This window comes from Brachycentrus maculatus, unplaced genomic scaffold (genome assembly GCF_059751285.1).
Source record: "Brachycentrus maculatus isolate JH-2025_06_01 unplaced genomic scaffold, ASM5975128v1 h1tg000501l, whole genome shotgun sequence".
NCBI classification, from domain to species: Eukaryota; Metazoa; Arthropoda; class Insecta; order Trichoptera; family Brachycentridae; genus Brachycentrus; species Brachycentrus maculatus.
The window spans coordinates 90,026-234,204 of record NW_028281247.1 but is presented as its reverse complement, the minus strand read 5'-3'; the positions used below and the strand labels follow the sequence as shown (position 1 = coordinate 234,204).

Below are 144,179 nucleotides of genomic sequence, written 5' to 3'. Positions count from 1 at the left end.
TAGGCACGATTGACTACATTTAAAAAAACATCTTCAGTTTTTTAGTCATGAAAATTATGTTAGAATCTTCCTTGATTATTTTACTTACTGAAAAACGCCCATAATACCATAATCAAACTTTATGTTATATTTAAACCAGTTTTGAAGTGAAACTTTTTAGGCGTAGTTAGACAAATTGGCCAAGAACAGTGTTTTTTAAAAATATATTATTATTTTTGATAAAAAAATCTTATATGAATAATTCCTGAATGAAAGAAATCTAAAATTTGACATACTCAAAATATCGTGTTAATTTAAAAAGGTTGTTCCACTTTTATTTTTTAAGCAGTGTTCGAGTTACCAAAATCCTGATCACTGGTCTAATAAAAAAACAAGTGAAAAAAGCCATAAATTTCTTGTTTTATTTAATATAAATACAAGCCAAGTAATAAAAACGCACAAGTGTTTCATATATATTTTTTTCATCTGCTGGAAAGCTATACTTGATTGCTCTTCTGTTTTTATTTCTTCGTACCCCCTGTTTCGAACAATTTTATTTCCTTCGGCCAAATCTGAATCATCAAATATCCATTGAAAAAGGTCACTTTCGCCCGAATTTATGATAATCTTTTATTTTATTGACGTTTCAGTCAGCAATGGAGAAACGTTATAATAATAACCGCGTATTCTGAAGGTTCAGTCAACTCACCGACACTTGTACATATCGCTCACTCCTTTCAAGAAAGTCATATCGCCCACTCCTTTCGAGAACGTCATAAATCAAAAAACTTGATTTTTCAGGAGAACGTTTTTAAAGTTTAAAAATGTAATACAATATTTTAAAAATAAATATCAAGCCACTTATTAAACTTTTTAATATGCAACATATATTTTTAGGTAAAACCTGAAGGTTTTTTCTCCATTTGAAAAATATTTAGTTTATTTAAAAAAAATAGTTAAATAATACCTTTTCTTCAAAATGCAAAAACAACACTTTTTGCCCCGTATCAGGTAAATATTAAGTAAAAAATAAGCCTCTTTTGCTGGGATATAGTACATTTTCTGGGCATTCTGAAAACATACACATCTGAAAATTGACGATTTTTGATTTATGACGTTCTCGAAAGGAGTGAGCGATATATCAAAAATCGTCAATTTTTAGTTGTGCATGTTTTCAGAATACCCAGAAAATGTACTTTATCCCAGCAAAAGCGGCATATTTTTAACCTAATATTTACCTGCTACAGGGCAAAAAATGTTATTTTTGCATTTTGAAGAAATGAAAGTAACTTATTAACCATCACGCCGCTTCCCCGCAGGGGTAGGCAGAGAGAATAGAACGTCACACGATTTTGTCTTTGCAAACATTCCTCGCCTCTTTCACGTTCATGCATCTCCTCATACACACCCGCCGATTGTTTCGACTTCTAACCTGACCGCTTGAAAATGAATTGATTAATTGGATAAGAAAATTTATGTTTAATAATTTTTTTAAGTATACTAAATATTTTTCAAATGGAGAAAAAACCTTGTTGTATATTTATCCTTGGAACCCTAACTTAAGTGCATTTTTAATATGCTTTTCATTCATTGCCGCTTAGACGGAAAAGGAAAGACGAATATGGAATCATTTAAATACCACTCGGTCGATTTGATTGTCGGCAATTCTCACTCTGGTATTTCACAGATAATGATCGCTCGCCAAACGCAAAGTGATCCGATCTATAATAGCATCTTGCAAACAGAATTAATTGCGATATAGATAAAAATAACAACCGCCGTTTTAAAACTTGAAATATTATTGAAAGTGCCTTTATTCTCGAAGCACTTTGTGGAATGGCTCTTTTTGATGGCGGGCTGTTATTTCTGAAAAAGAAATCATTTTCTCCCGCACTTGAATCAGGGATACCGAAAATACAGAGCGAAAGATTTATCGATGGGTCTTTGAAGAAAACCAATCTCTTTACACTTAATCTGGTCATTAAAAATTAAAATAAACAGGATGATATATATAAATATAAATATACAGGAGAAAGTGACCAACTACCAAAACGTAAAAAGTTCGGGAGGGCCATTTAAGTCACTTTTGCTTGGCAAGAAAATAAACACCAATGCAGTTAGTCATTTTTAACAAGTTAATATATTATACTTTCAAGTTTGGTGTCCTTTTGGATTTTTTCAGGGCAGTATTAAGCCAGTAAGATATCAAATAGTCAATGATTACGTTTTTGTAAAACAATGCACTTGGTCACTTTCTCCTGTATGACTACGATATTTTATCGAAGTAAACAGATATTCGAAGTGTGTTTAATCGTTGAGGGTTACGTTTTCGGTTATTTGATTGGATTGGTTACCATCTTTTTCTTCTTCTTCTTGGTGTACATCTTGTGGCCTTTTGTGACGTCGATTCCAAGCTGACAATCTATCTTTTTGGTGGTCTGCTCGGGAGTCGTCTGCCTTGTGGGAGAAGTCTGGATGGTTACATTTTCCTCACATGCGCATACCATTGTCTTTTTCGTTGCCTTCCCCACCTAACGACATCTTCGATCCCGCATTTTTTTTAAATTCTGGATTTCCTTATTCTATAGCATGGACTCTTGCCAGATATGGTCTTTAGAGTCTTTATTTGAGTCTATATTTATATATATATATATATATATATATATATATATATATATATATATATATATATATATATATATATATATATATATATATATATATATATATATATATATATATATATATATATATATATATATATATATATATATATATATATATATATATATATATATATATATATATATATATATATATATATATATATATATATATATATATATATATATATATATATATATATATATATATATATATATATATATATATATATATATATATATATATATATATATATAAATATGAAAACATTTATTACTAAATTCTTTCAGATTTTTTTTTATTCTTCATACATTCAGTCATCTCATCATACATTTTCATACCATTATATATTAAACAATTTTGTGACTCGGTTTTTTCAAAAAACATATGTCATAATTGCATTGATGTTGTTAGAGAAGGGTTAGGACCAGGACTCTGTTGTGTACTGACAGTTTAGCTTTTGCTGGTAGGTTTTAATTTGAAATAACTGATTTCAGTCTACCATTTACTGAAATTCGGTAAATTAAATTATTATTCTTCTTCTTCCAACCCTTATTCGTACCTCAATGGTGCAAAGGGTACAACATTATATAAACGCAGTGTTATCTTGATCGTTAACACATGAAGGAAAGGTGATCAGCCCTCCACCTCAGGTACCGGTCCAGGGTAACATTCAATAAATATTAAAGTGAAAAAATCACTAACATTTATTTGACCCGCCCCCTGGGAATCAAACCCGGGGCTTCCAGTAGCCCAGCGTGCTGACCATTACACTACGGAGGCGAATGGTAAATTATTTCATATAAATTATTCTTAATTCTTCATGGACTTACACTGATTGACCGGTAAAGCCATCATTTCTTGGTGGTGGTATTCGTTAATGCCGTATCTGAAAAATACATTTCGTTTTAATTAATATTTTGCTACGTTGGCATTATCGTTTTTGCCAGCCCTAGTCTGAATGGAAGAAATATTGGCAGAACATTCGGACTATTTATGAAAGCAGTGAATCGTGCTCCAAACCGGGAGTGAGGCGGTGAACACACCAGTTCTAAGGCGAGCAGTCCGGTCTTTTCAAAGCACACTAAATATCGATTCCTTGATGGGCGGATTTATCAAACGCTGACCGTTTTGATAACCCATTTCTAAGGCGGCTTGCCAAACTTTTATATAGGGTATTCTGTTATCCTGATACAAATAGACCAATTAAATAAAAAAATATTAACTGGATTCATAATATATAATAAAATAAAACAATAAATACATATATTTTGTATATTAAAAGCATTGTTAATTTTGTGGTATGGTAATATAATACTCTCCCTAACATATCGCTCACTCCTTTCAAGAACGTCATAAATCAAAAACTTGATTTTTCAGGAGAACGTTTTTAATGTTAAAAAAATATAACGCAATGTATTAAAAATAAATGTCAAGCCACTTATCGAACTTTTTACTGTGCAACAGATCTTTTTAGGTGAATTCTGAAGCTTTTTTCTCCATTTCAAAAATATTTACTTTATTTAAAAAAATAATTTAACAATACCTTTTCTTCAAAATGCAAAAACAACATTTTCTGCCCTGTAGCGGGTAAATATTATGTTAAAACTATGCCTTTTTCCTAGGATATAGTACATTTTCTGGGCATTCTGAATACATGCAAAACTGAAAATTAACAATTTTTGATTTATGACGTTCTTGAAAGGAGCGAGCGATATGTCGTTCACTTTGTTTAATACCACTTTAAAAACCTTTTATTCGACGGCGTGCTTGGCTTTTATATTGGGTATTCTGTTACCCTGATACAAATAAATCAATTAAATAAGAAATTTAATTTACCGGATTCAAAATAATAATATAATAACACAGTATTCATATGTTTTTTTTTAAAATATTTAAAGCATTATTAACTTTGTGGTACGGTTATCTTAATAAACTAAATATTGATTCCTTGATGGGCTGTTTTATCAAACGCTGACCGTTTTGAAAACCCATTTCTAAGGCGGCTTGACAAACTTTTATATTTTTTTATTCATTTAATATATTTACATTTTTATTTATAACATAATACATTTGAATCATTTATACATATGGAGAACTTTTATATATCGATTCACTGTGCCTCTCCATAAAAGAGACTGTGCTCTTGTGCTTGGAGAGGGACTTACACTCGTGGTTTAATGTTATATTATAAAAGATATAATAGTTGTTTTTGTATATTTTTTCAAGATTTAAATGTATAGAGTTTTAATTTTTTTCCTAAGTATTTTTATATCATCTATTTTTTTAATTTCTTTAGGGAGTTTATTGAAATGTTTGATTGCCAAATATTTGAAGTTTTGCTGAAATTGCTTGGTGTTGTATTTTGGAGTAGAAAAATCGTTTGAGAATCTCGATGATAATTTTTTTGTTAAATTTAAATAGTTGTCACCCTTTAATATTTGAAAAACTGCGGTTTTTTTATAAATGGATTCTTATATCAACATGACTTTACAATACTAAAATGCAATTCCAAATAATTCTAACAGAACTTTAAATATTTGGGAACTAAGTATTTCAATAACCTTACTACAGATAATAAAAAAATTAAGACTTTAAAATGCAAAAATAAAAAGTAGAAATGTCTAAAAAGTGATTTTTTTTTAAACTAAATAAAATAATTTAATTTTTTTTACTTGGATTTTAAAAGCATTGTTAACTTTGTGGTATGGTAATATAACATTCTTCTTATCATTCATCGTTCATTTTGTAATAATACCACTTGATTTTTTTTCTTAGACGGCGTGTGAAACATCAGTTCTTTTCTGGGGATATTCTGTTACAGATAGATCTCAACTAAAAAAATTAGAAAATAATAATTAACTGGTTTCAAAATATGTACGAGTATATGTTCTTTCTTCTTGATGTTGGCCTTGTGGTCTGTTTTTAAGAGGGATTAGCCTCGTGCGATATCTATTCCTCAAAATACATATTATAATATAACAATAAGCATATGTATTTTGTATATTAAAAGCATCGTTAACTTTGTGGTATGGTAATATAACACTCTCCCTAACATATGTCGTTCGCTTTGTATAATACCACTTAAATTTTTTTTTCTTGACGGCTTGCCAAACTTTAATACTGGTAATCTGTTATCCTGTTACAAATAGACCAATTAAATTTAAAAAAAAATAAATTAAGTAGATTCAAAATACATGTTTAAATAAAACAGTAACCATATCGCTCACTCCTTTCAACAACGTCATATATCAAAAATCGTCAATTTTCACTTGGGCATGTTTTCGGAATGCCTAGAAAATGTACCATATCCCAGCCAAAGCGGCACATTTTAAACTTTATAGTTACCCGCTACAGGGCAAAAAGTGTTGTTTTTGTATTTTGAAGAAAAGGTATTATTTAATTATTTTTTTAAATAAACTATATATTTTTCAAATGGTAATATTTTTATTTTGAAAATGGTATTGCACAATGTGAACGATGAATGATAAGGAGAGTGTTAATTTTGTGTATTATTTTTAATGTTATGTAAAATATTCTTCCTTTTATTACCTGATGTATTTGTGTTTTTTATTATTTACACAAATATTTCCATTTCATGCTATTTCTGTGAGCCTAATAGGCTCATTATTAGAAATAGGTATCAAATTGTGGTAGAGCGGGTTCGAACCGAGAAACTCTGACTTAAGAGTCCGCGACACTAACTACGGGACCACAAGCCAACATTTATTTGTTACTATCCGATATATTTTTCTCATTTTTCTGAATATTGACTCACTAATTTGAGGGTGCCCACCCTCTTTAAGGCATTTGAGTGAAAACGTAAGTAAAAGGAGAATGCTAAGTTTGGAAATGTGTCTCATTTACCCTGAAATGTTCTCAGCCACCATTTACCCCAATAGCCACCCTAATGGTTATATTGCTGAGGGAAAATAAAGATTTGCAAGTATCGCTGAAGAGGGTTGAATGAAGTAAAATTCGGAGAGCATTCAATAAGGAGGAGTTAAGCGATTCAATCGATATCGAAGTTAAAAACTAGATTCTTACATTTCTAGCCTTGTATGAATGCACCATTATTTAAATTATCAACCGGCCACCTTTTGCTGTGACTCGGTCTAGTAAAATTAAAAAAAAATATGGGAAGCATACTTTTTAATATCATTAATTTTCCAATGCTTGTAAAGCAATACATATTTATAGATGAAAAAAAATGTTGTTTCATTGAAAATACTCTGAACGACCAACGAGATATTTTAAAGACTTGACATAGGTATTTTACAAAATAGACATTGTTTAATTTGTATGTGAATTTTGAATCCTGGAATATATTCACATGAACCAGAAACACTAGAAATTATATTTTTCATTTTATTTTTGTTTAAGGTTTAAATTTGGCCAGTTAATTTATATACAATGCTTTGAGTGTGTCCAAATACTTGTTCACAAATGAAAAGGATATTCTCTACCGTTTCTCGAGTATGTAAATAATCCAGGGTTTGAATGTCATATACAAAGCTTTTCTCATCTCAATATATGTCTCTATTGAAATTCTAGTGAATTAAAATAGTATGTTTTGAATTTGAACAATATACTTAGAAGTTCCAAGAATTTGCGTAGTGTGGTTGTCAATCATAGGTAGAATTGGTGAATGTTACACGTGTGTGCAGTGATCACTTAAACCAGTCTATGACGGTCGTAAGCCCCGTAAATGCTCAGATTTTCATACTCTTATTCATTAGTGTTGAGATGTCAAAAAAAAAGTTGAGATATCGATAAAAAACTGGAAATTATTCATAAAATAATGACTCACCTTTAAATACAAGCAAAGGATCATTGGCCAAAATTTGTGTCTCAAACAAGTTTAGTATAAACTTTATAAAATTAAACCACTTTGTTTTAGCCACTTTTTTATTGTGAATGAAAGAAAGAAAGAAATTTGATTTAATCATATTTTTAAATCATATTTTTAAATCATATTTTAAAATCATATTTTCATATGGTGTACGGAGTGTGTGGAAGTTTTCGTCAAGGAAATGTAATTAACTATGAGTATTTTAATGTTTTAGAATTAAATATACCCTGATGATGACAACATTCTTGTCGAAACCAGTTAGTTAAATTGTACTAATAATAAAAAAGTGGTTAAAACAAAGTTGTTTAATTTTATAAAGTTCATAAAATGTGCCACAAAGTATCTGCAAAAAACATTCAGGAAAGAAGTTTAGTATTTTCATATTTAAACAAAACTAATTTTGACGATGTCAAAAAAATATAAAAATCGTATTTTTGAAGATTTCTTTAAGTAACTGAGTTATTTCGATCGACAAATCATTCACTATACTTAAGTGATACCAAATTTAATTGATATTAGTAATGTTAGTAAATAACCACTCACCGACTACTTCTGTCTACCGGTTTCGAGACGTACCCGTCTCTTCGTCAGGACATACACTACAATTTAACAATCATGCGAACAACACTACACCACACCCACTTAGTACTATTCACATACACTATCACTACACATGCAAAACATGCAGAGCGAGTTGTTAGTCCCACCATGCTTTTGGGAAACCATGCTTTTGTTTCCCAAAAGCATGGTGGGACTAACAACTCGCTCTGCATGTTTTGCATGTGTAGTGATAGTGTATGTGAATAGTACTAAGTGGGTGTGGTGCAGTGTTGTTCGCATGATTGTTAAATTGTAGTGTATGTCCTGACGAAGAGACGGGTACGTCTCGAAACCGGTAGACAGAAGTAGTCGGTGAGTGGTTATTTACTAACATTACTAATATCAATTAAAATGTTTGACCACAAAGTAAATGCTTTGAATATAAATGATACCAAATTTCATACACACATGCTAGACTTGCTCCACTTGAGAGTTATTCATATCAAGATTGATGATAAGAATAGCTTTTAAGTGGAGCAAATCCAGTATAAGTGAGCAAAATTTGGACGCGCTTGAAATATTGAGAATATAGCAGGTATAAATATGTGAAATACAATTTTAAATGATATTTCCTAGTACGTGAAAAATCCGGAAAATAATCCTACAAAAAAATTATGAGGGATTCAGATAACTTATTAATTATAACCAAAGATGTCGTTGATTCAGTTTAGTTAAAATTGTTTTTTTGGTTGTTGTTGAAATGTTTTAAATTTAAAGCATACATGTCGCTCACTCCTTTCAAGAACGTCATAAATCGAAAATCGTCAATTTTCAGTTGTGCATGTTTTCGGAATGCCCAGAAAATGTACTATATCCCAGCAAAAGAGGCATATTTTTAACTTTATATTTACCAGGTACAGGGCAGAAAATGTTGTTTTTGAATTTTTAAGAAAATGTATTTAAAAAAAAAATATATTAAATATTTTTCAAATGTACAAAAAACCTTCAGGTTTTACCTAAAAAGATTTGTTGCGTAGTAAAAAGTTTAATGAGAGGCTTGATATTTATTTTTAATACATTGTGTAGTATTTTAAAACATTAAAAACGTTCTCCTGAAAAATCAAGTTTTTTGATTTATGACGTTCTTGAAAAGAGTGAGCGACATGTCGCTCACTCCTTTAAAATATAAAGTTTAAAATAAGTTTAAAATATAATAGAATGTATAGAAAATAAATAACAAGCCACATAATAAACTTTTTACTGTGTAACAGTTCTTTTTAGGTAAAACCTGGATGTTTTTTCTCCTTTTTAAAAATATTTAGTATATTTAAAAAAATAATTAAACATTACCTTTCCTTCAAAATGCAAAAACAACACTTTTTGTCCTGTAGCTGGTAAATATTGAGTTAAAAATATGCCGCTTTTGCTGGGATATAGTACATTTTCTGGGTATTCCAAAAACATGCACAACTGAAAATTGACGATTTTCGATTTATGACGTTCTTGAAAGGAGTGAGCGACGTGTGTTTACAGCGCTGGGTTTGTTCACATAGGAGATATTTATGTAGTGATACTACGTATGAATATATTGATACTACGTATAAATATATGAATAGCTACGTATGTGTTGCGTATGTTTTCTGTTTTATGTGTTATTTTTACATGATTGCTCTTCTAAACTTGTACATCTTATAACTGCTTATATCTTTTAATTTTTATTTTAACTTTAGCTCTGAATTAAGTCTGCCTATTTATCTTCTTAACTTTCGGTTTATTTTATTCTTACTCTTTACTTTTAACTCATTTAACATTTCACTCACTCCTTTCAAGAACGTCACAAATAAAAATCGTCAATTTTCAGTTGTGCATGTTTTCGTAATGCTAAGAAAATGTACTATATCCCAGCAAAAGAGGCATATTTAAAACTTAATATTTACCCACTATAGGGCATACAGTGTTGTTTTTGCATTTTGAAGAAATGGTATTAATTAATTATTTTTTAAATATACTCAATATTTTTCAAGGGGAGAAAAAACCTTCAGGTTTTACCTAAAAAGATCTGTTCCATAGTAAAAAGTTCAATTAGTTTCTTGATATTTATTTTTAATACATTCCATTGTATTTTTAAACTTTAATAACTTTCTCCTGAAAATTCTAGTTTTTTGATTTATGACGTTCTTGAAAGGAGCGGGCGATTTGTGAAATTTTGTCATTGGAATATTACAATAACCTGTTTTATTTGTTATTCATTATTGTAAATATATTTATGTAAATGTACTGTTAAATTTACAAAATAAATGATGTGCAACTTTGTAAAATTTTCACTCTATCACAATATCCCTAATTGTAGTAATGAGCCGCTTAGGTTCACAGGAATAATGTGAAATTGAAAATAATAAAAACGCAAATATATTACTTTTATTAAAAAAATAAATACAACGCTGGAAATTATTCATAATACAATGACTCACCCTATAAATACAAGCATAGGATCATTTGCCAAAATTTGATGTTGAGTCTGTGGTGCCAAAATGAAAAATAACATGATTATCTCGGCTGTCCAAACTTAAAACACAGTAAGGGACATTTTTTTTTGGAGATTTATTTTTTTTTGCATTTTTGGACTAAGTAGATTCTACTTAGTTCAAAAATGCTAAAAAAACATACTACAAAAAACATGTCCCTTACTGTGTTTTGAGTTTGGACAGCCGATCTCTTAAATATCTAAAAATAACATCGTTTTGAAATCATCTGTTGGGACTTAATCATCTGTTAAATCATCTGTTGGGGAAAAAAAATCAATTAGTAATTCAAGAATGTCTTTATACTAAAAAGTTTAAAGGTTACATTTTTAGTGTGTCTAAATCCTTCTTCTTCGAACCCTCATCCTCACCCGATGGTGCAAAAGGCACTGCATTATATAACCGCAGTGTTATCTTGATCGTTAGCACATGAAGGAAATGTGATAAGCCCTTCGCTTCAGATTCCAGTCTAGGGTTATATTGAATGAATATTAGTGTGAAAAAATCACTTCTGTTTCTTTGACCTTCCCATGGGAATCGAACCCAGGACTACCAGTACGATAGCCGAGAGTGCTGACTATTACAATACGGAGGCGGAGAAACAAATACAGTGGTTTAATACTTGTTCACAAATCTGGGTATTCTCCTTTAAGAATATATCTCAACAAAGGTGAAAAAGAATATGGGAGTCTGAGTATTTACAGGACTTTACGTCTCACTTAACCAGCCTATGATCTGTCATATGCTGGTTAAGTGATCACTTTACACACGTATAATAATCTACATTCTACCCATGATTGACAACCTTCTCAAATTTTGGAACTCCTACATACATCATTAATCTCATGACACTGTACGTATGACTTCGCAAGATCCATCTATGTTGGATTGATAAAGCTTTTATTTAGCAAAGATCCTTTTTGGGTGTGTGCAAGATCCGAACTCCGGATTGTTGTTACATACTGGGAAACGCCTGACAACATGATTTTAAATTTTTATGCAGCTTATAATTTGACCAGTTATTGAACATTCTTTGTCACCATTCATCAAATCGTCAAATTTAGCAAATTGTGGAATGGATGGTCTTTTGACGTCGTGTTATCAAATAAAGGTTAAATGTAAAAAAAGTGGAAAAGGTAACATTGTTGTATATTTTAACGTTGAATGTTTTTAAATATATTTCGGTAACAAAACCCAAAGTCAATTTAAAAGGGATTAGTTAGACACCCTTCGAATCAATCTCGCTTGAAATGTCTTTAACATTTTTAAGGGATGAATCAATAAAAAATTCCTTCTATTTTTATCCACCTTGGTGGTAAAAAGAGCCTTAATATAATACTTGGCACTAAAAGCATTAGAAACAATTTTACGGTGTTAATAAAATTTGGATTTTCATTTAAGGGAGGGGGGTTAAAAACTTTGGGCACCATTTTTGACGCGTTGTGAATTTAAAATATGGCATCATACGTTTGAAAGGATACAGGACAATGGGGGAGAGTTTGAATAGGGTGGTTTAATTTTAAGACTTATTTTTCGGACCTGAAAAAAAGGCTTCCAAAATTATATCCTCGTTTGACTGAATTATGTCGAAGAAAATATATAATAATATTAATTGTAAAGGAATTTTTACATAAATATGATTTTAACAATATATAAACTTATATATTAATTTAAAAATCACAAAATTAATCTTTTTTTTTCTTCTTTAAAATATTTTAACTGTGTCACAAATTTGTGTATTTTTGTAGTCCACATTTCCATATGCTTCATTATGCATATTAAGATATCAATATAAATTGGTTTTTTATTTGATTTTATTTAGTTAATAACACTATTTTTTCTAATTTATTATTAGATTAAAACCAATATTTTTAGCTTTTCCACTTTTTTTTTATTTGACCAGCGACCGGGTTTCGTCGTTACCGACATCATCAGACTGGTCTGTGTCAGTGGATAATATAAATCTACTATTTTTTCTAATTTATATCGATTTTCTAAAGTATACTGAAGCATTTCGATGCATTCAGCATCATTATATTATAATTTACTTTGGTAACGATAGTTTCAAAGAAATGATGGTTTAAATCGCTGTAACAAAGCAAAAATTTAACAAAAAAATAAAAAATAGGTAAAAATAATAAAGAAAAGTTTCATTATCATATTTATTTTAACCTGAAATATACCTACAATATAATTAAAAAAAATAGATATACCTAAAACACAGCACGGCTGTCCAAACTCAAAACACAGAGGGGGACATTTTTTTGTAGTACGTTTTTTCTTGCATTTTTGGACTAAGTAGATTGTACTTAGTGAAAAAATGCAAAAAAAATACTACTACTAAAAAAATGTCCCTTACTGTGTTTTATATTTGGACAGCCGAGCACTGATGTCCATATATTTTATTTATTGTTTCGGCATTAACTTTGTGGTAAGACATGTTACAATGATTAAAGAAAACACTTCGTTTTTTACCACTTGAGTTTTATTATAGACTACATGTTTCAGAAGTTAAACTTCCATCATTCAGGTCTGTATAATAACTAAAATATAAAATATAAAATGGTTCTTTCCCCTCTCCTTATTTATAGAACCATTTTATATTTTAGTTATTATACAGACCTGAATGATGGAAGTTTAACTTCTGAAACATGTAGTCTATAATAAAACTCAAGTGGTAAAAAACGAAGTGTTTTCTTTGATGTCCATATAATAAACGATTACTATAACACTGTGTCAATTCAATGCAATGCCCTTTGCATCATTTGGTGTCCAAGGGTGAAAAAGATCTTTAAAAGAATAGTATGTTTTCCGTAGCATTGTCTTCATAAATTTATTCCAGGATAAAATCTCTCCCCAGACTGTTTTATGGTCACTCCACGCCGAAATGAGGACGTCTGTGCAAGTTAATGAAAAACTCCGAACTTGGAAGTTTCGGGGAGAGCCGGCAGCGTTTGTAACTTTTATTTCTCAATCTACAAAAAGGGTTTTCACATTTCTTGAGAATAAACTGTCAGACGTATTTAGCCTTGAACTGGGCGAACAATTAAATCCCTACAAGCGCCCGCCTGGATTCCTTTCCCCCCTCCCGTTCAGACGCTCTCGGTTCGTTAGGGCTGCTAATATAGTTCGGGACGGGGATCGAATTTACGAGGAAACGTGAAAAAGTCACATTAAGAGAGCTTGCCACTCACAGCGGTTTACGCGTATTTAAGTATAAACGAGTAACTTTACAAGTGGTCTGTTGGCTTAATTATTGTAGTCATGTATATGATGCTTTTACGTTTTCAACAACACGTTTTGATTTAATGATAATAATATTATCGCCATTTTCAGTTAACTATTATTTGAATTTTTTGTTATTAATCCTTCAATTTTTTGTAGATTATAATTTTAAAGATTTTATCCGCACCTGATGGTACATATATCTTGTTATATATCTAGTTATCTTGATCGTTAACACATGAAGGAAAAGTGATCAGCCCTCAGATTCAGGTACCAGTCCAGGGTTATATTGAATTAAAACTAATGATATGAGTGAAAAATCACTTATATTTATTCGACCCCCCCTGGAAATTAAACCCGGGACCTTCAGCATGGATATCCCTTACTGGACTTTTATGTGTATAATCTAAGATAACAATTAGATTTTTTAAAACAAATAGAAAAAAAAAAATCAAATAGTTTATTTTCATATAGTATATTTTGGGTGCCTCCAAAGCCTTGTTCACAAATCTGGGTTTTTCCACTAATGAGTTATTTTTGCATTTTAATCTCTACATAGATGAAAAGGAATACGGATGCCTATAGAATTACATTTTTTTTAAAAAAAAATCCAAGATTTGCAGTGAACATCTAAAATACTAACTAGATAACCATCAGGCAGCTTAATGAAGGGGTAAGCAGAGATAATGGAATACCATACCAATTTGTCTTTGGAAACCATTTTTGCCTCTTTCACATTCATGTATTTCCTCATACATGCTCAAAAAGAAGGATGAAAGTAAGTAAACTGAATGCAATTGAAATGCGTTCTCTCAGACAAATGTGCAGCAAAACGATGTATGATAGATGTTTATGTCATATCAGAAAAGAAAGGAAGGCTAAGATAATTTACATAATGAAAAAAAACCGTACAGATTATAAACACAATGTCATTTCAACTACCATCGGGTGCCGATTAAGGTTAGAAGAAGAAGATGAATATTATTTTGAACCCAGTCAACTTTCAGGCCGATCAGTATGGTCCAGAGTAATAAAAAAGAAACTAAAATAAAATATGCTGATCTTTATGCATACATTTTTAAACAATAAATTACCCCAATATTTTAAGGATAAAATAATGTTAAACAAAAATTTTCATGAACATATTACTGGAAATAAGGATAGAATAAATCTGCCACTATTGAAAAAATCCGAGTCATGAAATTGTTTAATTTATAAGGGTTTGAAAATATATGATGAGATGTCTGAATGTATGAAGAATGAAAAGAGTCTGAAAGAATTTAAAAATAAATGTGTTGTTTACTGTAAAAATATATAAATATATAAAAGTACATGATGTTAGTTAAGTGTACATAATAGTTTTATTTAGTGTAATATAAGGTAATTAAATAAAATATTTAAAAAAAGTCTTCTGCGACTGCTTGAAATAGTCAGGGTAAAGGAATAGAACGTCCCATTGTTTAGCGAGTGAATTATTTTTTTGAATTTCTGAACTCGTTTGTTTGGCAATAATCTTTGTTGAACTTATTTTTCCTCGTTCAATTACGTTCGTTACATTTTTAATAAAGTTTTTTCTCATCACCGGGTACTTTGTCGTCCTTATTAGAAACCATTTAAAAACTCTTTTAAGAAGCATTCTTTAAACAATGGTTTGGTAATGTCGGCGTTGCTAGAATGCTGCTATTGTGTGAAAATTACAAGGAACAAAAATAAAATGAAAAATATAATTTTTTTTGCGTTTAATAAAGTTTTTTAATGGATTCTTATTTTGTGTGTTAAACTTACTTTACTTATAATCCTTATCCGCACCCAATGGTGCATAGGGCACTGCATCGAATCGACGCAGTGTTATCTTGATCATTACTTACATGAAGGCAAGGTGATCACTCTTGCGCTACAGGAACCAGTCCAGGGTAATATTAAATAAATATTACAGTGTAAAATCACTAATATTTATTTTCACCCCCCCCCTGGGAATCGAACCCGGGACCTCCGGCACGGTAGCTAAACACGCTGACCATTACACCACGGAGGCGGACAACTAAACTCAAATTGTGTGTTATTAAATTCGGTGTGTTAAACTCAAATTCATTATCAAAATTACTAAAATAAGTAACTTTTTTGAGATTATGAAATTTAAAGAAACGTTAAAACTTAAATTCCTTTGAAAAAAAAATGGGTAAGTGTCTATTTTATTGGTTAGTTTTTATTTTAGTGTTTTCATTTTATTATCGACGTTTTCATTATATTTTAGTTAAAATTTATGCAAAATAAATTTTATAAATTAAATTTTTGACAATTGAAACATTTCTTTAATTCTTGCATTTTTAAATAAAACCCTGTATTTTAAAACAAAACTTAAATTCTTGCATTTTTTAATTTTACCCTTGGAAATAAAAGCATTACTTCAAATTATATATTTGTAAATTTAACTAAGTTTGGAGTAAAATCCTTGCAATATATTGCCTATAACCAAATAAAACAGTTGCCTGGCAAACATAAAATAGATCCAAGTCAGGGATCCAAAATCAATTAACTGAAAAAATACTTAATGGAAAGATATTTGTGTTAGCGATGAGTTATTTTTCTCATTTTTTTTAAACATGCTTATAACCCTTTGTTTGTTTTTTTCATCAGCTGCATTGTGGCTTTTATCGAATTCAAAAAGTAAAGTGTCGAATATGCACTATATTCTTCGATGTTTTAAACATTCACAAGGGCTCTGTATAGCTCGACCACTAACGGTAAACTGAGAAAATGTTGAAGAAAACCTCCATCGTATGATACAAAGACACCACTAAAAACATCTGTTAACACAGTTGGTAAAAAAATATACCACAGACTACGTAAAAATACAAAGTTACTTATGCACCAACCTAATGCATATCTCATGTCATCTCTATTTAAACTTACTTAATATTTTATTTAAATTGTATTTTTGGTGGTTTAAAACAAATTGGATTTATGTCATTAAGCTTCAAACTTATCTCCGATTATTCTGATTTTCCCATTTTAAATTCATACGTGTTTAAAGTATTTATAATAATAAAAAAATAATGAAACCCTTATCCACACCCAAATGGTGCATAGGGCACCGTGTCATATAAACGCAGTGTTATCTTGATCGTTTATACATGAAGGAAAAGTGATCAGCCCTCCGCTTCAGGTACCAGTCCATGGTAATTTTAAATAAATATTACAGTGAAAAAATCACTAATATTTATTTTACCCCCCTTAGGAATCGAACCCGGGACCTCCAGAACGGTAGCCAAGCGTGCTGACCATTACACTACGGAGGCGAACAAAAGTATTTATAGATAAATAATAAATCGTGAATCATAAATAATATATTCATACATCATAAATAATATATTCTTACATCAGAAACTGACGAATGTGACATTGACGCCACCCAATAAAAGCTCTTACGTCAAAAGCTCTAAACATGCCTACAAAAAGGCATCAAAGTTGGCAAAAGTTTAAATTGAGAGAGCGAATCATCATTGTGAAATTCTTTAGTTTTGTAAGTTATTGGTTTAGTTTAAGTTGGCGTTCAAAGCTAAAGCTTCTTCAAGTGACATTGGAAACTGACAGGTTAACAAAAAATGCCTTTATCGTCAGAATACCCTTCTTTAAATTTTCACTAGCCTTTTTCAGTTTTTTTATTTTGGAGAACAAATATTCGTATCCAGCCTCGTCATATGTCAAATTTAAATCGGAAATAGTGTACGTCTCCTTTCTATGACACGCGTGACGTCAGCCTACGGTACGTGTGACGTCAGTTTTACTGCTCCGAATGACAGTTTCGCAAATGTCGCGCCAGGAATTTTTAAAAAGGCCCGCATAAACAAAAAATCGATACGTAACTTCGAAATGCCAAAGGAAAAAGTCCTGACGTCATGCTGAGTCAAAATTTTTGTACAAGTTACCAAAAAGCGATAAATTCCTTAAATATTCCGACACCAAGTCTAGAAGGACGCTAACTACCCTATGATTGAAAATAAAATAATTATCTTTTTTGTACATTAAAATTTTTTTCTCCAAAGGAATTTTTTGGTCAATTATATATGTATTTATATACAAATATATATATGTATATATATATATATATATATATATATATATATATATATATATATATATATATATAAATATATATATATAAATATATATATATATATATATATATATATATATATATATATATATATATATATATATATATATATATATATATATATATACAGTATCTACTCAATGAATTAGGGCCACCCATTATTTTTTTGAATACTCTGAAATCTTTTGGATTATTATATTTATTTTACATAAATACTTTAAGTTTTCTATTGACATCTAATATCATGTATATTACCTTCAATAATATGTAAAATATACCTGGATTATTTAAGCCTTTACAAAATTTCAAACCCTTTTTCTGAGAAAGGTCCCTAATTATCACAGGTAGACAGATAGTTGAAAGTTCAAAAAATAGTCCTATCTCATTTATTAGTGAAGTTTCTTGAGTTCTGGTTGTTGTTTTGTTCAGAAAGGTTATATAGTTATCGTGTCTTGTGAAAAAAACTTAATTTTTAATTTTAGTTCATAAAGTATATTTTTTTTTTGTAAACACACGTGTTTTTTTTGAAAAGGACAAAATGGGAAAAAGTAAAGACATTTCTGAGGAAAAAAAGTCTAGTGTTATAGTGCTACTGAAATTAGGAATACTATCTAATAGAGAAATTTCAAAAAAAGAAAACGTTTCTCGTCAAACAGTGGACAGAATTTCAAAATCAATAAAAAATCAGTCACCCGCCACCAGCAATCGGCGAAAGAACTGTCGTAGGATTAGAAAAACAACACCGAGGACTGATCGAAAAATCGTTCAAAGTGCCTTAGAAAACCGTAGTGCATCAGCAAAAACATTAAAAATAAAATTGGAAGAAGAGGGTATAAATATATCGGTATCAACACTGAGGCGACGTCTTTACGAAGTAAATCTGAAATGCAGGCGCCCTGTAAAAGTACCAAAATTGACACCACGAATGAAAGCGGATCGATTAAAATGGGCCAGGCTACATCGAAATTACTCGGTAGATGATTGGAAAAAGGTATGTATTTAAATTGAATTTTCAACATATTATTTTAGTAAATAAACTTATATATTTGAATTAAACTTAAATTTTCATTATTTTTCAGGTCATCTTTAGTGATGAGTGCCGGTTAGAAGCCGTGACAGAGAGCCGTCGATTCGTCAGGAGAACACCAATGGAACGTTACAATGAGGCCTGTGTGGTAAAAGTTATCAAACACCCCCCTGCAACAATGATATGGTCATGTATTATTAACAATTTACCTGGGCCGTTGTTTTTCGTGGAAGGAACAATGAACCAAAATTCCTATAAGCAGGTCCTCGAACGAATTTTATTGCCCTTCTACCATACACTCGACCCAACAGAAGGTTCATACACCTTCATGCAGGATGGGGCACCTTGCCACCGGGCTAAATCAATAATAAAATTTTTGTCTAACAAAAATCTGCCTTTGCTCCCCTGGCCTGGAAATTCTCCGGACCTTAATCCTATAGAAAACGTATGGAGCATGTTAAAAAATAAGGTATACTCATTTCCAAATCCGACAGTAGACTGTCTAAAAAAAAATATTCAAAAAATTTGGTCAGAAGACGAAGAAATAAAAAATATGATAAAACAGTGCATTTTAAGTATGCCAAAAAGAATTGAGGCAGTTATTTCTGCCAAAGGTGGAAATACTAAATACTAACTTTATTTATATGAAAATATATGCATAATTTAAGCGTAATAAAGTGTTCATGTGTAAATAAAATTCAATGTTGTTTTATTCAAGGTTTTCTCTGAGTTATTCCTGTTTGAATTGAGAAATTGCGCGAAATTCTGCGTGGCCCTAATTCATTGAGTAGATACTGTATATATATATATATATATATATATATATATATATATGTATATATGTATATATATATATATATATAAATATATATATATATATATATGTGTATATATATATATATATATATATATATATATATATATATATATATATATATATATATATATATATATATATATATATATATATATATATATATATATATATATATATATATATATATATACACATATATATATATATTTATATATATATATATATATATAATATATATATATATATATATATATATATATATATATATATATATATATATATATATATATATATATATATATATATATATATATATATATATATATATATATATATATATATATATATATATATATATATATATACACATATATATATATATATATTTATATATATATATATTATATATATATAATATATATATATATATATATATATATATATATATATATATATAAATATATATATAAATATATATAAATATATATATATATATTTATATATATATATATATATATATATATATATATGTATATATATATATATATATATATATATATATATATATATATATATATAATATATATATATATATATATATATATATATATTTATTTTATATATATATATATATATATATATATATATATAATATATATATATATATATATATATATATACATATATATATATATATGTATATATATATATATATATATATAATATATATATTAATATATATATATATATATATATATATATATATATATATATAAATATATATATATATATATATAAATATATATATATATATATATATTTTGTCCTGAAATTACACTTAGTTTCCTTCATGTCCATACATCTGTAGGCAGTGTGCACCAAGTGAAACATAAATTTTAAAAAATGCTTAGACTTGTCCTCGTATATTTCAAAGGCCTGTAACATTCATAATATATAATATTTTATAACGTAAAAACGTTTCGGGGAGAGGTTCGGATTCGTGGGTAAGACGTGAATTAATGTTCCTGCTGGCATTACGGGAATATTGTTCGTTTAATATATCGAATTATTTTATTTTATTTTTCGTATATGTTCGTATTCCCTCGCGCTGATATCCCCTGAGAGAAACGAAAAATAACAGTATCTGAAGATAAATGAGCTCAATTTGACTATTATATGTTAGTTACATTGCTGACAAAGGTTACACGGGTTCTAGGTCAATATTCATCTGATAAAATTCTTAATATTCCGACACTGAAATTTTGGCCTATCGGCATTCAGAGAACTGAAATTTTTGTTGTCTTTTGGGCTAAGTAATAATTGAGATGAACAAAACCTTTTCAAAAAAATGTTTACCGTAAATAATAAAACAAATTATTATTATTTATTGATTCGTGAAATGACATTTTGAATAATTAAAAAAAAAAACATTTGTATACTATTTATATAGAATTAAAATGTAACCCTTTTTTTAAAATCACGATTTATGGTGATTTTAAAACAAAGTTACATCTTAATTATAAAATGATAAATCACAAAGTTAGTGCTTCAAATGTAAATTATATTATACTTGTACACCACTTAATGGTTTTTATATCATTACACATGACTAGTTTCGAAAACTAACATATATTTCAGCTACAGGTAAAATCATCTGTAAATTGTCGAAACTAGCCTATTACTATTATTGTAACTGTATTAAAATAAAATTAATTAAGAGGTATTATACAAGTGTTTGATAATTTATTTATTTATTTATTGATTAAGCATTAACTTCGTGGAGTAACATGTTAATTATTTTTAAAAAAATAACACTAAAATTAAAATACGGGTTTCTGATTATCTCGCCTTTATTTGTAACACTTGTATATATCACCTAATGAGTTTTATTTCATTATACACGACCAGTTTCGAAAACTTACAGATGTTTTCATCTACTCGTGTAAACATCTGTCAGTTTTTGAAACTAGCCGTGTAAACATCTGTCAGTTTTTGAAACTAGCCGTGTGTAATTAAATAAAATTCAAAAAGAGGTTTATGCAAGTGTTACAAATTAAGGCGAGATAGTCGAAAGCCCGAATTTCAATTTTCTTTAAACCCAGGTAAAATTTAACGTAATCGCATTTTTAACTTAAAATACTGTTTATGTAATGAAAAAAAATCTCAAAATAAATATATGGTTTTGATATGGAAAAAGTTATCGAAAGGTATGGTATTAAAATTACTAAAAAAGGTTGAAAACGTCTCTTTAATATATGTATATTGACAAAAAAAGTCAAATTCCAATAAATAATAAAAAAAATCACCCGCAGAAGCACGACCGACCTCTTGTGCGGTCGCTCGCGTTTTATATTTAAATGACTATGATCTCAGCCTTAAGCGTTATAGAGAAAAATTCTACACCACAATGCACTCACAAAAAAAAACTAAATATTATAATTATATTTAGGATATGCTCCTTATTATTTAATGGTATAAAATTAAAGCAAATATTTTGTTATTTTTTATTAATTGATTCGGCAGTCATTTTGTGGTAGAATCTATCCATTTTTTACTAATTTTTTACTGACTAAATACCACTATTTCTGAAAATATACTCTGACACGTGTTTCGATGCATTCCGCATCATTTTGAACATACGGTGTTTGAAAATGATGCGGAATGCATCGAAACACGTATCGTAGTAGATTTTAATAAATAGTGGTATTTACTAGGTAAAATATTAATAAAAAAAGGTTTTTCACTCTGGTGTCGTCTGTAAGGACACTTTCTCATTATTTAACTTTACAAATATCCTTTTTGAATAACGACTTCCCTTGCAGATATTCTTAATTTAATTTTTGAATTATTTTCCATACTCGCTTCCTTCGGGATTCAGATGTAATTTATTGCAGTTAACTCGACTTTTTCCATAGCAGTTATGACAAAATTTATGTTTAAAAAAGGTAATTTTCAAAAATGTGAAAATATGATATTTACAATCCAACCAAATTTTCTTCAGTGGCATCAATTACAAGTGAAATGAAAAGAAAAAACCTTCAGGTTTTACCTTAAAAAATCTGTTGCACAGTAAAAAGTTAAATACGTGGCTTGATATTTATTTTTAATAATAATAATAATAAAACTTTTATCTGCACCCAAATGGTGCATATTTCAAAGGTCAGTTCCTAAAACAAAAGTATTCCAGGTATTTTTACGTTTTTATTTCTAACACCATTTTTTTGTTCATTTTGCATACATTTTGTGTAATAATAATAATAATTAAACCCTTTCCGCACCCCAAAAGTTCATAGGGCACTGCTTCATATAAACGCAGTGTTATCTTGATCGTTTATACATGAAGGAAAGGTGATCAGCCCTCCGCTTCAGGTACCAGTCCAGGGTAATATTGAATAAATATAACAGTGAAAAAATCACTTGTATTTATTTGACCCCCCCTGGGAATCGAACCCGGGACCTCCAGAACGGTAGCTGAGAGTGCTGACCATTACACTACGGAGGCAGACAATTTTTTTATTATTTCGAAACATTTTATTATATTTTTAAAACATTTTATTATATTTTCAAACTTTAAAAACGATCTCCTGAAAAATTAAGTTTTTTGATATATGGCATTGTTGAAAAGAATGAGCAATATCTAGGAGTTACAAAAATTTGAGTAGTGTGGTTGTCAATCCATGGGTAGAATGTTAAATGTTCCACAAAATAAGTTTTTAGCTGTTTTTTAAACCAATTTCGAAAAAAACCTTGTCAACAAAAATAGCATCTGATTAGCGTAAAATAATCTTACTAAACTTTTATTTTATATAAAACTGTATTTACTTCGTGGCTATTAACTTTTTTTAATATTTGGAAATTTTTCCATTTTGACGGATACGGAAAAATATGTTACAATCGTTATTTTCTGGAATCGAAAAATAAGAATAATCGAGACCTATTTTTTGTTTGCTTGAATTTATGACAATTGCTGGGTCGATTGAATACCGTAATACAAGGTTACTTGGAAATCGCGTTGTAACCAATTTCAATCCAAATGAAGTAAGAATTCGAAAAAAATATATATGTTGCGATTGAAATCTAGAAAAATATATTTGGGGACTATTAAAGACCTTAAATACTAATATAAGAGTTTCTACTCAATAAAAAGCTTCTTTTCAATTCACCAATAGATGTCTCTAGTGAAGTTCTAGTGATTCAAGAACAATGTTTAAAAATTGGTTCATATATGTATAGACTTTCCAAGGATTTGGGTAGTGTGATTGTCAATAATGGGTAGAATATGTAAATGTTACACGTGTGTAAAGTGATCTCCTAAACCAGCTTATGACGGTCGTCAGCCCCTTAAATGCCCAGATTTTCATATTGTTCTTCATCTTTTATGAGATCTCAAAAAATAATATTGTTAAAAACTCCTATAATTGGAGATAATCCAGATTTGTTAACAAGTATTTGAAAACATTAAATATTTTCTATAATAAAAGATTTGGGACACACTCAAAATATTGTCAATAAAATATCTGATAAAATTATAAGTTAAAATAAAATTTAAAATCATATTTCAGACGTTTCCTATTAAGATAAGTGATTAGGAACGAATCTTACATGCATTTCATGTGGATTTCTGCTAAATATAACGTATAATTAACTCAATCATAGATAGTGCAAAGAACTTATGTGAAAGAATGCGTTGATAAATGGATTTCCTTTCAAGTTTCGATATTTGAGTAGTGTGGTTGTCACTCATGGATAGAATGGTAAATGTTACACGTGTAATTAATCACTCAAATCAACCTATGGCAGGTCGTAATCCTTGTAAATACCCAGACTACTATATTCATTTTATATGTGTGTTAAGATGTCACTATTTTAGAGTGACTATCGAAATATGGTTCATATTTGATATTTATTACAGTTTAAATGAAATAAAAGTGTGTTTTTTGGGTTAAATTTTTCTGGATTTAGTAGTTATTGAAACAAAGTTTTTTATAACGCAAAGGTTTTAGCATATTGAAGAAATTTTGGCTATTTTAGACCTTTTTCGTTTTTTAAAAATCGGGTTTTAACGTTACAACGTTTTAATTTTAATACAACGTGGACTTATACACAAACCATTAGATTATTAAAACACTCTCCGTATCATTCATCATTCTCTTCGTGTAATACCACTTTTTTAAAGCGGCAATACACAGAGTGAACGATGAATGATAAAAAGAGTGTTATATTACCATACCTCAAAGTTAACAATGCCTTTAAAATACAACAAAAAAAGATTATTACCTTTGATATTTTTAATGGAAATGTCACAAATACAAATAAATAAAATATTTTGTGTCTCAGTTATAGTGTCCCCATTTTACGCTTACCCGGCGCATGTCTAAGTTGAAGCCATATTTGAAATATGACTGCCTGTGCGACGTTTCAGGACTTAAATTAATGGCCCTACGAGTCCTTGAACTTATGGGAAGTGCCGTTCACTTTTTCAGCGGTTTACAGTGTTTTCAGGTTTTCGGCATTCAGACGAGATCTGAACTAGTGATGCGAATGATGATTTATGTTGCCGAATAATTCGGTTGATTCGATTATATAATATTTATTCATTTTTTGGTAGAAGAGAAGTTGCAAAATAGTATTTTATTGGCCATAGGATTTTGGAAATGATTTCGTTTTAAAAATACTTTTTAATAAATGTATAAAGATTTATAATTTTATTAAATTGTACAATATTTAGTAACATGATAAAAAATATCGCCTCACTTTCGGTATTCCTTTATTCTTCGTCGCCAGAAAAAAAATAAAATTCACTTGACTTTGTAGTATTTCCTCTCGATATTAATTATGAAATAAAATAGATAAAAATTAAATAAATACCACTTCATATTGTGATCTCTAAGAAGTAACTAAATATTGAAGTGTTCTTGAATACTGACAAATATTAAATTTTTCTTCGATATATATATATATAAATATATATATATATATATATATATATATATATATATATATATATATATATATATATATATATATATATATATATATATATATATATATATATATATATATATATATATATATATATATATATATATATATACATATATATATATATATATATATATATATATATATATATATATATATATATATATATATATATATATATATATATATATATATATATATATATATATATATAAATATATATATAAATATATATATATATATATATATTTATATATATGTATATATATATATATATATATATATATATATATATATATATATATATATATATATATATATATATATATATATATATATATATATATATATATATATATATATATATATATATATATATATAGACATTAATATATAGACATTAATATAAATATTTTAAAACTAAATTGAATTGAGTAATTTAAAATGAAAAAAATAAAAATACCGCTAGATATTTTTGTAAATCTCTATTATTTCCACCACCAATAAAAAAGTAACTATAGATTAAAGCGTTTTACTCCGATGTTTATAATGAACTTGTAAACTACATTAAATTCAGTAAGTTGGAAATAACAATACCTCTTTTCACTGCTCGAATAACTAATAAAGTCATTAAGAAAATTATTAAAATCAACGTTTGAAGCATAATACTACACAAAAAAGGGAAAATTGGACGATGACTAAGAGCGATAGGTTATATTATTCTATGTCATTAGAGTAACTCATTTCTTATTCACTATTTTTGGGCTAATAACATAATTAAATCAGAAAATATGAATTATTTATAATATACCTACTATAAATTATTCATTACGAAAATCTATAATCCATAAATGGATTTTTTATATAAATTTAATATTGGTACAAAAATTATTGAAGTTTTATTTACAACTTATAATTTTTACCTATTTATAAATTTTTTATTTTTATTTTTATTATTTTTAAATTAAACTGAAATATTTGTGTTTTTATAATTCACACAATATTTCGAATTCATATTATTTTTTTGACGTCTCATCAAAGATGAAGAAGAATTTGGAAGTATGAGCATTTACGGGGCTGACGACCGTCATAGGCTGGTTTAAGTGATCACTTTACACACGTGTAACATTCACCAATTCTACCCATTATTTGACAATTATTGGAAGTTCTATAAATATGAACCAATTTAGAAACCTTGTTCTTGAATTACTAGAACTTTTCTAGAGACATCTCTATTGGTAAAATTAGAAAAAAATGTTGTATTTCAAATTCAAACTATTTCTGTGAGCCTAAGCGGCTCATTATTTGAAATAGGTTTCAAATTGTACTTAAGAGTCCGCGACACTAACCACGGGACCAAAACCCGACACTATCTTACTCTAGTTATGATGTGCTTCTGCAAAAAGAGACTTAGATCTTGTGCTAAGAAAGGGATTAGTACTCAATATTTATTTAAAACTAGCTGTTTCTCGGTCAGGTTAAATAAAAAAAGATAAAGCATACATTTTAAATATGTTTGGGAATATATTTCATATGTGTCCGAATTCTTGTTCAAAATTTTGTGAATAAAATGGTCGGTTGGTCATATTATAAGCTACATTAATATTGAAAAAAACTTCTTTATTAATTTTTATGCAGTTTATAATTAGACTTTTTTTACTTACAACATTTTGAATTTGTCCAAATCATTGTTCACAAATCTTAGTTTCTCCACTTTTAACGTTTTTCACATCTGAACATAGATGAAGGAAAACATGAATGTCTGGGTATTTACAGGGTTTTTGACCTGTCAAAAGCTGGTTTGACATTCACCATACTATCCATGATACTAATAAAGTTAAAGGAACTCATAAATATATCAAAAATCTCATATAGATTCGAGTTTATGGCAGCATCTATTGTGGATTCGATAAAGCTCCTGTTAAGCAGAGACCTTTTTATTTAACTCCTAGCCAGATTATTTTCATAACTCCTAGCCAGATTTAGATAACAGTGTGTAGATACAATGCAGTACTCTATGCACCATTGGGTACGATAATGGGTTACAGGAAAAATAAATACTTAACTTGTATACAAAAATCGCTATTTTATAAAAAAAAAACTACTAGAATTTTAAGTAAAACAATAAGAATATAGTTTTTATTCAGTCTTATAATATTTGTCACACTAAAATTTGGTAACTGGTCAAAAAAACTTAATTAAATGCAACTTTGTCAAAAAATGTCAATACAAAACTTAAATCCAATAATTACATATAGGAAAACAAAAATTTCTGACAAATAAATTTTCTCAACATGTATTTCATCAGATAAAAATAACTATCAGTTTTAATATCACGTTTAAATATTTTCTGATATAAAAATGCTTTCAGGAAAATGAAATTCGAAACATTCATCTGAATGATATTATGTAAATATGTACGTATATTTTTTTAAGCTCCACAGATTCTGGTACGAGCTTAAACTTCCAATATCTCCCCCAATATACAAATAACTTATTCAAATAACGCTTCTATTGTCTTAGATAAACTTGATATGCTTGTCATTCGATGTGGAGTTTTTCTGCGAGTTGTTTTTCTTTTCCAATTGTTTCTATTGTTTGCCAAACCAAAGGGTTTTCGTATAAACCTATCCTATTTTCAACCCCTAGAATTTGTACTTTCCATCCCCCAAAAAAGCTCCCGTGACTAAATACTTTTAACTTTGAAATAATGTAACATGAACACGTGATACCGAAAGCTAAACTGGCAGTGCACAACGGGGTCCTGGTTGACTAAATACACTCATTCGAACAACTTACGTACATTCTTCTAAGGGATCGCATTACGACTACATTCAGTCTTCTCCTATTCCTTTGTTGTCATCTCTATGCTTTACATTTATTTATATAAATCTTTTCAAATATTGATATTTTATTTGTAAAACTCATTTGATATTATTTTTTTTTAAATTAAGGTAAACATGTCAATCTGCATCTTTACATAAAAAAATAGTTGCACTGATTCATGTTACACTAGATTTTTTAGGGAAAAAATATACATAAATCAGACAATAATAATAAATAAGAAACTACATTTGTGTTTCTATAATAATCTGTAAAAAAATATTAAACATACTGAATAAATAAAACCAGCCAAATACTCGCTACGTTATTGTTGGTGTGAGATTTTGAGAGTTATCTTTGTTTTTAATAATAATTTGTTATTCAGATGAAACTGGATCTTGTTGTTTCTGTATTTAAATAATGAAAATGTCTCGCTGAAGATTAATAGTTAAGTCCGTATCCTGTGAAGCCTTCAGGAGTATATACGGTATTGTAAGAAATTTTCCGCCTCATTTAACTAACTAACTAACTAACTAACCATCACGCCGCTTCCCCGCAGGGGTAGGCAGAGAGAATAGAGCGCCACACCACTCTGTCCTTGCAAACATTCTTCGCCTCTTCCACGTTCATGCATCTCCTCATACATACCCGCCGATTGTTACGACTCCTAACCTGACCACTTTCAAGTATTTGGCATACCTGATCGTGCCATGTTTTTCTCGGTCTTCCTCTGCTTCTTTTCCCGCTAACATTCGCCTCATAAATTTGTTTTACCGTTCTTTCCTCACTCATTCGTTCTACATGTCCAAACCATCTCAACACACCTTTCTTAATTTTATCGATAATGCTTATCTCAGCTTTGCATTCCTTCCTTATTTCACTATTCGCACATCTATCATACATCGTTTTGTCGCACATTCTTCTGAGAGATCGCATTTCGACTGCATTCAGTCTACTTTCATCCTTCTTTTGCCAACTCCATGTTTCACTTCCATACATTAGAGTTGGAACCAGGACTCCGTTGTGCACTGCCAGTTTAGCTTCCGCTGATAGGTTTTTATTTGCTATAACTGATTTACCAAGGGATGATTTATTTTTTCTGTCATTCAAATATCTGTCACTTTACTCCGGTGGTATTTTCAAAAGTAATGATTTTTTAAAACTAATATAATAATTTATTTAAATAAAGGTTTCTGATAACTTTAGAAATTGATTCAGCAGTCACTTTTTGGCAATACCTATCCATTTTTAGATAAAGTTTTACTAAGTACATACCACTTTTTCTAAAAATATATTCTGACATGTGTTTTGATGCATTCCGCATTATGGTATGTTCAAACACCAGATATATTGATGTTATGTTTTCTAATACGGTGTTTGAAAATGATGCATTAAAAATGTAAAACGACTCATAAAAAATATATACTGCATATTTATATTGTGAATATTTCGATAATTTAATACTCGTATGTACATGTGTATGCATTTACATAATCAATCGTTTAACCCAAATCCGCGTTGACTACTTAAACTCGGATTGCCTCTACTATTTTTTGTTTATTATATAGTCTGTGTGATTTTCGTTTTAAAAAGAGTTTATTCTTTTTAAATTGACTGAAAATAAATCCTGAAATTTTTATAAATTTCATACTGCACTTTCGAACTCAAGGCAGCCTTATGAAAGGCTTTGTGAACTTTCATTGAACGAGGATTTAATCTTTTAATTAGGCTTTTACGTTATACGTGACTCAATGGACCGAGCTTTCCCGCAGCTGTTCGAGTTTTGCTGTAAAAATAATCACTACCAAATTCGGTGTTTTTTTTTTCAAATACGTTTTCACCATATGACTTCATGTTCTGACCATAAAAAGAAATTAAATAAGATTTGTGAAATCATCACAAAAGTTTGTTAAAAATAGTGTTATTTACCAAGTAAAATTTCAATTTAAAATAAATGTTAATTCAATAATATCTTGATATTAAAACGTTGAATATTTTTTATTGATTCGGCATCAACTTTGTGAAATGACATGTTGATTATTAAAAAAAATAGTACTTAATTTAACAAGACTACAATTTATTTTATTACACACCGTTAGTTTTGAAACCTACAGATTTTTTTCATCTACAGGTGAAAAATAAAACTACACAACGAGCAAAAATAAAATATTTAGGTTTGTTAAGAGGTAGGTAGGGTAATAAATAGAGGAGGGAGGGGCTAAAAAACGGGACTTTTTTTAAAAAGAAACATAGATGAAAATATCTGAAGTTTTTGAAATTAGATGTGCAATGAAATAAAACTCGTTAAGTGGTATTATACATATGTTTAATGGAAAAAAAATATAACGTTAAAAAGTAAATCATAATAAATCTTGTTTGTTAACTTCTGTGTTTTGTATTTTGGTATATTTATGATGATAGAATGTGTTTTAATAAGATGAAATGAAAAAAAAAAAGGTTTTCATGTTCTCAAACGCAAATATTTGAATTTATGCTGGAAAATGTTATGTTAGTCTTTTTTCTTTGTATCAAACAAGTCTTTATTTAAAAAAATCGTTGAAAACTAAATGATAATAAATCTTGTTACTTAATTTTTGTGTTTTGCATTTTTGTGCATTTATGATGATAAAATGTGTTTAAATTTGTTGAAATGAAATTCAAATACATACTTTCAAGTTCTCAAACGCAAGTGTTTCAAAATTCCGCTGAAAATTCTAATGTTTGTCTTTTTTCTTTTTTTCAGGCGTGCAATCTGACGTGTGCCGAGTGTAAACACAATGTGCTCTCGGATTACAGCAAGAAGTATGTTCAGGATTCTGGCTGACTTTACATCCCTTGCCGCATTTCTACCAGGACAACATATTCAGGGGGGAGGTTTACAGGCCTCACCGCGAACATAGCTCAAAAGGGGTACATTCAAAATTTAAAACCACAGCATTGTTGTATTTGCAGTTAGATGAGTAAAGAATGAAACGTGAAAAAGCTTGCATCTTTTAAATGGATTTTTATAAATTAGAAAATGTTTAAGTTGATCGTGTGGTGGCTTTGACACATTGAAGATACGCTTGTGTGGAAAAGTAAAGAGGATATTAAACTGCTCGACAGGGGTCGGAGGGGTGAGGAGGGCAAATAAAGAAAACGCATTAGGGGAGTAAGGAATAAGGGAGGAAATAAGGTTCCTGTCGGAGGCTTCCAGGAAGAGATTGTAAAGGAACACCTGCCGCGCTTATACAAACTGGCGTCTGCACTATGATTGATCGCCAAGTGGTCCATTGAGAATCTGGAGAGTTAGATTATTACGGGCCGTATACATGGGCCACAGAAGTGGCAAAATGTGGCATTTCTCAAGAATGTGAATTTACTTCAAATATACCTGCAAGGAATTATATCAAGTGCAGTCGAAACGCGTTAAACTCCTGTGACTGACATTCGAAATAAGTTAATTCAAAGTGATATCGCGAAATTGACTGAAAAAATCGAACTTTTAAAAAATCACAAATAAAAAACTAAATAAAATAAGTTTCCAAATCATCGGTAGACTATTTATTGGAATTGGTTAAAAAAACACAAATTTTTAAACAATTGTTTTATTTTTATTGTAGGAATAGTTAAGAATTGAACGAATATTGAATTGAAGTAACCATCTCGCTGTTAATTATTTTCTCAGTAAAAAATATTTTTAAATGTAAATACATTTATTGTTTAGAGAAAAAAAACGATATTCTCTATTATATGAGATATATGATAATGTAAGTGTATATATTTCTAAAATTCCTATAATCGAGCAATAATAAAATAATGTATGCTTTTATTAATTTTGTTATTTTGCGTCAGTTTCTTAGGGCCTAGAATAAGTGTTTTGATAAAAACTAAATATATCAAGAGTGTATTTTAAGAGGAGACGAAATTAAGTTTCTCGCAGCATTTCACATTTAATTAGTCTCGCAGTATAGGTTTATTAAAATATTTTTGTTCAACACGTTTCGAAAGCTTTCAATTAATTTTGTACTCAATTTCCTCAAAGTGTCGCTCCCAGATGCTGTGAACCGGAGGACCCGGGAGACTTAATTACAAACGAAAATCTTCTTCATCTCGAATTCTCATTATGAAGGCTCTGAAAGATTAGACCGTAGTTTCCCCACACAGCTTCCGACAAAGAAATCCCGCGCGTAAATACCTCTCAACCTTTCCGCTTCTTTTCCCCGTCTGATTCTACTTGATCCGTGTAATAAGGTGAAAAATTTGAGGCGGACTGTTTCAGTATCTTCTTCCGTTTCCGTTTCGGGAATCTGGCCCAGCGTGAACCCGCCCTTAAGGAACAAAAAATCACATTTATCACAACGCGTGGAATCCGCCCCGTTATAATTTTATAGCGCCGGATTAAGGGAGCCACATAGCAGCTTAATAATTTGTCTAGCTCCTGGCTTAGCAAAGGGCAAACGGCGATACAAAAGCGGTCGGTAATGCTGGAATAATTCATTCGCGATTGTTTTGCAATGCCAAAATAGCTAGAAACTCGGCACGGCATTGGATACGGCAAATTCCGTAAAACCGGTCTGGCCTTTTAATATTACCCACTTTTGGCCGAAAGGAGAGCATTATATCTGGCGTCAATCAATCTCCCGAACGTCAAACAACATTTTTGTTACGTTTTCCTTTTGTGTCGGAACAAAAACTTATCTTTTTCCCCAGTAAATATTTTCCTCAAGGCATATTTTCTCAACACACTTTCAAACTGTTTAAAAACACCTATTCGAGTGTAAAATCATTAATTTTTTCAACTTTGCAGTAAAAAAGCGCTAATGAAATCCAAAACTTGACGTTTTTTTATCGTTTAGAAGTGATCGAAGAAAACTTTTTGTATACAATTGAAGGCTGCGTAAATATATAAAATATTTAAGGATTTCAAGGAACCAATATATACGCTTACATTGTCAAATATTCACAATTTATTTGTATAGTAAAATCATAATTTTCCTTAAGAATTTGTAAATTTAACGCGTTCATATGCGTTCAAACAAAAGCTTTGTAATTATTGTATGTATGTGGCGTTTGTTGTTGTTCAATATAATCACTAAGCAATAATTTATTCGTAACGAATTAGAATTTAATCTAAAATCCTAAATTGTATATAAATTACCATTTAGTTTTTCACTGTAATAAGCTAAGAATTATTTCTTATATTTACTTTTAACAGTTCGAAGCTCTCTGCAAAGAAGCTCATCGTTCGGAAAAACGGGTTAAATAATAAGTAGACTAGAATAATCACTATTTATTAGGAATACATAATCATTATTATACTAAATTAATTAGGTAAACTATAATGTCTATGAAAACGTACCATTTATTATACGACTGTATAGTAGTACTGTAAATACTTGTTAGAAAACTATTCGATATTACATATTACGATATTTTATTTTTCTTACCGTTAATGTTCATAAATATATAGTTAGAAGAATTTGTTTTGAATATTGTTGTGTGTTCTAGAAAATTTAATACGTTTTTTGAATATTTAAGAAACGAGATATCTATTTAAAATTTAAGTAATTTTAATGAAACGTAAGCAATTTAAGGGTAATCTGTCTCACATTTAGCGTAAGTAATACATAATTAAAAGTATTTTTAATCAAGGTGCGTAATTATCTCAATATGTATTTGAATTATTTTTAATTTTGAACACTTATCGGTGTAGTTAAATTGTGATTTTTATTGGTATCAACTTCTTGTTTGGGACCAAATCCGATTTCATTCTACAACTTTAATCAAACCTCAAAAGTAATAATAAATATTCTAATCCATCTCTTCCAATACGTACGAACTGTGAACGCTTATAAATAGGAACCTTATAAATGTAATGAAGTCTGTGCCTAAATCTTCGCTTAATGTAATGAAATAAGGATTTAAGTGTCGTTAAGGTTGTCAAAGAGTCCACCGAGTTTGAATGAATCACCTGATTGCCAGGACAACGCGACAAAAAAGGGTGAAAGCCGATTTACCCTATTCGAAGATGCCTAACGGAACCACCCCCTTTTTGGCCAATTACAGCTCTTTCCCCCCCTCCTACTTGACCCAAGACGAATACATGGCCTTGCAAGGTCCAGGGAACGGGACAAGTCAGGATTTGAACCTAACCCTGGGAGCGTACAACGACAGCTATTCTTTAAACCAGACGCTTTTGGTCTTCAATACCTGGTACCCTAGTGGATATTCGCTGTTTCATATCATCATAGCCTCGTTCATAGTGACCATCCTGATGATAATGGTGGTTGTCGGCAACATGTTGGTGATCATCGCCATCGCCACCGAGAAAGCGCTGAAGAACATCCAGAACTGGTTCATAGCGTCGCTCGCGGTGTCGGACTTCTTCCTTGGTCTAGTGATAATGCCGTTCTCTTTGGCCAATGAGCTGATGGGCTACTGGATATTCGGGTACTGGTGGTGTGAAATATACTCCGCCATGGATGTGCTCCTGTCCACAGCCAGCATCATGAACCTCTGTCTCATCTCTTTGGACAGGTACTGGAGCATCACGCAGGTACGAAAATATTTCAAATTATATAAATCATAGTTTTTTGTTAATTTTTGTAATTGTTTGTTTTTTGTTGTTGTTTTTTTTGTTTCGTTTTATTATTGGTTTATTTCTTGTTTTGTTTCGTTTTTTGTTGTTTTTTTTGTTTGGTTCTTTTTACTGTTTTATTTCTTATTTTGTTTTGTTATTTGTTGTTTTTTTTTGTTCCGTTTTTTTTAACTGTTTTTTTTTTCTTGTTTTGTTTTGGTATTTATTGTTTTTTCTAATTTTTGTTTTTTGTTTTTTTGTTTGTATTTTTGGTTGTTTTTTTCTTTTCTTCTTTCTGTTATGTTCAATAGATGGCGCTGCTATTATCACAGCTGTATAAAAATGCATGCATGAATTACTTTAGGAGATTTATTACATTTAACAATTGAATATAACTAACAAACCATCACACCACTTCCCCGCAACGGTAGATGAACATCACACCTGTATTTGCACACAATCTTTGCCTCTTCCACATTCATACAACATACGCGCCGATAGCGACTCTTTTCTTTTCAAAACCATATAATTATTTCGAAGAAAAACTTATTTTTACAATGCAAAAACTGTGTATTGAGAAAAAAATGTATTACGTAAAATGTTACCTAGATTTAGAGAAAATTAAGTTGCGACGTTTTGAGCTAAGATGTAAAATAAATTCTTTGCCGACATCGATACATTGTAAAAAGATGCTTGGTTTTTTTTAAATAATCAAATTGTAAACTTCCGGAAGATGTAACAGATAATTTTTCAATCCATTTAGCAGAGTGTTGCCAGATAACAAGATTATATAAAAAAGCACTTAAGAGGGATGTTTTCTTCTTTTCCTTGCAACACTCGTTTCTAGTAATATTTGGTAAAAAGCCAAAAGTCGAAAGAAACTGATGAATTGGCTGTGCTCTTGGATTCCCTTGTTGATACTATGTACAATGTAAGGAAGCGACTAAAAGAGACGCCTGAATTTTTTTATGTCAAAACCAATATTTAAACTAATCAAGATCACGCAAGAAAACTAACAAACCAACTATCACGGCGCTTCTCCACACAGTAGGCAGAGAGGATAAAACGCCACACCAATTTATCTTTGCAATCGATTTCGCCTCTTCTACATTCATGCATCTTTATACATACACGCCGATTATTACGACTCCTGACCTGAACACGTCCAAGTATACGAAATACTCGATAATGTTAAGTTTTCTTCGGTCTTTCTCTGCTTCCATCACCAGCCACATTCGCCTAATAAATTTTTATAACTGTTTTTTGTTCACTCATTTGATTAAAATGCGCAAACCATTTCAACACACCTTTCTTAATTGTATTTTGAAAAATGTATACAAATTCAAAAATTTGATCGAAACGTTAATACTAGTATCGTATTAGTAAAATGGTACATAATGTTTTTTTTTCTATGACAGGTCATAAGCCCTGAAAATATTCAGACCCTTTTCACCGTCACGTTTGTTGAGATGTAAGAATGTAAGTGTTTAACTGAACAAGTATATGGCAATACTTAAAATGTTTGTACATATATTATGTGATCACTTAAACCCGCCAATACAATGTCGTAAGCACTATAAAAACCTAGCTTTTCATGTTCAATCTAAATAAATAATTCAGATTTGTTGATATTATAATTCAATTTCTATTGTTTATTCTAATTCACCATCAAACCACGACCTCAACACAGGTTATATATACCATTAATAATACATGAGACAGACTCTGGCATGTAAAATATAAATATATATTTTATAAAAATCTAGGAATAAAGAAGAAGGAATATGTTAAGTAAAAACAAGCAAAAATATCACTCACTCCTTTCAAGAACGTCATAATTCAAAAATCGACAATTTTCAGTTGTGCATGTTTTCGGAATGCCCAGAAAATGTACTATATCCCAGCGAAAGAGACATATTTTTAACTTAATATTTACCCGTTACAGGGCAGAAGTATTGTTTTTTGCATTTTGAAGAAAATGTATTGCTGAATTATTTTTTTATACATACTAAATATTTTTCAAATGGAGAAAAAACTTTCAAGTTTAACCCAAAATAAACTGTTGCACAGTAAAAAGTTCAATAAGTGGCTTGATATTTATTTTTAGTACATTTTATTATATTTTTAAACTTAAAAAACGATCTCCTGAAAAATCAAGTTTTTTAAAATTATTTATGACGTTGTTGAAAGGAGTGAGCTATATAAGTATATCGTAATTGTACAGGAGAAAGTGACCAACTAACAAAACGTTAAATGTTCAGGAGGGCCATTTAAGTCACTTTTGCTTGGCAAGAAAATAAACATCAATGCAGTTAGTCATTTTTAATAAGTTAATATATTATATTTCTAAGTTTAAAATCGTTTCAGATTTTATCCGGGCAATATTTAGCTAGTAAGATATCAAATAGTCAATAGAGTGCGCGTATGAAATGTGTGCTTTCTATTTTCTTTATATTTCATGTAGCCAGACTGAGCTACATCAACAGACTTTTAATAAAACTTTTATATAATGTAAACCATAACGTGATTAAGTGTTTGTATCAAAGTTGAAAGTAATATTTTCAAAAACATTTGGCAATTGATGTTTTCATATACTTTAAATAAAATGTGCTGAAAACTTGTAGGAGGTGGGCCAATATTCACAGAGCTTTGACTATTTTAACTTCAGCTTTCTTTGTAAAATACCAGTTTTAAAAAAATTATATATTTTTTCTTCCTTTTCTCTTCTTCTCTGTAAAGATCAATACGATCTGTCAGTGCTACCGCCTGTTCCTCTTGGGATAACGACTGCCAGATTTCTCTCCACTTTTTCAAGGATTTGCCTGGAAGTCTTCGTCCTTCGGGGTTTCCTTGAAGGACGATAGGCGGAAGTGTATGTTCCGATATCCGTTAAAAATATAAATAACGAGAAAAGGCGGTTATTAAAAAAATGTTACTAAATATTGATGCGGCACCAATCGTCATACAATCGCATAAGGCCAATAAAACTTTCGTTACATTTTTGACATCTCAACATAGGTAAACAAGAATATGAAAGTCTGGTTACTACTTATCATAGGATAGGGATAAATGATAATTTTAAACACGTGTAACATTTACCATTCTAACCATGATTATCAACCACACTACTCAAATTTTGGAAGTCATATATATATATGATCGATCTCATGAGATTCCGTAATTAAGTTCATAATAGTCATCTATGATTTCGTTAAGAAAGCTTTTATTTCACAAAGACCCTTTTATTTGAATGCAAAATATGAACTCGGATTATTTTACTTCAATAATAAATGAATGCGGATCCCTTAAAAAAAACAATAGTCACAATGGATTTAATATCTTAAATTAATCAAGATTTGTCACTTAGCTCATTTATTTGTCTTATTCGACTTGTCATAGTTTCTAAATAAAACACCAATAAATCTGATAGACCTTAAAGTCCTTTTGCCTCATTAATTTTTGTGAACTGCATACCTTCTTTCCAGTTTAAATCTTTATTTAAAAAAATGGACATACCTACGCCAAATGAGGGACATTTTGTGATGACATCTCATCACATTCATTTAAATGTACTAGATTAAGATAAATTGAATTAAAAAGTACAGCAGACTGATGGATAAAGTGCTTTTTATTAAAAGTTATGACATTTCATTTATAAATGATTTCCCTAAAAAAAAACATTTAAAAAAATCGCAGCTAATTCAAATTCCTCGTCCGCTTTTGGTCAAGTGAATATAATCAAATTTGAAAACATTATCTTCATTTAGATAAGCCGTCGGCGGCCATTTTGTTTTGCTATCTGTAAAAATTAAATTAGCGACGCAGTCTGCCGCTGTCCTTTGAAAAGGGGAAATAATGAAACGAAAAATGACACGGAATTGTACCTTTCTTCGCCTGGAAAACTTTTAATTATTCGCGGTCATAGTATGAAACGAAAAGTTCTTGCTCAAAGGGTAGGGTAGCTACCCCTTGCTTTATCGAGAGACAAAAAATAGACTTGTAATTTATGAAAAATAGTTCCGACAACACCTGATCGCATCCAATCTTGGCCGTTTATTATTTGGCAAAGTGATCAATCCTACGTACTAGATTCCCGGATATGAAAAACCTAATACACCCGACTTTATTTTACGCGTTAAAAAAATTATCACGTAAAAGAATGAGTTTAAAAAAATATATAAAATTAAACAACTTTTTTTAACCGCTTTCTATTATAAGTACACTTTAACCCACCGGTTACAACAAGAACTTTGTCATCATCAGGGTTTATTAAATTCTAAAACAAAGAACATTAAAATAATCATAATTAATTACACTCCCCTACTAAAAACTAAATCCTAAAAAATACTTTAGTTTAGTTTTTGGTAAGGGAATGTAATGTGAGTATTTTAATGTTTTAGAAATTAATAAACCCTGATGATGACAAGGTCCTTTTTGAAACCGGTAGGTTAAGGTGTACTTATAATAAAAAAGTGATTAAAATAAAGTTGTTAAATTTTATAAAGTTTATAAAAAGTGCCACAAAGTATTTGCGAAAAACATTCAAGAAATAAAATTAAAAAAATTACTGACTGACCATCACGCCGATTCTCATCAGCGGTAGGTAGATATAATAGAATGCCACACCAATCTGTCTTAGTATACAATCTTCACCTGTTTCACGTTCATGCTTTTTCCTACATACCCGCATACAGACACACATACACATGGTAAAGGTATTATTGTGTTTACAACATTTTGAGCGTGTTCAGATACTTGTTCTCAAATCTGAGTTTTCTCCACTGAACAAAAATGAAGAAGAATATGGAAGTCTGGGTATTTACGGGCTAACAACCTGTCATAGGCTTTTCGTTGGTCACTTTATACACGTTAAGCACACAAAAATTTTTGGAACTACTAGATATTTGATCTCATGACACAGTATATATGAGTTCAGATCATAGGAATTTTCACTAGAGACATCTATTGGTGAGTTAAATAAGCTTTTTTATTGAACAGAAACACTTTTATTTTATATCAGTTCCGAATCCAGGATTATAATCACATACATGAGAAACGCCAGAGAATTTAGCTTATAATTTGACCAGATAATTTATTTACAACATTTTGAGCCCCGTAAATGCCCAGACTTCAATTTTCTTCTTCATCTTTGTTAGTGTCAAAAAATAATACGAAAAATAACTCCTGTAATAGGAGATCATCCAGATTTTAGTTTTTGGATGCACTTAAAATGTTGTAGTTATTTTTATATTATGACTTCCATGCAACACTGTCTCGTTTAGCGTTATAATTTATTGAAACCCATCCCTAGCGTTAAGCGAAGTCTTTATTTATCATTACCGTAAATTCTTAATTGTGTTTAATTTGTTGGATGATTTTTCTACTTCAATGAAATAATAATATCGCTGAAAAACGGGACTAAAAGGGAATGGCAGGCATTTAAAGTTTGCAAAGAGTTACAATAACGAAGTACCCACCGTTGTGTTTGGTTTGTATTGTATAATAAAACAGGGAGTTTGTTCCCAACAATATTATATGGAAATAATGACGCCTGCAAGCAAAACACTTTTTTCCTTACATTCAGCGGAAACACAACGATTAATGGAAGGGGGATGAAAAACCTTTTGTTTTGAATAGAAAATGTTAAATAATGCAAATAAACAGAGTAATATGCATTTAAAATAATTTTTATTTAACAACAACATTTTAAGTGTGTCCAAATTCTTGTTCACAAATCTGGAGTATCTCCGATTACAGGAGTTAACTACTATAATGGAGAATGTTGTTACAAAGTTATCCGGTCAAATTATAATCTAAAATAATAAAAATTAAAAGGATATTATCTGGCGTTTCTCGTGTATGTGATTGAAATCCAGAATTCAGACCTCACATACAAACATAAGAGTTTCTGCTCAATTAAAAAGTATCTTCATCTCACTAATAGATGTTTCTCGTGAAAATTCTAGTGATTCCTGTACAATGTTACGAAATTGGATATGATATAATAGATTTATATTATCCACTGACACTTCGTGATGGAATTGCATTTTTAATATATTATTAGATTAAAACCAATATTTTTAGCTTTTCCACTTTATTTTTATTTGACCAGCGACCGGGTTTCGTCGTTACAGACATCATCAGACCAGTCTGATGATGTCTGTAATGACGAAACCCGGTCGCTGGTCAAATAAAAATAAAGTGGAAAAGCTAAAAATATTGGTTTTAATATAATAATATATTACGGATATGATATGAAAAAAAATTACATGAAAAATAACTTTTACTTAATTTTACGATTTTTTACCAGTCAATTATGTATCAATATAATAATATAAACAGAGAGTAGGAAAAAATATTTAAAAATAATCATATCACTCACAAGCATAAACAATGAGTGTGAGTCCCTCTCCAAGCACAAGAGCTAAGTCTTTTATTGGAGATTTATGATTGTCAAATGTAGAAATGTCTAGCAAATTAATTACATTTTAAAATGTTCTAGCTGTTTTATTTCGTCCACCTCGGTAGTGTAATTGTCAGCACGCTCGGCTGCCGTGCTGGAGGTCTAGGGCTCGATTCCCAGTGGGGGGGTCAAATAAATAAAAGTGATTTTTCACTCTAATATTTAATCAATATTACCCTGGACTGATATCTGAAGCGGAGGGCTGATCACCTTTCCTTCATGTGTTAACGATCAAGATAACACTGCGTGTACATGATGCAGTGCCCTATGCACCATTGGGTGCGGATAAGGTTTAGAAGTTTTTAATTAGTAAAAAAAAAAATGTTTGGCAATTTTAAATAAACTTCATGGAAAGGTTTAAGTGTCCAGTTAAGCTGTCTAGTTCGGGCTACGACCGCCAGGCGCCGCCTTATTTATTAAAAATGGTGGGAAAACATAAAACATCCGTTAGGGGTGCTAATTTATGATGGTTTCGTGTAGAAATGTAACGCCATCTAGCGTCGGCGTCTGCGGTTAGTGCATTCCATGTTCCAGCGGAGAGAAATTTTTGTTTATTTTTCATTTCTGTTTTTAGAAACTTGTACAATTTATCAGCTTAAGTGATGCAGCGGCAAGTCTGCCCTATCTTCTAGCAGACATAAAATAAAAACATTTTTTTTATTTAAAAATGAAACAATTCGGTCACTCCTTTCAACAACGTCATATATAAAAAAACTTGATTTTTCAGGAGATCGTTTTTTTAACTTAAAAAATATAATACAATGTATTAAAAATAACTATCAAGCTACTTATTGAACTTTTCACTGTGCAACACATCTTTTAAGGTAAAACCTGAATGCTTTTTCTCCGATTGAAAAATATTAAGTTTAATTAAAAAAATAATAAAATTTTACCTTTTCTTCAAAATGAAAAACAACACTTTTTGCCCTGTAGCGATTAATATTAAGTTAAATATATCTTTGGATATAGTACATTTTCTGGGCATTCCGAAAACATGCGAATGCCCAGACTTTTATATTCTTCTTCGTTTATGTTGATGTTGATGTCGAAAATGTAAATTAATATTATAGTTTATTTATTTGTTGAACTTATTTACTTATAAAAATCTTATGATAGTTATGTTTAAGAATTAGTACATAAACCCTGAGGATGACAAGGTACATGTCAAAACCGGTTGGAAAAAGTGTACCAATAAAAAGTGGTTAAAACAAAATTGTTTTATTTTATATTGTTTATAAAATGTGCCACAAAGTATCTGCGAAAAACATTTAAGAAACTTATACTAGTTGCTTGTGTGCCTCTTAAAAAAAGAGACTAATCTCTTTGTTTGGAGAGGGACTAACACTTCATATTTATTCATTTTTCTTAATATATATTTTTTTTATGTGTTTACTTGTTGAAATGTATGAAAGGAATTTAAAAAAAAAGTTTTTTAAGGCTTAATTTTTTTAAATAACTGTGGAAAGGTTAATTTTTATTTATTTCTTAAGGATAAATATTTCTAATATTAATATTTGTTTTTTTTTTTTGGAGTCATTTACCTTGTTCCAGTCTTGTTAACCTTAATTCCATGTCCCAAAATGAGAAATAGAAATTACTCATCGGGAATATTATATATATATATATATATATATATATATATATATATATATATATATATATATATATATATATATATATATATATATATATATATATATATATATATATATATATATATATATATATATATATATATATATATATATATATATATATATATATATATATATATATATATATATATATATATATATATATATATATATATATATATATATATATATATATATATATATATATATATATATATATATATATATATATATATATATATATATATATATATATATATATATATATATATATATATATGTATATATATATATATATATATATATATATATATCTATATCACTTATGTATGTATTTTTTTTAAATAAATAAATAAATAATTTAAAAAATAGAAATATAGATGTTTTTTAAGGCAATTTCTTCATTGTCATCATCATCTTCTAAAGGCAGCGCCTTGTTGTGTCAGCCACTTGTCTCTGTCAGTCGCCATCCTCTTGAGCTGCGAATAGGAGGAGACGTCCATGAGCCGCTTCAAATCCTGGAAGTATGAAGTTCTTGGGCGGCCTCTTGTTCGTTTTCCCAAGATTCTTCCTTCGAAGATGTTGCTAAGGAAGGTGCTATGTCTAATTGAGTGCCCTATTAGCTTGGCCTTCCTCTTCAAAATATGATTTATAAGCTCTCTTCTTTCTTTTACGTCCTGCAACACCTTTTCGTTGGACTTCCTTACGACCCATGATTTTTTGGTCATCTTCCTCCAAACCTACATCTCAAATGCTTCATTGTAACTAGCCATTAAAATACCTTCGTGAAACGTGTAAATTTTTTTCTTCACATTTTCACCTTCCTATTTTGCATGTTTTATCGTACTGTTCTTTTATACGGAGTCCGACCCGTATAACTTCAGTGGCATGCAGAATTGCAGTATTTTTATTCCTCTGAAATAATAATTAATACCCGTGGGGTTTAACTGGCTCGAGGGGGTGTGGTGCAAGTATGCGCCCTTACCACGACTTGCGGTTGAAACATGTAGATTTTCCATGCACCGTTCTCTCCCCATTATGGTACTTAGTTATTCTGCAATGGTGTCGTGGAACGAAATGCTAAACAAGAAAATTAAGAGCACTAGCACTTTATGGACAGTCGATTAGAAATTAAAATAGAGAGTGGCAATTAGATTATGGACTTCTGCTTTTAATATTCAAGCATCAAATTTTATGAAATTACACTAGGACGCCTTTAGGGACGGACATGTATATCTCTGAAGATGACAAGGTTCATGGATGGACATGTTAATATCCTAACTTATTTTATTCTATTTTCATTTTTATTTTATTTTCTTTATTTAATATAGTTACATTTTTAAGTACAACATAATACAATTTCTAAACATTTATACATATGGCAAACTTATAATTTTGTACATACTATATGCTTTATTTAAAAAAGTAAGATGCTCAATTATTTTGTATTAAATATTTTATATCGAATTATTTTTTTTAACTAACTAACTAACCAACCATCACGCCGCATCTTGCGGGGGTAGACAGAGAGAATAGAATGCCACACCACCCTGTTTTCCACTCTGCATTTCATTTCTTGTTATATCGTTCACTCCTTTCAAGAACGTCTTAAATCAAAAAAACTAGATTTTTCAGGAGAACGTTTTTAAAGTTAAAAATATAATACAATGTTTTAAAAATAAATATCAAGCCACTTGTTGAACTTTTTATTGTGCAATAGATCTTTTTAGGTAAAACCTGAGGGTTTTTTCTCCATTTGAAAAATATTTAGTTGATAAAAAAAATAATTAAAAATACCTTTTCTTCAAAATGCAAAAACAACACTTTCTACCATGTAGCGGGTAAATATTAAGTTAAAAATATACCTCTAGTACATTTTCTGAGCATACAGAAAACATGCACATATGACGTTCTTGAAAGGAGTTAGCGATATGTATGTGATATGTTTTGAAAAAAAAAACAAAAAAAAAAAATAAAACAAAATAAAAACAAATAAAATAAAACCAAAAGAATCAAAATATTTCACGAAGAATCTGTCTGCATATTTGACTCTTCACCTCACACACCAAATTCTATCGATGCCAGTTTTGTCTACCAAGATTCATACATCACCAACAAATGGGCGATTTTGTCCAGTTTGGGAAGCAGCGATATAACACATCATTGTAGCATATTTCCTTTTGTCCTGCGACTCCATTCAGAGCGTCCTAGCTGTGACATTAACGGAAATTTAATATATAATGTGAATCGTTCCAACTACAGAAGATGATCAACCGGAAATGTAAACAATGCACAGATCATTTGTCATACAATTGACACTATCCCTGACTATGATGGATGGCGTCTCGACGGACAGTCTTTAACCTTTGATAAATGGACGATACGAATTGAGAACAAAAACCAGTTGGGAACGAAATAACGATACTCAAGGTTCTCAACATACGAAATAAATGCATCAACAACAACAATTAAAAACCTTTTATGTTTTGACATCTTATCAAAGATCAAAGATGAAGAAGAATATGGAAGTCTGGGTATTTACGGGGCTGACGACCGTCATAGGCTGGTTTAAGTGAACTTAACCTCACCTAACCTAACTTAACCTGGATATCGATTCCATAGTGTAGTCAAACGTCGAAATAAAGATGATAATAAAAATAAATATAATTTTATTCTAGCTTGACGGGCAATGCCTAAATGAACTAATTAAGTGATCACTTAAACCAGCCTATGACGGTCGTCTGCCCCGCAAATACCCAGACTTCCATATTCTTCTTCATCTTTGATATTTGATGAGATGTCAGAAAATAATATAAAAATAACTCTTGTAATTGGAGATAATCCAGATTTTGGGAATTGGACACATTCAAAATGTTGTAAAAAAACCTTAGTGATATAGCGAAAACCTGCATTTTTCATTTTTATTATACTCCATAACACTAAAATATTCTGTAAGACCAAAAAAGACTGGTGGTTTCAAAAGTCTATATTATTGGAGGGCATATATAACTAGTTATATGGACGTAAAGGAAGGTAGGTAGGTAGGAGTATGTCCGGATAGAAGAGTAAGGCGTTCCATCCTCTCTGTCTACCCGAAACGATAAGATTTAGGTTAACTTGGTGAGATCAAGTACTTTAAATTTTGGGTGAAATATTTGGGCGTAGTCAAATTAGGAGTCAGAACGATCGACGTGTATGTACGAAGAGTTGCATGAATGTAAAAGAGGCGAAGATTGTTTTACAAATGCAGTAGTGTAGCGTTGTATTCTCTTTGCCTACCCCTGAAAGAAAGTAGTATAAAATTTTATTAATTAGTTCATTTGTGTTGCCTATTTTAAAAATCCGCCAGACCCAATTTTTATGTGATTTTAAAATAAATACTCTATCGGAATGCCAATGGTAGGTTTGATTGTTTAAAATATTTATATATTTGAAAACCCTGCTAAAAATACTTAAAAACAGCGTTGTATTTCAAATTCTACTATATTCATGAAACTTGCTTTCTGACTCATAGGTAAAAATTGAGATGACGTTTTGTGTCTCGTGTTTTTTTGTAAATACTGAATAATTTTATAAAAAAATGCGAAGATCCTCTGTTTTAAAATAATTTATCTAAAGATAGACAAATCTTTTAAACATAAATAATACCCAGAGAATTTCATTTTTTTTTGTTAAACCAACTTACATAGATCTGGCGGATTTTGAAAGTAGGCGACACATTTAGGCAGTGCCCGTCATTCCACGTTTACTACACTATGCGTTTAGGCATTGCCCGTCATTTATTTTTACGTTTACTACACTGTGGAATCGATATCCAGGTTAGGTTAAGTTAGGTTAAGTTAGGTTAGGTGAGGTTAAGTTAAGCTAAGTTAATAATAATTTCATCTCAGCTTATCTCTTAAGGTAAAGAGAAAGAATGAAGATAGATCGATGACTTGAGTAAGCTCTGTTTAAATCAGTTAATATAAATCAGGAATTATTTATTACTCTTATTTCAAGCTTATCTTAACCATCTCCATTCCAAATCGTGTTACTCCCTGAATAATGTTGATAAACTTAAGCGATAAATTGTAACTAACTTCAGTGTAAACTGAGAGTAGAAATGGCTTAGGCGCCACGTATTTTCATTGATGGCATATTTTATAAGTCGCTCGACATACTTTTGCCTCTATGGGGTATCATTCTTTCATTTAACGTTGAATCCACACTTTTTGAATTTAACTTTTACTTGGTAAATATCACTATTTGTTAAAAATATATTGTGACACATCGCTCACTCCTTTCAAGAACGTCATAAATAAAATAAAAACTTGATTTTTCAGGAGATCGTTTTTAATGTTTAAGAATATAATAAAATGTATACAAATAAATATCAACCCACTTATTGAACTTTTTATTGTGCAAGAGATCTTTTTAGGTAAAACCTGAAGGTTTTTTCTCCATTTGAAAAATATTTAGTATATTTAAAAAAATTATTAAGCAATACTTTTTCTTCAATGTGCAAAAACAACAGTTTCTGCCCTGTAGCGGGTAAATATTGAGTTAAAAATATGACAAATTTGCTGAGATATAGTACATTTTCTGGGCGTTCTGAAAACATGCACAGCTGAAAATTGACGATTATTTATTTATGACGTTCTTGAAAGGAGTGAGCGAAATATGCACCTATGATTCCGACTCCTGACCTGACCACACCCAAGTATTTGATTGTGTTATATTTTTAAACTTTAAAAACGTTCTCCTGAAAAATCAAGTTTTTTTATTTGTGACGTTCTTGAAAGGAGTGAGCAATGTGTGAGAAAATGCATGAATTCCTAATGATAAAGTGGTGTGGCATTCTATTCTCTCTGCTTACCCCTGGCACGATGGTATGTTTGTTAGTTTTTATTAACCGAGATATTTTTAGCAGTGCAGTTAAGTATCAATAAAACTATTTAAACAGATAGTAAAAAAAGGGTGAGGCATTTTGAAGAAACCTTGTGGAATGGTTCAAGTGTCCAGCTATCGTTTGCAAATATAGATTTGTGTGGCGTTCTATTCTCTCTAATTACCTCAACCCGGGTTAGCAGCGTGACGGCTAATTGGTCAATAAGTTAGTAAATTGTTAATAATTTTTATTAGAAATGTGTCGATGTTAGGGTCCGCTACCAGCCCACTTCCTTCCTTCCCTATACTTCGTTATGGCTATTGACATTTATGAAGAGCCCTTCTGTTCTCTTTGTTTCATATTAATTTGAAGAAGATTTCTCTGAAATTCTTCCCTTAAGCGTAATAATAATTCTTATGTTATTACTGCTACAAGAAAAGGTAATTCCTTATCCCATATCTGTTCGTGTACCACTTCACATCTTCTTCTTTTTAACTCCATTCCAACTTATCGTCTTTGTAGACTGTTGGGATCAGCTCTCCTCGTCCTCAGGTTATAGGTCCTTCTGTCATGGACAACGTCACCTAGGCCATGCATTTGAAGCATTTTATCTTTCTGCAGCATCTATGAAATCTATGGTCTTCCTCTTTTTGTATTTCGATGAAGATACACGGTAATTGCCTAGTTCATAATATGATCACTAAGTGACATCAGTAATTTCTAATCATGAAATTTGCATTCAATTATTAGTATAAAATTCAACTTGACTTCCTTTATTTCTTAAAATGCCACATCATTTACAGATATATTATTTAAAAATAATGCAGAAGACATCGAAACTTTTAAAAATAAAATATATAAAATGATTTTTACTAACGAAATATTTATATACGAGTACACCAGTGTATAATGTGACCACTTAAATAATACGATGAAAGGTCGTTAGCACTGAAAAATTAACAGAATATCTGTTGCCATATATTTATTTATTGGAAAACCAACAGAACATTGACAAAACTAACATATAATAATATTTTTTGGCATCTCAACATAGATGGAGAAGAATACTGAAATCTGGGCCTTACGACCGTCGAAAGCAAAAAAATAATATGAAAAATAACTTTATAAATTGATTTGGCAGTCATTTTGTGGTAAAATCCATCCATTTTTTAATTAATGTTTTACTAAGTAAATACCACTGTTTCTTAAAATCTACTGTAACGAGGTGTGACATACGGTGTTTGAAAATGATGCGGAATGCATCGAAACACGTATCACAGTAGATTTTAAGATATTGTGGTATTAACTAAGGAAAACATTAATTAAAAATGAAAAATAACTCATTTGATTTGATCAGATTTGTAAGTATTTGAACACACACAAACAAAATGTGGTAAATTATAATGTTTAAAAAAAATTAAAATTTCAATTACATGTTTTAAGTTAAAAACTTAATAAAAAATTACTGTCTTATACATAAGTATAACTGTAGTATATAATATTAAATCTAAAATTTTGTAATCGCATGGATATTTGCGCACAATGGTGCTTAGACTACTGCATCGTATAGATACCAAAGTGATTTTTTCTTCTTTCTACATCTTCATTTAAATCGTGATACCACACGGGCGTAGGTAAAGGAAACGCGTCAGAAAAAATATGAGAGAAATAAAAAGTTCCTTTAGTCTCAAGTACTATTGTGATAATACTATCTACAATATAAGTCTTGTTTTTAAAGGCAAGTTCTGACTAGTGTTTCCATAGAAAAGATAAAACGAATGAACTTGGAATTCTGAGCATATCGCTCACTCCTTTCAAGAAGGTCATAAATAAAAAAAAACTGATTTTTTAAGAGAACGTTTTTAAATTTTAAAAATATTATACAATGTTTTAAAAATGAATATCAAGCCACTTACCAAACTTTTTACTGTGCAACAGTCTTTTTAAGGAAAACCTGAAGATTTTTTGCACCATTTGAAAAATATTTTGTTTATTTAAAAAAATATTAAACAATACCTTTTGTTCATAATGCAAAAAAAAAACACTTTCTGCCCTGTGGCGGGTAAATATTAAGTTAAAAAGATGTTTCTTTTGCTGGGATATACTAAATTTTTTGGGTACTCCAAAAACATGCAGAACTGAAAATTGACGATTTTTGATTTATTTATTTATTTTTATTTATTTATTTTATTTTTAAACTTCATGTACAGAAAATAAAAAAGTACATTGGCGGGCTTTTTGCTAAAAAGCAATATCTTCCAACCGACCAAAGACGGACTAGTGATATTGATCAAAACGTTTGATACCATATATAGCCGTTTGCAATCAGTGGGCAGATAGTACTTGAACATTTAAAAAACATAAATTACAAATTGACATTTAAAAAGAAACATAAATTAACAAAAGACGATAATAAGGAGGGCAAAGGAATTTATGACATTCTTGAAAGGAGTGAGCGATATCAGAGCTTACGAACTCCTATTTGGCCAGCTTAAGTGATCATTTTATATACTCATTATTATTATACCATCACGCCGTTTCCCCGCAGGGGTAGGCAGAATGGATGGAACGCCACACTCTTATGTCTTGACAAACACTCCTCGCGTCCTTCACATCCATACATCTAGTCATACATACCCTCCGATTACACAGACTTTTGACACCGCCAGATTTTAGGTTCTGATTGATCTGATCGTGCCAAGTCTTTTCCGGTCGTCCTCGTTCTGTTTTCCTCTCACATTCGCCACATATATTTTCTTAGTCATTCTCTCGTTATCCATTCGCTCCACATGTCCTTTTCAAGTTTTTCAAGAAGCAACGTCAGTTAATTTATAAATTGTGGTATAAAATGAGTTCCACCTATAGTATAAGAAAAACCAAGCAAAAATGTTTTATTTTTGTGCGTATCCCGATATTGCCATCGGTGTATTTTTTTTACGGGGTAGTTTTTGCAGCCCCCTTTGCAAAGTTACAGGAACTGCCGGTACTGTGGAAGCATGAAATAAGATTGCGGAACTTATACGTGAAATGAAATGTGTTGGCCAGCTTCCAGATGTTTATTTCGATCCAAACAAACGTATAACTGACATGACAAGGAATAACATCGTTACCATCAACGTAATCTGGTAAAATGTATACCGTTGTAATAATAACGTAGTCTAACAATACCACAAAAAAACAAGAGAATTTGTTTCAAAATAGTAAGACAAAATATGGAAATGTATGGAAGTGAAACATGGAGTTGGCGAAATAAGGATGAAAGTAAACTGAATGCAGTCGAAATGCGATCTCTCAGAAGAATGTGCGACAAAACGATGTATGATAGATGTGCGAATAGTGAAATAAGGAAGGAATGCAAAGCTGAGATAAGCATTATCGATAAAATTAAGAAAGGTGTGTTGAGATGGTTTGGACATGTAGAACGAATGAGTGAGCTAAGAACGGTAAAACAAATTTATGAGGCGAATGTAAGTGTAAAAAAGAGCAGAGGAAGACCGAGAAAAACATGGCACGATCAGGTATGCCAAATACTTGAAAGTGGTCAAGGTTAGGAGTCGTAACAATCGGCGGGTATGTATGAGGAGATGCATGAACGTGGAAGAGGCGAAGAATGTTTGCAAAGACAGAGTGGTGTGGCGTTCTATTCTCTCTGCCTACCCCTGCGGAGAAGCGGCGTGATGGTTAGTTAGTTTTTTTTTTTTTAGTAAGTCGAAATAAACCTCTGTTCGTAAATTTATATTATATTAACGGCGACTCAATATTCAAAATCCTTATCCGCAGCCTTCGACTTGTCGTTATGCTAAAAGTAATGCACGTAGAGCTCCCGGAACCATACACCATTCAAATTCTAAAAGCTTTCCTTCTATTGTGTAGAAATTTGAAAAAGTTGGCGAGCTTATAAGCTAAGATGGAGAAAAGGGGAAAATCGTGTAATCAAGGGTTAAAATAAATAATTGAAAAATCCATGGAAATATTTAGAATGAATTCTAAATATTTAATACTGGAATGAATACACATATAAATACAACATTTTGAGTGTTTCCAAATACTTGTTCACAAATCTGGATTATCTCCACTTAAAAGAGTATTTTTTTATATTATTTTTTGACATCTCGTCAAAGATGAAGAAGAATATGGAAGTCTGGGCATTTACGGGGCTGACGACCGTCATAGGCTCTCTAGAATTGGTGAAATACAACATTTTTTCTTCACATCTTACTAGAAGATGTCTCTAGGGAAGTTCTAGTAATTCAAGAACAAGGTTTCTAAATTGGTTCATATAAATAGAGCTTCCAAGAATTTGAGTAGTGTGGTTGTCAATAATGGGTAGAATTGGTGAATGTTACACGTGTGTAAAGTGATCACTTAAACCAGCCTATGACGGTCGTCAGCCCCGTAAATGCCCAGACTTCCATATTCTTCTTCATTTTTGATGAGATGTCAAAAAATAATACCAAAAATAATGTATTATTGTACATACAACATTTTGAGCGTGTTCAGATAATTCTTCTCAAATCTGAGTTTTCTCCACTGAACAAAAATGAAGATGAATATGGAAGTCTGGGTATTTACAGGGCTAACAACCTGTCATAGGCTTTTCATAGATCACTTTACACACGTACATTATTTTACCCATGATTGGCAAGCACACAATTTTTTTGGAACTACTAGATATTTGATCTCATGACACAGTATATACATATGAGTTCAGATCACTAGAATTTTAACTAGAGACATCTATTGGTGAGATGAAGAGGCTTTTTTACTGAGCAGAAACTATTTTATTTGTGTAAGAGGTCCGAATCCAGGGTTATAATCACATACATGAGAAACACCAGAAAATATTCTTCTTCATCTTTGATGAGATGTCAAAAATAAAATCACATAAAAATACATATATGCTCTGTTGTATGATTCTAATCATATGTTAGTTGTCATTTTCAAAGATGTTGCAGCCATCACTTGAGCCATCATCTTTCGTATAAAAAATTAAAGATACTTCATCCTAGTTGGTTTGCAATCTGGAGGGTAAAAAATCACATGTCGTATAAAAAATAACAATAACACTGTATGGTTTATAAGCTTTATTTTCACCTGATGATGAGAACATCTGTAGTTTTCAAAACTAGTCGTGTTTACATTAAAAAACTCAATAGCGGTCCTAAACTTCTTCTTCTTATCCAGACCCAATGGTGCATAGGGCACTGCATAATATTGTGTTCTTTTGATTGTTACTTACATGCAGCCAAGGTGATCACTCCTGCCCTTTAAGAACTAGTCCAGGGTAACGTAAAATCACTATTATTAATTTTACAACCCCCCTGGGAGTCGAACCCGGGACCTCCAGCGCGGTAGCTAAACACGCTTACCATTACACCACGGAGGCGGGCTGGGCGGTCCTATACATGTGTTTTTCATGTTATTTACAAAGTTTACGCCAAATCCATGAATAATGGGTGTTATTCCGTGTTAAAAAGTAGAAACTTCGCGAGATTTACAGTTATATTTTCGTTTTTCAGGCCGTGGAGTACCTAAAAAAGAGAACGCCCGCCAGAGCTGTGTTCATGATAGCAGCTGTGTGGCTCATGTCAGCACTTATCTGCATACCCCCGTTGTTAGGGTGGAGAGCGAAGCGAGTGGAAGAAGAATTTCCGAAATGCAAGGTAAATTTTTTTATAATTTATATTTGAAGCACTAACACTGCGATTTTCAATTTTATAATTAAAATGTAACTTTGTTTTATTTTTTATTTTTTATTTTATTTTTTTAACATCTCATCAAAGATGAAGAAGAATATGGAAGTCTAGGAATTTACGGGGCTGACGACCGTCATAGGCTGGTTTAAGTGATCACTTTACATAAGTGTAACATTCACCAATTCTACCCATTATTGACAACCACACTACTCAAATTCTTGGAAGCTCTGTATATATGAACCAATTTAGAAACCTTGTTCTTGAATCACTAGAATTTCACTAGAGACATCTATTGGTGAGAGCCTATGATCGTCAGCCCTGTAAATGCTTAGACTTCCATATTCTTCATCATCTTTGATGAGATGTTAAAAAAAAAATAATATGAAAATAACTCCTGTAATTGGAGATAATCCAGATTTTGTGAACAAGTATTTGGACACACTCAAAATGTTGTAACATTGATTTATTAATCACTATAAATATTTTATTTAACTTAATTATAATGTCTACCAGTTTCGAAGCTAACAGCTTTAAAGTTAAGGCATTCATAGGGCTGGTTCACCTTGTATATTTTGTAACGTTTATCGTTTAGCCCTATTTCACAGTCTACAAGAAATATATGGTTTTTATATTCTTTCAATTTCATTTAACCAGATTAAGTCGCAGCAACGTGTAGCCGGGTACAGCTAGTTACCAAATATTTTTCAAACATATTTTAAATTTTCGTTATCATTTTTTTGTGATAAAATCGTAATATTTCGTGATGATTTAAAGACAAAAATGCATATTTCCCGTAGCGCTGTATTTTCCAAGTAAACAGTTTACGCCAAACTCCAAAACTGTTGATTTATCTGAAATCAGATTGCACATAAGGCAGTAAATATCTAGTTCCCTCTAAAGCTATGCATAAATTCACTTTTATGAGATTTTCTCTCAGGAAAGCGTGAAATATAATATGACATATGGCCATACTCGCATATGAACGACACAAAATAATCTTGTTTTTCTACTAAGCTATTGTGAGTCGTGCGATATGAAATGCATTTACTTGCAAGTATTTTACGAGTATGCATATTTGGCTTGCATATCCTGCAAAAAATCTTAGCTTAGCTAAGGATCAAATTTACTGGATCTGTTAATAGGATGTTTTTATTGGTCAGATATTTCAACTGATGTCATAAGGCCAAGGATTGACGTATTATTTTATCCAAAGTTCCACACCATGAAAAAATCCCTCCAAGTTGATCTGACGATTCCCAGGGGGGTTAAATAAATAAAAGTATTTTTTTTCACTCCAATATTTATCCAATATTACCCTGGACTGGTACCTGAAGTGGAGGGCTGATCGCATTTCCTTCATGTGTTTACGATCAAGATCAACACTGCGTTGATATGATGGAGATTCCAATGTACCATTGGGGCGCGAATAAGGGTTTAAATAAAAAAAATTGAGACTGTGAAAAAACGAAAGTTTGGGCATTCATAGGGCTGGCTACACTTTGTATATTTTGTAACGTTTATCGTTTAGTCCTATTTCACAGTCTTACAAAAAGGTATTTGGTCTCTGTTGCGACATTTTGTAAATCTCTTCGTTAGTAAATTGGTTGAATATTTTTTTTAATTGATATAACTTACAAAAATTCATAGAAAAAGTAATTCAAAAAAAATATTGAGTGCGTTTGCAAAATTAATATATACTTTTATTTCATCAGTAACTTTGATAATCGTTTCATTCATCCCCGACTGTTATTTTCATACCTGCTGACAAGCCTAAATGAGTACCTTTTGCAGGTTATTTATTCAATTTAAACACATTTATAAAAAACAAGGAGTAAGCAAGAAAATATCATTAGACCCTTTTTACAACTGTTCTTGCAATATTTCAAAGGTCAGCTCCTAACCTCAGCTCCAAACAAAAGTATTCCAGGTATTTTTACGTTTTTATTTCTAACACCATTTTTTTGTTCATTTTGCATAAATTTTGTAGAATAATAATAATAATAAAACCCTTATCAGCACCCCAATGGTGCATAGAGCACTGCTTCATATAAATGCAGTGTTATCTTGATCGTTTACACATGAAGGAAAGGTGATCAGTCCTCCGCTTCAGGTGCCAGTCCAGGGTAATATTGAATTTATATTACAGTGAAAAAATCACTTGTATTTATTTGACCCCCCCTGGGAACCCGAGCCCTCCAGAACGGTAGCCGAGCGTGCTGACCATTTCACTACGGAGGCGATTTGTGTAAAAGTATGATGTTTTAAATATAAAAATAAAAATATCGTTTAAGACAACTTTTTGAGTTTATCAGTTTAATCACGACTAGTTTCGAGAACTACAAATGTTCTCTTTAACATATGAAAATACAAACCACTTGTATTTTCACATGTTGATGAGAATATCTGTAGATCTCGAAACGAGTCATGTATATGGTATAAAGCTGTAAACTCTCCTCACCCAAAGTATTTGGAAATAACGTATACTTTGAAGGGAGTAATTAAAAGATCCCAGTCGTGTTCATAAAACTATTGAAAAAAAAAACTAACTAACCATCACGCCACTTCCCCGTAGGGGTAGGCAGAGAGAATAGAACGCCACACCACTCTGTCTTTGCAAACATTCTTCGCCTCTTCCACGTTCATGCATCTCCTCATACATACCCGCCGATTGTTACGACCCCTAACCTGACCACTTTCAAGTATTTGGCATACCTGATGTTTTTCTCGGTCTTCCTCTGCTCCTTTTTCCAATTACATTCGCCTCATTAATTTGTTTTACCATTCTTTCATCACTCATTCGTTCTACATGTCCAAACCATCTCAACACACCTTTCTTAATTTTATCGATAATGCTTGTCTCAGCTTTGTATTCCTTCCTTATTTCACTATTCGAACATCTATCATACATCGTTTTGTCGCACATTCTTCCGAGAGATCGCATTTAGACTTCATTCAGTCTTCTTTCATCCTTCCTTTGCCAACTCCATGTTTCACTTCTATACATAAGAGTTGGAACCAGGACTCTGTTGTGCACTGCCAGTTTAGCTTCCGCTGATAGGTTTTTATTTTCCATAACTGATTTCAGTGCGCCATTCACTATTGTATAAAATAATAATATGCAGCTTCCGACAAACGAGTTCAGTAGCGTGTTTATAGATAGACTGCACGAATCGTGTCTTGAATGATCGGAAGAATGCAATTCATAATTGCTGTAATGTTCATAACGCTTCCACACAGTTGTGACGCGCAGTTGTTAGAGTGAAATAAATATGTTTCGGATAAATATAAATAACACACAATCACATGGATCGTTTGACCATTTAATCGTACACACACACACACACACACACACACACACATACACACACAAACACAAACACAAACACACATACATATACATAAACAAACAATATAATGATTTTCATAGCACAGTAATTTGCAAGTTTTAACATATTTTATAAATTATGAAATGCCAAGGAATTCTATCGTTAGAGATTTTAAGCAGGTATAGTAAAATGTGTTTCCTAATATTTTATTTAATAAATACAGCATATCGTTTTAAAGACACACTGTATATAAAGGCCTGAAAAAGGTCAAATTACACCCCGGCTTAAAATATTAAAAATATTAAACACCCTACTTAATTTTCATTTAAATGCTAAACACACTGCCATGGCCGTCCTCCGCATAAATTGATATTCAGAAACGGTTTAGCGCCAAATAATCGCTACTTATAGCGTAGCCGCATAAAACGTATAAGAGTTGAAGAGAATGTCGCACTTACACCTTCGCATACCCCTAGGAGACAACCCTGAGAATTTGTACCGATAATTTCCATACAAATGTATAGAAAGGGGTGTTTTGTCTCTGTGCAGAAAAGATACCCGCTGCCTCTTTTAAATTTCGTATTAATAAATATGTATTTATGTGGAGTTATTTACCCGTGGGTTATACCCGTTTTTCTGGGCTATTACGCCGTGCGTTTTATATTTCCCGGAAAAGCGATGACTATCTTATATGCGTAGTAAGACCCTTTTTTGCCATAAGGAAAGAGTATTTAGAAAAAAATATATATGATTTTTTTATGGAATCAAACTATCATTGTTGTTTTCTGAAAATGTTAAAACTAACTTTTTTCCATTTTGACGTTTCTTATATTAAGAATTTTAATAACTTTTTCTTCTATGTTGAAAAGTCAATAAATATCTTGATAGGTTTCAAATGCAATTAAAAATACTTTTTTAAATATAATTTAAAAATAAATAATTAATTTATAATTTTATTGAAATTTAACACTTGAATAAACCACTTTAATGAGTTTTATTTTTATTTACGACTAGTTTCGAAAACGACAGATGTTTTCATATTCTGGTACAAATTAAAAACTATGTAATTTTTAATTTGTACCAGAAGATCAAAACATCTGTCGTTTTCGAAACTAGTCGTAAATAAAAATAAAACTCATTAAAGTGGTATATTCAAGTGTTTAATTTAAATAAAATAATCATGTCATTCCACAAAGTGAATGCCGAATCAATAAATAATATAAGTTATAATTTATTAATTTATAAATATGTAGAGTTATGGTCCCGTGGTTAGTGTCACAGACTCTTGATTGAGTCAGAGTTTCTTGGGTCAAACCCACTCTATCACAATTAGATAAATTTATGTGTGTGTTACAAATGAATTTCCCGTACATCTACGCCTTAGATCAGTTTTTTGAATGTCACTTTTTTAAAAATTTTTCATGTTTTACAATTCTAAATTTTTATTTCATAATACTGAATTAGTTTTTTTATTGATCACAGTCCAAAATATTACCTTTACTGGTTTGTCTTCGCCGAAAAAAAAATTATTGCTCGGTCAATGATTTAAAAATAAATCTTAAGGTTTCTTTGACTCTTCACCCTGAAAAAATATATGCGACGGTAACCTGGCGAGTTATTTTAAAAGTTTCTTTCAATTTATGTCATTTTAAAAACAGTTATAAATTTGCTTAATATATGGTATATATACAAGATATATAATAGATAATATTTACGAAAATGTTGAATGCCACATTGAATATCTTATGGGCACACATAAAAACTCAATCAAAGAGTGATCATATATCTGGAATGGCACCTCAAATGATACTGTTTTTTTCGTAATGACGGTTTGATTATATGAATTTGGAGCTTCAACGGAAAATAACAAGGACACCTTTGTAAAAGGCTTTGTCATTATTGACACTGAGAAATAATATGTTTCCTTCACGATTCATTTACAAAAGGATATCGCTGTCATGATAACGCAAACATATATCCTTACTTCTTGCACGGTTTCATCAATAATGATGAAATATAATCCACTACTACTAACTACCACCACGCCGGTTCCCTACAGGGATAGGCAGATAAGATCCAGTGTTTCTCCAGGGTATGCTTGGCTACAATAGTTTAGAGACTAGAAGGAATGTTTATTTGATTACGCATTTTTAACGATGATTGCGCGGTATGATCCAAAAATTATCCGGAGCATTGGTCTGTATGTTCCCGATAGTTACATTCCGATTATATTTACGTCTTTTCACAGTAAACACAACATTTATTATAAAATTCTTTCAGAATCTTTTCATTCTTTATACATTCAGACATATCATCATACATTTTCAAACTCTGTATGTGAATTGAATGTATGTACATATCTACAATAAATTTATAACAAATGAATTATTTTCTGAAAGATAAAGACAGCTTTCTTCAAGATTGATAAAATAGTTATCGTTGCTACGTTGCACTGATCAAAGGAAACCATCGATGTGTAACATGACGTTATATTGACAATTTTACTTATCGTCTCTTTTGCCCTTAACCCACGTAAATAGTAACATCTTTTCGGACAACCCTGTATATTATTACTGATTGATGACTTGTCTGTCTGCCTGAAATATGTCCATGCACAAATTTATTTTTAAATTCAAAGTGACTTTTCGAAATGCGATTTTAGCTTGTTGATAAAAACGCACATAAAATCTGTCGCCGCTCGGATATTTTGTACACTTTTGTCAGCGAAATTCCGTTTTGGGGCATTCACGTCCTCCCTCACATTACTCAATATACAGAAGGCAGTGATTTATGAGTGCGAGCGATAAAATATTTCCACTGCATTTATCATTTAACATATTGAAAATGCACATTTTTTCAAACACAAATCAACATAAATCATAACGCATTCAGCCCGGGGAATATTTATAACTGTAAACACGAATGGTTTCGTGAGTTGGAAATGGTAATTTAAAATAAAATAAATGATTGATTGCGTTTACGTTAAATGTGTTGATAAAACGTGACTAAATAATTCTTTAAAATTATTAAATAAAACACTCGTTTTTTACCACTTTAGTTTATTTATGATTACTAGTTTCGGAAGCTAGGCTACTCTCAGGTCTAAATTATAACTAAGACACAATAAATGCTAAATGTTCTTTAAATAAGGAGAATGATAAGTTGAGGGGAGGGGCTTTTATAGTACATCATTATTTATTTACAAAGTGTGTCCAAATACTTGTTCACAAAATCTGGATTATCTCCAATTACAGGAGTTATTTTCACATTAATCTTACTTATATAACTTCCAAGAATTTGAGTAGTGTGGTTGTCAATAATGGGTAGAATTGGTGAATGTTACACGTGTGTAAAATGATCACTTAAACAAGCCTATGACGGTCTTCAGCCCCATAAATGCCCAGACTTTAAAATTTTTCTTCATCTTTGATGAGATATCAAAAAATAATATCATTATTTAAAGAACAGTTTTTATGAATTATGTTTTAGTTATTATTTAGACCTGAAGATGGAAGCTTAGCTTCCGAAACTAGTCGTCATAAATAAACTCATGTGGTAAAAAAACAAGTGTTTTATTTAATGATTTGAATATGTCTTACCACAAAGTAAATGCCGAAACAATAAATGAAATAATTATTTCATCCTTAAAACATAAAAGTTCTTAATCGTGACACCTTAACAAAGATGAAGAAAAATATGGAAATCTGGGTATTTTCAAGGTTTACGACCTGATTTACAAAGGCTGATTTCAGTGATCACGGTATACGCGAGTAACATTTACCATTCTACCTTTCATTGATAACCACACTCAAATTTCTTAAATCATATCGCTCACTCCTTTCAAGAACCTCATAAATAAAAAATCGTTAATTTTCAGTTGTGCATGTTTTCGATATGCCAAGAAAATGTACTATATCCCAGCAAAAGAGGAATATTTCAAAATTGATATTTACCCGCTACAGGGCAGAAATTGTTGTTTTTGCGTTTTGAGGAAAAGGCATTGTTTATTATTTTTTTTAAGGATACTTACTATTTTCAAATGAAAGAAAAACCTTCAGGTTTTACCTAAAAAGATCTGTTGCATAGTTAAAAGTTCGATACGTGGTTTGATATTTATTTTTAATACATTGTATTATATTTTTTAACTTTAAAAACGTTTGCCTGAAAAATCAAGTTTTTTGATTTATGACGTTCTTCAAAGGAGTGAGCGATTTGCCAGAATTCCATTCGTTTTATATTTTCTATGGAAAAGACTATTCAGAACTAGCCTCAGATATAATGAATTATATTAGCATTTTTAAATTGTGAATCAAAATATTGATATAACATTAGATTGTTTAACTTATTCTAAATGCAGATAAAACATATGATTAAAATATCTGAGCAAATGTCTTATCTTCTTTAACATATGGTAAGAAAAATTTAATGTAATATCATTATTTTGTTTTTCAATCGACATAATTGCTTGTGAATTTTTCACAAATATGAATGAATATAAAACGATTCACGAAAAAACGGAAATATAAAAAATATAATTTGTCCCATTCTTGTGAATTTTCGTAAATTTTTTCAAACAACGTAAAAGAGTCCTCACAAAATTATTTTCGCGTTCACATTGTCCCCGTTTTCCTTACTTTTATATAATTTGTTCAAAGTACTTGAAATGATGAATGCCTTTTTTCTTCAACTTTATTTTCCTCTTAGTTCTATGTAAATATAAGTTTTAATTATAGACTTAGACTGACAGACGGTGATAATGAATAATCGGTGGATTTTTAGGTTACTGAAAATATTCTTGAATTTAGACGAAGCATTTTGATCTGGTCATGCGAAATATTAAAAAGTGGAAGAAAATCGGTCTCAAAAGATTTTTTTGAAGGTAGAAAATCTGAAATAAAGCTTTTCTTGAGTCGAAAGCTTTTGGGTTAAAAAAAACTTAAGTTAGAAACCAAATCATTCTACGCGAAAATATAAACATAAATAATTTTCAGGTCTATTTGTTATTAAAATGAGTTTAGGTGAAAGCGTATCTCGGTTTTAGCCAAATTACTGTGGAAAATAAATTATTTATTGATTTTGCATTTACTTTGTGGTATAAAATGATGATGTTCGTAAAAAAAACTGTTATTTAAGACCGCTTTTGAAATAATTAATAAATATGCATTTTTTACACAAAGAGAATTGCTATTTATGTATTTTAACTGGACAATAAATTAAGAAATAATGTATCTATTTAATTTTAAAAAAAAAATTAGATGACGATATTAATTGTTTGTCATTTAATTTTTACTTGGCAAATACCACTTTGTCTCATAATCTATTGTGTCACGTATTTTATAAATAAACATATTTTTATTTTTAATTATTTCAAGTTTAGTTTAATTATTTTAAGTGCTTATAAAAGCGCTCAATAATTTTTTTAAAAATCAAATGTAATAGATTCTTCATTTATTTAAGAAAATCCTTTTTATGGAGGCATTTGACTTTTACTTTGACACTTTGGTTTGTCAAAGAAAGTATGTCGATCCATTTGTTTTTCTCTTCAAAATACTATATAAGTTACTATAAAATACTTTAAAAAGCTTAACAGTATTTCATTAAATCAGATAATGGCCTTATTTTTTATGTTGTATATAAACCAGCATACTAAGGGGAATTAATTATTTTTCTTGAATATTTTTCGCAAATACTTTGTGGCGCATTTTATAAACGTAACAAAATTAAACAACTTTGTTTTAACCATTTTTTTTAATTTTTTTTTATTAAAAGTACACTTAAACCAACCACTGTTTTTGGGTGATTCCATTCATAGTTGTTATTTGGAGTTCATGCTCAATAAAAATAACATTTAGGAGTATTTTAATCATATTTTTAAATCATATTTTTTAAATCATATTTTCATATGGTGTACGGAGTGTGTGGAAGTTTTTGGTAAGGGAATGTAATAAACTATGAGTATTTTAATGTTTTGTAGTATTTTAATGTTTAAGAATTTAATAAACCCTGATGATGACAAGATTCTTTTCGAACCCGGTTAATTAAAGTGGATAGGTTGTTTAATAATAAAAAATAAAGAAAGTGGTTAAAAGAATTTTGTTTTATTTTATGAATTTAAATTTTAAATTTTAAATTTTAAATTTTAAATTTAAAATTATGGTCTTTCTACGCGTATCTATGAAAAACTTATTATTATTAAATTTTTTTTTGTAATTTAAAGATTAAACAAAACATTTAGGGAATGAAAAGCTCGTTTCAGTAGTTTTGAAGATAAGAAAACTCTTGCTTGATTAGACTCAGTTTCATAGGATCATTTTGCAATTAGAATTATAGGGGGAAACGTTATGTATTTCCGCCGGAAGCAATGAATAGTTCTCATTTTTTATTTTATCACTGAGAACTTTATGAGAAGATAGATCATAACAGTGGACGGAACAGGAAGAATGAAGAAGGAAGGGGAAACAGAGATACGAGAAAAATAGAAGGTATAGGATTCTTTAGGAAGTGCGCAATGTGGGGTGCGAAGGAATTTCCAATCGATGGAACATTTTTAATTATTTTTCTCATGCTTCCATTAAATTACAGGGTGTTCAAATTAAAATATTTAACAAAATTATGAAGGTATCCAAATCTGGGTTTGTCCAATCGGATGTTATTTATATTGATATCTCAACAAAGATAAAGAAGAGTAAAGATGTCTGGGTATTACCAGAGTTTGAGACCTGTCATAGACTGATTTCAATAATGACTTTATGACTTGTATATTGTAACAACGATCAATATAAAAGTCATGGTTGACAACCACACTTCTTGAGTTTTTAAAATTTATATTTATGCTTCGATTGATACCTTCTTTCAAATTATAGTTTTCAGCACCATCTATTGTTGCGTTGAGTAAGCTTTTTTTTATTTAGCAGAGACCCTTGTGAAATATCTGCAAGAATCTTCCCGAATTATTTGAAATACTAGAAGTTTGAAGACTTAATTTAAAAAAAAAATTATAATTAAGATTATAAAACAAACAAACTGCACTCACCATTACCATAGATGGTAACGAGAACTCACATATTACCATAAAACAGTGTCAATTTGAAGATTTTTGCACGTTTCGATATTTGAGGAGTGTGATTGTCAATCATGTGAATGTTGCACATTTATAAAGTGATCACTTAAACCAGTATATGACAAGGCTTAGCCCTGCGAATACACAGACTACCATACTCTAAAGGAGATGTTTATGAGGTGATGACACTAAACCAGCCTATGACAAGTCGTGAGCCCTGCAAACACAGAGACTTATAAAGTGATCACATTACACCAGCAAATGACAAGCCCTGTAAATACACAGTCTTCTTTACTGTGTAAAAGAAGGTTATAAAATAATTAGATTAAACCAGTCTATGACAGACCATAAGCCCTGCAAACACCCAGACTTCCATATTATTCTTCAAATCGAAGGTTTGAGTTTAAATATTGGTCACCCTGTGGAACTCGGTCACGTCGATTCGAATTTGCATGTTGAACCGGAACTCACCGAAACTTTCTCAACAGGAAAAGGTTTGAAAGTTGAGGACGACAAAAGAAAATTTTCGAGCGAATTCCCGCCTGCGAAACTCTTATTAAAACAGGATTAACGAATGAAAAAATTGTAACTCGACCCGCATCTCGACTTTTGCAAAGAAATAAGTTTAAATGGCGGAAGATTTTATACAATTGTCCCATATTTTATATTTAAAATAAGTAGCAACAAAGATATTTATACGGGTTATTATTCAAGCGAAGGATTTGAAATCCCCTGAAAAAACGTTTTATTTATTTCAAAACATATTACATACGTAAGTCATATATACATATAATATTCCCGATGAGTGATTTCTATTTCTCATTTTGGGACATGGGATTGAGGTTAACAAGACTGGAACATAAAAAATACAGTAACAAAAAATATATATTTTTTTAAATAACCAAAACTAATACTAATACATGGCAAAATGTAAAAACAATAAACAGGTATAATAAATAGGCACAAGAAGCATATTTAAAAGAAATAAATGAGAAAAACCAAAGATAAGAAGCATATTTAAAATAAACAAATGAGAAAATATAAAAAATGAGAAAATATTTATAAAAATTTCACTTAAGCATATAAAAAATATGAAATTTTTCACTCAATAACTTTATAATAATAACCGTTCAAGCAATTTTTAAAACCATTATTATGTACAAAATATGGAGGCCTAGAATAGGACCCAGACAAGATGGTCTGATGATATTAAAAATGTGGCAGGCCTGCACTGGATGAGAATCGCGTCTAACCGACAACTGTGAAGTCCAAGAGGGAGGCCTTTGTTCAATACTGTATACAGGAAGAAGGCTGAAGCCGATATGATATCCTGGAATAGTACAGGCACAAAGAGCGCAGATAATCTGAACGTATTGTGAACCTGGGAGTCACTATGGATCTTTATTGAAATACATACATCTAGAAGAAGACCAAAGAATTCTTGGTTGCTGTAGAAAAAAAAAGATTTGATCTTTAATCTGAAGACGAGGAGAGCTGATCTCAACAGACTACAAAGACGATAAGTTGGAATGATGTCAGGAAGAAGAGTCAGGAATACATATTTCGGTATTTTTTGTTTTACTATATCTTCAATTTATTGTTTTGATAAATATTCTCATTCTTTAGATACTTAAGTCAATGGTCAAACGGTTCGTGTCACCGTGTGTTATATTGTTCACCGAAGACATTTTGCGTACCGTGACTGATCCACAAGTTGTGGCGCGCAGTAGATAGAGTGAAATAAACAAAATGTCTCAAATGACTAACCATAACGCCGCGCCGCTTCCCCGCAGGGGTACGCAGAGAGAATAAAACGCGATACCACCCTGTTTTTGCAAAAATTCTTTGCCTCTTCCACATGCATGAATGTGATGTGGCATTCTATTATATCTTACTACCCCTGCGGAGAATCGGGGTGATGGATAGTTAGTTAGGACATTTTGTTTATATCACTCTATCTACTGCGCGCCACAACTTGGTGATCGATCGCACTACGATTCGCGCAGGCAATCGGTGGACATGCTACTGACTGCACGTAATTTTTCGCGAACTCCGTATTATTAAAACATACAATATTTACATGAATAGTACAAATATCTTTCAAATACCCCCCCTCGGAATTGCCTAATTTCTTGATACTTGGGGTAAGCTTTATGTAATTTTTTTTCAGGATTTTATCAACGTATTTGTAAAAAAAAGGTACGTTCATATACATCCATACAAATACAATGCATTCATGTATGAATATATATTTTTTTATATGATGAGACCTATGATGTCACCTTATATGTCTTGTTGGCGGAGTTCTTTTAACTCCCTTTTTTATTATATGGTTTTTCACAGTCGGTTTAAGGGCCAATAAAACAAAAATAGTTTTTGTAATCTTTATTTGGGTCAAATACATTATTAATAAAACATTTTATCAGTCTACAAATGCAAGTGTAAGTGTATTAGTATGATAAAAGCATTTTTAATTAAACACAATGATTGGATGCGTTGCATGCAAAAATGTTATTGAACATATTAATATTAATATTTTAAAAGCGTAAAGACATTCGTTGAACATGAAACGCCAGAAAATATCCTTTTCATTTTATTAGTTTAGCTTATAATTTGACCAGATAATTTATTAACAACATTTTGAGTGTGTCCAAATACTTGTTCACATATCTGGAGTATCTCCAATTATATAAGTTATTTTTCATATTGTTTTTGACATCTTAACATACATGAAAAAGAATATGGAAGTCAGGGCATTTACGGGCTTACGACCGTCAAAGACTGATGTAAGTCATCACTTTACAAACATGTAACATTCACCAATTCTACCCATGATTGACAACCGCACTACTCAAATTTTTGGGACCTTAATATATTATTGTTCAAATTCAAAACATATTGCTTGAATTGAATAGAATTTCAGAAGAGACATCTCGGCTGTCCAAACGTAAAACACAGTAGGGGACATTTATTTTATAGTACGTTGTTTTGCATTTTTGGACTAAGTAGAATCTACTTAGTCCAAAAATGCAAAATACGTACTACAAAAAAATGTCCATTACTGTGTTTTGAGTTTGGACAGCCGATCTAGTGGTGAGATGAAATAAGCTTTTAACTGAGTAGAAAATGCTATTTCATATTTTACTTCATCTACATTGAAATGTCAAAAAATAGCAAAAAAATAACTCCTAATTGGAGATAATCCAGATTTGTGAACAAGTTTACTAATATAATAGAAGAATACACTTAAAAAAGACAAAAATGAAGATCTTAAATTCGTTATAAGTAAATTGGTTGATCTTTTAAAAAAAACTATGCTAAAGTCGTGGGCAAGAAAGATAATTTAGTCTGACAATGAAGGGTCACCTTTCAGAACTTTTTAGGACATTATAAGGTCATATTGGTAGCCAGGAGTCCGAGACGAATTTTTATTTTATATTCAACATATTTTTATTTCGAAAGGATTAAGGTAGATGTTTAACCCTTCGTTGGGCGTAATTCGCTCACTCCTTTCAAGAACGTCATAAATCAAAAAACTTGATTTTTCAGGAGAACGTTTTTAAAGAATAAAAATATGATACAATGTATTAAAAATAAATATCAAGCCACTAACTAAACTTTTTACTGTGCAACAGATCTTTTTAAGTAAAACATGATGGTTTTTTCTCCATTTGAAAAATATTTAGCATTTAAAAATAAATAAATTAAACAGTAACTTTTCTTCTCAATGCAAAAACAACACTTTCTGCCCTGTAGCGGGTAAATATTAAGTTATAAATATGCCTCTTTTGCTGGGATATAGTGCATTTTCTGGGCATTCCGAAAACGACGATTTTTGATTTATGACGTTCTTGAAAGGAGTGAGCGAATTATCTTTTTAATACATGACGTTATATTATATTTGTCGTCGCTTATGCATTTTTTGCATTGAAAATCACCTTGCTACTACTTTTTGACATCTCATCAAAGATGAAGAAGAATATGGAAGTCTGGCATTTACGGGGCTGACGACCGTCATAGGCTGGTTTAAGTGAAACATCTTCTTCTTCTATTATGAGATGTCAAAAAATAATGTGAAAATAATTCCTGTAATTGGAGATTTTCCAGATTTTGTGAACAAGATTTGGAGACACCAACAATGTTATGAAAATCACATTCAAAACATTTTGTGTCCATATTTTTCCAAATGAGTTTTCTCCACTTGAAAGTTACGTTTACATTTTTTCGACATCTCAACAATATAGATGAAGAATTATATGGAAGTTTTGATATTCACAGGGCTTATGACAAGTCATAGGCTGGTAAAATGATTACTTTATACACGTGGAACATTTGCCATTCTACCCATTATTGACAACCTCATTCTTCAAACTACGAAGAACTCCTACGTATTTGGACCTTCTCAAAATAAAATAAAAATTATATGTTGCAAAAAATTAAAAATAACGTTTTCAGACATTTTCCAGAATGTAAATAATTCGGTAGGGATCTTGCATACATTAAAATAAAAGGGTCTCTGCTAAATAAAAGCTTTCCTGTCGTGAGTTTAATAGTACATGTAGGGGTAATTTTTTTTATAGGTGTGGTCATGGGTAGAGTTGGTGAATGTTACACGTGAGTAAAGTGATTAATTAACCAGCCTTTGACACGTCATAAGCCCTGTAAATACCCAGACTTACATATTATTCACCTATCTAGAGATATCAAAAATCGTAAAATAACTCCTGAGTGGAGATAATACTGATTTGTGGTCGAGTATTTGGACCCACTCAAAATGTTGGATATAATTTTGTTTCTTGAATGTTTTTCTGATGTGATACTTTGTGGCACCTTTTATAAACTTTGTTAAATAAAACGACTTTGTTTTAACTACTTTTTATTGATACACTTTTTCCAGCCGGTTTCAACAAGAACCTTGTCATCTGAAGTTGACGTATTTGCTGCGCAATCGTCAATAAAAGCAACATTTAGATGTTTTTCCCCGTTTTGTAAATGACATTTTTTATATCATATTTTCATATGGTGTACGGAGTGAGAGTTTTTGGCATCGTAAGGGAAGGGTAATCAACTAAAACCTAAACATCAGTATTTCAATGTTTTAGAATTAGTACATAAATCCTTAGGATGACAAGGCTCTTTTCGGAACCGGTTGGAAAAAGCTAACCAATAAAAAGTGCTTAAAACAAAGTTTTATTTTTATTTTATAAAGGATATTTTTTTATATTTATACATGATATGTTTCCTATTTTGTATGTTCACATGCTGTTTTGTATAACAATGACATGAGAAGGACGTTCATGTGGAACAATGAAGTAGTGTCAGTTTTTGACATCGTATTTATTTCCGTGTACTTTGAAAACACACCCCTAATTCATCCGATAGGCGTACACCCAGTGAGGCACGAACGAGCGCGATGTATGTGAAAGACACGCCCTTATTCTTGTTTATATAATGCTTATTCAAAAATTTAAATAAACAGGAATTTTTATCACATTACTATACTTAGAGTATTTACAAAAAACAGCCACTTTTATTACACACACTTTTCAGTGTGTCCAAAGACTCTTTCACAAATCTGGATTATCTCCGTTTAGGAGTTATTTAAAAAAAAAACTTGGCATCTCAACATAAACGAAGAACCATGTGGAAGATTGGAGATTAATAGAGCTAAGCGATAAAAATATGTGATATTTATATATATGTAAGTATATATGGACAAATGTTTGGGATGGTAAAAAATCATAAAATTGATTTAAAAACGGTTTATTTTTAAAAACAGATTCACCAGTTTCGCAGAACGGTTATATCCCATGTTGTTTAAAAAATATCAGTTTTAAAATATCAAAATACGAATTCAAATAATACAAAACAGTTGGTCAATATACAATACATTTCAAATATAAAGTTTCGATCTCTCTAATAAAGAAGATACTTGTGTTTAGAGAGGGAGTTCATTTTACAATTTTATTATATTTTTATAAACAATATGATTTAAAAAAATGTTCCTTGGTATGTAGTCTAGGTAGGGTTGATTCTAATATGTTTTTTATTTTAGTTTTAAAGGTTTATTAATTTTGTATAGATTTTAAGTTTTCCGGAAGTTAACTTTAATTTTTTTTTACCTACGTACGTACAATGGTTTGACGCTGCTGTTATTTTGCATCTGTGCTAAAATAAATTATTAGGAAATCTAGAGTAAAATGATAGTCATATATCCACAAAACCTTGGAATTGAAATTGTCTTAACTCTTAGAGTATTTTTGTTTGTTTTTAAGTGTAAATCGCGCTATAACAAATTGTTCATGTCTGTTAATAAAATCCGCCTCCGTAGTGTAATGGTCAGCACGCTCGGCTACCGTTCTGGAGGTCCCGGGTTCGAATCCCAGGGGGGTCAAATAAATATAAGTGATTTTTTCACTGTAATATTTATTCAATTATACCCTGGACTGGTACTTGAAGCGGAAGGCTGATCACCTTTCCTTCATGTGTAAACGATCAAGATAACACTGCGTTTATATGACGCAGTGCTTTATGCACCATTGGGGTGTGGATAAGGGTTTTATTATTATTACTGTTAATTACTAGAAAATAAACCGGATGGAGAAATGTAAAAAAAAACAAGAAAATTTTAATAATTTTGATGGTTCACATTATAAAAAAAAACTACATTATAACAGTACATCGCACACAACTTCTCAAAATTTCAACAGAACTGTTGATGAAGGTTTTGTTATATGTAGGTTAAAATTTTTATGAAACAATAACAAAACAACAAAAATATGTCAAAAGTTTCTGTTCGTGATTAATTTCATTGCCATCTTTCATTTTAAAAAAAGGTTCTAACCCATGCCATGATTTAAATATAAATTTCTGTTAATTTTTTGAGAGGAAATAAGAAAAGTTTTTGGAGCTTTACATCATTTAGGGGAAGTGGCGTTTAAACGAATTATTTTTCAAAAGTATATAAAAAATGCAAACAACTGTATTCAAAGCAACCCCTATTTCCAACAGGTTTTATTTTATAATCTCAGAGAACCTCCTTGCATATTTTTGAATAAAAATTATTTTAACTTGTTTACGAGTGAAGTATTTTTGTCTACCGTTTGTGATAACTTTTTTTTTGTGCTACTAAGACTTAAGCTTTTAAAGAAATACATGTAAATATAAGTCTTATTCATTTGAATCTCTGCTGCATCCAATGTTTAATAAAGCTCTTTAAAACATATTTCTTTAAACGTATTACATACATGATTCACATATACATATTATATTCCTGATTAGTAATTTTCATTGCTCATTTAGGGACATTTCAATACCGCCCTAAAAAAGTTTCACTACAATAAAAGTAGGGATAGAAACAGTAAGAGTGAAATGATCTCAATGATTTCCAAAATCTCTTTTTTTATATAATAAAATCACAGTGAAGCACCCTTAAGGTAGTATTTTACGAAATTGTGCCTTACAAATTACCTAAATATAAAAACTGACTTTTCTATATTTATTTTATTGGCAAAGCACCCATGATAAATAAAAATTTTTTTTTTAAAATAAATAAACAAAGATGTCGGGTTGTGGTCTCGTGGTTAGTTTCGCGGACTATTGAGTTTCTCGGTTCGAACCCTCTCTACCACAATTTGAATGTATTTCTAATAATGAGCCTCTTAGGCTCAGACATTGTATGAAGTCGAAGTATTTTTGTAAATAATAAAAAAACACAAACATATCTGTTTTATAAAAAAAAAATTGTAATTTTATATATTTTTCATTATTTTGGTGCAAGTATCTACCACCCAATTTCCAACCCTCCCACCCGATTTCCAATTTCTCCACCGAAAACTACACCTTCCGAACACTTGTCACCTATTGATATGATTAATTATAGCTACGTGACACGACCCCAACTAGATAAGAAGCGAAGCCATCCCTAAGTATGCCAGCTAGTTGCAAACGGATATCCGGGTGTTCTCCGAAGGAAATATATTTACAGGAAACGTAATAACGTAATAAAGTAAAGTTTATTAATTATTATTTATTTCATTTTATTAAAATACTTTTTCTGACAATTATTGCAATTTACCGAAATAAAATATCATTTTTTTGTAATTTCAGTAAACACATTTTTTAATCTCATATGTTTGCTGAAATAGCTGGAGATATTTTTTGTTGTTGCAAAAATGGTCCTTTTGTAAGGTGTGAAAAGAATCCACAATAGTTTTCTCAAACTTTGACCGATTCTAGTATTTCTTTCTAGTTATGGTGAAAAACATATTGCATTACTTAAATACAATAGCAATTATGTAGTATGAAACAAACTTATATTAGGTTGATGCATATAATGTCGTATTTTTCGTTATCTGTGGTATATTTTTTTACTAACTGTGTTAACAGTTGTTCTTCATGTTGTTTTATATATTTATATTAACTTTGTCAATTAAAAAAATCCGCTATTGAGCTTTTGTTTGTAACAATTTATTATTTTAAAACCGCGTAAGATGTTTCTGCTTGCGTTTATTTTTATCAAAAAATAAAAGAGAGTAAAAAGAATAAAATTAAATACAAAATCGTACTTTACATGCGTTTAGCATTAACATTTTTTTGGAAGTCAAATGTAAAAATTGTAAATAAAAAATAACTTGAAACTGGCTATAACACCCAATTTGGGTGAACAGCCATTTAAAATAAGAAGAAGAAACTTTAACATTTAAGAGATTATTTCAGCAAAACTACTACTTGCGAGTGTTTCAATAAACTTTTCATTATTTTAGAATAATGAAAAGAAAAAAAAAAGAAAATTTAAAAAAAACTGAAAATAGATTTTCTTTACAATTGTAAAATAAAACCATAAATGAATAAGTAATGGGATAGTATCCTCATAAAATTTCAGTCATCATTTTTAAAAGATCTATTAAGCTTATAATCACCAGTCCAAATTTGACGTTTATCGCGAGTATCTGTCCAATTTGAAAAAGCGACATCCCTTGTTCATTTCACGCGAAATCTTTTGTTCAGGGTGATTAATGCCACGTCTCCGTATCAATTTCCATTTCCGGCTGACGCCTCCTCCCTCATTCTAAAGCCTTTGCACATTTTGACATTTGCAAACAGAGACTGTCAAAGAAAAATACCCTTTCATACCTTTATACCGACTTAGACAAACAGTTGAGCTTTTTGGTGGCCATACAATTTAATTGAACGTGTACCATTTCAGAATCGAATTATCTTTGTCATTCGCCACTAATTCCGAACACGAATTTAGTTCATGAAGCGAAATATTTTAGGATAATTTAATGATATAAATGGATAACGATCAGGTCTAAAGTATAATAAACGCATTAGCCCTAAAAATGTATATGCTTAAATTTCCTTAAGTGATTCACAGATTACAATGAAATACCTTCTAATTGAATAGCATTTTAGAAAAGCATATAAAATAAAATAGAGAAAATGGGAGATAAAATTTATTCGTGACTTATAAAACAAAGACTGATATTTAATATGTATATTTTTATATTTAACATTTTAAGAAGCTATAGAATGCCTAAATATTTCATGAATAAGATTTTAATAAAGCTTATTAAAAGATATAACTCGAAATAAGGATACAATAAGAATTTTATAAAAAAATAAATATGATGAGATGCCTGAATGTATGTTTAGTGAAAATGTTCTGAATGAATAAAAAAAAAAACAAAATATTTTTATTGTTAGGTGAAAATAAATATGATGTTAAATTAAGCATTAATACTGTTAACTAAATAAATAATAAATAATAATTTAAAAAAAATACACGACCTTACATTTTAATTCGCGCATTTTAATAAAACCGTGAGAGGTTTTATTTAATTTCAAATATTTTTTTGTAACAATGATTAAAGAAAACACTTCGTTTATTACCACTTGAGTTTTATTATAGACTACATGTTTCAGAAGTTAAACTTCCATCATTCAGGTTTGTATAATAACTAAAATATAAAATATAAAATTGTTCTATAAATAAGGAGAGGGGAAAGTAAGGGGAAAGTAAAGTATTTTTCCTTTGTTTTCAAACTCCGTTCCTTGACCAACCCCTTCTCCTTACTTTCCCCTCTCCTTATTTATAGAACAACTTTATATTTTATATTTTAGTTATTATACAGACCTGAATGATGGAAGTTTAACTTCTGAAACATGTAGTCTATAATAAAACTCAAGTGGTAATAAAGGAAGTGTTTTCTTTAATCATTGTAACATGTCTTACCACAAAGTTAATGCCGAAACAATAAATAAAATATTTTTTGTTGTTTCAGTTTTACTTGGTTAGTACCATTTTTTAAATATGTATTGTCACACGATCTTCTAAATTTAAACCTGTGACAGTCAAAAACACTTTTTTTATTTAAACATTTTTTTAACCGAAATATGCTATGTTTTAAAGGTAACAGCAACACACGCAATAATAAACATTGATCATGGTGAACAGTTTGCTTCTTAAAAATGCTGTTATTTAAAATAGATGCATTGCTAATTAATAGATTTTTTATATTTTCTATGTACTGTTAAATTTGACAAATAAGAAATGTTTGCTTACTATTTGTGTATTAATTTTTAAATCAAAGACATATTTTTTGATTCTACTAAGTTGTATTTTATTGAAAAACACGTAAAAATTAATATTGTTTTGCATAGTTATGGCATTTTCAAACGAATGTGAATATTAAATGGACTGACGATGTAGCTATACAATTATGTAGCTATACAATTCTAGGTACTTAAGTGGTAGTTTTAACATCTTATTAAACACCTTATATCTTAACCACTGCTAAACATATTTAAATAGACTATTATTGCACATCATCTCTCTCTATGTATACGCTTGCATGATGCGTTTTTGATAAACTTATGATTTTTAATACAATTATATCTAAGTGATAGTTTTAACATGTGCTGTAATAATTTATGGGAGACAACAATAGTTGATAGGGGATGTAGGTACGTACACCTATATTTATTTTCTGGGAAAGGAACTTACTATAACTATTTTCTTTTCCATTTAACCAGACTCATCCACGGCCCATGCGTGGTACCTAATACAGCATGTTTTTATTTTTATTAAAGTTTGGATTTGAAAACGTAACGGTTGTCACAAACTGGCACTCCATATGCAAAAAATAGGCACTCCACCTCCATAATTCCACACCCTTTGATTTATAATACCTCGATTTATGATACGAAATCGGCATATTCGACAGAAGACCAATACTTCCGGAACGGAAATAGCAATTTGCATAAAACGGGTAGTGAGGAAATGGAATAAATTGAATATCATTCGGCTTGAATGTTATAGAAGGTTTAACCATTACAGAAGAGTGCTGAAAGAACTGAAAGAAAATTTTTCAGGAGCCTTTCAGGGACAGATTACGGTCTACTCAATTCCTTGTACGTGCGAATGATAATCCATAAAATATTTTAAATAACGTTTCATGCTTTTACCAAAAAAAAAAATAAAATACGGAATTTGTAATTTTAATTATTACATATTAATATTTTGTATTTTAAAAGCAATATTTAACTGTTTAGCCTTTTACACGGGTAAAACATCCCATAGTTTCAATATGGGAATCAAAGAATTGAGATGTCTTTTTAATGATAATTTTTCTAAATTTACTTATCACCTCATGTTTATAGGAAGACCACAATTTTGATGAACTAACGAGCATAGATATTTTAAATGTAAATAAATCCACTCTTTGTTAAGATAATCTTGAAAAATTAGTAATAAATAAAGCGATTAATAAAGATTTACTAATAATAAATAACCAATTCAATTTATCTTCAAGTCTGAACTTGAAAATATTCCATTGTGATTCATTTTTTTTTTCAACTTTGCTTTAATCTCCTATTAAACAGTTACAGTTGACCTGATTATGAAACGGTTATTCAGAAACCGGTAGTCGTGAAATAGAGTTGTAATATGGTACTACACAAACTATTTTATTTGTAAGTGTGATCCAAATTCTGGATAATATACACTTACTCGAGAAACGCTGGAAAACACGTCAGTAAAGTGATCACTTAAACTAGCCTATGAAGGTCAAAGGCCCCGTAAATGCCCAGACTTCCATATTTTCCTTCATCTTTGCTGAGATGCCAAAAAATAAGTAAAACTTGAATTGTTGGGCAATATATTCAAAATTAAACACGGTTATTGGATTGAATTCTACTTTTATTTACATATATGATATGTGACGCATTTCGTCTTATCAAGACATTATCAAACACTGACTTAAAATATTTACAAAATGTCCTTATATATACAAACAATTATTGCTGTTTTTAGGTCTAGGGGTGCATATAATGGTGGGTATTTCAATAGGTAATGTGGATTTCTATGAAAGTTAAGATAAGCAATGTAGTTAAGATAAGCAAACTATTGTCCAACAATTTAATATGTAATTCTATCAACTGTCTTAAGATACAATAAATAAGTGAAACTTATATTATATTTTGATATCTCATCAAAGATGAAGAGAAAATACGGAAGTCTAGATATTTACGGACTGACGACCGTCATAGGCTGGCTTAAGTGATCACTTTACAAACGTGTAAAATTCACTAATTCGACCTATTATTGACAACCACACTACTCAAATTCTTGTATAAATGTTCTACCATATATGTATATATGAACCAATTGTGAAACATTATTCTTGGATCACTTGAACATCAAAACAGACATCTATTGGTGAAATGAAAAGAAACTTTTTATTGAGCAGAAACTCTTTTATTTGTATGTGAGGTCCGAATCCTGGATAATTATCACACACATGAGATGAGATGTCAACAAATAAAATGAACATAACTCCTGTAATTGGAGATGATCCAGATTTTGTCTACAAGTATTTGTCGTAAGTAAAACATATATTAAAAACTAACTAATCATCACGCCGCTTCCCCGCAGGGGTAGGCAGAGAGAATAGAACGCCACACTACTCTGTCTTTGCAAACATTCTTCGCTTCTTCCACGTTCATGCATCTCCTCATACATACTCGCCGATTGTTACGACTCCTAACCTGACCACTTTCAAGTATTTGGCATACCTGATCGTGCCATGTTTTTCTCGGTCAATTTAATTCAACTTAAATACTAAAAAAACCTTAAACTTTTGCGCTTTCAAAAGCTGCAGTATTAAATGTAAAACAATAATTTAAGTACCCTTGAATAATGATATCTTAACGTCTACAATAAATATAACGTGAGTGTAAAAGTATTATTATAAGAAAGATAGCAAGCGTTTAATTAAACTTACTTTAGATATTCCGCTTCCAAACCATCCTTTCTTCCTTTGTTTTCTCTTAACGTACAAGATGAACGCTCACTGTTAAATATTGTCATTATTCTCCTTGTCTCATCTCACCCCATTGTATGAGACATAACGTTTCCTCTTTCTCTCTGAGGAGAATTTCAGTTTTAATTTAAGTACGTTAATTTAAACTAAATACGTACATACTCGTATATGGTGAGGTGTTATCACTTCAATGAAGGCATTTAAAGAGAATATTTTGAGTATGTATAAATCTTTTAAATTAAAACTTGTTCGGAAATCTGGATTATCTCCAATTAAGAGTTATTTTTTAATGTTATTTTTAACATCTAAATATAGACGTCTCTAGTGAAGTTCTAGTGATTCAAGAACAGGGTTTCTAAATTGGTTCATATATATAGAACTTCCAAGAATTTGAGTAGTGTGCCTCTAGCGAGATAAACTCATGCCTCTAGCGAGATAGCGAGTGTTTTTGCCTAGAATTTTCACTCATGAATTACATGAAATTATAGTAACTTTAAACATAAAGAGTAAATCCAGTCACAAGTAGGCATAGGCTATGAAACTTTTAAAGTTGAAGCCTGAGTAGGGACATGATAAACGGTGTTGCATAAGCCGTAGCTAGATTTCAGAGTCACTTGGACGTTAGGTAATTCAAAAAAAAAAATTGAGTAGTGTGGTTGTCAATAATGGGTAGAATTGGTGAACGTTACACGTGTGTAAAGTGATCACTTAAACCAGCCTATGACGGTCGTCAGCCCCGTAAATGCCCAGGCTTCCAAATTCTTCTTCATCTTTGATGAGATGTCAAAAAAATATGCACAACATTTTGAGTGTGTCTAAATACTTGTACGCAAATCTGTATTATCTCGTGTAGTGAAGATGAAGAAGAATATTGAAGTCTTGGCATTTGCGGAATTTACGACACTCATAGGCTGGTTGAGTGATCATTTTACACACGTGTAACATTTACCAATTCTACCCATGATCGATAACAACACTACCCAAATGCTTGGAGCTTCTGAATACACTGTTCAAATTCGAAACAGAGTGCTTGAGTTAACTAGAAATTCACTAGAGACATCTATGTTGAGTGTCAAAAAATGTATAAATCTTAAAGTGTGTAAAACATGTGGGTTTTGTCCATTTAGGAGTAATTTATATTTATATCTATAAATTAATAGTATAGAGCAGCTCTCTAGTTCACAAATCGCTCACTCCTTTCAACAACGTCATAAATCAAAAATCACCAATTTTCAGTTGTGCATGTTTTCAGAATGCCCAGAAAATGTACTATATCCCAGCAAAAGAGGCATATTTTTAACTTAATATTTACCCGCTACAGGACAGAAAATGTTGTTTTTGAATTTTGAAGAAAAGGCATTGTTTAATTATTTTTTTTAAATATACTTAATATTTTTCAAATGGAGAAAAAACCCTCAGGTTGTACCTAAAAAGATCTGTTGCACAGTTAAAAGTTCAATAAGTGGCTTGATATTTATTTTTAATATATTGTGTTATATTTTTAAACTATAAAAACGTTCTCCTGAAAAATCAAGTTTTTTTTATTTTTGACGTTCTTGAAAGGAGTGAGCGAAATGTCAAATATTACTGACGAACGACGCCATTTTACGACAAATTATAACATCTTCTGAAAGAGTTATTATTTTGCGCCATCCTGTATATATAACTACATTCGGCGCATAGATTTGTTTTGCTGTATAAAATATATCTTTACTGGTATTTATTGATATGAGTTACTGGATGTCATCTTATATCCTTTGTAACATTTATTTTTAATCTGACATCGACGTTGTTTGTGGAACTGTAATACGAGTAGTGAATTAAAGTAAGTGTGAACTTAAAAGGATTCCCCCAGGACGAAGATAAATCCCGGCGTGTATGGAAATACATTGTGGTATTGTAAGGCTTTCATATTTGGGTCTGACAAAACGTGTTTTCAGGCGGCATAGCGTACAACAAAATTTCGGCAAGGAATTATTTATGAACGATGAAAAAAATCTCTCACGGAAAATTATTATTCTCTATCACGAGTAGCTGAGTTCTAACGAAAAACGAGTTTGGTTATTTAAAATATGTAAATATATTTATATATAAATATGTTTTTCGTGGATACTTTGTGGCACGTTTTATAAACTTAAAATATATACAATTTTGTTTTTAGCCATTTTTTTGGTACATTTTTGCATGTTAAACCCGGTTTTTGATAGCAAGGTTTTTGTCGAAACCGGTTGGAGAAAATATACCAATATATAAGTGGTTAAAAATAAAGTGGTTTTATTTCATAAAGTATATAAATATATATTAAAAAATATGTACATACATATACACTCGTAAACATACATGTACATAGTCAAACAAGCTATTTCATTAGAGACATTTATGGTAAGACGATTTTTTTTCTTTTTTGTTGAGGTGTCAAAAAATAATAGTTAACTCCTAATTGGAGAATAAACAGATTTGTGAACAAGTATTTAGACACACAAAAAATACTGTATAATTTTTTTTCTAATTTTGAAACACTGTACAAGAATCACTAGAATTGGGAAATGTGTCACTTAATCAAGCCTATGATGGTCGCAAGCCCTGTAAATGGCAGATTTTCATATTCTTCTTTATCTATATTAAGATGTAATTAAAAAAATAAGGTAATAAAAGCATTATTAATTTAAAAAAATTCAAAAACAAGTGTCTCCTGTAGAAATTAAAACAGATTTTTATTTTCAAAAAAATAACGACTTCTATAGTGGTCGATCATTTTTATCTGGCACGCTCAGCACAGCGACCGACGGTAAATTAGATTGTTTTACTGCCAGTTCTTGCGTTGCCCGGTTTCCCTAGTGGCCGGGCGGGGAGCTTCATACATATCCCGAGATTTATTTCGACAAATGTACGCGCCTGAAATACCCGGGTTGAATTGAGATAATTGTGTAGAATTTATCTTGGGCGGAGGTGAAAGGGGGCAAGTACACGAGCGCACTTTACATACTTGCCACCTTCCTAAGTACCGGCATTCACCGTCTAATCATGCTTTTGGCAGGATTCAAGGAAGGAACGTGAATTAAGGATATATTCAGGATATTGTGTGCCCGATTTCACCCATTGACCTTAATTAATATTCTTCAAAACTTTATCCATACCCGATGGTGCATAGGGCACTGCATCATATGATATCATGTCATGTCAACCCTTATCCACTCCCGATGGTGCATAGGGCACTGCATAATATAATGTCATGTCAAGTCACCCTTATCCGCAGCCGATGGTGCATAGGGCACTGCATCATACAATGTTATGTCATGTCAACTCTTATTCGCACCCGATGGTGCATAGGGCACTGCATAACATAATGTCATGTCATGTCACCCTTATCCGCAGCCGATGGTGCAAAGGGTACTGCATCATATAATGTCATGTCATGTCGACCCTTATCCGCATCTGATGGTGCATAGGGCACTGCATCATATAAACGCACTATTATCTTTATCGTAAACGCATGAAAGAAAGGTGAAGGGAAGAGAAGCCTTCCGCTTCAGGTACCAATCTAGGGTAATATTGAATGAATATACATAAGTGTGAAAAAATACCTATATTTATTCTCCACTCATTCGATCCACGTGCCCAAGCCGTCTTAACACATATGTCTTTATTTTATCAATAATGCTTATCTCAGCTTTACATTATTTCCTTATATTACCACTCGAACATGTTTAATAAATCGTTTTGACTACATTTGTCTGAGAGATCGAATTTCAGCTGCATTAAGTCTACTTTCACGTTTGTTGCCATCTCCATGTTTCAATTCTATATATAAGAGTTGTAACCATGACTCTATTGTGCACAGCCAGTTGAGCTTTGGCTGAGAGCTTAAAAAAGTTGTTATAGCTAATTACAGTGCACCATTCACTCGGTTCTCAGCATTCACTCCCTTTTCCATATTCTTTATCAAGCATTCTATCCCTAAAAAACATACTTCTCATACAAATACTATAATAATAATTATGAATAGTCATAATATAGAAAAGGTTTAGAGATAAAGCGTGTGTTCATAAGCCTAAAGAATTAAAAAAAAAACATGTTGTGCAGCTTAATTTGTCAAATGAAAATGAAAATTAAAAATGAAATGAAAAGAACGACTTTAAACAGTATTTTTTTTTGATTTTTTTTTGTTTAAATACGAATATATGTACTTTTGTTTGGCTTTTTAAATTATTAAAGTAAACACAGCAGCAAAATTTATTTTAACCGTCCAGTCGCCTCCGCTCTAAAGTAACTACTCACGGCTTTGGCTAAAAATACGCAAATTAATCACTGTTTTGTGCAATTCCGTACAGTTTTTCAATATGAGTTTCACAAACTATAAAAATATTTTTTTATATAAGTTTTTCAAACAATATTAGTTATTATTTTATAAAAAATAATTTAATTATAAAAGGCATTCGTTGCTTTTCTCATATTATTATACTCATAAGTGGATATTTTAATTGCATTAATGTTTTTATGTTGTATACATGCATTGTTGATAAGATTGTTGATACATTAGTTGGGATTTCGATGGATGTGAAATTTTGAAGGTTTTTCTTCTTCCTGGCTCCATTCTAGCTTATCGTCTTTGTAGACTGTTGGGTTCATCTTTCGTCATCCTCAGGCTGTAGGTCCTTCTGTCATGGACAACAGCACCTAGGCCATACCTTCGAATCATATTTTTGTTCTGCAGCATCCATGAATTCTTTGGTCTTCCTCTAGATGTCTTTCGAGAAAGATCCATGGCAATTCCCTGGTTCACAATATGATCAAGTTTTATGCGTCCTATGTGCTCAAACCATATTAATTGCCTTTCTTCTACCTTACTATTGATGTCTGTTATACTCCGGCTTGCACGAATGCGTGAATTCTTTATTTTGTCTCTAAGAGACACTCCAGCTGACCATTTAAGCATTAAATTATTTATTGATTCGGCATATTATGCAACTATATGTAATGACATATAAAAAAAAACTTGCGGTATAAAAACCATTTATTGAGTTTAATTTTATTATTCACGGCTAGTTTGGAAAATTACAATTATTTTTATCGACAGGTGATAAGTAAAATTTTGATGGTTTGTAAATATTAGTTTTAAAACTAGTTTTACTGAACACCTGTCGATGATAACAATTGTAGTTTTTGAAACTATTTGGATGTAATGAAATAAGTGGTATAAAACAAGTGTTTTTTTTTAAATAAATTTCTTTACCGCTATGCCTTATCTGAGTTGAGGAACCTATATGTACATTTTCAAAAAAATATATGGCTATCATAAATCATGGGTTTCTAAAAATTTGTTTCATATAATGAGTAAATTATAGAATTCATAGTTAACCTTTAATTAAAATAATAATGAAAGTTATTTATAATATAAAGGATAAAAATAAAAAAAGCGCTTGATAATATTTTATTTGATAGGTTAATAATACAATAAAACTTTGATTTTTTGCTGATAAGTCGATATTGTAATACTTGGACCTAAAACATTAATATTTTAAGCTACATTAAGATGCCAAGATGTATTTTCTAAATATAATCATTACCTACATAGAATGCAATATGTAAACACATTGTATAATACTTTTGCATATTAAAATCAGTAATAACTTTGTGGTATGGTAAAAAAACACAAGCCTTTAATATAGGAAAAACATCGCGTAAATTCAATATCATAGTTAAAAAACATCTAAGGTGCTTTAATAATAATAATTTTTCAGAATTTGCTGGTCAACTTATATGTGAAGACCATAATTATAATAAATCAACGGGTATAGGAATTTTACATGTTAATCAAACTGATAGATAAACTAGAAAAAAAAAAAAAAAAAAAAAAAAAAATAGAGTTACCCATAGTAAATAACCAACTAAATTTTACTTCGAGTCCACTTTTGAAAATATTCCCATTGTGATTAATTTATCTTCTTTCTCTCTTTCAAAGTTTTATTTTATACAAATGTCAAATCGTAATAATTTCATATTAATTACCTGACGATTGTTTTTCCGAAACCGGTAGTTACGAATGTTGAATAAAGTATTAATAATTGTGGTATTACACAAAGTAAACAATGGATGATGAAGAGAGTGTCTTATTTAAAATACGAATTTTAAGATTTTTCATTTATTTTAGTACCATTTACTGCTTATAATATTTTTTCGACAGCGATAATACAAAAAAAAAGTTCTTTAAGAAATTTCATAGATAATTTACAAAAGAAATATGTTTTTTTGTATTAAATAATTCTTTGAGGTACATTTTACAAACCTTTATAAATTAAAACTCATATTTTGTTCTTAACCACTTATATTTTCGGTTCCTTTTTCCAACCGATTTCAACAAGAACCTTGGCATCTTTAGGGATGGATATGCACTGAACCTCAAACTGTAGATAGAATTTTAAAAAAATCAATTGAATTTTGATTTTACCCAAAATTGTATTTTAAATTTAAAATAATATGTTTATTTTCAATTTCAATTAATTTTTTATACAGTTTTAGGTTAAGTACATGTTGATCCCTAAAGATGACAAGATTTTTGTCAAAATCGGTTGGAAAAAGTACCAGAAATAAAAGCGGTTAAAAAAATGCTTTTATTTTAAAGGTAAACAAATAAATACTCAGCGTTTGCACAAAAATTAAATTTTTATTTGAAAAGCTGGAAGCGATCGCTATATTGACCGCCTCGCATGTGGAGCTTTCAATTGTTGTCTGTGGTTTTTCTGTAGAGGTGTCTGTTTATCCATGTGTCATTTTGACTAAAACGTCCAAATATATTTGTCGAAAATATTAAGCTTTATTTTATTCAATACAAAGCTTTCCCTAGGGGGTCGATTCAATTGTATTTCGTGACGACGTAAACGCAATGGCAACTAGGAAAACTGAGTTTTACTAAAAATGATAGTCAACTACATTTACTTGTTGACTTTAATGATGTGCGGCAAATTCAACATCTTTTTTAAAGAGATGAATGTAGAGCTGGGTGCGAAAAAGTAGTCTTTTTCTTTTTGCTGTAGGCCTTGTGGCCTGTTTTTAAGAGGGATTAGCCTTCTGCAACGTCGATTAGTGTCAATCCATCTCTTTGGTGGTCTGCCTGTGGAGTCGTCTACCATGGGGTTGGCCGTACAGTGCAATATGAGGGGAGTCTGAATGGTTCTATTCTTTTCACATGCACACACCACTGTCGCCTTCGCTGCCTTCCACACCTGACGACATTTTCGATCTCGCATATTTCACTGATCCTGGCATTTCTTATTCCATCTCAATATAAATGGTAGTGAAAAGGGATGTATAGAACAAGCAGATGATTTCGTATAATCAAGAAGTATGTTTTCTAGAGATGGATTGATTAACAAAGATAAAGAAAGGGGAGTGAATGCTGGGAGCAAAGTGAATGGTGTACTGATCAGTTATAGCAATTAAAAACCTTTCAGCGAAAGCCAAACTGGCAGTGTACAAGAAAGTCCTAGTAATCTATCGGATTGTAGCATGGAGTTTGCGATAGAAGGATGAAAGTAGACTGATGTAGGCAATATACGATCCTACAGACGAATGTCTGGCAAAACGATGTATGATTGATGTTCGAATGGTGAAATAAGGAAGGAATGCAATGTTGAGATAAACATTATCGATTAAATTAACATACCTTTCTCGTATTAACATACGAGAAAGGTATGTTGAGATGGTTTTGACATGTTGAATGAGATGGTTTTGACATGTTGAACGAATGAGTGAGAAAAGAACGGTATTCATGTGAAGAATTTAGATGGAAAAAAAAGAGCAGAGGAACACTGAGAAAAACTTGGCTAGAATACTGAAGAGGTAAATAATGTTTGCAAAGACAGAGTGGTGTGGCGTTCTATTCTCTCTGCCTACCCGCGCGGAGAAGCAGTGTGATAGTTTGTTAGTTAATAATTTAATTTTTTGTTTGAATATAATTTAATAATTTGTTTCACTGCTAGACTCGCGAATCTTTTATTTTAGAGGTTTGTCTAGACGTCGGAAAAAAATTTGGAAAAAAAGTTCATAATATCTGTCATAGGCTGTTTGAGTTATAACGTTATACCCAGTTGAAACTCAGATTAGTAAACAAGGATTTGGGACACATTTAAAATATTGTAAATTTATTATAAAATTAAAATCGAAATATTTTTATGAAGACTTATGATGGTATTCTCCTAAATCCTGAAAATTTGAAATTGTTTACGCCGCAGACATTATCCATCTCTTCAGTATTCACTTTCGTTAAGTTTTTTCATAAACTTCCTGAAAGATTATGATGTTTTTCCTATCATATTTCAGGCACTAATGTTCTTATGCCTCAATTTCCCGAGGATAGGCCAAGATTCATATCCAATACCGGTTATTGTACGGAGTCACGCGATTCGATGTTTAGCGAGCCACAATGAACGTTTTACAATGTATTGTGGGGCTATAGATCATGGGTCGTTAATCCTTCATTATGGTTTTGCTCTCCGCTAAATGTGTAATAAGAAATTTTCACTTCAAAGCGAAATTCGGCCCGATTTTTAAATTAAAATAAATGGAAAGAAATTTTCGTGCTATTGAAATAAAGCAATCTTCATAATTGAGCGAACGGAAAAAGCGATTAACTCAAACTTTTAATAAAAAAAATAAATTTTGTTCTAAAATCACTATAAATATTTTATTATAACTTAATTATAATGTCTGCAGGTTTCGAAGCTAAACGTTTCTTTATCAAGACTTTATAAAAAAGCGGTTAGCTTCGAAACCGGTACCTTTGCGATTTTCCATTTGATAATTAAAATGAAACTTTGTTTTAAAATCACCATAAATATTTTTTTATAACTTAATTATAATGTCTACAGGTTTCGAAGCTAAACGCTTCTTTATCAAGACGAAATAAAGAAGCGGTTGGCTTCGAAACCGGTAGACATTATAATGAAATTATAATAAAATATTTTAAGTAATTTTAAAACAAAGTTTCATTTTAATTATAAAATGGAAAACCACAAAGTCAGTGCTTCAAATGTAAATTAAATTCAAACTTATACTATTTTTTAACCTACAGGTTATATTCGTAACCCATACTCGTTTAGTCAGTTAGCAGTTTATTTTATTTATTGTTTCGGCATTCAGTTATTTAAGTTGCAGAAGTTATAGAAGTCATAGAAGTTGTGACCGGTGCTGTGGCGTAGTTGGATAGACGCTCGACTGCAAGACTGGTGTCGCTGGTTCGATTCCCGCCAATTACAAAATGAATTCAAAAATGATTTATTGTCAATTAGTATGGGTGTTTGTGATGTATTTTTCACATTTACCTTCCCTATCCTTACTATCCTACCTGCAGACAAGCATCTAAAATAGACGCTTTGAGGGTTATTCCTTTGAAAAAAATGGTGAAAAAACAGCCATACAAATTAATGAGGCAAAATTGGTTAGTAATAGAAGCAAAAGAAGACCGAACATTAATAAAAAATAATGAATTAAGAAAATAATGCAGTGCTGAGAAAATATTATTGATAAAATTAAGAGAGGTGAGTTTAAATAGTTTGGTCATTTGTAACGAATGAGTAAGGGAGAAAGGCAAAAAAGGTGAGGTAGTTTGAAATAGAAGCAGAGGTCGACCAAGGAAAACGTGGGATGATTGAGTACTTCGAAAACTTGAAATCGATCAGGTCCGAAGGCTCAATGATTGGCGGGTATGTACGAGGAGATGCATAAATGTGTAATAGACGAAGATCGCAAAGACAGATTGGTGTGGCGTTCTATTTTCTCTGCCAACCCTTGAGGGGTAGTGGCGTAATGGTTGTTAGTAACTCAGTTTCAGTTATAAAAGACCTGTTTTAATATTCGATATTTAAAATTTTGAACAAACGTACATTACCATATTACAATGATTGAAGAAAACACTTGTTTTTTACCACTTCAGTAAAAAACAAAAAAAAAAGTTGTAAAGAACAAGTGTTTCCTTCAATCATTGTAACATGTCTTACCACAAAGTTAATGCCGAAACAATAAATAAAACATTACATTATTTATTTTTATTAATACATGAGTCATCAGCGTTTATTAAAATCTCAAATAATTTGGAAATTCAAGTTCGTAAATATATTTTTTGTTCGTTTTTATTATTAATTTTTACATTTTCAGTGAAAAATTGCTGAAATGTTTTTTTTCAGACTTGACAGTTCCCGATTTAAATATCCTGTCATAAATCTAACTGAATCGAGTTTGATTTTCTCAACGAGCAAATAAAAATCTCATTACTGTTGGCATTTTCCTAAAAAAATACAACCCTATCGCGATTACAAAAAAATGTTTAATATGCGATATTACTAAAAAGGTCAGACGGGTTGTCCACCCTTCATAACTAATTAACTAACCAACAAACCATCATGTTAGGGTAGGGGGAGAGCATTGAACGCCATACCACTCTGTTTTTGTGAACATTTTTTGCCTCTTCCACATTAATGCATCTCCTCAAACATTTCCGCCGATTATTTCTTTCTGCCGATTCTTGAGCTGGCAACTTTCAACTGATGATGTACCCTGATCATGTTGAGTTTTCATTTTATATTATATACATGAGAACCACATTTTAAAACGCGTTTAATTTTTCACATTCGCCATATTAATATTAATTATGCTCAATTTATAAAGCGTCGTTTTCGTGTAAAATCTTCTTAAGGGTATTTTTTCCTTCTCGTTCAGTATTGAAAATCGGGGTCAATACAAATATCTTAACATAAACTTATAAATGTATAGAAGTCTTGGCATTTACAGGGTTTACGACATGTCATGGGATGGCTGGTTTAGTGATCACTTTACACACGTGTAACTTCTTCTCTCATTTTTTCTAAATTATTATACCTATTTTTGTTGAGCACCATTCTCATCATATTTTTCTGTATTATTTCCAATTTATTTAAATTTCTTTCATTTGCCAAAAACGGTATTGTTGAGCATAATATGAAAAAAATATATATATAATGGAAAGATATAAATCAGTTGGGTGGTGCACATATTCCTAAATTTCGCTTCTTTATATCTGCGGACGGTCGTCTCCGTTCGTTTTTTTCGTTTTCTTTATAATTTATGGTTTTCTATGATACATTTTAAATTTACAAGCAATAACAGTTTGGGTGATTTATTAATTTTACTCGTTTTTCCGCCAAAATCACTGTAAGAAGATTCTCTATCGAGATAAATTGGCTTATCATGTTTGATTTATGCGAACAACCCTCTTAACGGGAAGACGTAGAGTAATTTTTAATAAATTTGTAAAATTAAGGACATTTTTATTTGAATTTTCCCGTTGTTTTTATAAATACTGTAAACAGTTTGATCGTGTTATGTGGAAAGCTGTAATTTACAACAAATTAATTTGCACTCAATATTCTGAATAAATATTTGAATTTAAATATATTCAATAAAAATGGTGTTTAAAAATGTAACGGATGCATCAAATCACGTGTCACAAAAGATTATGGTTAAAAAATAGTGGTTTTCTAAGTAACACTGAAAATAAAAACAAATATAAGTTAAAAATGTAAGTTTTCTTGTATATTTTTCGCAGATACTTTAGTAAATTTTATAAACTTTATAAAATTTGACAACTTTGTTTCAACCACTTTTTATTGGTACACTTTTTCTAACCCACAAGAACCTTGTCATCCTCAGGGTTTATGCACTAATTCTAAAACATCGAAATACTCATAGTTAGGTTATAGTTAATAACCCTTCCCTTACGATACCAAAAACTTCCACACACTCCGTACACCATATGAAAATGTGATTTAAAAAAAAACTTACCATAATCTAACTTAGGGTACAACACTTATTTTACTTTTAAATACTCGTATTTAGAATTTTCGAAAAAAAAACAGCAGAATAAGGGTTTTGGTTAGTTTTTAAGACTACTAGTTATAACTATGACATGAAAAAAAGTAGTTTTATACTATAATTTTACAAATTATCTTAAAATACCAATATTCCAAACTTTTGTGAAAAGAACAAGAAAATGAGGGTTATAATAATTTGTAATAAGTTAGTTTTTTTAGGCTACCACACCTTGGTACAATTATTTTAAGACCAGATATCATTTTGCGACTCGTGGATTGGGAAACGCTGAACTAGAACATACAAAATCGTTGTTTCCTCATTTTTCTACCCGGTAAAGTTTTATTAGTAATTTGTGAGGTGTATATTGGAGCTAAGCCCTTTGACAATATGGCAAAACACCGTTTTTCCTCCGCCAAATTGGGTTATTTGCGTCTGCCCTTCAGGCGTGTTATTTTCTTGTCACTAGACGAATTTAACCAGAAATTGCAAATACCAAACGCAAAGCGGTCTACGCGTCATTTCGCGCGTAAACATTTGCCGCCTTTTTATCGTGTGATATCACCATTTTCAAAATGGTAGATAATTTTTTGTCCTACGTAGTGATATCTTATGGCTTGAATACGACGAGGTTGCTGGAAAAAATTGCAACACAATGGATTTGAAGTTCCCAAACACATAAAAGAAAACGTTTTTTATGTTAGTCCAAATACAATCTTATTATTTTTGTTGCACTTACATTTTTGTCACTCGTATCTCTTACAACAGTATATGGAGCAGAGGTTTTTTTCCAATTGGAATTTAAATGTTGACCTAGGTTTTTTAAAAATTTTTGGGGACCGGAAAAGGTTACTTCTTACACCTATGTCATTTGTCTGTGGTCAAATCAAATTTTCCATTATTTTATACATTTTTAAAAGAATAAAATTTTTGAAAAAAATGCATTGTCAGTAATAAGGTTTTTAAATTCTAGTTTGTAAAAAATAGTTCTGGAGTAATTTAAGCAGCATAAATTCAATGTTAAAATTCAAATAAGAAAATTTATTATTTTTCCTTCAACATAAATTTTCACTCCTGATTAAACGATAAGTTTAAATTGCGAAAATTATAAATACGCAATAGAAGTTCTCATCACCGGAACGATTTTTTTTATTGTACTCAAAACAAATTGATGGCCGGAATCAAATCCGTGGAAATGCTGATCATTTCCGGTTGGAAAAAATACATTTGAAAATCAAGGGATGATTTGATTACTGAGTAATTTGACTTTTTCTGATTCAACTATTTTTAATTATTTATTAATCAGTCACTTGATTATTCATCCTACGGATGATATATCAATATTTTATGTGTATCAACTTGTGATGAAAACTTTATCATTTTTACGCGAAAGAAAAATGCATTCTCTCTAATTCAGGGAACTCCTGAATTAGAGAGTATGCATGGCTACTCGTAAACAAAAAGAGAAATCTTAAAGTTAGTGAGGACAGATGCACATGGCGTTCTATCCTCTTAGCCCACCTCTCCAAATAAAAAATGAAATTTCAATAAATCATTAAATTGTTTATGAATCGGTAAGGGGACGGGCGTTATGTATATTGAAATATAAATCACATAGTTCTTAAGTCGTAAAAATGATGTATGCACAAAACGCTCATATTCTTCAGAGGCCACACATCATTTATCTTGTGAAATCGTGTGAGCCACGCCTTTAACGAAAATCGATAAATAATATATTAACATAAGGAAATGTTCTCTTAAGATAAAAACAAAACAAAGGTTACACTGTTCTTTTTTCTCCACACATATAAATATTGTGCTTTTTTCTACAAAATCCACCGATTCTTTTAATCTCATTTAAATAAATGTACAGTATCGAACAGATATCGCTCACTCCTTTCAAGAACGTTACAAATCAAAAATCAACAATTTTCAGTTGTGTTCATGTTTTCAGAATGCCCAGAAAATGTACTATATCCCAGCAAAAAAAGGCATATTTTTAACTTAATATTTACCCGGTACAGGGCAAAAAATGTTGTTTTTGTATTTTGAAGAAAAGGTATTGTTTCATTATTTTTTTAAAAATATATTAAATATTTTTCAAATGGAGAAAAAACCTTCAGGTTGTACCTAAAAAGATGTGTTGCACAGTAAAAAGTTCAATAAGTGGCTTGACATTTATTTTTAATACATTATGTTATATTTTTAAACTTTAAAAACGCTCTCCTGAAAAATCGAGTTTTTTTATTTATGACGTTCTTGAAAGGAGTGAGCGATATATTGAAACAAAACTTTTTCACGTATTTTCAACATCCTCTAAAAATGTTTTGGGGGTGTTCCTCGCATTATGGACCAGGGCTGCTTCTTTCAGTGACTGAGATGATGAATAGCGAGGAGTCTCACCCAATTCTACTGCAAAAGATACTACCAGTGATACAATAACGAAGGTCAAATGGTTATGGAAAATTTCTGCAGGATTTCAACCTCTGCCACAAATCCAAAAAAAAATTCACACAAAAACAATGAACTGTGTTGGACTGGTCAAGAGTTTTGCTAGACATAAATCTTATTGAAAATCTATCGGCAATATGTAAGAATCAGCTCTCCAAAATTGATTGCACTACGGTGGAAAGGCTCATTTTGTTCGTAATTCAGGTATGGTTTCGAGACAAAAAAATGGCATCCCGAGCGAAACTTTATATTATAGATGCCAAGAATAGTTAAATCGTTGACTGAGCCCAAATGAGATTATTTTAAATATTAATTTATGATATCACTAATTTTACAAATCTTATTACGAAAATACAACAAAAAGTTTTCTTTCAATGTATTCGATACTGTATGTATGTTAATTTTGAATATTAAAAGCATTGTTAACTTTGTGGTATGCTTATATAACACTATTCCTATCATTCATCTATCACATTGAGTAATACCACTTTTATGAATACTTATTCTTAACTACCGGTTTTGGCATAATCATTCCATCATCAGGTCATTAAAATAAAATTATTACGGTTTGACATTTTGCTCACTCCTTTAAAGAACGTCATAAATAAAAAAAATTGATTTTTTAGGAGAACGTTTTTAAAGTTTAAAAATATAATACCATGTATTAAAAATAAATATCAAGCCAATTATTGAACTTTTTAACAGATCTTTTAAGTAAAACAACAGATCTTTTAGGTAAAACCTAAAGATTTTTTCTCCATTTGAAAAATATTCAGTATATTTAAAAAATCATTAAAAAATACATTTTCTTCAAAATGCAAAAACAACACTTTCTGCCATGTAGCGGGTTAATATTAAGTTCAAAATATGCCTCTTTTGCTGGGATATAGTAAATTTTCTGGGCATTCCGAAAACATGCACAACTGAAAATTGACGATTTTTGATTTATGATGTTCTTGAAAGGAGTGAGCGATTTGTTTTTTATCACCTTAGTTTATTTTATTTTAGTTCACGGCTAGTTTCAAAAGCTATGCTTTAATATTCAGGTCTTAATTTAAACATATTTATAGTTTATATTTAGACCTAAAGATGGACGCACGGCTTCCAAAACTAGCCGTGAACTATAATAAAATAAACTCAAGTGGTAAAAAACAAGCGTTTTTTTTTACAATCTTACCTTGGATATCTTTGTTATTGAATTATCTTTGATTTTTCATGCCAATTTTGCAACTAATTTAACTAGAAAAGCATACATCGATGACCAAATTCATTTATCTGCTTACTTTTGAAGAATTTTCTTAGTAAGTAGTTAGTAGCGTGATAAAAAATAAAAATAATGTCGTTCTTAGGAGACGGGATAAAATCCTCTGAAAACTATTAAAGCGGCTTAAAAAAATGCCGTAAAATCATAAAAGATAACAAAAACCGTGTTAAATTTTCTATAAACTGAGATGTCCGCCTTAATGTCCCTATAAAACCACTTTTATGGTTAATTCACTGTTTTTCTCGTGAAAACGTGCAATAAATAAAAAGAATAATTTAACAGTCACATATTTTTCGAGGTAAATAATAAAGCGTCTAAATGGAAACTTCATATTTATTGTATTTTCAACCTTTATGTTGACAAATGGATTTTTTGGCGAATACAATTATCAATATATCAAACATAGGGTGGACCGAGTAAAACATTATTTTATACTGTTTTTGTTGCACGAAAACTAATAAAGAAAATAATACTTAATGTTTCGAGACGACTTCCCACAGAGAAAAAAATCATCAACTTACAACTCATTACAGTTAAACATACATATAAATGCACAATTTTTACATTGGATTTTGTATTGGGTTGTGGTCCCATGGCTAGAATTAAATACATAGTTGACCCTTAAAATCAGTGTTAAATTTTTATCAAACATAACACTTAAAATTCTATAAAATACACACCAAATCAATAAATAAACCTATTATATGTAAATTTTGCAATATTTAATTTAATAATATTTTCATCCAAAAACGTCAAAAAATTTCACTTTTTTTGACAGAGATATCCTGATGAAGAATTTAGTACAAAAACCCTGATTATGACAAGGTTCTTGTCGAAACTGGTTGGATAAAGTGTACCAATAAAAAGTGGTTAAAACAAAGTTCATTTTATAAGTTTCAATGTCCATTAATTCAAAAAGTGAGACCTCGAATGTTTTATATAAAAAACATTACTTTTTTTGGGTCTTAAAAATCCTATAAACTGGATGAAATTATTTAGTTTGTGAATGAATGAAATACTACTGCAATATACGAAATCCTAAAATTGTACCAAGTTTTTCAAAATATGAAAATATGTTTTATTATTTAATTTTTTTAAATGATAATATAGGAAAAATATGGCAGCCCTACCTTTATATACGGTTATATGCGTGCATGTTGTGTTTAAGTCGGCATATTACGTGTATTTTATTGCGCACACATTATGAGATAATACAAAGTTCGTAATTAATGACGTACATTGGTTACATAATGTGTTAAACGCAAACCTTTTATTAAATTAATTATCCTGTTGTTATCCTGTTTGTATTAATTTACAGGATTAGATTTTCGAGCGGTTTCTTGAATTGTTTAAATGGTGTTTCGTCTCGCAATTCCCTCCAAATCCACAGTGGGATCTGTACAGAGTGGGATCATTTTAATGTAGACATTTTTCTTTTATTTTTCTCTTTGAAATCTATTTGTATAAAATAGTTTAAATCAACCTTCAGTTATAAACCAACATTTTACGAAAACACTTTATAAATCACTTTATTATTTGTTAACTTGCTAGATTTTAAATTTCACTAAAACAATGTTTCACCCCATAACTTGATTCTACAAATTTGATATTTTTTCTAACATTTGTAATAATATGAATACATTGGCGTTTTCTGTTTCGAGATATTCAAAATATGTGATTTTTTGTATATTTTTCTAAAACTGACAAATTGACAATATCGCCGCTCACTCGCTGGGACAGGCAGAGAGAAAATAACGTAATACCAACCTGCCTTTGCAAATATTCATCGACTCTTTTACATTCGTGCATCTATCTCCTCTTACGAGTACATACTCGCCGATTATTCCAACTTCCGACCTGACCATTTTTAAGTTTTTTTAAAAGTATCTTATCGTGCCAAGTTTTTCTAGGTCTTTCTCTGCTACTTTTACTTTAAGTATTTTTTAATAAATTATAAATAGATAAATCCGGTAAAAATTATCCGCATTCCATGAAAATTATTGTTTTGAATAATGTTCTGTTAAATATAAAAATTATATATTTTTGTTGATTGTAAGGAAATCACTCAAGATATATGAATAGTGATCACTCAAGAAAAAATAAATATATTTGAAAAATAATATAGTTTTCAATTTAATTTCTTTTACCGATTCGGCAGTCGCTTTGTAGGAATATGTTTCTATTTTAAATTTAAATTTTACTTGGTAAATTCCAATATAATTTAGCATAAACTCAAATAAATATGAATGTAAATAACTTTAAAAGATTAAAATTGGAAACAGAATGTAAAAAAGGTATTCAGTTGAAATAAATTGATAAGGCAATAGGGAATAAAAATCAGATTTAGTGGAGTCTTATTTAGAAAATACGACAAGTTGAATAAGAAAAATAAATAAACTTTGTGCCAAATCTTAATAGATATATAATATTAAATTCATTGTTTCTATTATTTTGTATTATATTGTATCTATTTTATTATTCTTAGAGATCAACTTTATTAATTTATTATTTACTATACACATAGTAAACGTTCCACGTTCTGGAGGTCCCGGGTTCGATTCCCAGGGGGGGTCAAATAAATATGTAATCTTTTCACTGTAATATTTATTCAATATTACCCTGGACTGGTACCTGAAGCGGAGGGCTGATCACCTTTCCTTCGTATGTTAACGATCAGGATAACACTGCGTTTATATAATGCAGTGCCCTATGCACCATAGGGGTGCGGATAAGGGTTTAAAAATAAAGAAATGAAATACGCATAAACTATCATTTTTTTGATATATAAACTGAATATGTTTCTAAATCCTTGTACATAAAAGCCAAGGAGAATTTTCTTAGGCAACTAATTAATATTATAAAAAAACGTATTTTGGTTACGATAATATGACCAACCCTGTTTGTTTAATTAAACATATTCTATTCATTCTGCAATCAGCGGTGCAGTAAATAGAACAATTTCTAAGTTCGCAGGATATTCACATTTCGCTAGGAAGTCCTAATTTTCCAATGAGTTCCTGGCAAGGGGGCTCTCGGGGGGCAGAGGCAAGCACAAAGGCTATATGTTTTATTCAAGGCAAGGGCTAAACCGACGTTTTACAAATCCATTGTTAATTATGGACCCTCCCCTAGGTCCTTTGTTAAGGTACAACTTTATGACGGAGGTACGTTATAATAAGGATACACTGCCGAAACGATGTAGCCATCGAACAAATTAACTAATTTTCACTGTGTAAATATGTAGAAATATTATCAAAATTACCGCTTAAGTTGGTCACCCTGGATCATTGTAAATGTTTGTTTATTCAAAATTGTCAATCTCCTAAAATTATCTGCAGATAGCTTTGAAATAGCTGCCAAAACATTGTGTTTAAATATGTCTGCCTTCATAGAATAAAGGACTCGGGTTCGATTCCCAGAAGATTTCAAATAAATCAAAGTATTTTTTACTGTAAAAATATATTTCTTTCATGATACCTGAAGTACAGGGTTGATACCTTGCATTTATATATAAATTATCAAATCGGCTATAACAACTGCTATGGGCAAAGTGATCTTTCCAGCTTGCAACCAGTGCACTAAATATAGCAAACGTGCAAAATTTTAATAAAAAATTCAAAGATATTATCAGAAGTGACTCTTGAATCAATTAATGAACATAAAAAACCTTTTTTTAAATGTGGTATTGTACCAATTACTAATAAAAATGCATTGAAACTCATGTCACAATAAAATTAAAGAAATAGTGGTATTAATCAAGTAATTTAATGGAGAATAGATTTATATCATCAGAGAATGACTGCCAAATCAATTAATGAAAAAAAACATATTTTTTTAAACGATGATCGAGTACTTATCACTAATTAAATGCATCAAAACTCAAGTCATAATAGATTTTTAGAAATAGTGGTATTTGCCAAGCATAATGCAAATTAAAATGAGATAAATATGATCAAAATGACTGCCGAATCAATCCAAGAAGAAAAAAACATATTTTAAAACTATGGTATAGAATTAATCACTAATAGAAAAATATGCATCGAATTCATGTCACAATAGATTTTGAGAAATAGTGCTATTTACCAAGTACAATTTTAATTAAAAAAGTGATAGGTGTAGCTAGAAAGCGACTGTCGAATTAATGAAAAATGAACACAATTTAAAACTTTAGAGTACTAATCACTAATAAAACGCATTAAAACTCATATCACTATAGAATTTAAGAAAAAGTGGTATTTACCAAGCAAAATAAAAAAAATATATAAAGATATTATCCGAATGTGACTATTGAATCAATTAATGAAAAAAACCTTTGTTTTAAAGTATGGTGGTGTACTTATCACTTATTAAATTTCCCTTTTGCACAAATGTGTAAGATATGGATTAATTCGAGAAATGTAAGAGGATGTTGAAAATTTTCCCCTACTCCGTTACAAGTTTCGAACACTATCCTCGTTTAGTTATCAGATATTTCGATGTATTCCGAAACCCATATTCGTAACATTCAAGTAAAAGTTTCCTTAACACGTCAGTCTTACAACCCCTTAACAATTCAAGTGTTGCTAAAACTCTCGGTGAGGGGATCAAAAGTCAATTCCTAATTAATAATTATAATCAACATCCAAGAAAACCAATTAATATTGACATCTACCTTACAAATTTCTGGGAAAGAAGCAAATTGTGTCTTTGGTAAGATAGTCTTATTGCAGTGGTTCTCAAAGTGTGAACCGCAAAGCCCTGGGACATCGCAGAGGTTACATTGCTGATTTCTTATAAAGAAGTAAATTTTCTCTTTGCAAAGATAGTCTATTGTAACGGTTCTCAAATTGTGCTACGCAAACCCTGGGACTGCATTTGTTTCATTGCGAATTTCATGGAAAAAATCAAACGATTTCTTTGGAAAAATAGTCTATTGCAGCGGTTCTCAGATTATGCTTTGCGAAGCCCTAGGACTCCGAAAGGTCTCTGCGAGGACTCTACTGTGACAAGCAGCAAAATGAACTTATAATAATGCTGCAAACATTTTTGTTTTATCAGATTCAAAAGTCATGGTTCAAGACATTATGACTTAAAAAAAAATGGTGCAGTGTTCTTAACGAATATTCACACTTGCTGCAATTACTACACAGGCTCTGACTGTTCTTCTTCCGTTTTTAACAACAAACTTATGTAAAACGGGATTTTCACCGTATGCAGCTACAAAAAAACCGAAATATGCTAGATGCTGAGCTAAATTTCCGTTTTCCAGTACCTTGTATAAAACCTGACATTAAACAAGAATAAACTTTGAACATCCCATGAAATGGATGGATTTTTTTTTAATTTACAGTAAAATCAATATTTAGTATTTAATTATTGTGTGTTGTTTTTTTATATATTTTTATTATTTTCACTAAATGATTAAAATGACATGATTTACATAAAACTGTGATTTGCTCCTTTTAAGACCCCGTAAAACATAAAGTGTTTCTAAAGGGTTCTTTTCCAAAACAGTTTGAGGACAACCGACCGTTTGAATATTAACTCCTTTCAGATATTTTGGTCTACCCGTATTACTGACTGATCAGGAACTCATTTAAACGTTATTGGTATTTCTACTATCATCACGCTCTTTCTGAAGGGGTAGGCGCAGATGATGGAACGCCTGATTCATATATCCTGACGTATACTCCTAGCCTTCTCCCCGTCTACATTTTGTTATATCAACTGATTATACCCGAACATGCATGGTTGTACCTCAGACTATTTAAAAGTCAAAATTTCAGTCGAGATATTAGTATTTTTCAAACGAATATTTACATTGCATAATCAAAATATTATTTAATATATTATTAGATTAGACTGGTCAGACCAGTCTGATGATGTCGGTAACGACGAAACCCGGTCGCTGGTCAAATAAATAAAGTGGAAAAGCTAAAAATATTGGTTTTAATCTAATAATATATTAAAAATGCAATTCCATCACGAAGTGTCAGTGAATAATATAAATCTATTAAAATATTATTTGTTTTAAAATCACTATGATTTATAGTGATTAAATTTTTTTTTATTATAACTGCAAAATCACTATGTTATCGCTTCAAATGTAATTTAAAATATTAACATTTTAACTGCTAATAAATGAATATTAATTTTTATTAATATACAGAAACACAAATATTTTTTTTAAATGTTTTTCGCAGGTACTTTGTGGCATATTTTATAAAATAAAACATCTTTGTTTGAACCACTTTTTATTAGTACACCATTTCCAACCGGTTTCTACAAGAACCTTGTCATCCTCAGGGCTTATGTACTAATTCAGAAACATTGAAATACTCCAAAACAAATATTTCTTTCAAAAATACGTTTATAAAGTGAAAAAAATATATGCGAATAATTTCACATGAGCTTTTCATGTTTTTTTACGCTTCTACTCGTTGACGAGTAATTTTGGATTTTCTTTTAGTACTCGGCAAGGTGAATATATTGACCACCCTGTAATTGAAGACAGATCAAAACTAGTTAATTAGTTACCCCCTCGAATCTCATCCCTCCCTGGAGTCCTTCATCCCTTAATCCTCATCCCTGCATGCGAGTACATGTCGGGGACGAAACCAAAATACTTGTGGGCCAATCCATGCGTTGAATGCCGAAACCACTTGCGAAATGCCAACTACTTTGGCTACCGAAAAACTTCGGCCAACTAATCACTTGGCAACGCTGTCTTTAGAGTTATTGGACAAGTTCGTGTCCTTTTGTGAGTACAATGTTGCCAAATGTAGCGAATACTTTGCGAGCGTTCAAAGGGAAACAGTTTGCTGCTAAAAGCGTAAAGATATGACCTAAATTTCAAATTTAGGAGATAAGAACATTAATTGTAAATATAAAGAAGAGCTTTTTAAACCTTTTATTTTTAAATATGGGAATTTTTTTATTAACCTTGCTTACTATGTACAAGGTTAAAGATCATTAAGTGGATTTTTGTTTCTACTAACTAAAAAATAAATATGTACAACATTTTGAGTGTATCCGTATACTTGTGCACAAATCTGGATTATCTCAAATTAGGAATTAATTATTATTTTTTGACATCTCAACATGAATTCATAAGAATCATCTCACCATAGTTGTCTCCAGTAAAATTCTAGTCATATTATTTTTTAACATGTCATTAAAAATGTAGTAGAATATGGAAGTCTGGGCATTTACGGGGCTGACGACCGTCAAAGGTTGGTTTAAGTGATCACTTTACACACGTGTAACATTCACCAATTCTACCCATTATTGACAACCACACTACTCAAATTCTTGGTAGTATATATATGAAGTATATATAGGAAGTATATATATGAACCAATTTAGAAACATTGTTATTGAATCACTAGAACTTCACAAGAGACATCTGTTGGTAAGATGAAAAGAAGCTTTTTATTTAGCAAAAACTCTGGATTATAATAAAATACATGAAAAACGACAGAAAATATCATTTTCACCATTGATATTTTAGCTTATAATTTCACCAGTTAATTTATTAACAATACTTTGAGTGTTTTCATATACTTGTTCACAAATCTGTTTTATCTCAAATTATTCATTTATTTATTGACTTGGCGTTTAATTTGTAGAACTTCATTTTAATTTATGTATTAATTTTAAATCAAACACAGATTTTTTGAGTCTACTAAGTTGTATTTTATTAACAAAAAACACATAAAAAATTATATTGTGACCTAACAAGGCGAAACAATTGTCACAATATAATTTTTTATGTGTTTTTTGTTAATAAAATACAACTTAGTAGACTCAAAAAATCTGTGTTTGATTTCAAATTAATACATAAATCAAATTATTCAGTTCAGTTCAATATTATTTTTTGACATCTCAACATGAATGAATAAGAATCATTTCACCATAGATGTCTCTAGTAAAATTCTAGTCAATTGAAGCAATGTGTTTCGAATTTAAATAATATATGAAGAAATTCCAAGAATTTAAGTAGTGTGGTTGTCAATCATGGGTAGAATTGGTAAAAGTTACACGTGTGTAAAAAGATCACTTAAACTAGCTTATGACGGTCGTAGACCCCGTAAATGCACAGACTTCCACATTCTTCTTTATCTAAGTTGAGATGAGGGAGGACAGAACGAGGACGGCCGAAAAAGACTTGGCACGATTATTGACAACATCTCAAACATCATAATTTGTGATCTTTTCCAAGTGTTATTTTATATATATTTATCATAAAGTGGCTTGTGGAGCACAGATGGGGGCTGGACATGTGGCGGCACTGGAGCACAGTGCTGCGTTTGCCAGCAGTTTGCGAGCTGATTGATATTAATCTACTACATCTCTCCAAAAAAAAAACAAACTTTATTTTTGATTGTTTTTCTTTCGCGGTTTCTTTTCTTTATTATTGTAATTTTGATTTCATTGTATACAATTTTTTTTTGTAAAACATATATGGCTGACTAAGTATTGCACCCACCACTTAGTCAAGCTAGAATAAAGAGTTATAATTATTATTTTACTATCATTATATGTACATTTTTTTTACATCATTTTGAGTGTGTCCAAATACTTGTTCACAAAATCTGGATTATCTCCAATTACAGGAGTTAAAAAAAAAAATAAAAAAAAACTTTTAATAAAAAGCTTCTTAACATCTCACCAATAGATGTCTCTAGTGAAGTTCTAGTGATTCAAGAACAAGATTTCTAAATTGGTTCATGTATAAAGAACTTCCAAGAATTTGAGTAGTGTGGTTATCAATAATGGGTAGAATTGGTGAATGTTACACGTGTGTAAAGTGATCACTTAAACCAGCCGATGATGGTCGTCAGCCCCGTAAATGCTCAGACTTCCATATTCTTCTTCATCTTTGATGAGATGTCAAAAAACAATACATTTTTTTTCTTATGCTTTAATTAATTTTTGTTCCGGTAACTATAATGCTACTAATTTGAATATGAAAGGAGTTTGATGTAAATAAAATACAGAGTTAACACCTTTGAGTTGATTTCAACGCATTCAGACGTAGATAATTCGTTGAACCCTTATTTCTACAACGTAGGGATGATAAGTTCCACATTGAAATCAAGTTTTCTCATGGGGATTGGAAAATTACGTCCACAGCATAATGGATTAAGAGATAAATAGAACAAGCAAAAATATTTAATATATTTTGTATATTAAAATCACAAAGTAAACGATGCATCATAGGGAGAGTGTTAATAACTTTAAAAGCATATCTCAAAATACTGGTGAAATATCGATTTATTTGCACGTTCAATTTCTGTGTTCTATATGAAAACCTCAAATATATAAACATTTATGTATTTTTAAAAATCTTATCCGCACCAAATGGTGCATAGGGCACTGCATAATATAAACGCAGTGTTATCATGATAGTTAATACATGAAGGAAAGGTGATCAGCCCTCCGCTTCAAGTACCAGCCCAGGAGTGAAATAAGAGTAAAAAGTCACTTATATTTATTTGACTTACCCCCTGGGGATTGAACCCGAGACCTCCAGTATGGTAGCCGAGCATACTGACCATTACACAAAACCATATTATATAAACTTTTTTAAGATGGTAATATGCATATAAATGCTGGATGAGGAATTCTAGACATATGATTCGAAAACATCTGTGGTTATCGAAACTAATGGTCGAGTATAATGAAATTAAACTCCATAATTGATATTTTAAATATATGTATCGTGTTTAATTTTTAAAATAATAATCTATTGAGTATCTGTAAAAAAGTGTATTAAAAAATTACCCATTAACATAAACGCGTCACAATCTTTTTAAATTCGACACTGTTAAAAATACCGACATGTCGAAAATGGCGCAGTTCCCAACGCGTTTCCGGTTTTGAGAGTGGCGCGATTTTTCAGGAAATGGAAACTCTTTTCAGCTGAAAACGTACGGGCGGCGGCTTTCAGCGAAGTTTGTTAATGTATGCGGCGGCACGGGCCAACTGATTCAATTATAAGGGCGGTTCATGTTGCACTGCCTTCACTAGCTGCCTGTAAATATTTACACCTTGTTGGCCTAGCACGTGTGAGGCCCGGCGCCACCTCTCGGTATATTCCACTAATGTTGGTGACTTTGTCTGTTTCGCTCGAAAGTGAAATTTAAATGCGGCCGAACTACCCCTGACTTTGAGGAGGAAAAAAAAAACAAATTTTACCCTGAATTAAAACTGAATATTTGTTTGGTACTATTACTGATGTTTTAAACTAAACAAACATAATTTTTATCTTTCTATCAGCGTACGATCGTAAGAAATACTGCTTTAAATAAACTATATATATATATATATATATATATATATATATATATATATATATATATATATATATATATATATATATATATATATATATATATATATATATATATATGAATATATATATTTATAGATAAATATATATATATATTTATATATATAAATATATATATATATATATATATATATATATATATATATATATATATATATATATATATATATATATATATATATATATATATATATATATATATATATATATATATATATATATATATATATATATATATATATATATATATATATATATATATATATATATATATATATATATATATATATATATATATATATATATATATATATATATATATATATATATATATATATATATATATATATATATATATATATATATATATATATAAACTAACTAACTAACTAACCATCACGCCGCTTCCCCGCAGGGGTAGGCAGAGAGAATAGAGCGCCACACCACTCTGTCCTTGCAAACATTCTTCGCCTCTTCCACGTTCATGCATCTCCTCATACATACCCGCCGATTGTTACGACTCCTAACCTGACCACTTTCAAGTATTTGGCATACCTGATCGTGCCATGTTTTTCTCGGTCTTCCTCTGCTTCTTTTCCCGCTAACATTCGCCTCATAAATTTGTTTTACCGTTCTTTCCTCACTCATTCGTTCTACATGTCCAAACCATCTCAACACACCTTTCTTAATTTTATCGATAATGCTTATCTCAGCTTTGCATTCTTTCCTTATTTCACTATTCGCACATCTATCATACATCGTTTTGTTACACATTCTTCTGAGAGATCGCATTTCGACTGCATTCAGTCTACTTTCATCCTTCTTTTGCCAACTCCATGTTTCACTTCCATACATTAGAGTTGGAACCAGGACTCCGTTGCTCCGTTGTGCACTGCCAGTTTAGCTTCCGCTGATAGGTTTTTATTTGCTATGACTGATTTCAGTGCACCGTTCACTTTGTTCCCAGCATTCACTCTCCTTTCTATATCTTTATCAATCTTTCCATCCCTAGAAAACATACTACCCAAATACACGAAATCATCTACCTGTTCCAGAATCTCTCCGTTTACCAATATTTCACATTCAGATCTGCATTCTTCTCTTTCAAAAACCATAATCTTAGATTTGCTAACATTCATCAATAAGTCACTTTCCTTGCACACATTATACACTTTTGTCACCAACGCCTGCAGGTCTTCTCTGCTATCGGCAAGAAGAACAGCATCGTCAGCATACAAAAGGCAACAGACAGTCAAATTATTCATTCTGGCTCCAACATTTAAATCTTTCAGTTCTTTCATGCAATTATCCATGTATAGGTTAAACAGCCACGGTGACATTACACATCCCTGCTTAACACCTTTAGAGATGCTAAGCCAGGATGAAAATGAACCACTTACCCTTATGCATGCAGTGCTATCCTCGTACAAGGATGCTATGCCTTGGATAAGTTTACTGCTTACCCCATACTCAGATAACACCTTCCATAGCTTCGTTCTATCAACTCGGTCATACGCTTTCTGCAAATCCACAAAAGCACAGAAAAGCTTTTGGTTTTTGGACAAAAACTTTTCAGTAATGTTGCGCAAGGCAAAAATTTGATCCGTACATCCTCTCCCATTCATAAATCCACTCTGGACATCCCACACTTTGTCCTTTGTTATGGTTCTCACTCTTTCAATAAGGATTCGACCATACATCTTGCCAACAGCACTCAATAGACTGATTGCTCTATAGTTCCCACATTCCACCCTAGAACCTTTACCCTTGTAGAGAGGCATTATAACTGCCCTTCTCCAATCCACCGGAGTATAACTCTCCTCCAGACAACGGTTAAAGAGCCTATGCAACCATGTGAGAACTATTTCGCCACCATTCTTGACGTATTCTGCGGCAAAATTGTCGAATCCTAGAGCCTTTCCATTTTTCAAAGACTTAGTGGCATTCTTAATTTCTTCCATACTTATCTCTCTTGAAACATCATTCACACATATTCGGGGAAATGTACTTACGTCACTAACGTTATTAATCGTATGTGTTTCATACACCTCCTCGAAATACTCTTTCCATCTCTCTTTTATATCTTTTTCATTCGTCACCATTTTTCCGTCTTTCGCTGCAATCGATTTCGTACATACATTCAAGCTTAGACTTCGGGAGTTTTTGACTTCTTTCCAGAAAATTTTTATATTTTCTTGGAAATTTTTTGTCATTTTTACTCCTTCATCCTTCCTCAACAAACGTTTTCGTTCACTCACCCCTTGCTTAACTTTCATTTTACAATCCTTGTATACTTTTTTAACCGATTCATACTCAGCGGAGCTTTTATTCCTCACTGCCAAACACTTTAACCACGCATTCTTCTTCTCTTTCACTAAATCCTTAACATCATCATCCCACCACGCGTCGCCTTTTTTCCTTCCTTGTACCGCTGTACCACACACTACCTTTGCGGATTCACACACACTACCTTTCAGATGTTCCCACATTTCATTTATACTAAGTTCATTTACGTCTTCCGCAATCAACCTGTTGCATACGTCTGTTTCAAACTTAACTCTTATGTCATCATTCTGTAGCTTTTCTACTTTGACTCTAGAAGGAGCCGCCACCTTGTTCGTTTTGGCCCTCCACCCTTGGAACAGAATCACTCTTGAAACTACCAAAAAGTGATCTGTTTCCATTTCGGCCCCCCTGAACACTCTTGTGTCTACTGTGGCGGATCTCAATCTAGAGTCAATGACGACATAATCGATAATAGACCTTTCATCACATCTCTCCCAAGTATATTGATGGATTCCCTTGTGTGCAAAAAAAGTATTTGACACAAAGAGATTCCATTCCAGACATACCTCTAGCAATCTCTTCCCATTATCGTTCACTCTCGCATCTCCATACAAACCGAGCGCTGATTCAAAACCGTCTCTCCTTGTACCAACCCAGCCATTCAAATCACCGGCCAGAATTACCTTTTCATTATTCATTTTTCCATTCATCACACTCATTACATTCAACCAAAACTCATCCTTCTCAGACTCGCTGTCGGAGTTGACGGGGGCATATCCTATTAAAACAAGTAGCTTTGTTAACCCGACTTTGAATCTGACAAACATGAGTCTTGCGTTGACGAACACATACTCTTTCATACATTCTACCATCCTGGGTGATAGAAACGCGGCGACGCCCCGACAAGCTCTATCTGACTCCGGGAGTCCAGACCAGAGAATCAAAGTGCCGTCACGTTCCATCGATCCACTACCTTTTTTCCAGCTTTCAGTCACACATAACAAATCCAAACACTTACTTTCCATTACATCACACAGTTCATTCATTTTTTCATCCATACGTCCTCTTACATTCCACGTCGCAATCCTGCATTCATGCGCTATCCTCTTCTTTGCGCCTCCACGGGAAAAGCGGCCAGCTGGGTGGCGAACCTCAACGTGGCCATTTATGGGCATTTTCCCGCATTTCACAACTTACTTACTATTATATACTACATACTAATTGAGTCACAGCACACACACACAAACACCACTGGGTAATACCCTGTCACTTAAACCGAAAACGAAACACTTCCAGGAAACACAGAGCACTGTAATGACGGGTAAAACCCGTACTAATCGTAACGCGGGTGAAACCCGGAGCGTATCGGCACGCGACTGTTCCCTTCGGCGGTCAGTGAGCGACATATATATATATATATATATATATATATATATATATATATATATATATATATATATATATATATATATATATATATATATATATATATATATATATATATATATATATATATATATATATATATATATATATATATATATATATATTATATACATATATATATATATATATATATATATATATATATATATATAGGATTAAAATATTAAAAAAAAAGTTTTGGTTTCAAATAACTTTAGACGGGTACTTGAAATACAATACTGATAACTTAAAAGAAAATAAAAATAAAGAAGTAATTAAAAATCAATATAACGTATTAAAAATAACGATGAAGTGCCCCATTTTTCTTTTTTTATTTCTTTAGTTAGCTTTTATTACATTAAATACAAACTTTTTTTACACTAAATTTACATCATATATGTATTTGCATAATCTTACAGTAAACAAAACATTTATTTTAAAATTATTACAGACTCTTTTCATTTTTCATACATTCATGTATATCATACATGCTATGCGATATACCACTGGGTGCGGATAAAAATTTGAATATATGTACACATCTTAAACAAACATATACACACTTACATAAATATATACATGTATGAGTTTTATACTTTTGTTTTATTTCTTTATTTGTAACATCTCAACAACATGGAAGTCATCAATTTACACACGTGTAACATTCACCATTGTACCCATGGTTTACAACCACACTACTCAAATTTTGGAAGACATACATACAACATACATACTATGTTCTATCTTGTGGCATTCCGTGATTGAATTCACGACAGCCATCGATGATAACATAAAGAAAATATTTATTAATCAGAGACCCTTTTATTTGTATGCAAGATCCGAATCCCGGATAATAGTACAAACTGATTTATTTGCCCAATTTTAAGTGAATTTTGTAGAATGTGTGACCACGCATACGAAAATGTGGATTCAATTTGCGAGTAATGTTCCATCGCAAACCTCATCATAAATGCATTTTCTGGAAGCTCTATCGGTGATGCCATTCATATCCGCGGAAGCCTACGCGCATGCTGCATAATGGACTTCTGGGAAAGAATTTTCACATTGAACATTTTGAATACCTACTTTAAAACCAGTGACGGAGAATATTAAAAAATAAATTAACAAAAAAATAAAACAAAACATATTATACGTAAATTTACGAACAAGTTCTTTATTTTTATCATGCTTTTAGTATTGTAGTTTTTAAGATGCATTAAAATGTATTAAAAGTATGTCAAAATTATTCACTTCCTGAATTAAATTAAATATATCGTGTTATTCTCGAAAATTTAATAGTATTTTATTTTACTGACAAGTCTCTGCTAAATCAAAGCTTTCTTAATCAATTCATAGATGGTTGTTGAAAATTCAATCATGGAACGTCATGAGATGGATCATATAAGTAAGACTTTCAAAATTTAAATATAGTGTTTTTGCCTAGAATTTTTACTAATGAATTACATTAAAGTATAGTAACATTGAAAAAAATAGTAAATCCACTCACTTTATTCAAGCTTTAAAACTTATAAAGTTGAAGCCTGGGTAGGGTCATAATAAACGGTGTTGTATAAGCCGTAGCTTGATTTTAGAGTCACTTGGACGTTAGGTAAGTAAAAAATAAAAAAAAATATTTTAGTGTTTGACATTCATGAGTAGAATGGTGAATATAACATGTGCGTAAAGTGATCACTTCACTATCCTATAAGCCGTAAACCATATAAATATCCAGACTTTTATATTCTTCTTCGTCTTTGCCGAGACAAAAATGTTAAATAACTCCCAGTGGAGAAACCCAGATTAGTGAACAAGTATAAGAACTGTGGAAATTTTATTTATTGTTTCGACATTTACTTTGTGGCAAGTCATGTTGAAATTATTAAAGAAAACACTTATTTTTTACCACTTGAATTTACATTTATGGTAGACCTGAAAATGGAAGCTTAGCTTCCAAAACTATACGTTTAATAAACTCAAGTGGCAGAAAAACAAGTTTTAATTTATTTTAATAGAATTTCTTGCCGTAGACGTGTCGTTTATCTGTTTATTGTCTCGTAGAAACGTAGAGTCTACGTTTTACTTATAACGTTGTACGTTCTGTGTCGTACGCTAAGAGTAATCGATATGACGTTGGAATGTAAGGCTATATGAGGCACACGAACTATCAGGAATTCCAACATTGATATCAGACAGCTCCAAGAGCCTTGTAATTCGACTAACAATATCACCAATACAGTATAATTCCCATCAAGATTTCGGAAACTGAGAAATGAAGTTGGTTAGAATTGATAAGACGCTATTTCCATATTTGTGGATTAGATTCGCGCCCGTAGTACTGCCTTTATGGTTTTCCATTTTAATAAGGGATAATAAGTGGGATGGAAGGGAACAAAAGGGATATATGCCATTTTAGTCTCCATTTTATTAATGCGCTAGATAAATTTAATGTTAAAATTTTTATATATCAAAAATTTACACGGTTATCGGAGTAAATTCTACTTTTATTCACAAATAATATATAAATGATAATATGGGACGCGTTTCGTCTTTTTGATACATTATCAAACACCCTCTATCTAAGTGTTTGATAATGTCTTAATAAGACGAAACGCGTCACATTTTATTATGTATAAATATGTAAATAAAAGTAGAATTCAATCCAATTACCGTGTTTAATTTTGGATACATTACCTAATAATTCAAAATGGAATTCTACCAATTGTCTGCAGTTACAATTAATAATTTAATAGTTTATTCTGTAATTTTAGAATTTAACATCTCTATACAGATGAAGAAGAATATTTTTACAAGCCTTAGGATCTGTCATAGGCAAGTTTAAGTGATTATTTTATCCACTTTAACATTCAACATTCTACCCATGGTTTACAGCTACACTCTTAAAAGTATTGAAACTTGTTTATACAATATATCATTTAATTGTTTTGTTTTTCCACGAATGAGTCCTAGTTCCATCTATATTTTAATCAAATAAACTTTTCAAAATTTCTAATAATATTTATTTTCTCGCTTGTAGTAATGATTTTTTTTACATGTTTTCTGTATTAAAACAACAAACATGTGTTTGTATTTTTACCTGTTGATGAGAACATGTGTAGTTCCTAAAACCAGTCATGTTTACATAAATAAACCGAAAATATATAGTATCTTTTTTTTATATCGTATATTTTTGTTTTTATGATTTTCAAAAATATTTTAGTTTGATACCATTTCTGTAAGCCTCAGAAAGTCAGAATTAAAATTTGGTATCAAATTATAGAAGTGTGGGGTCGAACCCAGAAACTCAGACTTAAGAGGTCATGACACTAACCACGAGACCACAACCCGACACAAATTTAAACTCTTAATGCACATATCGCTCACTCCTTTCAAGAACGTCAAAAAAAAAAAAGATTTTTCAGGAGATTTTTTAAGTTTAAAATATAATGCCATGTATTAAAAATAAATATGAAGCCACTTATTGAACTTTTTACTTTGCAACAGATTTTTTTAGGTAAAACCTGAAGGTTTTTTTTTACCATTTGAAAAATATTAAGTATATTTAAAAAGAATAATGAAAAAAATACCATTTCTCCAAAATGCAAAAACAACACTTTCTGCCCTGTAGCGGGTAAATATTAAGTTAAAAATATGCCTCTTTTGCTGGGATATAGTACATTTTCTGGGCAGTCCGAAAACATGCACAATTGAAAATTGACGATTTTTGAATTATGACTTTCTTGAAAGGAGTGAGCAATAAATCAGTCTCGCCTGGCTTTCTATCCTCTTTTCCTACCTCTAAGAGAAATGGCACGATCGTAGTAGATCGAGAATTTTCACTTAAACCACCCATCCAATTGCATCTAATGCCAACGCGAAGGCTTTGCGGGTAACACACTTTTATTACATTCTCAAATTAAAATGTAAGTTAAAGCACCAATTTGCTGAAATTTAAGCTCACTGTCGAGAAATTAAAATGATGTAGAAGGACACTTTTTACGATTCAGAAATAATAAAATATGCCAGGAAGCGGCTCTAGTTATGTGTCACCGTGTACAAGTATTACTTTTGTCCTTGTGAATTTAATTAATTTAAACTGCGTACGTATATTCGAGTACAAAAGGCTTTTACCACAATAAGTAGGTTTACAATTTAAGCGCGTGACTTTAATTTTAAGTCGGAGGTTCTTTGAAAAAAGGGAGCGATACTTACAACTCCGGAAATTATATTTCAAGTATTGAAAAAAAAAACAATATATACACTTTAATAAATTTTTTTAAACCGACTCTTCTTCATTATATCGTTTGCAAATGTAATGAGTTTTTTAAAATATATTTTGGGTGATCTATTCTTAAAAAAAGAAAAAAAAGTTAAGCTTGATATTAGGAGTTTGTATGTAGGAGAGGGTTAAATAAGTGAAAAGCATTCATTTAAAGATTATTAAAAATTATACTTATTTATTTTTTTACTTAAATGTTAATAATATTAGTATATAACCACTCGCTGAGATTTTTATGTCTACCGGTTTCGAGACGTACCCGTCTCCTCGTCAGGACAATCACTACCACAGCATGCAAACAATACTACCCTTCACTACCATAGCACTATATACACACTTAAAACTACACAAAATGTTTAACACCTGCGGTTTTTGGTTGACCCGAAGACCAACATGCACTAAAGGTTTCAACACAAAGATGCGTTATGAGCCGAGGTTTAACATGCACTAGGGTTATACATTTTATTAAACCAGCTTATTTACTCATAGGACGAAAGGAGTGGGCGTGGTTAGAATTAGATATTTACGAATCTTGCTTAACCGATGTTGAATCAAATAATTGACTATAAATAAAATTTATTTGGTTGTTTATTAAAGGAATATTATTTTTAAGTGTTTTACAAATATAAAAAAAAATCTCCATATTATATTGTTTTAACCCTTTATTATTAGTATTTAATATTTTTACTCCCGTGTCTTTTTTGAAGCGTTGAGTTTTATGAAAAATTATACACATGTTGTAGACCACAAATTGTGTTTCATTTCATTTCACATGACTAGTTTCGAAAACTACAGATGTTTTCACCACAACAAAACGGGCTAAAAATCATTCGGTGTTGGTAGAGGTGGATGTGTAAAAACTTTAGGGAGGGGGAGGTTTAAGGGGCGGGACTTCGTTTAATGGGAACATAGACGATAATGGTGATGAATTTGTAAAAGAATATTATTAATAAATTTTTTATAAGTGTTTAAATTTTTATATCTTTCTAAATTGTTCATTTGAAGATATATTACGGAGTATGTGAACGGAATGGTAAAGATAGACGTCTAAATTAATTGCTTCATACGGCATAATATAGCTTTGTTTTAATGAAGTCTAAATTAGGGGTGTGACATATAATAGTACTACCCAACCCGATAGTACGTTCGCAAAGTAGGTAAAGTAATAATGGAGGCTTCGTATTTGAAAGTGCCTATCGATCGAGCTTACTGAATGCAGGCAGGAGATAAAACGCTTATGGCGACATCTGAAATGGAAAATTGGGCTACAGAGCTTTCCCTTATGAGGAATCCCTGAAAATACAGGGTGAATTCATTAAATTGAAAATGTATATTATAGGAGTCCCAAACTGAGACGGATCGATTTTTTTTATAGAAGAAGATGGAAGTCTGGGCATTTTAAGATGTACGACCTGGCAGTTAGCTGGGTTAAGTGATCACTCTATACACTTGTGTAACGTTCACTATTAACACCTTGTTTGATAACAATTCAACTGAAATGCGGAAAAATTAAATTTTTACATTTAAAAAATTTCCTTAGTAGAGAAAACTCAGATTTGTGAATAACGTCAAATTTTAAGCTACATAAAACTGAAAATATTTTTTAGGCGTTTCCCAGTATGTAAAATATACCGAGACCTTGCATACATCCATAAAAAGTGGTCTTTGCTTAATAAAAGCTTTCTTAATCCAACATAGATGACTGTTGTGAACTCATTTACACAGTGTCATGAGATTGATTTGAATCTGGGAATTCCAAAGTTTTTAGAAGTGTGATGTCATTCATTGGGTAGAATGGTTAATGTTGCTCTTGTGTAAAGTGATCACTTATCCAGCCTGTGACAGTTTTTAAGCCCTACAATTTCTCAGACTCCCATATACGTAAGTACGAGCTTTTAAAAATGTTTTTTGTGAGTGGTTAATTAACAAATATTATCAATCAACTTACTTATTGTTTCGGCATTTACTTTGTGGTAACACATCGCTCACTCCTTTCAAGAACGTCGTAAATTAAAAATTGTCAATTTTCAGTTGTGCATGTTTCGGAATGCGCAAAAAATGTACTATATCCCAGCAAAAGCGGCATATTTTTAACTAAATATTTACCCGCTACAGGGCAGAAAGTGTTGTTTTTGCATTTTGAAGAAAAGGCATTGTTTAATTATTATTTTAAATACACTAAATATTTTTCAAATAGAGAAAAAAACATTCAGCAAAAAAATCTGTTGCACAGTAAAAAGTTCAGTAAGTGGCTTGATATTTATTTTTAATACAATGTATTATATTTTTAGACTTTAAAAACGTTCTCCTGAAAAATCAAGTGATTTATGACGTTCTTGAAAGGAGTGAGCGACATGTCAAAATTATTTGAAGAAAAGACTTGTTTTTAATTATGGAAGGTTAGCTTCTAAAACAAGAAGTCACAAATAAACTCAAGTGATAAAAAAACAATTGTTTTCTTTAAAATAATCAATTAACTTAATCACTCGCAAATATTTTAAACTTATATTTCGAAAGATTGGGCGCCCTATCGAAAATACGCGTGGAATTGTGCGCAAACCTCTGAGCGGTAGCTTTTTTATTCGATTTTGTATGAAAATATTCCATTTTGCCAACAAATGCTCGTTTTGCTGTAAAGATATTCGATTTTGTTAATAAATGTTTGATTTGCTTTGAATATATTCGATTTTCATGACGGCTGGTTTGGCTTAAAAATATTGACATTTCGAATTTATGTTCTGATACTACATTATTCATAAATAAATTCTTTCATTTTCATTTTTATTTTATCTTTTTTATATACATACACACATACACACACACATATATATATATATATAAATATATATATATATATATATATATATATATATATATATATATGTATATATATATATATATATATATATATATATATATATATATATATATATATATATATATATATATATATATATATATATATATATATATATATATATATATATATATATATATATATATATATATATATATATATATATATTTAAATATATATATATATATATTTATATACATAAATATATATATATATATATATATATATATATATATATATATATATATATATATATATATATATATATATATATATATATATATATATATATATATATATATATATATATATATATATATATATATATATATATATATATATATTTATATTTTATATAAAAATAATTTGTTAGCAATGAAGTTATTTAGGTATATTAATAAAGTTATATGATATAACTTTAAACTTTACATAAATTATAAGTTAACTTATTTTCTAAGCATATAGTATCTTACCAAAAAAATAAATGGGATATTGAATTATCAACTAAACTCATTTCAAATAACTGCTAAACGCCCGAGAAAATAAACCACAGTATTAACTTGAAGATCATCTTTATCTTTCAACACCGAAAATTTTAGCTTCAAAGAATTTTGAACCACCAAAAAAGTGAAGAAAGACTCTTTTCAGTATTCAAGATTGATGTTTCAGTTTTCAGGGCTTAAAATGTACCTCTATCTTAAGACTTATAAAATTTAAAAGCTGCACTTTTCTCCCCCTCGTTACTGCACGTTTGCAAAGGGGATCGTATACTTTGTACGTTATAGAAATACTCTCCTGTAATTATTTCATGGCTGAGATGCAACTTCAAGTTTCTAAGGCCAGTTTAAAAGTTTGGCCACAAAGATGGAATGTTGTTTGTTCCACATGAACTGGAATATTAATTACATCTTCTAAGGAGCTGTGTAATCTTTAAAAGTTTTTAATTATTAAAATATTAATATTTCTAGTACACAAAATGGTAGTTTCTTTTCATATGAACAAAGAAGTATTACCGCAAAAATGTTAGTAGGAATACTTTGTAAACATTAATTTTTTTTTTTGAAATATCATAGTGTTTCAAAAGGTTTTCTTTTTCTTTACTCTTTTAATTATATATGTATACTTAAGCTTTAAATACAAAAACGAAAATATCAGAATTATATTTATAACGAAGAATATGGAAGTATGGTTAGTTATATCAGGCATAATTCACGCTATGCCCACTTATTCGCATTACTCTTGTAATATATACCTGCTTGCTCTTATGTATGCATTAAGCATGGATGTGTTTTTATGTAAAGTTTAAATACCAGTATATGTGTATATATATATATATATATATATATATATATATATATATATATATATATATATATATATATATATATATATATATATATATATATATATATATATATATATATATATATATATATATTTATTTATATTTATATATATTTATATATATATATATATATATATATATATATATATATATATATATATATATATATATATATATATATATATATATATATATATATATATATATATATATATATTCCTTTATATTTCATATTGCTCTTTAATTGGCTGACACTGCTTTGAAAATGTATGTAAGATTCTTCGTCAACAATTTTACATACTGGAAAGCATGATTACTTGTATGTATCAAACTTAAAATGTGACCAGTTATTTTGCTAAAAACACTTTGAGTGTGTCCAAACGCTTGTTTACAGAACTGAGTATTCTCTACTTGGGAATTATTTTCCATTTTATAATTTTTCAAAACAAATTGATTTATGATCAACCATTTGTCAATAAATTTCATCCTTAATTTAAAACGTGCACTAAAAATATTTTGAATTCAACCTTTGTACTAGGAAAAACGTTCATTATAATTCTTAGAAAAATTATATTCCCTCGGCAGGTAATTTGTATGAAATTATCATTCTTGGAACGGGAAGGCTTAATATTCAATTTGATGTTAGATTATTCACTTTATCATGCATATATGAAGCCTTCTAAGAAAGCTAGAACCTGATACAACGAGTTTATTACTAACATAAATTGTATACATTTATTTAAATCACAATTTTTAACATTTAAAAAAATGTTTTGCAGAGACCCACCAAGCTACCTTGTGTGTCTTGGCGGTAGAGTTCTTTTTTAATACATTTTTATTGTTTTTAACCATTTTAACCTTATATACACAAAAAAGAGAGAAAAATTAGGAATATATACATTTTAAAATTTTCATCAAATTAACTCTTGATCATTCACCCATTCCTTTATTTTGCCTTTGTTCCATATTTTTTTTGATCTCTTACATCCATCGGCAACAAATTAAAAATGTTCGGAATGATATATTGCAGTGTTCGACTCCCATATTTATTATTATTTTTGACATCTCATCAAAGATGAAGAAAAATATGGAAGTCTGGGCATTTACGGGGCTGACGACCGTCATAGGCTGATTTAAGTGATCACTTTACACACGTGTAACATTCACCAATTCTACCCATTATTGACAACCACACTACTCAAATTCTTGGAAGTTCTTTATATATGAACCAATTTAGAAACCTTGTTTTTGAATCACTAGAACTTCACTAGAGACATCTATTGGTGAGATGTTAAGAAGCTTTTTATTAACCAGAAACTCTTATATAAGTATGTGAGGTCCGAATCCTGGATTATAATCACACACATGAGAAACGCCAGAAAATACCATTTTCATTTTTATTATATTATTGTATATTTTTTGTTAATTCTTGTTATTGTTAATTCTTTAGTGAATCCATTTTACACTTTTCCACGTATTACATTTAAACTTATTTTCTTGCAATGAAACATATTATCCATAACACGATTAGTTTTGCAGAATGACAAAACATATACAGAATAGTTTTGGTTGATCATAAATTTAATATGTGTAGAATAACTCATACTCTAAAGATATCAGGTGCATAAAGACAATATATTCACTATTTTACAACAATATTTTATTTTATATTCTATTTTAAATTTGATTTTTTTACGGCTAATACTACACGGCTAATATTTATGAAAATGTTATATAACGATAAAGAATACATTCAATTAAAATCAGAAATAGTCAGTCGGACAAAACAAGCTAGAATATCGTAGAAAAAGAAATACAAATTTATTAATTTTATTTTATTTTCCGCCTCCGTAGTGTAATGGTCAGCACGCTCGGCTACCGTTCTGGAGGTCCCAGGTTCGATTCCCAAGTGGGGTAAAATAAATATAAGTGATTTTTTCACTGTAATATTTATTCAATATTACCCTGAACTGGTACCTGAAGCGGAGGGCTGATCACCTTTCCTTCTTGTGTAAACGATCAAGATAACACTGCGTTTATATGACGCAGTGCCCTATGCACCATTGAGGTGCGGATAAGGGTTTTATTATTATTATTAATTTTAATTTGGTATTTCTCTTATAAATGTTTCTAGTTTTCCTTACTGGATGATCCTATGATATATATTTAACTTAATCGAATGGGTCAAATTACGCAAAATGTGTTACTATAAACAGATAATATGTATAACTTACCTAACCGGTAAGTATATATGTATATATACAAACATTTAGGATTTACACATGGAGTAAAGATATTTAAATATTTATTTTGTAAACTTTATAAAATAAAACAACTTTGTTTTAATCACTTTTAATTGGTACAATTTTTCCAACCGGTTTCAACATGAACCTTGTCATCATCAGGGTATATGTACTAATTCTAAAACATTGAGTTACTCATAGTTAGGTTATAGATAATTACCCTACCCTTACAATACCAAAAACTTCCACGCACTCCGTACACCATTTGAAAATGTGATTTTCATTTAAAAAATGGAAAGAAAACTGCTCAATGTTGCTTTGATTGAGCATTGCGCAGTGAATACGTCCACTCACTTCATTTTAAAGTGGTTAAAACAAAGTTGTTTTAATTTATAAAGTTTATAAAAGGTGCCACAAAGTATCTGCGAAAAACATTAGAGGAATGTTTTTTTTTGTTTCAGGTAATAATAATACAACTTTGTTGGTCTGCAGTACTTTTCGCGTTTGTGGTATGTATGTTTATTGTAATATTATATTTATTAATAAGTATAATGTTAAATTGGCAGTGCACAATGGAGTCCTGGTTCTAACCCTAATGATTGGAATTGAATTATAGGTTTGGACAAATTAGGACGAAAGAATACTGAATGTCGTTGAAATGCGATCCCATAGACGAATGTGGGTGAGGATATAATGAAAGAATGCAAGCTTAAGGAAAGCCTTATCGGTGAAATTTAGAAAAGTTTTGTTGGGATGGTTTGGGCATGTTAACGAATGAGTAATGTAAGGATATTGGAACATACTTATAGGTTGCGAAGTGGTTGGTAACAGTAGCAAAAAAAAGCTGATAAAAACTTAGCAAGATCAAGTATTTCAAATACTTTATTTAATTAATTTTTGCAGATACTTTGTGGCACATTTTAAAAACTTAATAAAATTTAACAACTTGGTTTTACCACTTTTTTTTACTAGTTCACTTTAACCTACCTGTTTTGACAATAACCTTGTCATCATCAGGGTTTATTCAATTCGAAAACATTAATAACATTAACATACTCATAGATAATTACATTCCCTTACCAAAAACTTCCACACACGTCTTAGGTAAGGGAATGTAATTAACTGTAAGTATTTAAATGTATTAGAAATTAATAAACCCTGATGATGTCAAGGTTCTTATCGAAACCGCTAGGTTAAAGTTTACTTATAATACAAAAGTGGTTAAAGCAAAGTTTTATTTTATTTTATAAAGTTTATTTCAAATACTATTTCAATATTGACGATTTCGATTTTCAGGGTTTAAAATGCACTATATTATTTTGAGAAATAAAAAGACTTTGGTTTTTGATCAACTCATATTTTTATTAGCCTATTAATAAAAATGTGAGTGGATCAAAGTCTTTTTATTTCTTAAAATAATATATCAATATGATCCACAAAGTTAATGCTTTCAATATTCAAAACGTTTGAAATACACCTCCATCTTAAGACTTATAAAATTTAAAAGCTGCACTTTTCTCCCCCTCGTAGCTGCACGTTCCGAAGGGTCATTGCAAGATCAAGTATTTCAAATACCTGGGTGTGGTCAGGTCATGAGTCGGAATAATCGGCGAGTATGCATGAAGAGATGCATGAATGTTGAAGTGGCGTGCATTGATTTAAAAGACACATTGATATGGCTTTTCTACCTACACCTGCGGAGAAATGGCGTGATGGTTTGTTAGTTAGTTTTATTTTGATGAATTCATACAAGTCTATTGATATTGGTAATATGTTAAATTTATATTATTTTTTGACATCTCATCAAAGATGAAGAAGAATATGGAAGTTTGGGCATTTAGGGAACCTGGGCAGATTTTGTGAACAAATATTTAGACACACTCTAAATTTTGTTAAATTAATGTTTATTTTGCATTATTTGCGCTTGTAAAAATATTTAAAAAAAATTGTGTTTTAGAATTCTGAAAATTTCATTGTTTGATTCAGCAGTCACTTTCTAAAAATATATATCAATTTTTAAATTAAGTTTTACGTGGTAAATACTACTGTTAAATTACTAAATAAACAAAGTGACTGCCGAATCAATTAATAAGAACCGTTTTTTACTCACTTAAAAAAAACGTTTAATTAACGTTTCACCCTTAAAATTCTCTACAACTTACATTTTTTATTGTAAAAAAAATATACATCATATAAATATACGGTTTTCGCAAGAAATATAAGAGCCAATTAATGTCTTGCAACGAGTAAGCATTTCATTTTAGACCCTTAGCAAAAAGCACCCTTCTTCTTATTATAACAATGTTTTTATTTTCGTTTTGAGTAATTAAAGTGCTTGAGGAGTAATTACCGAGCAAGCTATTTTTAATTCTCGCAGAATACTCTGCGGCCAGACGAGATTATATAAATGAAAGCGGAAGCTGTTCGTGAACACAGGGAACTTTCCTATAAAGCTCCATTTTTCATAAAGCTTCTATTTCAGATTTTTATTTTAGGGAGACATGGTGTAACAATATTAATGTTATTTATTATATCAGACGATGAAAAATTCAATCTACGGATGAGATGTCAATTTAAAAATGTCTCAACTTGATATGAAATTTACAACATTTAAGTGTGCTCAAATCTGGATTATCTCCAATTATAGGAGTTATTTAAAAATTATAAAAGTGAAATTTTATATTTTCTGACGTTTATCATGTATGTGAGTATAATCCAGGATTGGGACCTTACATACCAATATAAGAGTTTCTGCTCAGTAAAAAGCTTCTTTTCATCTCACCAATAGATTTCTCTAGTGATGTACTAGTGATCCAAGAACAAGGTTTCCAAATTGTTTCATATATAAGTATATAGAACTTCTAAGAATTTGAGTAGTGTGGTTGTCAATAATGGGTAGAATTGGTGAATGTTACACGTGTGTAAAGTGATTATACCAGCCTATGACGATCGTCAGCCCCGTAAATACCCAGACTTCCATATTCTTCTTCATCTTTGATGAGATGTCAAAAAATAATATTGATATGAAATATATGTTCTTCCGTTTAAATGAAAGAAGATGGAAGTCTGAGCATTCCAGGGCTAACGACCAGGCATTTGGCTGGCTTAAGCGATCACTTAATATACTTGTGTAACATTCACCGTTCTCCCCATTGTCGATCATATATATTGCATATTTATTTTCGGGACTTTTGCGCTTGCTTGGATTACTGAAGTATTCACGCCTTACTCCATTTTGGATATTGGTGAATTTTATTTTGGATTAGTTCACTTTTTTTAAGAACCTTGGAAACTTGGATTGGTGGTTTGAGTAAAGACATTCACAAGTACTTATAAATGGTCAGGTCAGCACTCAAAATATGTAAATAAATATATGAAGAGATGCATGAACGTGGAAAAGGTGATATTGTTTGTATGAATATATGTAAATATAAAATTTTGAGTGTGTCAAAGTATTTGTTCATAAATTTGAATTATCTCCACTTAGGAGTTGTTTTTACTTTTTTTTGACGTAGCCTATGGCAGGTCACAAGGTCTGTAAATGCCCGGACTTGATGTTCTTTTTTATCTATGTTGACATGCTAAAAAAACGTTAATATGTTCATAAATATACGTACGTATTCTTTGCAAGTAAATGAAATACTGAAAATATCGACGTTACTTATAAACGATTGGCAATTTTGTCATCAAAATTACTAACTTCGCGGTCTTCTTTCGGGATATGCTTATGTGATTTAGTTTCCTTTATATTTAAATGAAATACGTCACAATACATCGTAATATATCACAATATATCACAATACATCGTTTCTTAACAAACGTTGTATGGGGGATGAGATAAAATGGAGAAGACTACTCCTTCTGGGAAATTGAGTCAATATTATATATCTGTAATCCACGAAAAAGGCAGGGAAAATATTGACACAATCGCTATATTCAAAATATAATATAAGGTCCAGTAAAAGGAATCTATTATTTTTGCGTGAAATTAATATAAAATGATCACATGAATTTTATTATTTTATTTTATTATTTTAAAAATTATATATGGAAATCAAAACAAGGCTATTTTTATCATTTTAACATGTAAAATATTAAAAATAAATAATAAAACCCTTACCGCACCCTAATGGTGCATAGGGCACTGCTTCATATAAACGCAGTGTTATCTCGATCGTTTACACATGAAGGAAAGGTGATCAGCCCTCCACTTCAGGTACCAGTCCAGTGTAATATTGAATAAATATTAGAGTGAAAAAATCACTTATATTTATTAAACCCCCCTGGGAATCGAACCCGGGACCTCCAGAACGGTAGCCGAGCATGCTGACCATTACACTACGGAGGCGGACAAAATATTAATACTTAAAAAAATTATAGCATTTTTTTTACTCGTTTTTTTATTTATAAAAATGTTAGCAATGTATGTAAGTATACGAGTAAAACCACTCACCGAAGTTTTAGTCTACCGGTTTCGAGACGTACCCGTCTTTTTGTCTGGACAATCACTACAATACCATGCAAACAATACTACACGTCACTACCACAGCACTATACACACACTTGTTTCTTTACGAAATATAAAACAAATGCGTTTTTATAATTGTAGTAACATCCATAGCACAATTCACACACTTACTGGTTTTTATATTTGGTAGTTTGTAAATAAGGCTTTGGAAGTGACGTTTAGTATTGTTTGCATGCTGGTGTAGTGATTTTCCTGACAAAAAGACGAGTTCATCTTGAAACCGGTATACTAAAATATTGGTTAGTGGTTTAACACGTACATTATATATTTTTATGTTAAAAAAGCGAAAAGTAGACATATAAAATATCCTCTCAAAAATCATGCTCACAAATAAACTTGAAATTCATCGACTATTTCATTATTTTACAAATTCATCGGTTATTAATAAACTTTTCGTTGCAATGTCAAATCGTTAAGGCATTCATTAATCGATTCAGTAGTCACTTTGAGCTTTCCTTTTTTAAATTATTTTTTGACGTCTCATCAAAGATGAAGAAGAATATGGAAGTCTGGGCATTTACGGGGCTGACGACCGTCACGGGCTGGTTTAATTGATCACTTTACACACGTGTAACATTCACCAAATATACCCATTATTGACAACCACACTACTCAAATTCTTGGAAGTTCTAAATATATTTGAACCATTTTTGAAACATTATTCTTGAATCTGTATCTTTTTTTTAAATTTAAGCATAACAAAGTAAGGACCTAATTTAATAATCTATTGTGACATGAGTTTCGATGCATTCTGCATAATTTTCAAATGCTGGTCTTCATTGAAATGGAAAATGATGCATATTGCATCGAAACACGTGTCACAATAGATTTTCAAACACAGTACCACTATATTTTATTTATTGTTTCGGCATTAACTTTGTGGTAAGACATGTTACAATGATTGAAGAAAACACTTGTTTTTTACGACTTGAGTTTTATTATAGACTACATGTTTCAGAAGTTAAACTTCCATCATTCAGGTCTGTATAATAACATATGTATAATAACATATAATAACATAGTTATTATACAGACCTGAATGATGGAAGTTTAACTTCTGAAACATGTAGTCTAGAATAAAACTCAAGTGGTAAAAAACAAGTGTTTTCTTTAATCACAGTACCACTATGTTTGAAAATCTATTGTGAAACGTTTTACCAAGTAAAACATAAATTAATAATGTTTTTCATTTGAATTATTCCTGTACCTCCAGACAGAATGTGAGTGTGCCAGAATCGGGCAATATGTTCCTGTCGCTACTAAAACACATCCTTCTCTTCCCTGGCATTGGCGGGCACAGAGGAAAACTACTACAATTTGTTTTTTGCACATTTCGTTTTTTGCCGGGAGCGGCACGCGTGACGCACATAAATTCCCGACTGTCACCTTCCAACTACATTCAGCAAGACGTATGCCGTGACACATATAATAAAATGCGTACATATTTCATCCCGGTATAATATTCGGATGGCATCCTTGCAAAATCCTTGGGTAGTCCCACCTTTCCAAATTTACGGCAGCTCAGTCAGCTGAAATGTTTAATATGTTTTCGGAACATATCAACTGGCGAATGCCCCTTGATTCTGATTTAAAATACTTAGAATTATATTAATTATAGAAGTTATCATTCTCTCCCGTTTTTCTCTCAACTTTCAACTCCCTGAAGTAATTTTGATCAGACTAATTCAAAGTCTATGCGTCTTTTTTTTTAATTTTGTGAACAGCATTTTTACTTTTTTTTATAAAGTAAAATCTAAATAATAAAATAAATTTATCTAACTACTTAAAAGCAAATTTTTATCTTTTGTCATTTCGCTTACTCCTTTCAAGAAGGTCATAAATCAATAATCGTCAATTTTCAGATGTGCATGTTTTCGGAATGCCCAGAAAATGTACCATATCACAGCAAAAGAGGCATATTTTTAACATAATATTTACCCGCTACAGGGTCGAAAGTGTTGTTTTTGCACTTAAAAGAAAAGGTTTTGTTTAATAATTTTTTTTAAAATTTACTAAATATTTTTCAAATTCAGAAAAAACCCTCAGGTTTTACCTAAAACGATCTGTTGCATAGTAAAAGTTCAATAAGTGGCTTGATATTTATTTTTAATACATTGTATTGTATTTTTCAACTTTAAAAACGTTTTCCTAAAAAATCAAGTTTTTTATTTATGACGTTCTTGAAAGGAGTGAGCGATTTTAGTTATTCGAAGTTCTACATTTGTAAATGAAAACAACTTTCATATCAACGCCTTAGCGCATACATGTAAATATATAAACCATAAAAAACCAAAAGTAAGCATCACGCCGCTTCCCCGCAGGGGTAGGTAGAAAGAATAGAATGCCACACAAACCTGTCTTTGCGAAAATCCTTCGGCTCTTTTACATTCATGGATCTACTTATAAATACCAACCGATCATAAAACTCCTGATCTGAGCAATTTAAAATACTTGAACATGCCTAGTCCATCTCAGTCTTCCTCTGTTCTTATTTTCAACTCTCCAAATTCGTTTTACCGTTCTTTCCTCACTTGTTCGTTCCACATGCGTTAACCATTTACATAAACAGACCTTATTAAAAAAATATCGATGATGCTAAACTCAGCGTTGATTACAATTAGGTTTTTTTTTAAACTTCTATTCTATTTGACCAGTGACCGAGTCTTATCATTGCTGACATCATCAGACTGGTGGAGGGTAAGACAAAATTCATGTCATTTTTACAACAAGGCAGGGGTTAAAAATCATAATTTTATTTTTTATTTTTTATTATTTTATTTTATTGGAAGGAAAAACAACAGTTACAATATACGATAAATCAGAATACAAAAAAATCATGAGTACCAATTACAGTTCTTCACTCCTATGCATAAGAAAAGTCCATATTATATAAGAAGAGACATGAGACAAGGATGGGATACAGAGAAAAGGAGATGACAGTGATAGGAAAAGAAGAAAAGGAAAGGACAGGGAATAGAATTACCCTTTTAGGTTTATAAGATTTCGAACAATTTAGCTATTTTATATAATTTTTCTGACAAAATGAATTTAAATTTAATGAATTTAAGCAGTTCATTATTATTATAAAAAAATATATGAAAAATACAATTGTAAATACTTTATGTTTTCCGAGAAATCCCAAAACATTTTTGTTCCAGTTACCTCAATTTACCCTTATGCCAAAAATTTTAACCATTGTTATATGAAAATAAACAATATTACACGCAGTAAAAATGTAGTTTTCTTCGGACTTGGCATTCTTCTGTAATACAAATTTATGCAGTGGCGCTCGCGATAGTAAAACGGCCATAAACCGAACTTTTAACACATTTACATGTAAATCAGAATAGGACCCAACCTGTTGAGAACGGCCCGAGTTAACTACCCTCCACCGGTTAACTGCCGAGGTAATTTAACTTTGCCTCGTAAATTATCCCACGACGCCGGAATAGGGATTCGTTCTTCGTCTTAAGACGCCAGTCTTAAAAAACCTTAAGCGTAGGTTTTTTAAAATATGTACTCATATATCTACCTATACTTGAAACTTCTTCATACCTCTTGACTCCATAACTGGATTTTCTCCAATAGTTCATGCTTTTAACTCGTCATGGATTATACTTTTTTATAGCAATTGAAATATCCTTAGCAATTTTATGAACGTTTATTAAAATATCAAAGAATTGGGAAATTCAAGTACGTTTATGTATTTATAATATGAAATTCAATATTAATTTTTGAAATACTCATAAAGCTTGACAGCTTGTTTTAAAAATCCTACCGTAAATCTTACAAAATGTTAATATCATAATTTTTTAAATCAAAGTAAATGTATATTGTCATGAGATAAAATGATATATGTATGATATTCAAAACTTTCAGAAATGTGGTTGTCAATCGTGTGTAAATTAATCACTTAACCAGCCTAAGATAGATCATAAACCCTGTTAATACCTTGACTTCTACATATATTTTTCTTCATCTATGTTTAAAAAACAAACATATTTGATTTTACCAACAAACATGCAAATCACATTACTGTTGAGATTTCTCTAAAAAAAATACAGCCTAATAGCTACCACGTAATATTAACTGAAAAAACTACGAACGCATTTGTTTGCTGAATTATTTTCATAATTTTGGTTTGTAATTCATGTTTACAAATTAAATTATATCTTCAGGCATCTCTTCGTATGCCAAATCATTCGAGAATAATCTAACTTAGTTAATAAACTTACTTATTTCACTTACTTAAACTTACTTACCATTGATATTGCCAAAGAAATAGCACTATGCAGGATGTTTTCAATAAAAGTATGAATATGACTTCATTTTTTTTTTAAAGTGTGCTTTTTAATGATGAATATTACACGTGTATATGATTCCTTATCCCAGCCTTTGACGTGTCGTAAGCCCTGTAAGCGCCCAAACTTATATATTCTTCTACACTTTCGTTAAGATAACAATAAAATACCTTTCACTGCTCCATAATATTTGAGACTTTATTTTGTGTTGTGTAAAAACTAGTCTTAATCAAATAAAATTTTGCATAAATTTATTAATTGCGAGCTCTCCTCTTAAGTCTACAGAACCTTGGGACAATTTCTTCTGGCGTCCTAATCGAGTTTCTGAACAGTTTGAGAAACTTGGCATCCTATTTTATGACAAGGCTGAATTTTTAAATTAATGAGTGTTTTTAAAGCCCCATTTCTTTTCGAAAAATTATATTGTCTATTCTTGGGACGAAAACAGTCGTTTTAGGCTATAATTGGGTCGGCTAGACATGAATCATAAACCCAGTTTGGTTATAATTGGGTCGGCTAGACATGAATAATAAACCCAGTTTGGTTATAATTGGGTCGAATAGTCATGAATCATTACACCAGTTCGGTGTAAAATATTGAATACTTAAGATATTTATTGATTTTATAGAATAAATTAAATTAAAACCATATTATTTTTTGACATCTCATCAAAGATGAAGAAGAATGTGGAAGTCTGGGCATTTATAGGGTTGACGACCGTCATAGGCTGGTTTAAGTGATCATTTTACACACGTGTTACATTCACTAATTCTACCCATTATTGACAACCACATTATTTACTCAAATTCTTGGAAGTTCTATATATATATGAACCAATTCAGAAACATTGTTCTTGAATCGCTAGAACTTCACTAGAGACATCTATTGGTGAGATGAAAATAAGTTTTTTTTTGAGCGGAAAATCTTTTATTCAAATTTGTGAACAAGTATTTGGACACACTCAAAATGTTGTAAATAAATAAACTGGTCAAATTATAAGCTAAAATTATAAAAATGAAAATGATATTTTCTGGCGTTTCTCATGTATGTGATCACTTAAACCAGCCTATGACGGTTGTCAGCCCCGTAAATGCCCAGACTTCCATATTCTTCTTCATCTTTGATGAGATGTCAAAAAATAAAATGAAAATTAACTCCTATAATTGGAGAAAATCCAGATTTGTGAACAAGTATTTGGACACACTGAAAATGTTGCAAAGATATTTAAACTTAAGCAAAGGTATTTCAATTTCAGATGAAGTGTCAATGGTTTTTATGAGATAGAAGTCCTGGCATTTAGTTGTCTGTGTGATCATTTTATACACATCTATCATTCTGCCTATTATTTAACACCCATATTGCAAATATGTAAATGATCCATATTTCATGGATACAACATGTATGAAAGATGTATTGTAGTATACATGAACTGTTTTTGGATTCCTCTGGTACGTTAGTTGTAAGTTTGATAGCTTTGGTATTTTCGTCTGACAGTGGTTGAGAATTTGTGACAGGTTTTATATTCAAATAAGTAAATAAACAAACAAACTATTTTTTATATTTTTTCAGGAGATCTACGAAATATCAGTAAAATATCTCAAGGATATTTTACTGATATTTCGTTGGAGAAAAGGAGATCATGGAAATGATTTAGCAAAGAAATGCATTTTCTCTAAAGATTATTGTGTAAATATCTTCTTTAAACCCTTTTCCACACCCAATGGTGCATAAAGCACTGCATCGTAGCGATGCAGTGTTGTTTTCATCGTTAATAGAATGAAAGCAAGATGCCCTGCGCTTCTTGTACCAGTCTAGGATGATACTAAATAAATATGAGAGTGAAAAGCACCTTAATTCATTTGATCCCCCTGGGAATTGAACTCAAGACCTCTTGCACGGTAACTAAACACGCTAACCATTACACCGCAGAGGCGGACAATATATATAAATACACATTTACATATATTCAGCTGTTGTAATATGTTTGCAAGCACTAGATTGAAAACTCAAGTGTCTAGTAGATGCGGGAAATTAATCTATTTAGAAATATACTGTAAAATCGCTTAAAGCGTTCTGCGGAGTAAATCGTCTACTCGTTTTTAGTGTACTTCACAAGTGTAATTTACCGTCTCGGTAATACATGAATCAGATCAGCATTCGAATATCACGAACCTTCTCACTTCCATTACCGTAAGCTTCAAAATGCACTTTTAAAGGGGATGATTTTAAATATATTTTATCATGTAAAAATATACTAAGTTACCCGAGTTTTGCATCGAGTAGAAATGTTATTACTGTATGATAGAACCCCTCTCGTTCACCCTTGGTTAGACTGCTTCTTTAAATGATAAAACCCCCAAGAAACACCATAACGGTTTTTTTTTAAATATAAGTTTCTACTTATATTCGTGATATTCGCTGTTAATAAATACATTGTAATAATAAAAGGGTATAAGAGAAGCGTGATGGAGGATTATGTAAACAAAATCAATAATTAACTGAAATTTAGGAAACTATAAAATTTAATTATTCGAGAAAGATTTTTTGTTTATTTTTGTTACCTTAAATGTATTTGCTAACTTTTTTTAATTTTCATCTTTTTCATTTTTCGTTTTGTTTTAATCTTATTTTATTTCTGATAAAATCTATTGATTTCTTGTGAGTGCCCTTTACTATAACCTAAAATATAATGTATACCCACACACAGGCCATGCCTTTGTGGGATCTTTTTTGCTATAATATTTTTTTTACATATTTATGTATTTATATTTTCGTAGTGTAATGTCCGCCTCCGTAGTGAAATGGTCAGCACGCTCGGCTACCGTTCTGGAGGTCCCGGGTTCGGTTCCCAAGGGAGATAAAAATAAATATAAGTAATTCTTTCACTGTCATATTTATTCAATATTACCATGGACTGGTTAGTACCTGAAGCGGAGGGCTGCTCACCTTTCCGTTATGTGTAAAACGATCATGATAACACTGCGTTTATAAGACACAGTGCTCTATGCACCATTGGGGTGTGGATTGGGGTTTTATTATTATTTATTATTTATATTTTATTGTGAAACGCAAAAAAATTAAATAAAGAAAAAATCACATACATATGTTTGAGTATAAAACATTTATCATATAAAATTTTATTATTTTTTTGTAAAAGTTTTTTTTTTACCATAGAAGAATATTCTTAATTTTTGTATCCATATATATTTTTAATTGTTATTCTCTTTTTCAATAAAAGTAACAGCATTTGTGCTGTTTATTGCAATATTTTTATGTTAAAAACGATACATCCAGTCATTTTTTAGTTCGGATATAATTAGTTCATTTTATTTTAAATCCATATTTTGCTGCATTTTCTGATAATCCGACATTTTTTTTTGCACTCTGACCATGCTTTCAGTCAAAAAAATTTTAGATTAGAGGAGCTTTACTATGTTTTTCGGCAAAAGCTTTTTTTTGGATCGATCTTAATAATTAAGAAATGCAGTTTTACTTTTATCGCTTTCTTCAAGCCATCGTTTATTTTATTTAATTAAAATCTCAACAAAAATGAAGAAAAATGTGAAAATCTGGATTTTAACAGGACTTATGAGCAGTCAAAAGCTAGCTTGTTTGATAAATTTTTATTCGTCTAAAATTCACTTTTCTACCTATGATAAACAATGTGATGGAAGCTTTTTAAAGTTTTCTCAACTCAAGTCAACCATATACGGTGCTAAGAACTCGCATGTGATAGAACATGTTAATCAAAGGATATTATTTTTTGATATCTCATCAAAGATGAAGAAGAATATGGATGTTTGGGCATTTACGGGAGTGAGGGCCGTCATAAGCTTCCATATTCTTCTTCATCTTTGATGAGATGTCAAAAAATAATATGAAAAATAACTCCTATAATTGGAGATAATCCAGATTTGTGAACAAGTATTTGGACACACTCAAAATGTTGTAAATCAAAGGATAAATACATGTTTCGAAATTTGAACATCTATCGTACATCGGCCTGCCGCTGACACATTATTCTGATGGATCGCATTATAACAGCATTCAGTCTACTTTTTACATTTTTCACTTGAAAATATTACGGTTGTTACCAGGATTTAGTTGTCTACTTCCAGTTCAGCTTTGCTGATAGGTTTTTATTTGCCATGAGTAAAGATAAGAATATGAAACATACTAATTATAATAACCAAGCTACGCACGAAACGATAACGTAATTCAGAAAGAGAAATATATACAATACAAAAATATTATTTCAACAAAACCCTCATAACATATAAAGGTCACGTTGTTCAGTACGTTTGTTCATTGTTTTTTTTTCTTATATCGTGCTTTTTTGGTATTTGCAATGTGTATTACCCATTTCACTTCTCAAATATGGATTTTTACGTCATGAAGTTTGGAGAAGCTTTCGTACAAATATATAATATGAACATAGGCTTGGCTTTTTTCGGATCTACTCTTCCTTGAACACAGAGCTTCTAAACTTTTTATAAAGTACAAAAATAGTTTTTAAAGTCAAGATCAGATATAATTGAAAGCAGAACGGACATCGCAGTCACAAAAAAGCTCAAAAAGTGGCAGAAAGGAAGACTCTAAGGAGCTTATAAGAGTTGTTTGTCTTTAAAATGCATTGAAAGTGTAATTTATACAAGACTTAAAAACTATATTTTTGGAATAACTCTGATATTGAAGGAAGATTGGCAAAAAAATTAAAATACATGAAATACAAACTTGTGTGCGACCTATGATGACATTTGGGATTGAATGCAGAGCGGACACCGCAGTTAAAAAAATGCGGTAAAAGTGTAATGGTCAGCACGCTCGGCTACCGTACTGGAGGTCCCGGGTTCGATTCCCAGGGGGGGTTAAATAAATTTAAGTGATTTTTTCACTCCTATATTTAATCAATATTACCTTGGACTGGTACCGGAAGCGGAGGGCTGATCACCTTTCCTTCATGAGTTAACGATCAAGATAACACTGCGTTTATATGATGCAGTGCCCTATGCACCATAGGGGTGCGGATAACGGTTTGAATGAATTTGAATGAAGTGTGTCAAAAATTAAGACTAAGGAGCATATCTGGCAAGAGTCTACGAGATAGAATAAGGAACACCTAGATAAGAGAAATATGAGATGGAAGATGTCGTAAAGTGGGGGAGGCAACAAAGAAGACGAATGAGTGAGGAAAGAACAGTAAAACAAATTTGTTTGTGTATGCCGAAACTCTTATATTTGTATGTGAGGTCCGAGTCCTGGATTGTAATCCTTTTCATTTTATTATTTTAGCTTATAATTTGACCAGATAATTTATTTACAACATTTTGAGTGTGTTTAAATACTTGTTCTTGAATCTGGATAACATTCAATTAAATAGGTTATTTTTCATATTATTTTTTGACATCTAAACATCTAAACGATATTTTAGTGATACTCAAAATGTTGTAAATGAAGTATTTAAATTGTTAAAAGTGTCAAAGTTCAAAGTGTGAAAGATAAGGAAATGTTATAATCGACGGGTATGTATGAGGAGACGTATGAATGTGGATAAGACGAAGTTTGTTTTCAAAGACAGACTGATGTCTATATCCTCTACGTAGCCTTCTGAATCCTCTATATACCTCTGTGGGGAAGCGGCGTGATGGTTAGTTTGTTAGTTAGTTAGGTATGTGATTATTTTAATGTTGACGTTTGGAAACCAATTTACCAATAGCGCCGAGACGTCGGCGTCACCAGCGCCATCGCGTCGGCGCCGCCAGCGATCCGCGCGCCGCAGATTGAGAAGCGCTTAGTCGTATGGTAATGAACCTTCAGATGCTCAGACTACAAACGGTTCAGCTTGCGTGGTGGGGCAAATTAATCCCCCGAGTAGCATTAACGGCGCCGTACGAAACCTTCCCTTCCTACCCTATACTATAGTTCTCGAGTCCCAGACGGATGGCGCACGCTTGAATTTCAAATGGACGCAACTTTTTCCCGAATATGTATCAAGAGGAGATTGCGCAAGATGGCGATTGATGGAATTAATCTTATCACTTTTCTTTGTGTAAAGTCGTGCCCATCTATCTCGGATCCAATCCATTTGAGATAAAAGTTTTTTTTCCAGCGTCAGAAAAACTAATGCCTCAGTGTTACGCACTCTCTCTGTTAATCAACGAAAATTGTGTTAATTAAAGTGGCATTCATTTAATGCCTTATTTTATTTATTTATTTATTTGTAGAGATCTTCTAAAGCATATGATGTGACTTATTGTTGGAGATCATATTTGTACTTTTAATTTAATTATATATTGGTGGTAAAACACACAAAAATAATCAATTCTTTTGCAAACTCCTACGGAACTACTTCGTGGATTTGTCAATGATGTTTTTTTTAAAAAAGGTATTTGTGTTTTATTATTTTATTTTTACTGTTGTGTACACTCAAATAATTCATTGTTTCACCAAGCCACCTGATAGAGCTAGTAGGCAGAATCCTTTAAAAAAAAACTTTTTTGTAACAATTTTGTTAAAACATTTTCATGTAATATATTATTGTGCGAAAAACCACTAAGCTACACGATGTGGCTAGTCAATGATGTTTTTTTTTTAAACTTTGTATTTTTTAATTTGATTAAACAGTAAGCATTTTCAAATAATCTATAATATTTTGTTGCTTATCGGTGGAGTACTTTTTATACCTTTTGTTTTTTTTACTTTATTTGAACAATTTATATAAACAGCTGTATTAAAACATATTTAAATTATTTATTATTGTGTGGAGACCCCCAAGTCAACTGATGAAAAAAACTGATTTGTAAAAGAAATTCAATAAAAAAATATGCACACAAAAAGAAAAAAAAAACTTCAATACGGTTCAATCCAATAAATAAATTTTTATTTATTGATTTGGCGTTTAATTTGTAGAACTCCATTTTAATTAATGTATTAATTTTAAATCAAACACAGATTTTTTGAGTCTACTAAGTCTAAAAATTGTTTCGCCTTGTTAAAGCATTATCAAACGAACGATATTCGTTTGATAATGCCCTAACAAGGCAAAACAATTGTCACAATATAATTTTTTTTGTTAATAAAATACAACTTAGTAGACTCAAAAAATCTGTGTTTGATTTAAAATTAAAACATAAACCAATAAATGAACTCTAGATCGCTAACACACATTCCCTAATTTTACCTTTGCTCTTTATATAATAAATTATAATGTGTATTTAATATTAAATTATGTTTTAATAGCAATAAAGCAAGTCGCTGTGTACCATACATATAAAAAACGTTATTTCTATCAACGTCATTGGCATTTTCAATACGCAAAAACAGTCTTCCATTTTCAGCCCATTCATATATAGAAAAGAAAGAATTTAGAAATTACCACCAAACTCTTGTTATTAACAATAAAACATTTATAAAAAATGCTTCGTTGCCATTTACCTTCCCTTGTCCGCGAAGGTTTGATATTTTCACACCCCTGTATCTCGCATTGATATATTTTCCCACCCTTATAATCAGATGCCGAATGTGACTTTTCTGAATACGTTTTTCAAGCTTTCTTTAAATTGATGATTTTCCACACACTGCCATTAGGGGTGAAATAATTTTCCGAGTGAACATTTTAAATATCCCATTTCAAGCTTAATATCACATGTCATTTGGATGGCAGAAATTTAAGTAGAGCTACTGAAAAGTAATTTCCCGAGAAAAAGGTATATTACGAATTTTCTTAATGTGTTTATGTGTACGTTTTTTTCGTCTCATCTGATTTGACGAATTTTACCTATATGTACAAACAGTGTTTTTTACAAAAAAAAATAACTGGGTCTTATTTAGTACTGTGAACAATTCAATGATCTATTTTGTAATGGAAGGCTTTCATTATTTCAGGAGTTTTAGTGTACCTGAATGTCATTGTCTCTGAAAGCTCTTCAGTTTAGTTCGCTGAGGTATGAATTCACTTCGTCTTCAAGCTTTCCGATTTCAAATTTCTTTTCACTTCATCGACCCCATATTTCAAACTTTACGTCCATACTATTCAAACTTTTTGAATCCTTGCTGATATAACAACCTATTTTAATCATCAAATTATTTTTACAAACAAAGGTACATATTCTCCATGGTCCACCTCCGTGGTGTAATGGTTAGCGTGTTTAGCTACTGTACTGGAGGTCAAAATAAATATTAGTGATTTTAAACTATACAATTGATTTAATATTACCCTGAAATGGTTCCTGAAGTGCAGAAGTGATCATCTCGCCTTCGTGTTAGTCGTTACAAGATAACACTGCGGAATGTTAAAATAAGGAAAAAATGCAAGACTAATTTACATTACCTATCGAATAAATAAAGAAATGTCTGTTGAGATGGGTTGGACATGTGGAACGAATGAGCGAGGAAAAACCTTTAAAATATTTTAATTGAAACGTTTAAATGTAGTAGGAATGATGTCGGAAAAAAGAACAGAGGAAGAACGAGGAAAATGTGGCATTATCAGGTATGTCAAATACTTAAAAGCGGCCGGGTCAGGAGTTGAAATAATCAGTGGATATATTTGAGGGGATGCATAAATTTGGAAAAAACGGAGATTGTTTTCAAAGATGATTGGTGTGGCGTTCAATTCTCTTCGCCTACTCCTGTAGATAAGCGGCGTAGTAATTACTTTATTCATTTTTTAAGTATTAAACTTTTTTATGAATAAATTATCAGTGATGAAAATTCACTGGACGTATATGAAGTTTACCATATTAATTGAAGTAAAAATTCAACCCTTATACTCGTGTTATATGAAACCTTTAAAAACCGCTTTATACCAGTAGAAGCTTGTTAATTTTTCGTTTATTTTATAATAAGTTTATGGATGTATTGTAAAATTTTATGTCAACCCTGTGACGTATAAGGTCATGTGAGTTTGACATTATTCATAAGGGCAAAATAGACATGATGAACATAAAAAAATGTCATTGAGTTTATGGCTGTATCGGGTGGTGCTTGACACGTAGATCCAATTTTATGTACAAATGTGTCTTTTGGTATAAAACAAAACAGCCATACACAAAGTAGGGACGAATGTGTATTTTACTTAACGGTTGTTTTATTATCGTACAAGCTTTACTGGAAATGAGGGAAACATAATACACAATCCAACTTATAGGTTAAATTCAACAATGCATGTAATTTTTTTCCTTTTCCTTCCTTCATATTCTTTTTTTTTAATCCCTTAATTATTTTAATAGTAATTATAACATAAACGTGGAATTATTTAATTGGCTTTTTTATTACAACTATTTTCGTTAATGTATTGTAATGTTTATTATTGTAAATGTTACTTTTTAAAAAAATAATATAAAGCTGTAAAATTCCCGAACAAATAACATAAAATAAAATAGGTAAAATAAATTTAACGTATTTGAAATGTATCTGTTTATATGCGTAGGTATCTGTGTTAATATGTATATTTACATGTTTATATATTTATATACATATATATATATATATATATATATATATATATATATATATATATATATATATATATATATATATATATATATATATATATATATATATATATATGTATATTTTTATATATATATATATAAAAATATACATATATATATATATATATATATATATATATATATATATATATATATATATATATATATATATATGTGTACATACATATATTTCTTCTTATTTATCATCTTTTTCTTGGTGTAGGCCCTGTGGCCTGTTTTAAAGAGGGATCAGTCAATCTTTTCCTTTGGTGGCTAGCCCAGGAGTCCTCTACCTTGGGATTGGCCTTGCAGTGCGATGTGGAGGAGTTTGGATGGTTTCATTCTCCTCACATACGCATATCATTGTCTTCTTTGATGCCTTTATTACGACATCTTCGATCTCGTATATATTTTTTTTCCTGGTGTAAGTTACGATTTCCTTTAGAATCCCATGACAAACTCCTTCATCAGCAGTTTATCGAGAGATTTTTTGTATATTTAACTATATTTATATAATAATATAAGAAAATCACAACGTACAGAATATGTTTTTCGAAAAAAATATGTTTTACCCACTAGTAAAGAAAATGAAAAGAAAATGTCACTAGTAAAGAAAACCCTTTCATAAATATAAATAAGCACGGAATAAAATGCAAGGTTATGTCAAAATTGGAAATTTTGAAATCGTTATATTACTTTCGGAGATTTGATATTTTGAACAAATGAAAACTAACATTTTTATATTATTTATTCATTAGGCATCAACTTTGCGGAATGACATGTTGATTATTAAAAATTAAACATTTGTATATGACCACTAATTGAGACTTGTAAATCACTTATATGGTTTTTCAAAATTCCTCACCATTATTGTCTTTGTTCCCATTAAACCCACTCCCACCCCTTACCCCCTCTAGTTATTACCCTACCTACCTCTTTATATACCTGAATGATTGTTTGCTCGTAAGTTTTTGTGATCACCTGTCGATGAAAACAACAGTAGTTTTCGAAACAAGTCATGTGAAATAAAATTCAATTATTGGTATTACTATACAAGTGTTTAATTTTTAAAATCAACATGTTTTATTACATTAATTGATTTTTTTTTCAAACCCCAATGGTGCATAAGGCACTGCATTTTATAAACGCAGTGTTATCTTGATCGTTAACCTACGAAGGAAAGGTGATCAGCCCTCCACTTTTGGTACTAGTCCAGGGTAATTTTGAATAAATATAAGAGTGAAAAATCACAAATATTTATTTGACCCCCCCTGGGAATCGAACCTGGGACCTCCAGAACGGTAGCCAAGCATTCTGACCATTACAACACGGAGGCGAATTGATGTACGTACGTGAAACTATATTTTTTTAATGACGTAATGTTTTTGAATTTTCATCATCCCGTTATTTTTTTGGGAAAAAAAAACTGTAGCAAAAAGTAAAATTCCTGTCTTTTTGTGTCAATATTTCATTATTGTTTGAGAAAATATGGTAATTTCCAAAGTTGACCCAATTAAAAAGATCGCTCGAATAAAAATGTTTTCGTAAAAACAATTTTTAACGTCTTTGACGTAGAATAAGGCGTTATATTTAAAAAAAAACTTGATTCACGTCTCTGTTTTCAAAGGAAATTTATGAATTTATCACGGTGAGCGAATCGCAAATTGAATTTTTCAGAGATCAAAGAAATTTAATTAAATGTTATTTTTTCCGTTACCTGAGAATTACAAACGTCATTTTCAAATTAAAAGTTGTTGTATTTAATAAATGATGTAGTATTTTAATTTCAATATTTTATACCGTATAATTATTATTATTCATCATTCTTTTTGAAATATCCAAATAAATAAATTTTAATTTATTATTTTTTTACATCTTATGAAAAATGATGAAAAGTCTTTGCATTTACGGGGCTGACGACTGTCATAGGCTTGGAACTTCCAAGAATTTGAGTGGGGTGGTTGTCAATAATGGGTAAAACTGGTGAATGTTGCACGTGGGTAAAGTGATCACTTAAACCAGCCGTCATTGGGTCGTCAGCCCTGTAAATGCCCAGACTTCCATATTCTTTATCATCTTTGATGAGATGTCAAAAAATAACATGAAAAATAACTCCTATAATCGGAGATAATCCAGATTTGTGAACAAGTTTCATATAAAATTTAAAAAAAATATAAGTTTAAAATTGATCACATTATCTACATATAACATATCGTAAGCTTTGTTATATATAAAATATTCAGACTCCCATTTTCTTCTTCATTTATATTGTTTTTTGTTTAAATGTTTAGAGTTTAAATTTTCCATAGTAATTGCAAATTTCTCCGGATATATGTTCAAGGTGATGATGTAACAAACGTATACAGTAAAAACTCGATGTAACGAAAAAATAGGAGTAGCCAGTGTCTGATAAGCCGAAAGTCCGTTATATAAAACCATGTTTAAAATAACTCAAAATCTTGTTATTTAAAATATGAACACTGTATTTAGACATAAATAAAGAATACAAAAACTTAAAAGAAACAAGTGGTAAAAAACAAGTGTTTTTCTTTTACAATGTCATCATGTCTTACCACACAGTAAATGTCGAAAAAATAAATAAAATAGTTAGATATGTGTTAAAGTTCTTTAAATAAATGTTCGTTATATCGCAGTTTTACTATAATGTAATCTTAATCTCTACATATAGTTCCACGGAGTATAAGACATTCATGCTTGGTCTACAATTAAAATGAAAGATGGAAAGATAGTTTCCGAATCTATTCGTTATAATAAAATAAACTCAAGTGGAAAAAACAAGTTTTTTTCTTTTACAATTTCATCATGTCTTACCACAAAGTAAATGTCGAAACAATAAATAAAATAGTAAGACATGTCGCTCACTCCTTTCCAAGGGTATTGTTCAATTATTTTTTAAGAAATAATAAATATTTTTCAAATGAAGAAAAATCATTCAGGTTTTACCTAAAAAGATCTGTTGCACAGTTAAAAGTTCAGTAAGTGGCTTGATATTTATTTTGAATACATTCATTTTATTTTTCTTTCGTAGTGTAACGATCAGCATGCTCGGCTATCGTTCTGGTGGTCCCGGGTTCGATTCTCAGGGGGGGTTAAATAAATAAAAGTGATTTTTTTCACTGTGATATTTATTAATTATTACCTTGGACTGGTACCTGAAGCGGAGGGCTGATCACCATTCCTTCATGTGTTACCGATCAAGATAACACTGCGTTTATATGATGCAGTGCCCTATGCACCATTGGGGTGTGGATAAGGGTTTGAAGAGATATTTTTGAACTTTAAAAACGATCTCCTGAAAAATATTTTTTTTTGATATATCGTTGTCATACAGGAGAAAGTGACCAAGTGCATTGTCTTACAAAAACGTGATCATTGACTATTAGATATCTTACTAGCTAAATATTGCCCTGAACAAAATCCCAAAGGATTTTAAACTTGGAAGTATAATATATTGACTTGGTAAAAATGACTAACTGCATTGATGTTTACTTTCTTGCCAAGCAAAAGTGACTTAAATGGCCCTCCTGAACATTTAACGTTTTGGTAGTTGGTCACTTTCTCGTGTACGACTACGATATGACGTTGTTGATAGCAGCGAGCGATGTGTTAAATCGTTAAGTTCTTTAAATAGAAGTTCGTTATATCGCGGTTTTACTGTAATGTAATCTTAATTTGTACATATAATTCCACGGAGTATTAGACATTCATGCTCGGTCGACGATTAAAGTGTTACGAGTAGGTTTAAGTTGGAAATTTGAAAGTTTGGAGAGGGAATCATTTGGAGCGTGAAGATAATCGTGTAAAGGCATTGTGCAAGTAAGTATTATAACAGATGCCTTGTCATTTGCGAATCACGCAAACGTGGCGTGAATACATCCTTAAATTCCTCAAAAAATACTTAGCGTTGGAATACCACCCTTAAATCATTATGTAACCCTTCCCCATTTCCTCGGGACGGGATAATTATATTATTTCCCAAGTAAAGGCTTATCAAAGTAACGCGGCACCCTATTTAATTTATTGTTTCTTATATTAATTAATAAAAAGTAATTTTTTGTAGGTACAACATTTTGAGTGTATCCAAATACTTATTCACAAAATCTGGATTATCTCCAATTAAAGGAGTCATTTTCATATTACTTTTTGACATATCATCAAAGATGATGAAGATTATGGAAGTCTGGGCATTTACGGGGCTGACGACCGTCATAGGCATCGGTGTTTGAAAACGATGCGGAATGCATCAAAACACGTGTCGCAGTAGATTTTAAGAAATAGTGGTATTTACTAAGTAAAACTTTATTTTATTATTTGAATCTGTGTTGGGAACAGGAGGGATAATCTAATCGATAGAGTATCGGGTTGTGGTCTCGTGGTTAGTGTCGTGGACTCTTAAGTCAGAGTTTATCGGTTCGAGCTCATTCCATCAAAATCTGATATCTTTTTCTAATTATGAGCCACTCAGGCTCACAGAAATAGTTTGAAGTTAAAGATATTTGGTAAATAATAAAAAATAAAAAATTTCAAATAAAAAAAAGAAAACAAAAATCAGTTATTTTTTCTATATAAATATTAAAATATATTTCTAACAATTTGCCACTTAGGCTCACAGAAAAAGTATGAAATTGAAATATTTGTATAATTAATAAAAACACACATACTAGTCTTTAAAAAAAAAAAAATATTTAGTTTGGGCCAATCAGGAGCTTCTCAGCATTTACTCATTGCTAAATTAAGGTTTTTGATTGTATGATAAAAAGGTTGAGGACCATTGTGTTAGTCCACCGCCCCCGGATAGCGAGTGACGTAGGCATGTTTATACAGAGTTAATCCTAGCAACTTGTATTTTAATATTACGATACTGGCACCTGGGGTTTTATGCCGCGTTGTTAAATCCTTCCTACATTAATCAATTTATAGAGCTCTAAACTGAAAAACGCTTTAATACGCTGCTGTATCGTATTCCCCTTCACAGCTAAATATTAAATTTGAGTTAAGTATGCTATGGAGAACACGGCCTGAAAGGGTTAGTGTCATAATTTAAAATTTCAAGATATACAGACTCAGTTTTCAATGTTTTTGTTCAGATTAATTATTTAATTTATCTCGGCTCTATAAACCGATGGGATACATTCCTCGGGAGATATATCTTTCTAAATGTACTTTGAAAATACATAAATAATTAATGATTTTTTTACGTTTTTTTTCATTGGTTAAATAATAGGAAGAACGGTAACGTGAGGCAATGTATAAGCCAGACAAAGACTTGTACGATATTAAAATGCAAATATATATTGTATGATTATGTATGAATTTATGTATGAATTTTACAATCAAACACTGATTTTTTGAGTCTACTAAGTTAGTAGACTAAAAAATGTGTATTTGGTTTAAAAATTAATACATAAATTAAAATGGAGTTCTACAAATTAAATGCCAAATCTTCTTCTTTTTCTAGATCCTAAGGATCTGTTTGTGCCTCCGCTTGTAGCTTTTGGGATGATGACTCCCAGCCACCTTTTTGGAGGTCTGCCTGGGGGTCTGCGTCCTTCAAGGGATCCTTGAAAGGCGATACGTGGAAGTCTGTCATGTGACATTCTGTTTACATGATCATTCCAGTATCGCCTTCGTTGTCGTCCCCACTTCATAATATCCTCCGTCTTACACATGTTCCGGATGTCGGTATTTCTTACTCGGTCTCACAATGTGTTTCCGGTTATAGATCGGAGAGTCTTCATCTTGGAGGTTTGAAGTCACGATTTCGTTCTAGAAGTATATACTCTTGCCTCAATCCCATAAGTGGCTTTTGGTCGAACACATGTTTTATATATTTTAATTTTACTTTTTATTCTCATGTGTTCCTTCACACCGAGTTTCTGGGGCATCCGGATATAACTGCAGCCTTTTTCTGGGTCTCACCATAAAAGTCACCGTAGCTTCAAACGCCAAAGCAATAAATAAATATATTATATGTATTTGACTCCCACAGAGGAAATATTCTACAAATTATAACTTATGACAGTAAAACAACTACATGCTAAAATAATATATTTATATTTGTATTGAATAATTACTCTCACATAATACAGGAAAGCATCCCTCCCAGCAAAGCTCATAAATCAAAATTGTCACACATTGTGGTAACGTATATATATATAACAAAGAGATCCAAAACACAGAAACATATCAAACAAAATATAATACAAACCACTTTTGATCAAAATAACTTATAGTATGCAATAAAGTTATAATCTGCTTCCATTGTCTCCATAAAGTCATTAAAAATAGACACTTAATACTAACGAGATATTCATAAAAAGATGTGGATAGATCTAAACTAGATTGAATTTATTGTTTATGATGGACAGCTGTTGTCACTTAAAGTTTTCCAAGTATTCGATTGCTTCTCGATAAAGCATCGTTAAATGAGACAAATAAAAAATGCATATCGCTCACTCCTTTCAACGACATCATTTATCAAAAATCGTCAATTTTCACTTGCGCGTGTTTGCGCAATGCCTAGAAAATGTACTATACCCCAGCAAAAGCGGCATATTTTTAACTTAATATTTACCCGCTACAGAACAAAAAGTGTTGTTTTTGCATTTTGAAGAAAATATTTTGTATAATTATTTTTTTAAATATACTTAATATTTTTCAAATGAAAAAAAACGTTTAGGTTTTATCAAACCAGATCTGTTGCACAGTAAAAAGTTTAATAAATGGCTTAATATATATTTTTAATACATTTTATTATATTTTTAAACTTTAAAAACGATCTCCTGAAAAATCAAGTTTTTTGATAAATGATGTTGTCGAAAGGAGAGAGCGATGTGTTAAAAAAATGATTATTATGGAAAAATGACTTTAAAAAAAACATTAATACGTTTAACTTATAATATAATTTATGCTTTTGTTTACTTCGATTGAATTTTTTGTATTCAATTATTTGGCAAGGTGTGAGTAGTGAGCTTGTTAAAATGACGTTGTTGAAAGGAGTGAGCGATATGTGCTTTTTTTATTTTCCTTCATTTCTTTTTAACTAAACTGATATAAGTTAGTTATAAAATAAAATTGCAAGAATTCAATTTGATATTAACACAAGTTAATACCACTTTCCATATCAGCAATTCCATATGGTGGCTTCGAAATAAACTGAGGTAGATTTTGAAATAGGCAAAGATAAAAATCATCTAATAACCATTTTTCCGTTTGTATTCTCATAAAAGGGGGATAAATGCGTAAAAAATAATGATTATAATAATTCTAGTCTCGTGGAGTCAGAAGTGCGATTCTTTTCTGTTATCTTGCTTCTATTCTTTCTATTCTTTCCTTATCATCCCCGTTCATCCCCTATCTTCTCTGTTCCGTTCGCTATCTTTCATTTTCCCGCCATTTTTCCACGTCACCGTGCAAAGTGTTAGGGTATTTTTCTTCGGCTGTCTTATTCCTTAAATTGGGGTTGGGATAATAGAAAAAACAAAGGGAATCTCATCTAATGCCAGCGGAAAACTGAAAAGCCTTCAGTGTTGGGCATAAAAGTAAATCTTGATATCGGAAGAATCCGATAGTAAATATTTATTTTACAATGAAAACAGATGGATTATGCATTTTTTTAAACAATAAAAATAATTGCCTACAACATTTTGAGTGTGTCTAAATATTTGTGCTCAATGAAAAAGCATTTTTATCTCACCAATAGATGTCTCTAGTGAAAATTTTAGTGATTCAAGCAGAATGTTTCAAAATTGGATCATAAATATATATGTAGAACTTCCAAGAATTTGGGTAGTGTGGTTGTCAATCATTGGTAAAATTGGTGAATGTTACACGTGTTTAAAGTGATCACTTAAACCAGCCTATGACGGTCGCAAGCCCTGTAAATTTCAATTTAAATTTCCCAGATTTCAATATTCTTCTTCATGTTTGTTGAGTCAAAAAATATTATGAATTGCATAATCGCCTAAACAAGTACAAACATATTTTTTTATTAATTTTGTTGGGTAATTTTGCTTTTACTTGGTAAGTACCACTAT

General features: G+C 30.6%; 1 protein-coding gene across 1 annotated transcript; it reads left to right on the top strand.

Annotated features, from left to right (window-relative positions):
* The first annotated feature begins 34,417 nt into the window (after window positions 1-34,417).
* Window positions 34,418-132,434, top strand: LOC148301921 (alpha-2C adrenergic receptor-like). Its single transcript, XM_088272492.1, has 3 exons — window positions 34,418-35,086; window positions 53,591-53,734; window positions 132,345-132,434. The coding sequence occupies exons 1-3, from the start codon at window positions 34,493-34,495 to the stop codon at window positions 132,432-132,434; spliced, it is 828 nt and encodes a 275-aa protein (XP_088128618.1). The 5' UTR covers window positions 34,418-34,492.
* Window positions 132,435-144,179: the final 11,745 nt, after the last annotated feature.

Excerpts from the sequence above, each read along its gene's own strand:
- LOC148301921 (XM_088272492.1), top strand. The coding sequence starts at position 34,493 with ATGAATCACCTGATTGCCAGGACAACGCGACAAAAAAGGGTGAAAGCC. Across the intron at positions 35,087-53,590 it reads GGTACTGGAGCATCACGCAG|GCCGTGGAGTACCTAAAAAA; the intron begins GTACGAAAATAT and ends TTCGTTTTTCAG. Across the intron at positions 53,735-132,344 it reads AAGAATTTCCGAAATGCAAG|CGCCGAGACGTCGGCGTCAC; the intron begins GTAAATTTTTTT and ends ATTTACCAATAG.